The sequence below is a fragment of the Engystomops pustulosus genome, chromosome 7, assembly GCF_040894005.1.
Source record: "Engystomops pustulosus chromosome 7, aEngPut4.maternal, whole genome shotgun sequence".
Classification (NCBI taxonomy): domain Eukaryota; kingdom Metazoa; phylum Chordata; class Amphibia; order Anura; family Leptodactylidae; genus Engystomops; species Engystomops pustulosus.
Genome location: NC_092417.1, coordinates 106,249,360 through 106,393,538, shown reverse-complemented (window position 1 = coordinate 106,393,538; position 144,179 = coordinate 106,249,360). Strand labels below are relative to the sequence as shown.

Sequence of the window (144,179 nt, the reverse complement as noted above, 5' to 3'; positions counted from 1 at the left end):
GGGAGAGTAGGCGAGCAGGCAGCTTGTCCAGCACTGGCAAGGGTACGCTTTACAAGGCTTTTGCCAGCTTTATGTCACCCCAGCAAGACACTGTCACCTGTCCCCAGTCTCGGCAGAGTAGGGCTGATCTTTACAGAAAGATGGTGAGGGAGTACGTAGCTGACCATACCATCGTCCTAAATGATCACACAGCTCCCTACAACTACTGGGTTTCAAAGCTGGACATGTGGCACGAACTGGCGCTGTACGCCTTGGAGTTTCTTGCCTGCCCTGCCGCTAGCGTCTTGTCCGAGCCGGTTTTCAGTGCAGCTGGTGGCATCATCACCGATAAGCGTACACGCCTGTCGACTGACAGCGCTGACAGGCTGACGCTTATTAAGATGAATAAAGCCTGGATTTCTCATAATTTCCAATCTCCACCAGGTGAAGGAAGCTCAACCTGAATAATTGATCCACTCCTCCTCATTTTCCTCCTTCTCCTCCTCTTTGTACAGTAAAGCAGAGGAAACTGGCTATTTTTTGACAGGGCCCACTGGCTCTAGCTATAGTACTTTATGCATTTAATTTTTCTGGAGGGCCACCTACCCGGTCCTCTGTTTTAAACAATTTTTGGGAGTGCCACATACAGGCACTCAATCTATTCAATTTTTCTGGAGGGCCACCTACCCGGTCCTCTGTTTTAAACAATTTTTGGAAGTGCCACATACAGGCACTCAATCTATTCCATTTTTCTGGAGGGCCACCTACCTGCTCCTCTGGTTTGAAAATTTTTTTGGACTGCCACATACAGGCACTCAATCTATTCCATTTTACTGGAGGGCCACCTACCTGCTCCTCTGGTTTGAAAAATTTTTGGGACTGCCACATACAGGCACTATCCAAATTAAATTGTCTCCATAGCAGCCTCCACACGTTGTCTCCATTGCTACCTCCAAAAGTCGTCCATATAGCTGCCTCCATACATCGTCCCTTTATCAAACGAGGTGTGTCAGGCAGAAATTTGGGTTGTTTTCATGGATTCCACATCAAAGTTGTTAACTTTGTCGCCACCCTGCTGTGTTATCCACAAAATATACTGGCAAACTTTTATCATTTACCAATATTATTTCAGCGCTTCTTGCGCATCTGTTTACATTCCCCTCACCCGGCATATCCTAAACTTATAAGAACGCTACTACACTTGATCTTATACAAAAGGTTCTTAGAAGTGCTGTTTGGGGAGTAGCCTAGAGACAGGGGCTTGGATTGGCGAAAGCTCGCCTGGCAGCAGAGCGCCAGCTCCATGCCAAGATCCAACTAACATAGTTTTAACTGCAGCACCTTTAATCTACTACTAGTTCACTGCCTCCATACATGGTCCCCTTATCAAACGAGCTGTGTCAGGCAGAATTTTGGGTTGTTTTCATGGCTTCCATGTTAACTTTGTCGCCACCCTGCTGTGTAATCCACAAAATATACTGGCAAACTTTTATCATGTACCGATATTATTTGAGCGCTTCTTGCTCACCTCCTTTGGTTCCTCTCTGCCACCCATTGGTTTGAAGCCTGAGTCCATTTAGGGTATGTCGCCATGCCACTCTCTAGCCTGCTGCCGCTGCCTCTGCATGCCGTCCCCGATAGTGTCAGGGTCAATTATTGCATGTTTTAGATGCTATCTAGCTTCATTCTGTCACTCTGTCATGGCCATGCTGTTGCCCATAATTTTGGCATAATGGTGCGATTAAGCAGCCTCAGAGGCATCCATGCATGCTGCCCCTGCTGTTTCCTGTCCATTTCCGTGGTGTTTCCATCCTTTTCTGAGGTTCCCAGGTGTTTGGCCAAGCTTCCCTGTGCAGAGCCTTGGTCCCCTTGAAAAATGCTCGAGTCTCCCATTGACTTCAATGGGGTTCGTTATTCGAGACGAGCACTCGAGCATCGGGAAAAGTTCGTCTCGAATAACGAGTACCCGAGCATTTTAGTGCTCGCTCATCTCTAGAATTTATGTAATAGTCAAGTGATATCTCATTATTTTCTATGGTGGAAAAATTTATTTAAAGTGTATTATCAGAATTGATTATCAGATATTTGTTGTTCCTTAGAACATGCTTGTAAAAAGAAAGTAGGGGCAAAAATTATAACGGGCACTGTAACATTTGATGTTCACAGGCTAACCTTTCAAGGTGAAGATGATTTAATAATTTGCTTCACAACTAGTGTTAAGCAGACCTGAACTGCAAAGTTTGGGTCCATATCGAACCCTGGCAGTTCAGGCCACCCCAGTCCCAATCCCAAACTTCATCAGAAGTTAAGGTTAGGGTTGAGGTCCAGCTCAATACACCACCGGTAATGCCTGTATTTGGTGCTGGCACCAGTTGCGGGTGAAAGCATTTTATATGCTGCTGGAAAGGCCGCTGGCACAATTTAAGTTGATGCTGCATGTGGGTGTTGGCACTTGCCTGTCGGCAACGCTGTACACCACCATTTTGGCCAGGATCACCACTCCCTGATGATGTCATGGGCGCAGACTTAGCTGGCGGAATTTAAACAGTTAACACCCATGATTAGTGCCAGCGAAAATTGGTATGGTTTGTTACATGATCTCAGAATCGAACAGATATTTTAAGTTTGGCTGAACTTGACAAAACTTATACTTCTTTGGGTCCACTCATCACTACTCAAAACTCTTAATCTTTAAAATTCACCAAAACAGCAGGTGGACAATCATTTTATTAAATATCCATCTTCAAGAATTCTTCTCATTATTAGTATTATTACATTTTAAAAAGTTTCAGTATCTTCGTTAACCATTGCAGTTCTCAACCTTCGACCCTCTGCAAGGAAAAATGATTACATGTGATGACCATCTCATTTTTCTTAAGAGGTGGGGTCATAATGCTGGGTAGAATAAGTACTCCAGGAGACTTTTTTCCAGCTATTCTAACCATTCAGCACATTGATTTAATTGTGGAACTAATGCATTCTTCAACATGTCATCCCCAAATTGTATGTTGCTACTTCTCTTGTACACTAAATACCATAACAGGGATTATGTGTTGGCAGTTGCAAAGGGAGCCACTAGGTATTGATCTTGATAGTTGTGTGGCCAGTGGCAGAAAATGGCTCAGAGAACCATTAATAACGTAGTAGATAACACATGTAAGGGTAAGGCATGCAAGGGTCTTCCCACTATGGATCGGATAATTACTTTGGATAATAACGTAGTAGATAACTCAATAGGATATGTAACAACACATTTTAGTATAGTACTCACATTTGATACTGATTAAATTATTAGTTGTAAATATTGTGTTTAATTTTTTTTATATTTTGCATAATATTAACCCCTTGCGCACCAGGACTTTACAGTACGTCTCTGCGGGTGGATGCTTCCCGCACGGGAACGTTCTATAACGTCCCGTTTCTGGCACCGGCTCACAAACAGAACCAGAAGCAGCGGCTGTCAGCTGTCTATTACAGCTGACACCGCACTGTAACATCTGCGTTCGGAGCCAGCGCGGCTTTTAAGGGTCTTCCCACTATGGATCGGATTCCCCGTGCTGCTTACCGAGGGATATGAACCTCTTCGGGGCAGCCCCAAGGTCTACCGAGTTCCCTGGGGCTGCACTATGTCCTGAGCAGTCAGACCCCTTCCGGGTCTGACTGTAAACTGTCTGCGCATGCGTCTGCATGCTCAGACATTTTACACTGCACCACAATTAATAAGTATTGTAGAGCAGTGTATTGGACTTCAACCAGCGATCAGAGCCTCGCTGGTTCAAGTTCAAGTTTGTATAAGTAATAAAAGCTAAAAGCACTAAAGTTTAAACATAAGAATAAATAAAAAATAAATACGTAAAAATACAACCCCTAAAATGTCACTTTCCCATAAAAACACTAAATAAAGTATAAAAAACACAAATACCCCCCAAAAAAACCCCACATATTTGGTATCATTACTGGACCAGCATAGTAAACGCCGAAAAAAAGCCCTGCAAAAAATGTTCCGAAAAAGATAATTTTTAATTAATACTTTTTAAAAAATGCTCTAAAAAGTGATTTTAAAAATGTTACGCATTCTAAATCCAGACCACTAAAAAGAACAAGTCTTCTCGCAAAAAATAAGCCCTTAACCAGATTCTTCAGCCGAAAAATAAAAAAGTTCTGCATATGAAAAGATGGTGATGCTAAAATGAACAAGATTTTCTCCAAATTAGATTTTATTACGTAAAATTGAATAACATAAACAAAACCCCCACATAGCTGGTAACACTACATCCGTGACAATCTGCTTAATTAAACAGAATCGTCATTGGACCCGCTAAGTGAACCCCATTAAAACAATCTAAAAAAATAACCTTTCCAAAAAAAGATACATTTTAATTAATACCCTTTAAAAAATGCTCTAAAAAGTGATAAAAAAAATGTTAAGCAATCTAAAATAAGGCCACTAAAAAGAACAACACTTCTTGCAAGAAATAAGCCCTTAACCAGTCAGGAGAAAAATAAAAAAGTTATGCATATGAAAAGACGGTGATTAGAGATGAGCGAACACTAAAATGCTCGGGTACTCGTTATTCGAGACGAACTTTTCCCGATGCTCGAGTGCTCGTCTCGAATAACGAACCCCATTGAAGTCAATGGGAGACTCGAGCATTTTTCAAGGGGACCAAGGCTCTGCACAGGGAAGCTTGGCCAAACACCTGGGAACCTCAGAAAAGGATGGAAACACCACGGAAATGGACAGGAAACAGCAGGGGCAGCATGCATGGATGCCTCTGAGGCTGCCTAATCGCACCATTATGCCAAAATTATGGGCAACAGCATGGCCATGACAGAGTGACAGAATGAAGCTAGATAGCATCTAAAACATCCAATAATTGACCCTGACACTATAGGGGACGGCATGCAGAGGCAGCGGCAGCAGCGGCAGGCTAGAGAGTGGCATGGCGACATACCCTAAATGGACTCAGGCTTCAAACCAATGGGTGGCAGAGAGGAACCAAAGGAGGTGAGCAAGAAGCGCTCAAATAATATCGCTACATGATAAAAGTTTCCCAGTATATTTTGTGGATTACACAGCAGGGTGGCGACAAAGTTAACATGGAATCCATGAAAACAACCCAAAATTCTGCCTGACACAGCTCGTTTGATAAGGGGACCATGTATGGAGGCAGTGAACTAGTAGTAGATTAAAGGTGCTGCAGTTAAAACTATGTTAGTTGGATCTTGAGATGGAGCTGGCGCTCCGCTGCCAGGCGAGCTTTCGCCAATCCAAGCCCCTGTCTCTAGGCTACTCCCCAAACAGCACTTCTAAGAACCTTTTGTATAAGATCAAGTGTAGTAGCGTTCTTATAAGTTTAGGATATGCCGGGTGAGGGGAATGTAAACAGATGCGCAAGAAGCGCTGAAATAATATCGGTAAATGATAAAAGTTTGCCAGTATATTTTGTGGATAACACAGCAGGGTGGCGACAAAGTTAACAACTTTGATGTGGAATCCATGAAAACAACCCAAATTTCTGCCTGACACACCTCGTTTGATAAAGGGACGATGTATGGAGGCAGCTATATGGACGACTTTTGGAGGTAGCAATGGAGACAACGTGTGGAGGCTGCTATGGAGACAATTTAATTTGGATAGTGCCTGTATGTGGCAGTCCCAAAAAGTTTTCAAACCAGAGGAGCAGGTAGGTGGCCCTCCAGAAAAATGGAATAGATTGAGTGCCTGTATGTGGCAGTCCCAAAAAGTTTTCAAACCAGAGGAGCAGGTAGGTGGCCCTCCAGAAAAATAGAATAGATTGAGTGCCTGTATGTGGCAGTCCCAAAAAGTTTTCAAACCAGAGGAGCAGGTAGGTGGCCCTCCAGAAAAATGGAATAGATTGAGTGCCTGTATGTGGCACTCCCAAAAATTGTTTAAAACAGAGGACCGGGTCGGTGGCCCTCCAGAAAAATTGAATGCATAAAGTACTATAGCTAGAGCCAGTGGGCCCTGTCAAAAAATAGCCAGTTTCCTCTGCTTTACTGTACAAAGTGGAGGAGAAGGAGGAAAATGAGGAGGAGGAGGAGTGGATCAATTATTCAGGTTGAGCTTCCTTCACCCGGTGGAGATTGGAAATTATGAGAAATCCAGGCTTTATTCATCTTAATAAGCGTCAGCCTGTCAGCGCTGTCAGTCGACAGGCGTGTACGCTTATCGGTGATGATGCCACCAGCTGCACTGAAAACCCGCTCGGACAAGACGCTAGCGGCAGGGCAGGCAAGAACCTCCAAGGCGTACAGCGCCAGTTCGTGCCACATGTCCAGCTTTGAAACCCAGTAGTTGTAGGGAGCTGTGTGATCATTTAGGACGATGGTATGGTCAGCTACGTACTCCCTCACCATCTTTCTGTAAAGATCAGCCCTACTCTGCCGAGACTGGGGACAGGTGACAGTGTCTTGCTGGGGTGACATAAAGCTGGCAAAAGCCTTGTAAAGCGTACCCTTGCCAGTGCTGGACAAGCTGCCTGCTTGCCTACTCTCCCTCGCTACTTGTCCCGCAGAACTACGCACTCTGCCGCTAGCGCTGTCAGAAGGGAAATACTGTTTCAGCTTGTGCACCAGGGCCTGCTGGTATTCATGCATTCTCACACTCCTTTCCTCTGCAGGGATGAGAGTGGCAAGATTTTGCTTGTACCGTGGGTCCAGGAGAGTGAACACCCAGTAATCGGTGCTGGAATAAATTCTTTGAACGCGAGGGTCACGGGATAGGCAGCCTAGCATGAAATCTGCCATATGCGCCAGAGTACCAACGCGTAAGAATTCACTCCCCTCACTGGCCTGACTGTCCATTTCCTCCTCCTCCAACTCCTCCAACTCCTCTTCTTCTGCCCATACACGCTGAACAGTGAAGGACTCAACAATGGTCCCCTCTTGTGTCTCGCCAACATTCTCCTCCTCTTCCTCCTCATCCTCCTCCACCTCCACCTCCTCCGATATGCGCTGAGAAACAGACCTCAGGGTGCTTTGGCTATCAACAAGGGAATCTTCTTCCCCCGTCTCTTGTGACGAGCGCAAAGCTTCCGACTTCATGCTGATCAGAGAGTTTTTCAACAGGCCAAGCAGCGGGATGGTGAGGCTGATGATGGCGGCATCGCCACTGACCATCTGTGTTGACTCCTCAAAGTTACTCAGCACCTGACAGATATCAGACATCCACGTCCACTCCTCATTGTAGACTTGAGGAAGCTGACTGACCTGACTACCAGTTCTGGTGGAAGTTGACATCTGGCAGTCTACAATGGCTCGGCGCTGCTGGTAAACTCTGGATAACATGGTCAGTGTTGAATTCCACCTCGTGGGCACGTCGCACAACAGTCGGTGAGCGGGCAGTTGGAGGCGGCGCTGCGCTGCCCTGAGAGTGGCAGCATCTGTGCTGGACTTCCTGAAATGCGCACAGATGCGGCGCACCTTCGTGAGCAAATCAGACAGATTGGGGTATGTCTTGAGGAAACGCTGAACTATCAGATTTAACACATGGCCAGGCATGGCACATGTGTCAGTCTGCCGAGTTGCAGAGCCGCCACCAGGTTACGGCCGTTGTCACACACAACCATGCCTGGCTTCAGGTTCAGCGGTGCCAGCCACAGATCAGTCTGCGCCGTGATGCCCTGTAATAGCTCTTGGGCGGTGTGCCTTTTATCGCCTAGGCTCAGCAGTTTGAGCACCGCCTGCTGTCGCTTAGCGACGGCACTGCTGCTGTGCCTAGAGCTACCGACTGATGGCGCCGTGCCCACGGATGGTAGTTCGGAGGAGGAGGTGGAGGAGGGGTGGGAGGAGGAGGAGGCATAGTAGGCCTGAAACACCTGGACCGAGGTAGGCCCCGCAATCCTCGGCGTCGGCAGTATATGACCAGCCGCAGGGTCAGACTCGCTCCCAGCCTCCACCAAGTTAACCCAATGTGCCGTCAGCGATATATAGTGGCCCTGCCCAGCAGCACTCGTCCACGTGTCCGTGGTCAGGTGGACCTTGTCAGAAACGCCGTTGGTCAGGGCACGGATGATGTTGTCTGACACGTGCTGGTGCAGGGCTGGGACGGCACATCGGGAAAAGTAGTGGCGGCTGGGGACCGAATACCGAGGGGCGGCCGCCGCCATGAGGTTGCGAAAGGCCTCGGTCTCTACTAGCCTATAGGGCAGCATCTCCAGGCTAAGCAATCTGGAGATGTGCACATTAAGGGCTTGGGCGTGCGGGTGGGTTGCACTATATTTGCGTTTCCGCTCCAGCGTCTGGGGTATGGAGAGCTGAACGCTGGTGGATGCTGTGGAGGATCGTGGAGGCGACGATGGGGTTTTTGTGGCAGGGTCCTGGGCAGGGGGCTGACTATCAGCTGACACAGGGGAAGGAGCAGTGGTGTGCACGGCCGGAGGTGAACGGGCTTGGTGGTAGTTAAGCTAGTAGTGGTGGAACCCCTGCTGAGCCTGGTTTGGCAAATGTTGCACACCACAGTCCGTCGGTCATCCGGTGTTTCCTTAAAGAACCTCCAGACTTCTGAAGATCTAGCCCTCGCCGCAAGAGCCCTCGCCACGGGAGCTTCACTAGTTGACACATTTGGCGCTGATGCACCAGCTCTGGCCCTGCCTCTCCGTCTGGCCCCACCACTGCCTCTTCCAACCTGTTCTGGTCGAGGACTCTCCTCCGTCTCAGAAGAACTGTGTTCACCCGGCCTCTCAACCCAGCTTGGGTCTGTCACCTCATCATCCTCCGATCCCTCAGTCTGCTCCCCCCTCGGACTTCCTGCCCTGACAACAACTTCCCCACTGTCTGACAACCGTGTCTCCTCATCGTCGGACACCTCTTTACACACTTCCACTACGTCAAGAAGGTCATCATCACCCACAGACTGTGACTGGTGGAAAACCTGGGCATCGGAAAATTGCTCAGCAGCAACCGGACAAGTGGTTTGTGACTGTGGGAAGGGTCCAGAAAACAGTTCCTCAGAGTATGCCGGTTCAAATGCCAAATTTTCCTGGGAGGGGGCAGACTGGGGGGGAGGAGGCTGAGGTGCAGGAGCTGGAGGAGTGGCGATTTCGGTGACATGGGTGGACTGCGTGGAAGACTGACTGGTGGACAAATTGCTCGAAGCATTGTCAGCAATCCACGACATCACCTGTTCGCACTGTTCTGGCCTCAACAGTGCTCTACCACGAGTCCCAGTAACTTCAGACATGAACCTAGGGAGTGTAGCTCTGCGGCGTTCCCTTGCTCCCTCATAAGCAGGTGGTGTCTCACCCCGCCCAGGACCACGGCCTCTGACCCCTGCAGTAGTTGGACGCCCACGTCCCCGCCCTCGTCCTCTACCCCTAGCCCTCGGGTTAAACATTTTTAAAATGAGAGTTATAACTTTAATTTTTTTTTAACTTTTTTTTGTGTTTTTTGTTTTTTTTTGTGTATTTGAGTTTTTAAAAACAAACGATGCTATCCTATTGCCATGGCTATTTTCTAGCCAAGTATGAAAGCACACTACTATGCCAGATGAGATGACACTGAGTTATTAAACAAAATAAACGTAAAATAAAAAAGGACAAATGGCAGACTGTGCCTAATTGAAATCCAACCCCTACTAAATTTTCCCACTTCGGTCTTTGCAATGGATATGTGCGTCACTAAGCGCAAAACACAGCGGTCGCAAGTCTCACTACAAATTGCTCACAATTGGCTAGTAGATGCACTGCAGCAAGTACAGCCACCAGCAGATCAACCAGAAATCAAATATATAACGCTACTGTAGGCGCAAGTAAGCCGTTTGGATTCTCCTATGGCTATTTTCTAGCCAAGTATGAAAGCACACTAATATGCCAGATGAGATGACACTGAGTTATTAAACAAAATAAACGTAAAATAAAAAAGGACAAATGGCAGACTGTGCCTAATTGAAATCCAACCCCTACTAAATTTTCCCACTTCGGTCTTTGCAATGGATATGTGCGTCACTAAGCGCAAAACACAGCGGTCGCAAGTCTCACTACAAATTGCTCACAATTGGCTAGTAGATGCACTGCAGCAAGTACAGCCACCAGCAGATCAACCAGAAATCAAATATATAACGCTACTGTAGGCGCAAGTAAGCCGTTTGGATTCTCCTATGGCTATTTTCTAGCCAAGTATGAAAGCACACTAATATGCCAGATGAGATGACACTGAGTTATTAAACAAAATAAACGTAAAATAAAAAAGGACAAATGGCAGACTGTGCCTAATTGAAATCCAACCCCTACTAAATTTTCCCACTTTGGTGTTTGAGGTGGATATGTGTGCCACTAAGAGCTAAACACAACGGTAGCAAGTCCCCCTGCTAATTCCTCACAAAATGGTACTAGATGCAAATAAAAAAAAAAAAAAGTAGAACGTTATTGTAGCCCTAAGAAGGGCTGTTGGGTTCTTGGAGAATCACTCCTGCCTAACAGTAAGCTAATAGAACACCCTAACGCTTTCCCTGACCAGCAGCAGCTCTCTCCCTAGCGGCATCCAGACACAGAATGATCCGAGCAGCGCGGGCAGCGGCTAGTCTATCCCAGGGTCACCTGATCTGGCCAGCCAACCACTGCTATCGACGTGTAAGGGTACCACGTCATGCTGGGTGGAGTGCAGAGTCTCCTGGCTTGTGATTGGCTCTGTTTCTGGCCGCCAAAAAGCAAAACGGCGGGAGCTGCCATTTTCTCGAGCGGGCGAAGTATTCGTCCGAGCAACGAGCAGTTTCGAGTACGCTAATGCTCGACCGAGCATCAAGCTCGGACGAGCATGTTCGCTCATCTCTAACGGTGATGCTAAAATTAACACTTCGCCAAATTACTTTTTATTCAGTAAAATTTGGCAAAAAAATTTAAAAATCTATATAATTGAGGTATTTTCTTAATCATGTCGTCCCACAGAATACAAATAAAAAACTATTTTTATGGTATGGTAAACGGTCCAAAAAAATCACCAAAAAATCTTCCAAAAAATTGATGATTTTCATTTCCACCACCAAAAAAGAGTTAATAAAATCTCACCAATTAGCTATAGATGCCCCAAAATTATGTAACAGAAAAGTTTCATGTGGCAAAAAAATAAGACCCTATAGGTCCACATTAAAAAACAAAAGCTGTACAATTATAGCCTGTACGAAACTGCTCCTGACGGCGCCTCCTTCCATTCTATGCCGGGCCGTGCGCCCATACAGCAGGTTACCACCACATATGGCCTATCGTTGTACTCAGAAGAAATTGGGTATCAAACTTTGTGGAGCCTTTTTTTCATTTAATCCATTTCAAATGCTTAATTTTCCATCCAAAGGGAATGTATTGTCAAAAAATTTTACAATTTGTAAACCGCACCACTGTTTTGTTTTAACCCCTAAAAAAAAACCTTTGTAGTAGTTGTAGTTTCCATAATGGGTTAATTTACGAGTCAAGCTATCATTTAGGCTTCTCACAGTCAATTAAAAGTTGAGCAGGTCCATCTAAAGACAGGTTTTGCTGATTTTTCAAAATGTGAAAAATGTCACCCAAATTCTGAGCCTTCTAGTAAGATATGTGGAATCTTAAAAAAAACCATCCAACATAAAGCAGATATTTGGAAAATGTAATTTATGAATTTATTTGGGTGTTATGACTAACTGCATCAAAAGTAAAGAATTTAGAACTATGAAAATAAAGAATTTTTCAAAATTTAGGGTTTTTTTCATAACTAAATACAAAAAGATTTCATCCAAATTTTGAAACTAATTTGAAGTACAATGTGTCAAGAGAAAATAATCTCAAAATCCCCTGGATATCTTATAGCGTTCCATAGCTATGACCACTTATAGTGACACAGAGCAGATTTGAAAAATGGGACCTCGTCCTAAAGGCCAAAATAGGCTTAGTCCCGTAGGGGTTAACATATCTGCTGATCCTGAGATTTCCATAGTACCCCATACTTTCCTCTTTGGTGTCGCATGTACTGTGTTGAGGAATGTATATACCGTATATACTCGAGTATAAACCGACCCGAGTATAAGCCGAGACCCCTAATTTCAACACAAAAACTGGGAAAACCTATTGACTCGAGTATAAGCCGAGGGTGGGAAATGCATTGGTTACAGCCACCCAGTATATAGTCTGCCAGCCCCTGTAGCATACAGCCTACCCAACCCCTGTAGCATACAGCCTACCCAGCCCCTGTAGAAGGAAAAAAAATAACACTGTACTCATCTTTCCGACGTCCCCCATAGGTCCTCTTCTGTCTCAGACAGAAGAGGACCTATGGGTGACGTCAGAAAGGTGAGTTTTGTCTTTAGGTTTTTAGTTGACTCGAGTATAAGCCGAGTTAGGGTTTTTGAGCACAAATTTTGTGCTGAAAAACTAGGCTTATACTCGAGTATATAAGGTACCTAAAATTAGTAGTTGTCACTGACATGTGCCCCCAAACGATCTCCTGTCATAATTGCTTGTGAAAGGTATAAAAAAAAACCTTCTTAGTGTCACATTAAAGTATGAATCATGTTTTCTTTGGTTTTTACTGTAAGTACTATCACTGTTGATTGCTTGGATAATGACACATTGCATTGTCTGTTGTGTAAAAGCAGCAGGATGATTATATAATGTGTAATTTTAAATAATTAGGTAAGACTGCGAATTACACTTTCCACTAAAAGCTTTAAAAAAACAAGTTTTCTTAGAAGAACTTATTTGAACAATCGCAAAAACAAACCTGACAAGATTTGTTAAAAATTAATATGGCCACAATGTGCAAACACATTTCATTTCAATGTATTGTTTTTAATTTTCAGTATGCAGAAGGCATTATGCATGTGCATATATCAGTGCAGATTTACTAATCCTGTTAGACAGTGAAAACTTAGTGTAGAAACCGAAAATTTGCCCAATTTTACAGTTTGATAAAAGATAAGATATATACCTTATATACTCGAGTATAAGCCTAGTTTTTCAGCACAAAAAATGTGCTGAAAAACCCAAACTCGGCTTATACTCGAGTCAAAAAAATAAATATATCTAAACTCACCTTTCAGGCGACCCCTGTATATCTTCTGTGCAATCTGCCCAGCAGCGGCGGCAGGCTATATACACTGGGGCAGGGTCTGGCAGGCTGTATACACTGGGGCAGGGTCTGGCAGGCTATATACACTGGGGCAGGGTCTGGCAGGCTATATACACTGGGGCAGGGTCTGGCAAGCTATATACACTGGGGCAGGGTCTGGCAAGCTATATACACTGGGGCAGGGTCTGGCTGGCTATATACACTGGGGCAGGGTCTGGCTGGCTATATACACTGGGGCAGGGTCTGGCTGGCTATATACACTGGGGAGGCTGTGACCAGTGCATTTCCCACCCTCGGCTTATACTAGAGTCAATAGGTTTTCCCAGTATTTTGTGGTAAAATTAGGGGCCTCGGCTTATACTCGGGTCGGCTTATACTCGAGTATATACGGTATATATATATTTGCCTAGCCCTGAGTAAATTATAGATAACAGAAGCATTTTAAATAGGTTTTAACGGAGATCTGGAGGCTAGGGTAGGGGTGAAAATAAATAGTACTCACCCTGCTGTTACATTTTGTGGCTTTCGGTCTTTAGTACCTTTGGTTAGAACTGCAAGAGGTCCCAGTGCCTGGTTTGGCAAATCAGTGGCCACCTCAGACCATGGCCCCTGGCACTTTCAGCAGATTTGTTATTACTGTCCCACCCCCAATAGGAATTGCTACTACTTATACTACCAGTTGACAGTGGGGGGGCATGAGGGCTGGCGCATTGGCGCTTTAGATATAATTCCACGATGGCTTATAGGCCATCATGCAAATCCTATGAAAGTAGATGAAGGTTAAGCATTCACACCTGTCCTCTAGTCTTTACCTAACAATTAGGGGATTTTCAGATCCCACTTCTTTTGATCAGTGGTGGACCCAGTTGACAGGCTCCCCAAAGACATGTATTCACTACCCTGTGGATAGAGGTTTATCCGCTATTTCTTATATGGTTAAAACCAGTTTTGCTTACACTGTTTTTTTTATACAGAATTAGAATTATATTTTTTAACAAAGTAAATATGTTTACTAACATATGAAATGTAACACTACATTTTCCCTCAAGTTATAACACAAGTATTTTTATAATAAAAAATGCTTTCCACCAAGGAAAAACTTATTTGGAGTAATTAGCACTACAATCTCCATGGAGCTCTTGGTCGTACAAACCAGTCCTGCAGTCCGTGTCCTTATTCTAAAGTTTTTTCATATACATCCAAGGCTGCAAGCAGTATTCACTGTTTTCAAAACTCCAAAAACCACCTCTTCATATGATACATTTCTCACCCAGAGATCACTGTGAGGAGTAGCAGATAAAACACAGAGTAATACCTTCTGGTAAAAATAAAGTTTACTTTAATCCCTTCTACTTACAAACACAAGATAAAAGCAGGCCTTTCCATAACACCAGTATAGTGCACATTTGGCGTCTCTGCCTGACCCAGGTTTCTTCAGCAATCAAGGCTTCTTCCGGGTCATGCCTCACGTGCAAACAGCAGTTTCTTATAAAGCTGATCATTATGCAGGTAATTCATTCAAAATAGCAAGATAAAAACAAGGTAAAGATTAGAGATGAGCGAACATGCTCGTCCGAGCTTGATGCTCGGTCGAGCATTAGGGTACTCGAAACTGCTCGTTACTCGGACGAATACTTCGCCCGCTCGAGAAAATGGCAGCTCCCGCCGTTTTGCTTTTTGGCGGCCAGAAACAGAGCCAATCACAAGCCAGGAGACTCTGCACTCCACCCAGCATGACGTGGTACCCTTACACGTCGATAGCAGTGGTTGGCTGGCCAGATCAGGTGACCCTGGGATAGACTAGCCGCTGGCCGCGCTGCTCGGATCATTCTGTCTCTGGATGCCGCTAGGGAGAGAGCTGCTGCTGGTCAGGGAAAGCGTTAGGGTGTTCTATTAGCTTACTGTTAGGCAGGAGTGATTCTCCAAGAACCCAACAGCCCTTCTTAGGGCTACAATAACGTTCTACTTTTTTTATTTTAATTTGCATCTATTACCATTTTGTGAGGAATTAGCAGGGGGACTTGCTACCGTTGTGTTTAGCTCTTAGTGGCACACATATCCATAGCAAAGACCGAAGTGGGAAAATTCAGTAGGGGTTGGATTTCTATTAGGCACTAACTCAGTGTCATCTCATCTGGCATAGTAGTGTGCTTCCTTTGATACTTGGCTAGAAAATAGCCATAGGAGAATACAAACAGCTTCTTGAAGCCTACAGTAGCGTTCTATATATTTGATTTCTGGTTGATCTGCTGGTGGCTGTAGTTTCTGCAGTGCATGTACTTGCCAATTCTGAGCAATTTGTAGTGAGACTTGCGACCGCTGTGTTCTGCGCTTAGTGGCGCACATATCCATAGCAAAGGCCGAAGTGGGAAAATTCAGTAGGGGTTGGATTTCTATTAGGCACTAACTCAGTGTCATCTCATCTGGCATAGTAGTGTGCTTCCTTTGATACTTGGCTAGAAAATAGCCATAGGAGAATACAAACAGCTTCTTGAAGCCTACAGTAGCGTTCTATATATTTGATTTCTGGTTGATCTGCTGGTGGCTGTAGTTTCTGCAGTGCATGTACTTGCCAATTCTGAGCAATTTGTAGTGAGACTTGCGACCGCTGTGTTCTGCGCTTAGTGGCGCACATATCCATAGCAAAGGCCGAAGTGGGAAAATTCAGTAGGGGTTGGATTTCTATTAGGCAATAACTCAGTGTCATCTCATCTGGCATAGTAGTGTGCTTCCTTTGATACTTGGCTAGAAAATAGCCATAGGAGAATACAAACAGCTTCTTGAAGCCTACAGTAGCGTTCTATATATTTGATTTCTGGTTGATCTGCTGGTGGCTGTAGTTTCTGCAGTGCATGTACTTGCCAATTCTGAGCAATTTGTAGTGAGACTTGCGACCGCTGTGTTCTGCGCTTAGTGGCGCACATATCCATAGCAAAGGCCGAAGTGGGAAAATTCAGTAGGGGTTGGATTTCTATTAGGCACTAACTCAGTGTCATCTCATCTGGCATAGTAGTGTGCTTCCTTTGATACTTGGCTAGAAAATAGCCATAGGAGAATACAAACAGCTTCTTGAAGCCTACAGTAGCGTTCTATATATTTGATTTCTGGTTGATCTGCTGGTGGCTGTAGTTTCTGCAGTGCATGTACTTGCCAATTCTGAGCAATTTGTAGTGAGACTTGCGACCGCTGTGTTCTGCGCTTAGTGGCGCACATATCCATAGCAAAGGCCGAAGTGGGAAAATTCAGTAGGGGTTGGATTTCTATTAGGCAATAACTCAGTGTCATCTCATCTGGCATAGTAGTGTGCTTCCTTTGATACTTGGCTAGAAAAAAGCCATAGGAGAATACAAACAGCTTCTTGAAGCCTACAGTAGCGTTCTATATATTTGATTTCTGGTTGATCTGCTGGTGGCTGTAGTTTCTGCAGTGCATGTACTTGCCAATTCTGAGCAATTTGTAGTGAGACTTGCGACCGCTGTGTTCTGCGCTTAGTGGCGCACATATCCATAGCAAAGGCCGAAGTGGGAAAATTCAGTAGGGGTTGGATTTCTATTAGGCAATAACTCAGTGTCATCTCATCTGGCATAGTAGTGTGCTTCCTTTGATACTTGGCTAGAAAATAGCCATAGGAGAATACAAACAGCTTCTTGAAGCCTACAGTAGCGTTCTATATATTTGATTTCTGGTTGATCTGCTGGTGGCTGTAGTTTCTGCAGTGCATGTACTTGCCAATTCTGAGCAATTTGTAGTGAGACTTGCGACCGCTGTGTTCTGCGCTTAGTGGCGCACATATCCATAGCAAAGGCCGAAGTGGCAAAATTCAGTAGGGGTTGGATTTCTATTAGGCACTAACTCAGTGTCATCTCATCTGGCATAGTAGTGTGCTTCCTTTGATACTTGGCTAGAAAATAGCCATAGCAATAGGATAGGATTGTTTGGTTTTAAAAACTCAAAAAAAAACAAAAAACACAAAAAAAAAAAAAAAACACAAAAAAACACAAAAAAAAAACAAAAAGAAGTAAAAAAAAAAAAAAAGTTATAACTCTCATTTTAAAAATGTTTAACCCGAGGGCTAGGGGTAGAGGACGAGGGCGGGGACGTGGGCGTCCAACTACTGCAGGGGTCAGAGGCCGTGGTCCTGGGCGGGGTGAGACACCACCTGCTGATGAGGGAGCAGGGGAACGCCGCAGAGCTACACTCCCTAGGTTCATGTCTGAAGTTACTGGGACTCGTGGTAGAGCACTGTTGAGGCCAGAACGGTGCGAACAGGTGATGTCGTGGATTGCTGACAATGCTTCGAGCAATTTGTCCACCACCAGTCAGTCTTCCACGCAGTCCACCCATGTCACCGAAATCCCCACTCCTCCAGCTCCTGCACCTCAGCCTCCTCCCCCCCAGTCTGCCCCCTCCCAGGAAAATTTGGCATTTGAACCGGCATACTCTGAGGAACTGTTTTCTGGACCCTTCCCACAGTCACAAACCACTTGTCCGGTTGCTGCTGAGCAATTTTCCGATGCCCAGGTTTTCCACCAGTCACAGTCTGTGGGTGATGATGACCTTCTTGACGTAGTGGAAGTGTGTAAAGAGGTGTCCGACGATGAGGAGACACGGTTGTCAGACAGTGGGGAAGTTGTTGTCAGGGCAGGAAGTCCGAGGGGGGAGCAGACTGAGGGATCGGAGGATGATGAGGTGACAGACCCAAGCTGGGTTGAGAGGCCGGGTGAACACAGTGCTTCTGAGACGGAGGAGAGTCCTCGACCTGAACAGGTTGGAAGAGGCAGTGGTGGGGCCAGACGGAGAGGCAGGGCCAGAGCTGGTGCATCAGCGCCACTGTCAACTAGTGAAGCTCCCGTGGTGAGGGCTCTTGCGGCGAGGGCTAGATCTTCAGAAGTGTGGAGGTTCTTTAAGGAAACACCGGATGACCGACGGACTGTGGTGTGCAACATTTGCCAAACCAGGCTCAGCAGGGGTTCCACCACTACTAGCTTAACTACCACCAGTATGCGCAGGCATATGAATGCTAAGCACCCCACTCAGTGGCAACAAGCCCGTTCACCTCCGGCCGTGCACACCACTGCTCCTTCCCCTGTGTCAGCTGCTAGTCAGCCCCCTGCCCAGGACCCTGGCACAAAAACCCCATCGTCGCCTCAACGATCCTCCACAGCATCCACCAGCGTTCAGCTCTCCATACCCCAGACGCTGAAACGGAAACGCAAATATAGTGCAACCCACCCGCACGCCCAAGCCCTTAATGTGCACATCTCCAGATTGCTTAGCCTGGAGATGCTGCCCTATAGGCTAGTAGAGACCGAGGCCTTTCGCAACCTCATGGCGGCGGCCGCCCCTCGGTATTCGGTCCCCAGCCGCCACTACTTTTCCCGATGTGCCGTCCCAGCCCTGCACCAGCACGTGTCAGACAACATCATCCGTGCCCTGACCAACGCCGTTTCTGACAAGGTCCACCTGACCACGGACACGTGGACGAGTGCTGCCGGGCAGGGCCACTATATATCGCTGACGGCACATTGGGTTAACTTGGTGGAGGCTGGGACCGAGTCTGACCCTGGGGCTGCTCATATACTGCCGACGCCGAGGATTGCGGGGCCTACCTTGGTCCAGGTGTTTCAGGCCTACTATGCCTCCTCCTCCTCCCACCCCTCCTCCACCTCCTCCTCCGAACTACCATCCGTGGGCACGGCGCCATCAGTCGGTAGCTCTAGGCACAGCAGCAGTGCCGTCGCTAAGCGACAGCAGGCGGTGCTCAAACTGCTGAGCCTAGGCGACAAAAGGCACACCGCCCAAGAGCTATTACAGGGCATCACGGCGCAGACTGATCTGTGGCTGGCACCGCTGAACCTCAAGCCGGGAATGGTTGTGTGTGACAACGGCCGTAACCTGGTGGCGGCTCTGCAACTCGGCAGACTGACACATGTGCCATGGCTGGCCCATGTGTTAAATCTGATAGTGCAGCGTTTCCTCAAGACATACCCCAATCTGTCTGATTTGCTCACGAAGGTGCGCCGCATCTGTGCGCATTTCAGGAAGTCCAGCCCAGATGCTGCCACTCTCAGGGCAGCGCAGCGCCGCCTCCAACTGCCCGCTCACCGACTGTTGTGCGACGTGCCCACGAGGTGGAATTCAACACTGACCATGTTATCCAGAGTTTACCAGCAGCGCAGAGCGATTGTAGACTGCCAGATGTCAACTTCCACCAGAACTGGTAGTCAGGTCAGTCAGCTTCCTCAAGTCTACAATGAGGAGTGGACGTGGATGTCTGATATCTGTCAGGTGCTGAGTAACTTTGAGGAGTCAACACAGATGGTCAGTGGCGATGCCGCCATCATCAGCCTCACCATCCCGCTGCTTGGCCTGTTGAAAAACTCTCTGGTCAGCATGAAGTCGGAAGCTTTGCGCTCGTCACAAGAGACGGGGGAAGAATATTCCCTTGTTGATAGCCAAAGCACCCTGAGGTCTGTTTCTCAGCGCATATCGGAGGAGGTGGAGGTGGAGGAGGATGAGGAGGAAGAGGAGGAGAATGTTGGCGAGACACAAGAGGGGACCATTGTTGAGTCCTTCACTGTTCAGCGTGTATGGGCAGAAGAAGAGGAGTTGGAGGAGTTGGAGGAGGAGGAAATGGACAGTCAGGCCAGTGAGGGGAGTGAATTCTTACGCGTTGGTACTCTGGCGCATATGGCAGATTTCATGCTAGGCTGCCTATCCCGTGACCCTCGCGTTCAAAGAATTTATTCCAGCACCGATTACTGGGTGTTCACTCTCCTGGACCCACGGTACAAGCAAAATCTTTCCACTCTCATCCCTGCAGAGGAAAGGAGTGTGAGAATGCATGAATACCAGCAGGCCCTGGTGCACAAGCTGAAACAGTATTTCCCTTCTGACAGCGCTAGCGGCAGAGTGCGTAGTTCTGCGGGACAAGTAGCGAGGGAGAGTAGGCGAGCAGGCAGCTTGTCCAGCACTGGCAAGGGTACGCTTTACAAGGCTTTTGCCAGCTTTATGTCACCCCAGCAAGACACTGTCACCTGTCCCCAGTCTCGGCAGAGTAGGGCTGATCTTTACAGAAAGATGGTGAGGGAGTACGTAGCTGACCATACCATCGTCCTAAATGATCACACAGCTCCCTACAACTACTGGGTTTCAAAGCTGGACATGTGGCACGAACTGGCGCTGTACGCCTTGGAGGTTCTTGCCTGCCCTGCCGCTAGCGTCTTGTCCGAGCGGGTTTTCAGTGCAGCTGGTGGCATCATCACCGATAAGCGTACACGCCTGTCGACTGACAGCGCTGACAGGCTGACGCTTATTAAAATGAATAAAGGCTGGATTTCTCAGAATTTCCAATCTCCACCAGGTGAAGGAAGCTCAACCTGAATAATTGATCCACTCCTCCTCCTCCTCCTCATTTTCCTCCTCCTCCTCCTCTTTGTACAGTAAAGCAGAGGAAAATGGCTATTTTTTGACAGGGCCCACTGGCTCTTGCTATAGTACTTCATGCATTTAATTTTTCTGGAGGGCCACCTACCCGGTCCTCTGTTTGAAACAATTTTTGTGAGTGCCACATACAGGCACTCAATCTATTCCATTTTTCTGGAGGGCCACCTACCCGGTCCTCTGTTTTAAAAAATTTTTGGGACTGCCACATACAGGCACTCAATCTATTCCATTTTACTGGAGGGCCACCTACCTGCTCCTCTGGTTTGAAACATTTTTGGGACTGCCACATACAGGCACTCAATCTATTCCATTTTACTGCAGGGCCACCTACCTGCTCCTCTGGTTTGAACAATTTTTGGGACTGCCACATACAGGCACTCAATCTATTCCATTTTACTGGAGGGCCACCTACCTGCTCCTCTGGTTTGAAACATTTTTGGGACTGCCACATACAGGCACTCAATCTATTCCATTTTACTGCAGGGCCACCTACCTGCTCCTCTGGTTTGAACAATTTTTGGGACTGCCACATACAGGCACTCAATCTATTCCATTTTACTGGAGGGCCACCTACCTGCTCCTCTGGTTTGAAACATTTTTGGGACTGCCACATACAGGCACTCAATCTATTCCATTTTACTGCAGGGCCACCTACCTGCTCCTCTGGTTTGAAGAATTTTTGGGACTGCCACATACAGGCACTCAATCTATTCCATTTTACTGGAGGGCCACCTACCTGCTCCTCTGGTTTGAAGAATTTTTGGGACTGCCACATACAGGCACTCAATCTATTCCATTTTACTGGAGGGCCACCTACCTGCTCCTCTGGTTTGAAACATTTTTGGGACTGCCACATACAGGCACTCAATCTATTCCATTTTACTGGAGGGCCACCTACCTGCTCCTCTGGTTTGAAAAATGTTTGGGACTGCCACATACAGGCACTATCCAAATTAAATTGTCTCCATAGCAGCCTCCACACGTTGTCTCCATTGCTACCTCCAAAAGTCGTCCATATAGCTGCCTCCATACATCGTCCCTTTATCAAACGAGGTGTGTCAGGCAGAAATTTGGGTTGTTTTCATGGATTCCACATCAAAGTTGTTAACTTTGTCGCCACCCTGCTGTGTTATCCACAAAATATACTGGCAAACTTTTACCATTTAGGGATATTATTTCAGCGCTTCTTGCGCATCTGTTTACATTCCCCTCACCCGGCATATCCTAAACTTATAAGAACGCTACTACACTTGATCTTATACAAAAGGTTCTTAGAAGTGCTGTTTGGGGAGTAGCCTAGAGACAGGGGCTTGGATTGGCGAAAGCTCGCCTGGCAGCGGAGCGCCAGCTCCATGCGCATCATGCGCTTCTTGCGCATCTGTTTACATTCCCCTCACCCGCCATATCCCAAACTTATAAGAACGCTACTACACTTAACTTGGTGCAGGCTGGGACCGAGTCTGACCCTGGGGCTGCTCATATACTGGCGACGCAGAGAATTGCGGGGCCTACCTCGGTCCAGGTCTCAAAGGCCTACTATACCTCCTCCCACCCCTCCTCCACCTCCTCCTCCTCCGAATTACCATCCGTGGGCATGGCGCCATCAGTCGGTAGCTCTAGGCACAGCAGCAGTGCCGCCGCTAAGCGACAGCAGGCGGTGCTGAAACTGCTGAGCCTAGGCGATAAAAGGCACACCGCCCAAGAGCTATTACAGGGCATTCCACATCAAAGTTGTTAACTTTGTCGCCACCCTGCTGTGTAATCCACAAAATATACTGGCAAACTTTTACCATTTAGGGATATTATTTCAGCGCTTCTTGCGCATCTGTTTACATTCCCCTCACCCGGCATATCCTAAACTTATAAGAACGCTACTACACTTGATCTTATACAAAAGGTTCTTAGAAGTGCTGTTTGGGGAGTAGCCTAGAAACAGGGGCTTGGATTGGCGAAAGCTCGCCTGGCTGCAGAGCGCCAGCTCCATCACAAGATCCAACTAACATAGTTGCAGCACCTTTAATCTACTACTAGTTCACTGCCTCCATAATAATAATAATCTTTATTTATATAGCGTCATCATATTCTGCAGCGCTTTACAAATCATAGGAAACAAATACAAATGTAATGTAACAGAGCACAACATTTGTATGGAACAACAGGAGTGAGGTCCCTGCTCGCCAGAGCTTACGGTTTATGAAGATGATGGGGTAACACGAGGTAAAAGAATATTTAATGGTCAAGCCATTCTTCTTAGGGAATAGAAAAAAATATAATAAATGGAATTGCTGTCGCTTGAAACACTCAGCCGTCATCTTATATACCAGGTCCAGGGTGAATGGAACTGCAGAGAAGTCTGGTGCCTGTTGGTTGCTGGATAACAGATGGGAGGACGACACAGGACGGGTTAGTAGAAGAGTTAAAACTTCATGCAGTTAATGAGTGTTATAGGCTTGCCTAAAGAAATGGGTTTTAAGAGCACGTTTGAAACTTTGGAGGTTAGGTATTAGTCTGATAGTCCGGGGCAGAGCATTCCATAGAATTGGTGCAGCTCTAGAGAAGTCTTGGAGACGCGAGTGGGAGGTCCGCACTAGGGTAGAGGTTAATCTAAGATCACTGGCGGATCTAAGAGCACGGGTTGGGCGATAGACTGAGATAAGAGAGGAGAGGTAGGGGGGTGCAGCATTATACAGAGCTTTATGGATGAGGGTTATTATTATTTTAAACTATTCGAAAGGAGACTGGCAGCAAGTGCAGCGACTGGCATGAACTGTAAGCATACATGGTCCCCTTATCAAACGAGCTGTGTCAGGCAGAATTTGGGGTTGTTTTCATGGCTTCCATGTTAACTTTGTCGCCACCCTGCTGTGTAATCCACAAAATATACTGGCAAACTTTTATCATGTAGCGATATTATTTGAGCGCTTCTTTCTCACCTCCTTTGGTTCCTCTCTGCCACCCATTGGTTTGAAGCCTGAGTCCATTTAGGGTATGTCGCCATGCCACTCTCTAGCCTGCCGCTGCTGCCGCTGCCTCTGCATGCCGTCCCCTATAGTGTCAGGGTCAATTATTGGATGTTTTAGATGCTATCTAGCTTCATTCTGTCACTCTGTCATGGCCATGCTGTTGCCCATAATTTTGGCATAATGGTGCGATTAGGCAGCCTCAGAGGCATCCATGCATGCTGCCCCTGCTGTTTCCTGTCCATTTCCGTGGTGTTTCCATCCTTTTCTGAGGTTCCCAGGTGTTTGGCCAAGCTTCCCTGTGCAGAGCCTTGGTCCCCTTGAAAAATGCTCGAGTCTCCCATTGACTTCAATGGGGTTCGTTATTCGAGACGAGCACTCGAGCATCGGGAAAAGTTCGTCTCGAATAACGAGTACCCGAGCATTTTAGTGTTCGCTCATCTCTAGTAAAGATCTTAATTGCTTATCAAATACTTCTTTGCAGACTACTATTTGAAATCCACATATACAACACCATTAAACAACATCAAATGGTGTTTAACCCTGTCCGACAAGGATGAACTCTGCCGCGATTCATGAACATTGTACGCCCAATTTCCTGCATGTGTCACTTCCCCGACCAGGTCCGCCGGAGTTCACCTTCTTCTTCCTGGTGCATGTAAGTGCTTGGCTTGCAACACAAATTTAAATATTAAATCCTGTGCGTAGTCCGAATCGGTCGGATAGTCTGACGGTCCGCCCCTTGATTTGTGTCGCCTGAAAGTCGGCATGATTGCGACACAAAACGATCGCATGCCACACAATCCCCGGCGCGATCCCCCAAAAGGGAAAAATGGGGAAAAGGCGGCCGCAGGACCCATAGTAAATAATCCCCATAGACTTTGTCCAGTTCTTATGCCCCATTTCACATTGAAATACCCTTTGTTTCTCCTACAATCCCCAAAACCTTTACCTTTAATTATATACCTAATCCTTTAAAAACACCTTCTTTTTCCCCTAAAATAATAAATATGTTGTATCTCTATTATGTGTTATGTAAAAATGTAAACCCTTATGAACAATATATGTTTTTAATTTTCTAGCTGTCTGTCCCACATAACCCAGTCCGCATGGACAAACTAACAAGTATATAACCCCACTGATATTTTCATAATGCTTAGCATGATGTAAGTTAAGTAAATTAAATGAAATTAAGTTATAGGATTCATCAACAACTTATGGAGGAAAACAAACAGTATATTTTTTTGGAGAACTTTGTCTTATAAATATAAGTTCTTTTTTTTTTTTTTAATTTGCAAGTAGGCATTTCAGTGTGCCTGAGAGAAAAATCTTGGCATTCCGCCAGTTTTATGTCATCATGACTAAAAGTTACTAATTGACTAATTGAGTATAATACACTGCTTTTGAGACTGGCTAAGTGGCATTGACAGAGTTTGGCTCACATCGCATTAAACAGAAAATATGCAGAAAAACACAGGAGTACTATATTATATAATAAATTATTTGTCATGTTTCCATAATAGTGCACTATATATAAAATATAAGTCACAAATAAGTCACTTTATTGACTTACAAAAATTATGAAAATAGACAAAAAACTGCACTAACTGTATTACATATATATAAAACTGGAAGCCTTAGAGGTTTAAAACATGAATCAGTCACTGTGTAATGGATAAATTACTATACTAAAATTAATAAAATATTGATTTATGATTTATTAAAATACAATCTTCACAGCAATATTTTCAAGTATTTATTGTAAAGAAATTTTGATTTACATGTCAGCTCTATATAAATTGCTTTTTCAATTCAACATTTTTGCCACACAATAAATAAGAGTCAAGCCCCTAGCGGTACATTGAAAAATAAAATGCACATTTTTTATTTATGCATATGAAGTTTTTTTTTTTTTTCTTGCGCTTAGATCCCTATAACAGTCATATGTAAATTATATACTAATGAAAGAAAATCAGCAAAAGCCAAAGGGGATTAAAACAGAGTATTCCTTTTAAGAAGCTAAAATTGTATAGCATAGAAGAGCTTTAAAAAAAAAACAAAAAAAAACAGGACTCAGCAGAATAATGCATTACATATATACAAAAACAGAAAGAGTAATTGGCTTTCATTTGCTAAGTTCCACTCTGTGGCTCTTTACAACACAAAAGCAATTAATGAATATGCTTCACTTGGAGCTACGGAATAATGCTCTAAAATGGAGTGGATAGGAATTCTTACTCTCAAAGTGTCTGATGAAAGGCAATAGTAGAGGAATAGTACAGCATGAATTGCATACACTGTATTCCCAAAAATAGACAATAGACTGCTACAATAAAATACAGTCTATACAGTATTCATTCATATGAATTTTAAAGTCCACATTTTAAGAAGTTCCATCTAATGCATTAGTAAGTTGGTTTAAGTAGTTTTTAAGGGTATAGCTTCATTAAACTTATCCATAGGATATATCAATAATAAAGGATCAATGAAGATGCAGTTTGACAATAGAGGACAATTATAGATAAAGATTGGAAAACCGTTTTAAGTAGTATTATTTTCAAGTGAATATTTGAACAATAAATAGCAAATAGTGTTGACTAGACCCGAATCGCACAGTTCGAATTTGTAGCAAACTTTGCTGTTTGGGTCCCTTTGACCCAACTCTGAACTTCATTAGAAGTTCAGGTCCCACTGTTTAATGTGGGTTTTGGCAGCACGGCTATTCCATGTGAAGAACATAGTTTTTACAGGAAGTTCCACCATTCTCACAACTAAGAGGCATGACTTGTCTTCCAATGCCAAATTGTGTTATGGTCCCCTTTGCATAGGCATTAAAATGTACTGTTGCTTGGCTGCATTCTTGAGGTTCCATAGAAGGTCTACTGCTGCAGTGGTAAAAAGATAGGATTTGCAAGAGCAAGTGCACCAAATTAGTGAGAATTCATATGCACTCAGGACACCCTTGGCTTGTGTGCCAGAATTCTAAAACTATACAGACATAATGAACAGATTTATGAAAGTGTCTGATACTGGAGGATAAGTCAAAATTTTGGCACACAGATGTTTTAATGCAAAGCTATGCCCACTTTTTGGAGGCCATGCATATTTTGTCATACTAGTTATAAAAGTGATACCAGTGGGGGGTGGCTGCTTTATTTATGCTTTAAGAGAGCTCAGGCTGTAAGCCGTCATCAAACATCCTTAATGGCAACGTGATTGTCCCGTGCTAATAAGGTGTTAAACTCTTGATAAATGTGGTGTAAACCATTTCTTTGGAGAAAATTACAGCATAATTATGTCATCATAGAAGCTTTGCCAATTTTTCAGCAGATTTCATTTGATTTGGGTCCTAATGTATCTGTTCCAAACCAATGTTGTTTTAATTGTCCTGACATTTTTATTTAATCTCCTCTTAAACACAGATATTCCATGTCTTCTAAAACACAGATATATCATATCCTCTAAAACAGATATTTCATATGAAGCTACTTCCTCGCTTTGTTATTTTTTTCCCTGTAGTAAAGCAGAATTTACAGATAGGGCCAAGGCATGAACAGTGAGCCCTATGACTAAATCCTCTTTGCCTAATTTCTTTACCTACCTTAAAGGGTTGGAGACAATGTTCCATTCCTGTGCAATTTGCAAAGTGCAAACACAAAGACAATGACAAGACAATTAAAACAGAGAACTATAATCACCAAAATGGATTAGAACCAAGAGGACAATGCAATACAAATTCAAAATGCAGTACAAAATGGATAGTCAGAGAATCAGACAGTAGGGTCAAATATACAGAATAAAGACAGTTGTCAAAGACTATAGCAGGGAAAGAGCATTCATCCACAAAGCCTTATATGAGAAGCGAGGACACTGCCCAAAAGATGAGCAGTGAGCACTGTGTGGGAAACTGCAGATCTTCTCACCTATTAAAGCACCCATGGTGGGCAGGGGACAATGGATCATGGGTACAGCCACATGGTAGTGGGCAGGGCCAACTTAGAAAAAGGGAGAAAAATTTTTGGGAACGATTTTATTGGCAGGAAGAGGTGGATATGATCTGATACAACTGCATTCTACTTTTCAACAAAGGCACCGTTAGGCGGTGAGGGTGGTTCATTGTGCCTGTTTGTGATGATAGTTTCCCTTTAAATAACTGAGCCATAATGGCAGGTACCCTGCTGTACATGTAAGTGAGTGGTAAGTCTAATAACCCTAACTTCTGTCTAAGACACATGTTGTTATCGTACAGAGACAGGAAAAGCATAATTTTAGAAAATAGTCTTTGAACTATATTGAGTTCTGTAGTTTTCATTCTATAATCAATTAGAGTCCCAAACTTTAGATACCTATTAATCAAACAGATATGACCATTTCTCTGTATGGCTCTTTTGATGACCTGGTAGAGAACCCTATAACATTATTAGATCAGATGAGTTATTATAGGTGTAAGGGGTATTGTATTATGTAGTGATCTGAACTTACTGTATGTACTCAAATACTCAAAAACTCAAAAATTTTTGTGCTGAAAAATCACCTCTTGGCTTTTACTTAATGACATAAAAAGAACAATTCAATGCACACTATGTGAGAGATATATTCCTCTACAGATGCCATCTTGATATAAACGGATGCCATTTTTTGTTTTAGCGGGGGGTTATGTTGTCCACTCAGAAGCTATATTGTAAAATGTCTATTCATCTCATGATTCAAACATCATTTTGAATAATCTGCTGAGAGACAGTTCTGTCCTTGGCTCTTGTCCTATATTTTTGCTTCAGCACCTGCTTATATTATGTATTGGCTTCAACTAGGAGCCATCAGAGTCTTCTTCTCATAACTTTTAGTAAAAACATTGACAGTGACAATGCTTTGTGTGAGAAATAATATGTAAAGTTCATCTGCATGTTTTGCGAAAGTGAATTTATGGGGAGATATTCAAGCTGGCCTATAGCATTGCAGTATTTTATCACCTTTTCATGCCCCCATGAAGGGGATTCTATGTGTTTTATATATGCGGCTGTACGCTAATAAATATTGTGAGTCTGCATTTTCTAAGAGACTGGTGTGTCTTGGTTTCTGCTCTCATCCCAGTATCGGGAAGTACTTTTTGGCTAAAAGGGTTATTTCGAAAGTCATCTTAAAACTAAAAGACTGTTTTAGCCCCAGATAAAGATCTTTCCAATCTACGTCTAGCATCTATTGCCAAAATAGGAATTTAGAGGTAGGAGAAGAAGCATTATGGAGGGCTCTCTGGTTTCCCTGGCATTAAGACCAATGCCCCTTGCTTAAGCATCAAGGCAACCCATTGTGTCTACTTTCTATGATGTTGTAAAAGTAGTACACATCACTCAAAATAAAGGCGACGTTTCGGTCTTATAACATCAGAACTTCTTCAGGCATGGATTGCTAAGCATGAGAGGCTGTAGATACGGTTCTGTGACCGTCGAGGCGCTTAGGGAGCTGTTGAGCGCAGCCACTCTACTGCGGGGTCTCCCGCGCTCCACAGTTCCCTAAGCGCCTCAACGGTCACAGAACCATATCTACAGCCTCTCATGCCTAGCAATCCATGCCTGAAGAAGGTCTGATGTTATAAGACCGAAACGTTGCATTTATTTTGGATTTCCGTTTCACTTTAATAAAATATGCAAATCAAGTATCACAGGAGTGCCAAGTTTTTTTCAAGATTTGCTTTCTATGATGTGCCCTACAGGGCTTTGTATGATCTCAATTGGTGTCTTCCTGGAGTTCTGCATTCTTCCTATCCTGCTACAGGGATTTCCTATATTGTTGTTAACCATGGTCCCGGTTATATATAAATACAGTCTGTCCTTAATTTCTCTTTATTACATTTACTCGACAGGCACTTCTCTAACTAATTTCTCTAGATGGGAAATTATAAGACAAGGCAGTTATCCTCATTTCATTGAGTTTATCAGTTGCTGAGTGGTGTGTAAATGCATTATTGGTTGCCAATGCAGAATAGTCAGCAAATATCTGTTTGTCAGATGGGTGCTGGGAATGTCAAGTAGTTGCTGTTCTTGAGATGGATTTTCAAAGGCACCAACATTGGGTCAGTCTTTAGAAGGAAGATGTTCTGATGTTCATGAGACAAGATTGTGATAAACTCAACATAGCTGAAAGGTTGGCATTAGGTGACATTCAGTGGTGTAATTGTCCCATTTAGTACAATATATTGTCCAATAGAAGGCAAGAGACCCAAAGCATCTATTATTCTCTATATTGCTAAAAGAAACTGTAACATATTTCTGAACAAAGGTAATTTAGAAACCGTCTACATACTTGTTCTTTGTTCTCTGCCAACAACAGCAGCCGAGAATGATTATTGCCTGAGATCTTAAAAACTATCTTGATAGAGTCTTGTTAATTCCATTCTTGATCCACAATGGAATTGCTCGATAATTGAAGCCAATGTTGAATAGATACCTGAGTTATATTTAGTAACCAGGCAGATAGTTTTTCATTAGTAAAGTTTACTAATGGTGCAAAACAATCAGCAAGGAAGAATGCAATTTGCATGAATTTCCAGGAAAGAGTCAAAATAAAACGTCAGGAAAAATATAAGAAGTACTGTAATCTGGGACACTTCTCTCTATTTTCTGTTACAATTAATGTTATACTGATGTGTATATATCATATTCACCATCATATTCCACCGCACTTTACAAATCATAGGGGACATATACAAATAAAATAAAACATGACAGAGCACAAATCTTCATGGAACAAAAGAAGTGATGGCTCTACTAGCAAGAGCCTACAGTCTATAAGGAAGAATGGGATGAAACAAAGTAAAAAGAAATGGTCCAGCCAGTCTCAAGGAAATAGAACAAAATATAATATAATAATTAGAGGTTCTGCTGCTTGACCAGTCATCAGCAGTTATTTTATATACAAAAGGTGAATGGGACTTCAGAGAAACCTAAAGCTTGGTGCCTGGTGGTTGCTGGAAAACAGATGGGAGGAGGACACATGATGGGTTAGTAAAGAGAGTTAAAGGAAACCTACCATTTCAGATCGTCGGTGTAAGCTGTAAACACCGAGCACCAGCTCAGGGTGAGCTGGTGCCGGTGCTTAGTTTCGTTAGTGTTATAGACCGCGGTATCGCGGTTTTAACACTTTTTAAACTTTACTACGATCATGCGCGCGCCTACATAGGAAATGCCGCAGGCGTTGCGCGTGCACGGTCGCACGCAGCGCCGAAGCAGTTTCTGCTATAAAGTTTAAAAAGTGTAAAAACCGCGATACCGCGGTTTATAACACTAACGAAACTAAGCACCGGCACCAGCTCACCCTGAGCTGGTGCTCGGTACTTACAGCTTACACCGACGATCTGAAATGGTAGGTTTCCTTTAAACTTCATGCAGTTAAAGTATTATAGGCTTACCTAAAGAGATGGATTTTAAGAGCACATTTAAAATTTTGGAGGTTGAGTGTTAGCAAAGTATTTCATAAGATGGGTGCAATTGGGCTGAAAGACAAGTCTGGCTGCTGAATTAAGAATAGATTGGAGAGGAGAGAGTTTAGTGAGTAGAAGACCGATTAGTAGAGAGTAACCATGCCAGGGGAAAAAGCAAAGCACAGGTGGCAAAATCTCACAGGTGGCGGAGGGGAGGCGGACCCCACGTGTTTCATCCCCGCTTTTTTCCCCTGGTATTGTTACCTTGATGTATGGGTATGGTATATCTACTTTTTGATAAGTTTGAGGGGATGACATATTTATATTGATGCAAGTTGGCTATATCATATACATTTTATAATACTATTGTTGTATTTCAGTATGGGCAGAACATAGGGGAGTAGTCCTGGAGCCCTGTTTTGTACTGTCAGGTTCCCAGTATTTGTTGCAACATACCAGTTGCATTTTTTAGTGATTTTAATCCTTGTGTGTGGTATATAATGTTTAATAAAGATTGTTCTATTTTTGGTTAAATGCTGCATCGCTTTCATTCTTTTGTTTTATAGGCAGTATATAGTTGGGTATCTTCATAAAGATGATACTGGAAACCAAATCTGTTGATTGTTTGTCCAATGGGGAATTTAAAGAGGGAAAAGAGAAGAAGAGGAACATAAGAAGAGAGAGAAAGAGATCCATAAAAGGAAACAATGAAAGTGCTGTCAGGAAGAAAGAAGATATATGTATGTATATATTTTAAATTTTTTTTTTTTTTTTAATTTATTTTTTTTTCTGTGGTGGTCTTTTACCTATGCATGGTAAGGGTTGGCCATTGATGATTGATCCAGGTTCACATGCAGAATTAATGTGGCTTGTTAGCCTATACCAGGGCTTATATATCTATCTGCACCATGGGAGGGTCTCTCTGGACAGAGCTAGAGCTTATGCTGAAAGGAAGCAAACCTAAAAGTACGTATTGCTACTAAGTTCATTTTGTGTGTTTAGTAATTAGAGAGGGAAAGCTGTGCTAGTGCTCAGATGAGCAGGTCTTTTGTTTGTATTTTGTTTTGTTTCCTGTTAGGATCCTGTGATTGCGGAATTCTAATAGATACTGGAAGATACCAATTTTGGAACTACAAGTCTGTCTCTTTGTCTTTGTAAACTGTTTTTGCTCTCACCAGTGAAATGAGTCCCTACTAGAGATGAGCGAGCACTAAAATGCTCGGGTACTCGTTATTCGAGGCGAACTTTTCCCGATGCTCGAGTGCTCGTCTCGAATAACGAGCCCCATTGAAGTCAATGGGAGACTCGAGCATTTTTCAAGGGGACCAAGGCTCTGCACAGGGAAGCTTGGCCAAACACCTGGGAACCTCAGAAAAGGATGGAAACACCACGGAAATGGACAGGAAACAGCAGGGGCAGCATGCATGGATGCCTCTGAGGCTGCTTAATCGCACCATTATGCCAAAACTATGGGCAACAGCATGGCCATGACAGAGTGACAGAATGAAGCTAGATAGCATGTAAAACATCCAATAATTGACCCTGACACTATAGGGGACGGCATGCAGAGGCAGCGGCAGCAGCGGCAGGCTAGAGAGTGGCATGGCGACATACTCTAAATGGACTCAGGCTTCAAACCAATGGGTGGCAGAGAAGAACCAAAGGAGGTGAGCAAGAAGCGCTCAAATAATATCGGTACATGATAAAAGTTTGCCAGTATATTTTGTGGATTACACAGCAGGGTGGCGACAAAGTTAACATGGAAGCCATGAAAACAACCCAAAATTCTGCCTGACACAGCTCGTTTGATAAGGGGACCATGTATGGAGGCAGTGAACTAGTAGTAGATTAAAGGTGCTGCAGTTAAAACTATGTTAGTTGGATCTTGGCATGGAGCTGGCGCTCCGCTGCCAGGCGAGCTTTCGCCAATCCAAGCCCCTGTCTCTAGGCTACTCCCCAAACAGCACTTCTAAGAACCTTTTGTATAAGATCAAGTGTAGTAGCGTTCTTATAAGTTTGGGATATGGCGGGTGAGGGAAATGTAAACAGATGCGCAAGAAGCGCATGATGCGCATGGAGCTGGCGCTCCGCTGCCAGGTGAGCTTTCGCCAATCCAAGCCCCTGTCTCTAGGCTACTCCCCAAACAGCACTTCTAAGAACCTTTTGTATAAGATCAAGTGTAGTAGCGTTCTTATAAGTTTAGGATATGGCGGGTGAGGGGAATGTAAACAGATGCGCAAGAAGCGCTGAAATAATATCGGTAAATGATAAAAGTTTGCAAGTATATTTTGTGGATTACACAGCAGGGTGGCGACAAAGTTAACAAGTTTGATGTGGAATGCCCTGTAATAGCTCTTGGGCGGTGTGCCTCTTATCGCCTAGGCTCAGCAGTTTGAGCACCGCCTGCTGTCGCTTAGCGACGGCACTGCTGCTGTGCCTAGAGCTACCGACTGATGGCGCCATGGCCACGGATGGTAATTCGGAGGAGCAGGAGGTGGAGGAGGGGTGGGAGGAGGAGGAGGTATACTAGACCTTTGAGACCTGGACCGAGGTAGGCCCCGCAATTCTCTGCGTCGGCAGTATATGACCAGCCCCAGGGTCAGACTCGGTCCCAGCCTGCACCAAGTTAAGTGTAGTAGCGTTCTTATAAGTTTGGGATATGGCGGGTGAGGGGAGTGTAAACAGATGCGCAAGAAGCGCATGATGCGCATGGAGCTGGCGCTCCGCTGCCAGGCGAGCTTTCGCCAATCCAAGCCCCTGTCTCTAGGCTACTCTCCAAACAGCACTTCTAAGAACCTTTTGTATAAGATCAAGTGTAGTAGCGTTCTTATAAGTTTAGGATATGCCGGGTGAGGGGAATGTAAACAGATGCGCAAGAAGCGCTGAAATAATATTGGTAAATGATAAAAGTTTGCCAGTATATTTTGTGGATAACACAGCAGGGTGGCGACAAAGTTAACAACTTTGATGTGGAATCCATGAAAACAACCCAAATTTCTGCCTGACACACCTCGTTTGATAAGGGGACGATGTATGGAGGCAGCTATATGGACGACTTTTGGAGGCAGCAATGGAGACAACGTGTGGAGGCTGCTATGGAGACAATTTAATTTGGATAGTGCCTGTATGTGGCAGTCCAAAAAACTTTTCAAACCAGAGGAGCAGGTAGGTGGCCCTCCAGAAAAATGAAATAGATTGAGTGCCTGTATGTGGCAGTCCAAAAAAGTTTTCAAACCAGAGGAGCGGGTAGGTGGCCCTCCAGAAAAATGAAATAGATTGAGTGCCTGTATGTGGCAGTCCAAAAAACTTTTCAAACCAGAGGAGCAGGTAGGTGGCCCTCCAGTAAAATGGAATAGATTGAGTGCCTGTATGTGGCAGTCCAAAAAAGTTTTCAAACCAGAGGACCGGGTAGGTGGCCCTCCAGAAAAATTGAATAGATTGAGTGCCTGTATGTGGCAGTCCAAAAAACTTTTCTAACCAGAGGAGCAGGTAGGTGGCCCTCCAGTAAAATGGAATAGATTGAGTGCCTGTATGTGGCAGTCCAAAAAATTTTTCAAACCAGAGGAGCAGGTAGGTGGCCCTCCAGAAAAATTGAATAGATTGAGTGCCTGTATGTGGCACTCCCAAAAATTGTTTAAAACAGAGGACCGGGTAGGTGGCCCTCCAGAAAAATTGAATAGATTGAGTGCCTGTATGTGGCACTCCCAAAAATTGTTTAAAACAGAGGACCGGGTAGGTGGCCCTCCAGAAAAATTAAATGCATAAAGTACTATAGCTAGAGCCAGTGGGCCCTGTCAAAAAATAGCCAGTTTCCTCTGCTTTACTGTACAAAGAGGAGGAGAAGGAGGAAAATGAGGAGGAGGAGGAGTGGATAAATTATTCAGGTTGAGCTTCCTTCACCTGGTGGAGATTTGAAATTATGAGAAATCCAGGCTTTATACATCTTAATAAGCGTCAGCCTGTCAGCGCTGTCAGTCGACAGGCGTGTACGCTTATCGGTGATGATGCAACCAGCTGCACTGAAAACCCGCTCGGACAAGACGCTAGCGGCAGGGCAGGCAAGAACCTCCAAGGCGTACAGCGCCAGTTCGTGCCACATGTCCAGCTTTGAAACCCAGTAGTTGTAGGGAGCTGTGTGATCATTTAGGACGATGGTATGGTCAGCTACGTACTCCCTCACCATCTTTCTGTAAAGATCAGCCCTACTCTGCCGAGACTGGGGACAGGTGACAGTGTCTTGCTGGGGTGACATAAAGCTGGCAAAAGCCTTGTAAAGCGTACCCTTGCCAGTGCTGGACAAGCTGCCTGCTCGCCTACTCTCCCTCGCTACTTGTCCCGCAGAACTACGCACTCTGCCGCTAGCGCTGTCAGAAGGGAAATACTGTTTCAGCTTGTGCATCAGGGCTTGCTGGTATTCATGCATTCTCACACTCCTTTCCTCTCCAGGGATGAGAGTGGAAAGATTTTGCTTGTACCGTGGGTCCAGGAGAGTGAACACCCAGTAATCGGTGCTGGAATAAATTCTTTGAACGCGAGGGTCACGGGATAGGCAGCCTAGCATGAAATCTGCCATATGCGCCAGAGTACCAACGCGTAAGAATTCACTCCCCTCACTGGCCTGACTGTCCATTTCCTCCTCCTCCAACTCCTCTTCTTCTGCCCATACACGCTGAACAGTGAAGGACTCAACAATGGTCCCCTCTTGTGTCTCGCCAACATTCTCCTCCTCTTCCTCCTCATCCTCCTCCACCTCCACCTCCTCCGATATGCGCTGAGAAACAGACCTAAGGGTGCTTTGGCTATCAACAAGGGAATCTTCTTCCCCCTTCTCTTGTGACGAGCGCAAAGCTTCCGACTTCATGCTGATCAGAGAGTTTTTCAACAGGCCAAGCAGCGGGATGGTGAGGCTGATGATGGCGGCATCGCCACTGACCATCTGTGTTGACTCCTCAAAGTTACTCAGCACCTGACAGATATCAGACATCCACGTCCACTCCTCATTGTAGACTTGAGGAAGCTGACTGACCTGACTACCAGTTCTGGTGGAAGTTGACATCTGGCAGTCTACAATGGCTCGGCGCTGCTGGTAAACTCTGGATAACATGGTCAGTGTTGAATTCCACCTCGTGGGCACGTCGCACAACAGTCGGTGAGCGGGCAGTTGGAGGCGGCGCTGCGCTGCCCTGAGAGTGGCAGCATCTGTGCTGGACTTCCTGAAATGCGCACAGATGCGGCGCACCTTCGTGAGCAAATCAGACAGATTGGGGTATGTCTTGAGGAAACGCTGAACTATCAGATTTAACACATGGGCCAGGTATGGCACATGTGTCAGTCTGCCGAGTTGCAGAGCCGCCACCAGGTTACGGCCGTTGTCACACACAACCATGCTTGGCTTCAGGTTCAGCGGTGCCAGCCACAGATCAGTCTGCGCAGTGATGCCCTGTAATAGCTCTTGGGCGGTATGCCTTTTATCGCCTAGGCTCAGCAGTTTGAGCACCGCCTGCTGTCGCTTAGCGAAGGCACTGCTGCTGTGCCTAGAGCTACCGACTGATGGCGCCATGCCCACGGATGGTAATTCGGAGGAGGAGGAGGTGGAGGAGGGGTGGGAGGAGGAGGAGGCATAGTAGGCCTGAAACACCTGGACCGAGGTAGGCCCCGCAATCCTCGGCGTCGGCAGTATATGACCAGCCGCAGGGTCAGACTCGGTCCCAGCCTCCACCAAGTTAACCCAATGTGCCGTCAGCGATATATAGTGGCCCTGCCCGGCAGCACTCGTCCACGTGTCCGTGGTCAGGTGGACCTTGTCAGAAACGGCGTTGGTCAGGGCACGATTGATGTTGTCTGACACGTGCTGGTGCAGGGCTGGGACGGCACATCGGGAAAAGTAGTGGCGGCTGGGGACCGAATACTGAGGGGCGGCCGCCGCCATGAGGTTGCGAAAGGCCTCGGTCTCTACTAGCCTATAGGGCAGCATCTCCAGGCTAAGCAATCTGGAGATGTGGACATTAAGGGCTTGGGCGTGCGGGTGGGTTGCACTATATTTGCGTTTCCGCTCCAGCGTCTGGGGTATGGAGAGCTGAACGCTGGTGGATGCTGTGGAGGATCGTGGAGGCGACGATGGGGTTTTTGTGGCAGGGTCCTGGGCTGGGGGCTGACTATCAGCGGACACAGGGGAAGGAGCAGTGGTGTGCACGGCCAGAGGTGAACGGGCTTGTTGCCACTGAGTGGGGTGTTTAGCATTCATATGCCTGCGCATACTGGTGGTAGTTAAGCTAGTAGTGGTGGAACCCCTGCTGATCCTGGTTTGGCAAATGTTGCACACCACAGTCCGTCGGTCATCCGGTGTTTCCTTAAAGAACCTCCAGACTTCTGAAAATCTAGCCCTCGCCGCAGGAGCCCTTGCCACGGGAGCTTCACTAGTTGACACATTTGGCGCTGATGCACCAGCTCTGGCCCTGCCTCTCCGTCTGGCCCCACCACTGCCTCTTCCAACCTGTTCTGGTCGAGGACTCTCCTCTGTCTCAGAAGCACTGTGTTCATCCGGCCTATCAACCCAGCTTGGGTCTGTCACCTCATCATCCTCCGATTCCTCAGTCTGCTCCCCCCTCGGACTTCCTGCCCTGACAACAACTTCACCACTGTCTGACAACCGTGTCTCCTCATCGTCGGACACCTCTTTAGACACTTCTTCCACTACGTCAAGAAGGTCATCATCACCCACAGACTGCGACTGGTGGAAAACCTGGGCATGGAAAATTGCTCAGCAGCAACCGGACAAGTGGTTTGTGACTGTGGGAAGGGTCCAGAAAACAGTTCCTCAGAGTATGCCGGTTCAAATGCCAAATTTTCCTTGGAGGGGGCAGACTGGGGGGGAGGAGGCTGAGGTTCAGGAGCTGGAGGAGTGCCGATTTCGGTGACATAGGTGGACTGCGTGGAAGACTGACTGGTGGACAAATTGCTCGAAGCATTGTCGGCAATCCACGACATCACCTGTTCGCACTGTTCTGGCCTCAACAGTGCTCTACCACGAGTCCCAGTAACTTCAGACATGAACCTAGGGAGTGTAGCTCTGCGGCGTTCCCCTGCTCCCTCATAAGCAGGTGGTGTCTCACCCCGCCCAGGACCACGGCCTCTGACCCCTGCAGTAGTTGGACGCCCACGTCCCCGCCCTCGTCCTCTACCCCTAGCCCTCGGGTTAAACATTTTTAAAATGAGAGTTATAACTTTTTTTTTTTTTTACTTCTTTTTGTTTTTTTTTGTGTTTTTTTGTTTTTTTTTGTGTTTTTTAGTTTTTAAAACCAAACGATGCTATCCTATTGCTATGGCTATTTTCTAGCCAAGTATGAAAGCACACTACTATGCCAGCTGAGATGACGCTGAGTTATTAAAAAAATAAACGTAAAATAAAAAAGGAAATGGCAGACTGTGCCTAATTGAAATCCAACCCCTAATAAATTTTCCCACTTCGGTCTTTGCAATGGATATGTGCGTCACTAAGCGCAAAACACAGCGGTCGCAAGTCTCACTACAAATTGCTCACAATTTGCTAGTAGATGCACTGCAGCAAGTACAGCCACCAGCAGATCAACCAGAAATCAAATATATATAACGCTACTGTAGGCGTAAGTAAGCCGGTTGGATTCTCCTATGGCTATTTTCTAGCCAAGTATGAAAGCACACTACTATGCCAGATGAGATGACGCTGAGTTATTAGACAAAATAAACGTAAAATAAAAAAGGAAATGGCAGACTGTGCCTAATTGAAATCCAACCCCTAATAAATTTTCCCACATCGGTCTTTGCAATGGATATGTGCGTCACTAAGCGCAAAACACAGCGGTCGCAAGTCTCACTACAAATTGCTCACAATTTGCTAGTAGATGCACTGCAGCAAGTACAGCCACCAGCAGATCAACCAGAAATCAAATATATATAACGCTACTGTAGGCGTAAGTAAGCCGTTTGGATTCTCCTATGGCTATTTTCTAGCCAAGTATGAAAGCACACTACTATGCAAGATGAGATGACACTGAGTTATTAAACAAAATAAACGTAAAATAAAAAAGGAAATGGCAGACTGTGCCTAATTGAAATCCAACCCCTAATAAATTTTCCCACTTCGGTCTTTGCAATGGATATGTGCGTCACTAAGCGCAAAACACAGCGGTCGCAAGTCTCACTACAAATTGCTCACAATTTGCTAGTAGATGCACTGCAGCAAGTACAGCCACCAGCAGATCAACCAGAAATCAAATATATATAACGCTACTGTAGGCGTAAGTAAGCCGTTTGGATTCTCCTATGGCTATTTTCTAGCCAAGTATGAAAGCACACTACTATGCAAGATGAGATGACACTGAGTTATTAAAAAAATAAACGTAAAATAAAAAAGGAAATGGCAGACTGTGCCTAATTGAAATCCAACCCCTAATAAATTTTCCCACTTCGGTCTTTGCAATGGATATGTGCGTCACTAAGCGCAAAACACAGCGGTCGCAAGTCTCACTACAAATTGCTCACAATTTGCTAGTAGATGCACTGCAGCAAGTACAGCCACCAGCAGACCAACCAGAAATCAAATATATATAACGCTACTGTAGGCGTAAGTAAGCCGTTTGGATTCTCCTATGGCTATTTTCTAGCCAAGTATGAAAGCACACTACTATGCAAGATGAGATGACACTGAGTTATTAAAAAAATAAACGTAAAATAAAAAGTAAATGGCAGACTGTGCCTAATTGAAATCAAACCCCTAATAAATTTTCCCACTTTGGTGTTTGAGGTGGATATGTGTGTCACTAAGAGCTAAACACAACGGTAGCAAGTCCCCCTGCAAATTCCTCACAATATGGTACTAGCTGCAAATAAAAAAAAAAAAGTATAACGTTATTGTAGCCCTAAAAAGGGCTGTTGGGTTCTTGGAGAATCACTCCTGCCTAACAGTAAGCTAATAGAACACCCTAACGCTTTCCCTGACCAGCAGCAGCTCTCTCCCTAGCGGCATCCAGACACAGAATGATCCGAGCAGCGCGGGCAGCGGCTAGTCTATCCCAGGGTCACCTGATCTGGCCAGCCAACCACTGCTATCGACGTGTAAGGGTACCACGTCATGCTGGGTGGAGTGCAGAGTCTCCTGGCTTGTGATTGGCTCTGTTTCTGGCCGCCAAAAAGCAAAACGGCGGGAGCTGCCATTTTCTCGAGCGGGCAAAGTATTCGTCCGAGCAACGAGCAGTTTCGCGTACGCTAATGCTCGACCGAGCATCAAGCTCGGACGAGCATGTTCGCTCATCTCTAGTCCCTACCTTATATATCATCTCCCTTCTCACCTTTTTGTATGCATGTTACTATATCTGGAGATATGACAGTAATCAATGCCCTTATTTTACTTGTCTTAAGCAAACTGTTTGCAGACTTTCTTGAGCAGTATCATATGTACAGCTGCATATAAACCAGGAGGTATTGTATACATATATCTCCCGCATTGGGAAGGGGGGGTGCCCCCATAATGCCTTCACACCAGAAATAAATATTAACAAAACAATGTTGCCACTGGGAGAAAAAACATTGATAGTATCAGAGCCCCAGCAGAACCTTATAAGGGTAAGCTCATCAATAGTGAAATACGGGATCTTCATGGAGTACCGTATAAGTGATTAAGGAAGAATAATGTTTGGGAAGGAGATGTCTATCTGGTGGGGCCACTTCTTCAATAGCAAAAGTGGTATAAGATCTAAAATAAAAAAAAATAAAATTGTGTTGGATAAGAAATAATAAATTTATTTACAGACAAACTATCAACACTTATTCTACAGATATCCAGCCAGACGAGTTATCTCATTTACAGATGGGGTTGTGTAATACCTACAGAACCGTACCTAAATTATAATTCACCTTTAATCCATTGGGTTTTAGTGTATTGGGCATGAAAATCCACTTAAAGGGGTTTTCCCACCAACCAAAGTAAAGCCCTACCCCCACAAATCACAAAAACCAGAGGTCCGATGGGTTGCCATGTTGCTCTGTCGTACCCCCTGTCACTCCGTCAGACTAATGAGCAGACGGACGCTCATGACCATACTCCTTCATCAATCTCTATGGAACTGTCGGAGATTGACAAGCAATTTTAACTTGCACTTAAGTTCAGTGGGCCACATTTATAAAAGTGTTTGCGCCAGTTCTCTGTCTGACTTGCACTGAAAAGAAAGTGCAAACTACTTGCACATGTATTTATAAAGTGTCTGTGCAAGTTATTTGTTTCAGCTGCACTTTGTCTGACAAGACAGAAAAAATGTGCACCTAAAGGGGTGTGATAATGCTTAGTAAGAGTTTGCACAACATTTATCACTGACATGTGCCATAATTCTGTTTGCACCACAATTCTGCAGCATGAACAAACTGCACCAAACAAGTGCACCAGAGCAGTGCGGGGCACCAGATTAAAGTAGACCATGCACCAGTTTTGATGAATCTGTCTCACTCTCCATGCTCCACAGGTAACCTGCACCTAGCGCAGTTTGCACTACTTTTGATAAATTTGGCGCAGTGTCTCTTGGCTTGTTTAGGAACCCAGCAACCCTCTGTAACCCACGCAATATTCTCTCCTGGTATTTGTCTGTATAAGTGAACACTTGACAAACATCACCTGGCAAAGGCTCCATAGTAATTGCAGAACGCATGCAAATAAATCCACGATGCCAAATATTATAAGAAACCAAAAGTTCAAGGCAGCACTGTGGAAATAGAGCTCTCTTTGGGAGGGCTTCACTGCCCACAGCTCAAGACTCGTATTTTTTCCACTGCTCATGGTCCAATTCTGGAGCATGCACAGTGGAGTCGGTAAGATGCAGAGTCCTTGTTCATGGATGTTGGCTATAATGAATGCCTATTACTTTATAGGGACTTTATAGCTTCTGCCTCTGGGAGTAGCTTCAACACATGTATTACTGCTGCATGTTCACACCTGTACCTACAGATGTATCAATGTTTACCCCAAAAAAAGCCACTCTATATTTGTATACACAAATATATAATCATTGTAAAATGGAGATCATTGTATTCTCTCTCTCTCTCTCTCTCTCTCTCTCTCTCTCTCTATATATATATATATATATATATATATATATGTATATATATATTTATATATATATATATATATATATATATATATATGTATATGACAGTTGGTTATGTTGCAATTCCTGCATGTATGCAAATATGCTATCATTTATTTACTATAAATCCCAGCAGGGTTTTCTTGTATATTGCTTGACAAAGGTGTATTAACAACGAAACTTTGACACACTCAAGTAAATCTCACTGATGACTAACACTAAAAACTGGAGTGCTTCCTGCTTTTCTGGATATATCGTTTGGAGGCCCATATATTACTGTATGTATAATCATTATATTTGTCATACCATGAAAATTGTAGGCGGAATCCTGTTACATATAAAACACACTAATTTATTTTATTGTATTTTTGGACATAAACTACCGAAATGATTTCCTTTTTCTTTACTAATTTACTGACTGATGCTTAGTTTACAGCATTACACAGGGATTCACTTTTATGTTCTCGGAATCCCTAATTCATGCTCAACTCTTTAAGGAACGATATTAAACATTCAATACATTCAACAAAGCAGCTAAAATGGACTGTCACACATGTGAACAGCAGGAAAAAAACATTATATATATACACTCACCGGCCACTTTATTAGGTACACCTGTCCAACTGCTCGTTAACACTTAATTTCTAATCAGCCAATCACATGGCGGCAACTCAGTGCATTTAGGCATGTAGACATGGTCAAGACAATCTCCTGCAGTTCAAACCGAGCATCAGTATGGGGAAGAAAGGTGATTTGAGTGCCTTTGAACGTGGCATGGTTGTTGGTGCCAGAAGGGCTGGTCTGAGTATTTCAGAAACTGCTGATCTACTGGGATTTTCATGCACAACCATCTCTAGGGTTTACAGAGAATGGTCTGAAAAAGAAAAAACATCCAGTGAGCGGCAGTTCTTTGGGCAGAAATGCCTTGTTGATGCCAGAGGTCAGAGGAGAATTGGCAGACTGGTTCGAGCTGATAGAAAGGCAACAGTGACTCAAATCGCCACCCGTTACAACCAAGGTAGGCAGAAGAGCATCTCTGAACGAACAGTACGTCGAACTTTGAGGCAGATGGGCTACAGCAGCAGAAGACCACACCGGGTGCCACTCCTTTCAGCTAAGAACAGGAAACTGAGGCTACAATTTGCACAAGCTCATCAAAATTGGACAGTAGAAGATTGGAAAAACGTTGCCTGGTCTGATGAGTCTCGGTTTCTGCTGCAACATTCGGATGGTAGGGTTAGAATTTGGCGTCAACAACATGAAAGCATGGATCCATCCTGCCTTGTATCAACGGTTCAGGCTGGTGGTGGTGGTGTCATGGTGTGGGGAATATTTTCTTGGCACTCTTTGGGCCCCTTGGTACCAATTGAGCATTGTTGCAATGCCACAGCCTACCTGAGTATTGTTGCTGACCATGTCCATCCCTTTATGACCACAATGTACCCAACATCTGATGGCTACTTTCAGCAGGATAATGCGCCATGTCATAAAGCTGGAATCATCTCAGACTGGTTTCTTGAACATGACAATGAGTTCACTGTACTCAAATGGCCTCCACAGTCACCAGATCTCAATCCAATAGAGCATCTTTGGGATGTGTTGGAATGGGAGATTCGCATCATGGATGTGCAGCCGACAAATCTGCGGCAACTGTGTGATGCCATCATGTCAATATGGATCAAAATCTCTGAGGAATGCTTCCAGCACCTTGTTGAATCTATGCCACGAAGAATTGAGGCAGTTCTGAAGGCAAAAGGGGGTCCAACCCGTTACTAGCATGGTGTACCTAATAAAGTGGCCGGTGAGTGTATATATATATATATATATATATATATATATATATAGGAATATTGAAACAATTGATTAGCATTTTATTGCATAATATAAGTATTCGATCCTCTACTGCCAACGAGTAAAAATTATGGATCCCTCAATACTGTTGGCTTTTCTTTAAGAAGCTCCTACTACTCTGCACTCATTACCTGTATTAATTGTACCTGTTTAAACTTGTTTACTGTATAAAAGACACCTGTCCACACACAAAATCAATCACACTCCAACCTTTCCACCGTGGCCAAGACCAAATAGCTGTCTAAGGACACCAAGGAAAAAATTGTCCCAAGACTTTGATGGGCTACAAGATTAGAGTTATTAGAAAATGGAAGAAATACTAGGTGACCACCAAACTTCCTCATCTGGGCCTTGTAGGGTAAGGATTATATTGAAAAATGTAATTAATCAGCCTGTAACTACACAGAAAGACCTGGTTAATGACCTGAAGCCAGCTTGGAACACAGTCTCAAAGATTACCATTATCAATACACTAAAATCATTAAAACATGCTGAACTCACAAAGTACCCCTGTTCATGCCAGCACATGTCGAGGCCCATTTGATGCTCTCCATTGACCATCTAGATGATCCAAAGGAGGCATGGGAAAAGGGCACATGGTCAGATGAGCCCAAAATAGTATAAACTTCACTTGCTGGGTTTGGAGGAAGAATACAACCCTAAAAACACAGTAATAAATATGGAAGCATGTGGGAGGAAACATCATACTTTGGGGATGGTTTTCTGCAAAGGGGAGGGGCCTATTGTAGCATATTGAATGGAGGATGGATGGAGCCATGTACCCCAAGATTTGGAACCAACCGTTCCTTTTCTCAGTAAAAGCATTGAAGAAGGGTCTTCCAGTATGACAATGACTCAAAACACACACCCAGGACAACTAAGTAGGGGCTCCATATGAAGCATTTGCAGGTCTTGGACTGCTCTAGCCAGTCTCCAGACCTGAACCAAACCATAGTTCTTTAGAGGGAGCTGAAAGTCAGTGTTATCCAGTGACAGCCTCAAAACCAGAAAGAGACTGCAGAAGATCTGTATGGATGACCGGCCCAAAATCCCTGCTGCCTTGTATGTACACTTGGCAACAGGTGTTTGACATCTTTAATTTGTTTCTGTACCAAATATTATGTTCTGGTTTTATATGGGATGCAATACTTATTTCATGCAATAAAATGCTAATTAATTATTTAAAAATTATGCAATGTGATTTTATGCATTACTCTCACAGTTAAGTGATTGTACCTACTATATGAATTACTGACCTCCCTCTCAATTCTTTGTAGGTGGGAACATTTTCTAAATCTCCTTGGACTTATTGGCCCCACAAAAAAAAAAAAAAAAAAAATATATATATATATATATATATATATATATATATATATATATATATATATTATTAGTTTATGTGTGAAAATAAAGTAAAAACTTTGTAAATGTAATTACAAGCTAAGCCAATTTTCTATTCTCATTATTGAAAGATTAAATCCATTCTCACTGTAGTTGTCAATGAATTTCTTTTCTCTTGAATTTTGGTTAACGGCTAATCAGGTCGTTATGCATGGACATGGATTTGCTATTCCAAGGGATAACATCAAATTAATGTAAACTCACGTGTATATATTTGCCATCAAGGACTGCAAAGTCAGGATTACAAGATCTGTACTTTTTAATCTAAAGCAAAAACTGAGAAAAACCATATACCATAATCTTTATCACTTCAATTTGCTTCTTTGTCACAGTAGCCATGCTCATTGCTGCTATGATAAAGATTCATTTACTACGAAACCGAAATGACTTTGGAGTTTTAAAAGCTGCAAAACAGGTAGGTCCAATATCATCTACCTGCACTATCCGTCCTTGATCTCTGTCTTGCTCCTTCCCCTCTGTTCACAATTCAAAGAAAAGCTTTTTTGCTGCCTGATGGTTAGTGAGTGACCACAGTAGTAATCAGATACAGATAAAAGTTAGATCAAGTACCTTACAGGCGACATGTCTTCTTTGGTCTAAAACTGCATTAAGACTTCTCCTAATTGTAACTTATGGTTGCATAATTTTTCATGTAATATTTCAAGTAATATTATGTCTGGAAGCAATTATTCCTTATGTGTACAGACTTTATTATTGACACTTTAATGAACAAGCATTTTTTAAAGGAACCTGTCATCAGGAGCCATTTTTCTGGCTCCTTCATGTCCATATGGAAAATAGTGTACATATTGTCATAGAGTTTTTATAGTGAAACAGGCTTTTTCTGAAAACAGATACATTTGATCATAGTTTACCTTTCTGTATGCAGAGCTGTGTCCTTGGAGAGATGGGATGCACGTTCACGACTGTGGGAAGCAAGAGCAATGATGGGTGAGTAGATGCCATAGGTCGCAGGAGCACCGTGACAGTAACCCCATGCCCTTTCGCCTGCCCCTCTTCCTGGGCTGGAAGATATCCAGGATATTGTCCTCGGACTCCCAAGATCTCTTCTCTGGTCTGTACCCTTGCAGTCACCATCTACATGTTAAGGATCTCTTTTACCTCAAAGATGTCGATGGAGTCAGCCTCAGGAGCAGGAGGAGGTACTTGCCGGGAGAAGCAGTTCAGGGTAACAGGCTTGAGTAATGATACATGGAAGGAGTTCGGGATCCACATGGAAGGAGGAAGTAACTTGCAGGCCACAGGATTTCCACCTGGAAGTTGATGACTCCTCAGTAGCAGCAGGAGCGGTGCTTACCCAGAAAGGGTCCAAAGGCTGAACGCACACGTGCGGGTTGGACTTGCTGAGGCGAGGTCATTCCACTGGTGCAAATTTGTCCACGTGGCAGCCAAGGTGAGTTACACAGACGTTAGGCAGAATCATAGTCGGGGACAGGCAGGAGGTCAGGATGGGCAGCACGGAATCAGACTCAAACACTGGGGTCACTTAAGCTTTCTCAACGGCATAGAGGCATAGAGCATGAAGATCATGCAAGGTGTGCAGGGAGAGGATGGGCAAAATTTGATTCTGGGTAAGGCCAGCCCAATCAATGGTGCACTGGCCCTTTAAATCTTCTTAAGCTTGCATAGGTGTGCATAGGAGATGGGGATGCAAATGCACGGCCATGGTAAAAGAAGCAGGAGCGAGGACGGGTGAGTAGATGTTGCGGGGTGCGGGGTCTGTGTCACAAATAGATTGCAAGTGTAGTACAGAATCGGAGTCAAAGGGATAGTCATAATACAAAGCCAAGATCAGTTAACCAGAGTAAGAGAATACAATACAATAGAATACAATACAATAGCACAAGCAAGAAACAAAGCTGAGATATATAGTATAACCAGCCCCGTCTGATGGGACTGAGCAGGTCATATAAGGCAGCTCCCAGTTATGCCTCCAGTAGCAGACTGGAGCAGCTGTCCATCAGGCTACTAACACTTATCCGGACAGAGATGAACTACAAAGAGCAGGGTGGGCCTCAATCAATCAATCTAAACAACAGAACCTTAAGCCCCAGATCACACACAGAAAGTTAAACCAAATTAAGGCCACCTAATCTGCCAACTGCAGATAGAGGAACGGTTTGGCACAGACATTACATCTATAATGTGTTTGTCCCTTTACTACTGTGAACAATTTTATTCCAACACTTAAAAAATATGCAGTTCTAAGAATTGAAAAACTTACGTTATGCTTTGTTTCATGACGTTACCAGTGGAGTGCCAAAGGGGTCAGTATTGGGGCCACTTCTTTTTAATATTTTTATTAATGACCTAGTGGGTTTACACAGCCAAGTTTCAATATTTGCAGATGATACCAAGCTGTGTAAAGTAATAAATACTGAGGTCGATAGTTTAGCATTACCGAAGGACTTCTGGAAGCTTGAGGAGTGGGCAGAGAAATGGTTGATGAGGTTTAATGTAGATAAATGTAAAGTCATGCACTTGGGCCATGGAAACAAAAAGTATAATTATGTTCTAAATAGTCAATTACTTGGTAAAACTGGAGCTGAAAAGGACTTGGGGGTATTGGTAGATGGTAAATTTAATTTTAGTGACCAGAGCCAGGCGGCTGCTGCTAAAGCAAATAAAATTATGGGATGTATCAAGAGAGGAATAGAATCTTATGATAAAGACTAAGGCTATATTCACACTGCCGTTGCCCGCCCGTACCGTACCGTAGCGGGCAACGGCAGTGCACGGGGAGAGGAGGAGGAGGTGAGCGCAGCTCACCCCCGCCCCTCTCCATAGAGATGAATGGCACACGGCGCCGTATTACGGGAAAAGATAGAACAGGTCCTATCTTTTTCCCGGGTACGGAGCAGTACGGTGCCGCACGTGTGCTGCACCGTACCACTCCCGTAGGGCGCCGTGCGCCCATTGCTGTCTATGGAGGACGTATATCGGCCGTATATACGTCGGCTGTATATACGTCCTCCATACAATAGTGTGAATGTAGCCATATCTTTGCCCTTATACAAATCCCTGGTCAGACCACACATGGAATATTGTGTACAGTTTTGGGCACCAGTGTATAAAAAGGATATAGTAGAGTTGGAACGGGTGCAGAGGAGAGCAACCAAGATTATTAGGGGAATGCAGGGACTAGAATACAATGACAGATTACAAAATTTGGGATTATTGAGTTTAGAAAAAAGAAGACTGAGGGGAGACCTCATTACAATGTACAAATACCTGAACGGACAGTAAGAGGATCTCTCAAAAGATCTTTTTATACCTAGGCCTGTGACCAGGACAAGGGGGTATCCTCTACGCCTAGAGAAGAGGCGTTTCTACCATCAACATAGACAAAGGTTCTTTACTGTAAGAGCAGTGAGACTATGGAACTCTCTGCCGCAGGAGGTTGTTGTGGTGTGAGGGTCAAAATAATGATTATGTGTCCATAATAATTATATGCTTTATGATTGTATACATGTGCCCTTTGCCCTACATTTTTGTACTTTGTCTGTTATGAAATACAGAGCTTTTCCCTTAAACCAGTCTTAACCAGATATGCAACTGTCAGCGGAACTCAAGTCTTGTGATGAAAAGAAGATGTTACCCAAAGATAGCACCGGCTTCTGGACCAACGGTCAATTTCCTAACCAACGGTGACAGGAGATTACTAAAGCATAGCAACCACGGTCTCATTTTGAGGACCAATCAGCAAGGGTCAGAGGCCAGACATATATGCTTAGCTATAACCAATTATAATGATTTTAATGTAATGTAATATAATATAAAAAGTTATGTATCAGGAAATAAAGTACAGTTCAGTTCTCTTTTCTGCATGGCAAGTTAAGAGCATGAGGTAAGACTAAAACAGAACTTCAGTCTTCTGTCTTTTCTTACTAAAGTGCACGCATGCTCAAATAATTTGGAGTGTCTGAGAGAAGAGTGTATTGGCAGTTTTCCGCTGCCTTATCAGTGGCAAACTCTATGTACATGTTCAAGAGAAGCCTGGATGCCTTTCTGGAGAGAAAAAATATCACAGGTTATGGGGATAAAACATTTATTTAATTCTTAAAGGTTGGACTTGATGGACTTTCTTCTTTTCCCAGCCATATATACTATGCTACTATGATACTATGTCTTAAGTAAATAAGATATATTGAAAATGTAAGGCTCTAAGAAATTGAGACTAAGTGTTCCGTCTGGATTTTCTCTAAGGATCAGACTTGGTGCCATTCCTAAGCCATTTTAATAATTAATAGTTTGGTTTTTTTAAACAAATACCAAGCATTCCCTCATTGGCCTTCTACCAGGTAAGCAGACAAGCACTATTTATAGTCTGTTCATTTCCAATGCACAGCTCTGGCCTTTTAAAAAGCATGGTGGCTTTTATTCATTGATCTTACAAAATGTTGATCAGAAATAATTCAGACAAATAATTAATATATTGCCCCTTTATTTCTTGTCTCGCTAATGAGGTCCGTAGAGCGCGGAAACCTAAAAAACAATAGCATTATCCTCCACTTTGAGGATTATAAACAGACAAACAGGATCATTAAAATGTGGCTGCATAAATGAAAAAGCTTGTTATTACACTAAAGATTTAGTGGGGAAAAAAATCTCAATTATAATTAGCATGGCCAAGGTCATATGTTTAAATAGGCATGAATACAACTGGCATACAAATTAGAGACATTACAGTCTCATGGCTAAAAAAAAGATCTATGAAATTAATATGGATTGCTAATTTCTAATTATAAGCTAATTAGCATCCTGGCAACTGTTGATCTTGATGGATTGGCTGTCTAAGAAAGAGAAAGAAAAGAGTCAAAAGAGATAACCTTTCACATGATGAACCAGAGCCAAGAACATAACTTCTTTTCTTACATGTTTTTTCTTTTATGACATTATGCAAAAATGGTGTTTCAGCTTTAGAATACTTAAGTAGCTTCCAGAATCTCCACAAATTCAAATTTATTTTGTAGTGTTTGATTATTCATCCTTTTCATGTTTTATATTATTTAAATGTGTATGTTCTTGCTTAATTCATTCAGTGATAATGATAATTCTTTATTTATATATTGCCTACAGATTCCGCAGTGCCGCACAAAGTATGTCAAATTGTTTCCTGTCCCAAAGGGACTCACAATCTAATAGTATGTTTTTGGAGTGTGAGAGGAAACCGGAGGAAACCCACGCAAACACGTAGAGAACATACAAACTCTTTGCAGATGTTGACCTGGGTGGGATTTGAACCCAGGACCCCAGTGCTGCAAGGCAGAAGTGCTACTCACTCATCCACCGTGATATGCTTCATATGCCTGTGTATCAAATTTTAGTTTCTTTTTTTCTTCTATATTGTATATTTATATGGCAAAGTCATTTAGAGCTATCAACCATGTAGACCTGGCATTCCACTGAACGCAGAAAAAATGTAACACTGCATATTTTTTACATTTACACCAATTTCAGAGGCCACTCACTGAGCAGTTGCCATATTACCACCCTTCTTCTTATGCTATTAACCCCATACACCATGGCATTTCCTATGTATGTACACTTTGATCATTTCACATTTAGTCACTGCAGTCCAGAAATTTCCTTTATATTTCTTTCAGATTCAAGGTGAAGGTCAAAACATGGTTTTGCAATTAGTTTGTTTTTAAGTGTCAAACTTTTATATGGAAGCTCTTTGCAGATAGTACAACAAGGCATCCTACTCTCAGGCTGCTAATAGTAATACTTGTGTTTTATTATTTATGCCTGTTAAGAAGAGAATTCCTTAAATGTGTTGTAGATCTTACAATTATAAAATATTTTTTATCACAGCCTTGTTCTTCTTTCTGTAGCTTACTATGCATGTCATGAGCCATTACCACACATCGAACTAGAAGAACATGTAATTACTCTTCCAATATTCCATTAGTTTTATGATACATAATATGAAACACACTATCAATATTGACTGGTCCTGCTCAAAGATTTCATTTCTGCAGCTCACATTTTACCTTGTCAGAGCAATTTGTCACCATTTTTATATATCCTATATCTCAGTAAAGTCTCATTTCCCTGGAATACTGTCATGGACTATTAGTCTGAAACAAAGTTCAGTCTTCAACATAATGAAAAAGAGGAGCCAGAATGGGGAAAGCTAGCCACAACTGCAGTGATGTCTACTACTCCCAACAGGTCTGCAGGATATGCTACATTAACCATTAAAGTCAGTCAGCAAGAGTGGTCTGGTTTATGCTGATACAGTGCTACTTCTATTGTTCAAAGAACGGATACGTGAAGCAGCATGAAATCTAATAAAATAGTATAAAACCAACCACTGTAAAATGGTTAACATTCTTAAAGTATACTCTAGGATTTGTTGCACTTTATATAAGTTTTAATGTTACCACCAGCTTGTTTACCTCAGATTGTTACTAAGTATCATTTTATTTTACATCTATAACCACAAAGCTTTATACAGTCTCTAAGGTCTTGTCTATACTGGTACTTTGCACTTTGTAACCTCAATTCTATTTACTTCTATCATGATCATGAACTTGGGAGCCATCCATGGCCTTAAAGAACAAGTTCTTGGCCTTAAAATATTAAATGATCCTTATTTGTTTGTTTAGTGTCAGGTGCTGTTGGTTTCATTGAGTATAGCACTTTATAATCAAAGCAATGACAGAGTTAGCATAGATTCTTTAAAGTGCTTGTATGAGACCCTGTGTTACTAAAATACTGTCTTTGATGAGCTCAGTTTAAATCGAAAATAATAATTCTATTATGTCACTTTTATACCATTGGGTGCAGGTCAATTGGTCTCTTCAAGCACATTAAACACCTTTGTGATGAACTATTTCAGATATGGCAAGCCAAAGTCTCTTGACCAAATCAGTGCCAAATCTCAGGAATACACTTCCGAATGAAGAGGCCAAAATGCCGATATACTCACTCATAAACTTGTAGGAACTAGCTGCTTAAGCTGTCAATGGAGGCCAACTCCATTTTGGCTGATGCCTATGTATTAGCATGGGGTTTTAATAAAATGAGAAAACAGGGAATGCTTTAGTCTAAATAAAACTATACTCCAATAACCCTCCATCAGTGAAAACGTCTGCCCAAGTATAGGGATGAGTGGTTTGTGTCCATCCTGAACAGTATGGGTTCAGGTCCGGAGTTCTGGCTCAGCTAACCTTTAACATCCAAAATCAGTCCTGACACAGATCACGGGTGTTAACTGTTTAAACACAATTTTTATGGGATTATTGCTCCCCCATGACTTGTCAGTATTTGAATGCTGGCAGACAACTTTCAGGATCATGAAAGGGTCCATTCATCCTTACTCAAGAATTCACCTCTAGTCTTGCTTACTTGCATTGGTACTGTTGGTATGTGCACATTTGACCACTTATAGTCACTTGCTTTATGCTTATTCTTTCAGTCATGAGTGCAAGGCCTATGATTGGATGCAGGAAACATTTACAAATCTATGACTGAGGAGGAAACAGTGTAGTGCAAACAATGCTCATAAATTACTCAGTACTTATCTTTGGATTGTAGACGTGACCTGCACTGTATTTCTACTCAAACCTCAAACCAGTTCACAGATATTAAGAACATTTTTCTGAAATACATACCTATTTTACAAGCTGACGAAAAAGTGTCACGTTTACTGACCAATGGCGTTAAAGTTATACCCAGGAAATCACCTACAATAGGCAATAGAATATCACCCAGCTATTTTGGTACAAAAAGCAAATATAGACAAACGTGGCTACACCACAAAGGTTTTTTCAAATGTGGCTCGTATCCGTGTAAAACCTGTTCTTTCGTCACACCTACAAAATCTTTCTCTGATTCTACCAACTTACAGTCATACGATATACAGGGTTTTCTGAATTGTAACTCAAATCATGTAGTATATGTTATTAAATGCACATTGTGCAACCAGCTTTATGTGGGGTGCACAATCAGAAAATTCAAACAAAGGTTCTTAGAACACCTCAGAGACATACGCAACTGGAATAATCTCAATGCATTACAACAATTGGAGAAGAAGAGGTCCCTCTCTGGGGCGGCACGACACTTTATTGATAGGCATCATGGAGGAGTTTCTTCACTGGAAACGTTTGTCATTGAGCAGGTCCATCGGCCCCAAAGGGGTGGGGACATGCACAAATTGTTATTAGACAGGGAGGCATATTGGATCTTTGCCCTTAACACTAGATTTCCGGCAGGAATGAACTTCAAACGGGAGTTCATGTTCCACTATTGATTCCAAATATATATGAATATAACAACATTGCCATATTGCCTCATATGCATGGTTAATTACCGTAGATTGAATATTAAGTGTACTTACAATATGTATTATACATCTAGCGATTTACAGAGCATTAGTTCCAGTTTTACTTACCTACTCATCTGTTCATTACCCGCCAATCTATCACGTCTGTTGTTCTTGCTGTTTCCCTCTGGGAGGTCTGGGGCCGCTTCTGATGATGTTGATACTAATAGTTGTCATCCATTGATGAGACTGGATGTCCCTATCATAGTCAACTTAGGAGTCCCGATGATTGTAGCTTCATGTTGTCATGGGAACATCGGAAGTATACTTCCGGTCCATGCAACAACGTAGCCAATGACGTATTTCCGGAAACAGTCTTCCCGAAAATCATAAAACGTATGTGGAGTAACATTCTTATAATTATGAAAAGGTATACATGTATATTATATATATGACTAATAATCGTTTGATATTTTCTACTTTGTCTATTTAATGAAGGTTTTTATTGTATGTTTTTAAGGTCTGAAGTCCTCCTTCCCCACCATGTGCACATCATCAGTGCACTGATGTGGAGGCAGGATAAGACTATATATTCACACCTCACTTGTCTTGAAACCAGCCATGAGTAAACGCGTAGGCGATCCATCAGCCTTTTCTTTCCACTTCAAGCCAATCAGGTTGTCTCACTATTTCTTTGCCAGTGTACTACTGTTTTTTAAGAATTTTTTCATGAAATAAAAATTAATTATTTTTTATCAACAAAACTTTTTTGGTGCGGCATGCGATTTTTTCTTCTGCCTAACTGTATTTCTACCCAAGAACCAAGATCAGAATGAACTCCAAAAAAAGACCCAAAGTTCAATGGATTTGCAGTGTGTAGTGATAGATTTTCTCAATGCACTTTGTGCAGAGACTAATGGGAAATGATGGAAACTGATATTTGCATATGAATTATGGGAATATATTGGAGCTACTTAAAAGCAGAAACTTAACAAACAGGTACTAAATTTACCATGTAAAACAAATTAGAAAAATAATGTGCCCCGAACCTCAGAACATTATGAAAATCATCAAAATTCCAATTTTAAATAATTCTCTTCAGCATATTACAAAATAAACAAAATCAACCAAACAAGTTAAAAATAAGAATCAAATGCCTAGAGATAACATTCTGCTTTACATGAAGGCTGTTTCCCTTTCTTGAACAAAGAGCGACGGAAAGAGATAATATAACTTTTAACAAAATCATAACAATGGGCTGATAATGAAGCTGAAAATGTTGGTGTTGTAAGTGCCTGTAATCATTCTGCTTGATTGCCTATAACACCTGAAAGAACATTTTGACAGAATCCTTAAACTAAAATGCAGAGATGACTGAAATGTTCATCTTTGAAATGATCCAAAAGTGTGGTTACCACGAGATAGTTTCATTTCAGCTGTACTTAGTAAAGTATTTTAAAGGGACCTGATTCATTTCATTGCACATAAATTAACAAGGCATATTCATTAATCACATTTCCTGGACTTTTAGTACCAAATTCTCTATATAGGCATACCATAAGCTGAACTCCAACACTTACACGTCATATTCAATCTAGAATAGCAAACAGTCTGAAATACTCAAAAGTAGGGATAAGCGTAGCAGTTCCTGTACCGAACCCTGACCAATAACACATCCACAGTAACACCCATGATCGGTGGCAGCACCATTCTTGGGCATTAGCGGCAGGGCGATTGCCATTCGGGTCCTCTCCACCCTACTCAGAATCTCATACAGCACCAAAGCACATCATTAAAATATATATAAAGGTACATTTATCTACTAAAAACAATAGACACAGACATTCTTACTTTCAGAAATGTGAAATGATATGGGTAGGCCAAGTGGCCACATTCATTGTTCAATTTCTTTCTCAAATATTATACATATTCCTCGTCATCCATACTAAACTTTTGTAAAATTTGTGAAAAAAGTTGTTTTCTATGGACACTGAGAATGGCACACTCCATAATATACAAATTTAAGGAACTGGCAGGTCAAGGCCTCCCCAATTTGAGGGATTATTAATTGACTCAGGTAAGCCTAATAAAAGATTAGTGGCTCAAATTAAAAAAGTACTGTGTTTGTATAGAGGTCTCACCTACCCCTAGCAAAAATCTGAGAGATTTTTGTAACTTTTCTATTATTTGTATCTTTTTTTCTTTGTGATGTTAAATTACTCTATATAAATACAATGCATTAAAAATGCAACAGCAGTGAAACTGCAGAAGAACAGAACACATATCAGAGGTTACTTTGACTGTAGATTCTTCTTTCTGTGCATATTTCTATTGTAATCCCCATTAGAATAATGGACTCCATAAGTGGCATTGCTACACGGTGTACATCCTGTGCCATGTATGCTTTCCTTGAACATCCGTTCGAGGGGGAATACTGCTGTGTGGGGTGTGTGAAAATTGCTCATCTGGAAGCCCAGATTCTGGATCTAAATGAGCAAGTTTCAAGGCTGCGGGCAATTGATAATATGGAACGAAGTTTGCTGCTCCTGGAGTACAAACTCTCTGGGGAAGATGGGTGTGGGGAGGGAAGTATGGAGGTGCAGAGTGAGGGGGCAGCTAGTTGGGTAACATGTAGAAGGCGGGGTAGAGGGAAGAGTTGTAGGGAGTCTAGTCCTGATCTGGTGCACCCCAATAAGTTTGCCAAGCTGGCGGATGAGGGGGATATCAGCTCTGGGGTAGCAATGCTGTAGAACGACGTGGCCGCTAGCAACCAGGGGACTGTCTGCTCCAGTAGGAAGGGTAATGGAAGCACAGGCAAGGTCAGACAGGTGCTGGTAGTGGGAGATTCGATTATTAGGGGAACACACAGGGCAATCTGTCACAAAGACCGTGCATACCGAACAGTGTGTTGTTTGCCGGGTGCTCTGGTTCGGCATGTTGCGGATCGGGTTGACGGATTACTGGGAGGGGCTGGTGAGGAACAAGCGGTCATGGTCCACATTGGCACTAATGACAAAGTAACAGGTAGGTGGAAGGTCCTTAAAAATGATTTCAGAGATTTAGGCCATAAGCTCAGGGCAAGGACCTCAAAGGTAATTTTCTCCGAAATACTGCCTGTACCACGTGCCACACCAGAAAGGCAGCGGGAGATCAAGGAGGTAAATAAGTGGCTCAAAAGTTGGTGTAGGAAGGAGGGTTTTGGGTTCATGGAGAACTGGACTGACTTTTCTGTCGGCTACAGGCTCTACAGTAGGGATGGGCTGCACCTCAATGGGGAGGGGGCCGCTGTTTTAGGGGAAAAAATGGCTAGAAGGTTGGAGGAGTGTTTAAACTAGAGACCTGGGGGGAGGGCAACTACACTTGTGCAGGGCAAATAGACAGTGTACATAGAGAGCTGGGAAGAGTCATAGTCCATGGGGGAGGAAGGGGGGCTGGAATGAGATTGGGGAATAAGGACAAAAGGAATACGGACAGGGAAAACCATATAAAGTGTATGTACACAAATGCCAGAAGCCTCACAAACAAAATGGAGGAACTGGAACTCTTGATGTTGGAGCGGAAATATGATATAGTGGGTATCAGCGAGACATGGCTGGACAGTAGCTATGACTGGGCTGTTGCTATAGATGGTTATAGTCTTTTTAGAAAGGATCGCATAAATAAAAAAGGGGGAGGGGTTTGTTTATATGTGAATTCTCGCCTCAAGCCCGTCCTGCGAGATGACATCAGTAACGCAAATGTGGAGTCCCTATGGGTGGAGATAACGGGAGGGAAAAAGAATAATAAAATATTACTAGGGGTTTGTTATAAGGCTCCAAATATAATGGAGGCAGCAGAGGAAATGCTGATAAGTGAAATGGATGCGGCTTCAAAGCAAGGTGAAGTACTTATCATGGGGGACTTCAATTACCCAGATATTGACTGGGGGGCAGAAACATGCAGGTCCTTCAAAGGCAGCAGGTTCTTGTCAACAACAAAAGACAATTACCTGTCGCAACTAGTCCTGGAGCCAACAAGAGGGGGGGCACTGCTGGACCTTATCCTTACCAACAGACCTGATAGGGTATCAAAACTACAGGTTGGGGGGAACCTGGGGAATAGTGATCATAATATTATTGATTTTGTATTATGCTTTACTAAGAGCGTTAGTGAAGGGGCAACCAACACTCTAAACTTCAGGAGGGCAAATTTTCAGCAACTAAGGGAAGACCTTAAAGGCATAGACTGGGATAATGTTCTCAAAGACAAAAGTACACCCCAAAAATGGGACTTTTTCTTATATATTCTGAACAAGAAAAACCCTATGTGGCTAACTAGTCTTGTAAGGAAAGCATTAAGCGAGAAAGATAAAGCGTTTAAGGTGCTAAAACGTGAAGGTAGCGATGAGGCATTAGAGGATTATAGAGAGAAAAATAAATCCTGTAAAAAGCAGATAAAGGCCGCAAAAATAGAGACTGAGAGAAATATTGCCAGGGAGAGCAAAAATAATCCCAAATTATTTTTCAAGTATATAAATGATAAGAAACTAAAAACAGAGAGTGTGGGTCCCCTTAGAAATAACATGGGGGTCATGGTGGAAGGAGATGAGGAAAGGGCCAATCTACTGAATGTCGCCTTCTCAACTGTCTTTACCCAGGAAAATCCCCTGGTGGAAGACACAATGAGGAATAATGTAAATTCTTTTTATAATGTCAACAGTTTAACCCAGGAAGAGGTACGGCGCCGCCTCGCAACCACTAAGATAGATAAATCACCTGGGCCAGATGGCATACACCCCCGGGTTCTGCATGAATTATGTACGGTGATAGACAAACCGTTATTTTTAATATTTGAAGATTCACTGAGGACTGGTTATGTTCCACAGGACTGGCGCATAGCAAATGTGGTACCAATATACAAAAAAGGATCAAATAGCGATCCTGGAAACTACAGACCCGTGAGTCTAACTGCTGTGGTGGGGAAAATATTTGAGGGGTTTATTAGAGATGCTATCCTGGAGTATCTCACTGTGCACAACCTTATAACCCAGCGTCAGCATGGGTTTATGAGAGATCGCTCCTGTCAGACTAATCTGATTGGTTTCTACGAGGAGGTAAGTTCAAGACTGGATCTGGGGGACGCTGTGGATGTTGTATATCTGGACTTTTCAAAGGCATTTGACACCGTGCCACATAAAAGGTTGGTATATAAAATGAGACTGCTGGGAATAGGAGAAAATCTGTGTATTTGGGTAAGTAATTGGCTTAGTGATAGAAAACAGAGGGTGGTCATTAATGGCACATTCTCAAATTGGGTTGATGTTACCAGTGGAGTGCCACAGGGGTCAGTATTGGGGCCACTTCTTTTTAATATTTTTATTAATGACCTTGTAGTGGGTTTACACAGTCAAGTTTCAATATTTGCAGATGATACTAAGCTGTGTAAAGTAATAAATACTGTGGTCGATAGTTTAGCATTACAGAGGGATTTGTGGAAGCTTGAGGGATGGGCAGAGAAATGGTTGATGAGGTTTAATGTAGATAAATGTAAAGTTATGCACTTGGGCCATGGAAACAAAAAGTATAATTATCTTCTAAACGGTCAATTACTTAGTAAAACTGAAGCTGAAAAGGACTTGGGGGTATTGGTGGATGGTAAACTTAATTTTAGTGACCAGAGCCAGGCGGCTGCTGCTAAAGCAAATAAAATAATGGGATGTATCAAGAGAGGAATAGATTCTCATGATAAAGACATAGTTTTGCCCTTATACAAATCCCTGGTCAGACCACACATGGAATATTGTGTACAGTTTTGGGCACCAGTGTATAAAAAGGATATAGTAGCGCTGGAACGGGTGCAGAGGAGAGCAACCAGGATTATTAGGGGAATGGGGGAACTAGAATACACTGACAGATTAAAAAATTTGGGATTATTCAGTTTAGAAAAAAGACGACTGAGGGGAGACCTCATTACAATGTACAAATACCTGAACGGACAGTACAAGGATCTCTCCACAGATCTTTTTATACCTCGGCCTGTGACCAGGACAAGGGGGCATCCTCTACGCTTAGAGGAGAGGCGATTTTACCATCAACATAGACAAAGGTTCTTTACTGTAAGAGCAGTGAGACTGTGGAACTCTCTGCCGCAGGAGGTTGTTATGGCGGACTCTATGTACATGTTCAAGAGAGGCCTGGATACCTTTCTGGAGAGAAAAAATATCACGGGTTATGGGGATAAAACATTTATTTAATTCTTAAAGGTTGGACTTGATGGACTTGCGTCTCCTTCCAGCCTTATATACTATGATACTATGATACTATGATATTAGTCAAATAACCTTATCATATAGACTGAAAAGGGGCCCACATAACCATGTTAGGGATTGGCCATAAACACTTTTAGTTTGGGCACACTGGCCCTCTAAACTATACTGATGGTGCATGTGCACACCCTAAGGGAGCAGAAACCTATAAGACTGTAAATAAGCAAGCATATGTAACCACTGGCAGCCCAGCTTTTCAAGAATTGCTAATGTACTGTATTATAGTATATTATACATTTAATTTTATATGTCTAAAATATCTAAGTATATATCACCAATTAGTTAACTTACAGTTCCCATGAATGTTGGTTCATGTTATTGGAGTATAAGGTGGAAAAAACAACTAATGAAACACATGTGGTGAAACAAATCCTGTATTTTTGCTGAAAAAGTTATCCCATAAATAGAATGTGATGAAAATGTTTGCATTGTTTTTGATAACATAGCATTATGGGGCTTATTTAGTAAGGGTCTGTGGAACGCACTTTCATCAGATTTTGGACATTTTTGGGATTTGCCCCGCTGCGCCGACTTTCATGCAACAGAAATGGGGGGGGGGGGCTGGCAGTTGGGCGAAATGGGGGGGGCTGGCCGTTGGACAATCCGACTGATTCGGACTGAGCACGGGATTCAATATTCAAATTGTGTCGCAACCAATGCACTTACATAATCCGGGAAGAAGATGGTGAACTCTGGTGTACCTGAGCAGGGAAGCGGAAGATGCCGGAAATCGGGCGCATGATCTTTGTGTCGTCGGACAATGCACTTTGGGGGAACTCCATCGGCCGGGTAAATAAATGTGCCCCCTTATCTTCATATGAAAGCTTTTGACATATTTTTCAGAAATTAAATGTACTTAGTCCTCAAATAGTTGAAGTTCAACTAGTGGGTTTTCTCTTAACAATTTTGGGCCAAGAAGAAAATTTCTCTCTTTTTTTAAAATGTCTCTTTACCAATTAAAATAGACTGAACAAGAATTGGGGTAAGTACAACATATTGTTCATGGGTTCCTTGTATATTATACATCAGTAATGTTCCCTTTTCAAGTTTGTGAACAAAACACAATAAAAAAATAAATTCAGTCTATTAAATTCAAGAGGACAAGAAAATATCTGCAAGGCCCTCATGCTGGGATCAAAATACTGATGAGTTGCAATCTATATTGAATGTGACTGGCTGGTGAATTATTTATTGCTACATAAACTTTCTAAAGGAAAACTTAAAGTATCTATATAGAGCTTTATAGAGTGATCAGGGCAGTCTCTCACACATCAGCAATCAAGGCAGCACAGAGGTGCATGGGAGAATCATTAAACAGCAGGGGAAAGAAAGAAAAGTTTACAAAACCACTTCAAGGATTTTTCTGTCTGTCTCCATTTTGCTAAAGTGAAGTATACTTTATCTTGTCCTAATTCTTCAAGGTACAGCAGCAACTTACTGCTACTCTACATTAAAGTCCTCTTTAGCAATTATAGGGTTAAGGCCAAAAACGGTATCACAGAGTAGAACATTTGAAATTCTGAACTATGAAAAAATAACTATATTTTGTCTTATATGATTTTACATTTTAGGTTGTCAACATACATTTTTGTTGCTTTTTGGAGATTTTTCGCAGATTTTTGATCCAAAATTAGGAGTAAATTAAAAAGATTGAGAAAAAAATTGGAATGTGACTAAGGCTACCTGTACACAATTTTGGCCACATTTGGAAGTAAAAAATGAACATCCTTTTTTCATTGTCAATTTGTTAAAGTCTCACATGCTTTTTTTCATGGATCTGCATAAAGTATTGTCTATGAGTAATTATTGAAAAACAGTTCTAGGCATGATTTACTTTTTAACAGATTGATCACGTTTAATGCTGCTGAGCGTCTTCAGTTGAAAAATGGACAACCCATGGACGTTACATGAACCACTTATTTATGGCTTTCTCTGCAGAGACATGTGCCTCATCCGAACAGCAAAATTCTATGTCTTAACTGGACAACTCATTTACTGTTGATGACCATGGTTGAAACATGCAGTACTGTAGAATGTGCCCCAACATTCAAAACAAACATGCTTTGGGTTTTATTTTGGACTCTAGGACCTTCTAGTATTCATTACATTTTAACAAATCTTAATAAAATCTTAATAGTTAAATTTTCTTGCTAATTAACTCTCTATCTAGACTCTTCAATGCTGAACTCTTCCTCCAGCCTCCATAAGATAAGTTAGCAGTAGAAGACTCCATCTATTCAGTATGGACACAGCAGAGCAGTGAGATGCAGTTTCCAAAGCCACAATATAATGTATACATTCTGCATAGGTTCAGGTGTGTGGCAGTTGAAGGAACAGCTAATCTACCACCTTTAACATAGCTGATCCTCTTAATGACATATCAGTATAAAAATGAGGGAGAAGAGAGAAGTTTCTCTCTGTTTCTCCTTCTCACTTTACACACATATGTCAATTGTTTTGGTTACAGTAGTTCTTTACTTGAGCCTATAATCATTCTGCAGGCATACTGATTCTTTTTTCATTTGGCACATCAAAGATGTATGGAAATTTAAAGAAAAAGAATAGAGCCTTTGATACATATTCATAGGCTGAAGTTGTCTCTTAGCACTATCTTAATAGACACATATCAGACACTTCCAAGGAGAAAACTACATAGCCTTCATATTGGGTAATGACACTGCCAAATAATATGATCTAACTTCTAAGAGATATCTGTGGAATACAAAGTAATTCTTGTTTAGCCCTTTTAAGACGGGTTGACATTTGCTGTTTTCTAAGATGCATCTGCAAGAAATGATAAGGTTACTTCTAGCATACAGCAAAGATAACCCTTTTATTGCTGGTTATTATGACAGAGAAAATTCTGAGAAAAAAAAGAGACATGTAATTTGATATATATGTATATACTGGGTATAACAAAAATGGCAGGACAGTGGGATATACATCTATATATATATATATATATATATATATATATATATATTTATTTATTTACACATATACACACCTTATATTATGAAAAAAACATCAGATCAAAAAGCGAAAAAATGTGTCAGATATTTAAAAAAAAAAATCTATCCAATAATACCAAACTTGGCCCCCTAACCCCAATCAGCATGCAGGCTACGTATTGTTTGTGTCCTGCCATTTCAGAAACATTGTAACTACTATCTATAATATTATCAATATTTAAATAATTTATCTATGCTTATCTTTCAGAAATAACATTCTCTATTTTTTTCCTAATGGAAATAATATTACCTGGAAAAAAATTAAAAAGATATATTAAAAAAATTAAAAATGTGTATAGTATAGTAAAACAAAGTTCACACAGGTCATCCATACAGGTCATCCATGCCAACATCCATTTCTTTCCACAGAATGCAGCGTAGGATGCATTTATTTTTTCTTTTGTTTTTATTTGTTATGTCTAGTGTGAACTGTGGTTTATGTTGCTGGCTGGGTGAAGACTGATTGCACCATACCCAGTTCTTCTGCAGCTCTGCTCTCGTCCAGAAATAACCTGCTATGATGTACAGAGCTCTGATCCAGTCACCTGGGGCTGAGGCTCTCTGGCTCCCTACATATATCCTTCTCACAGCTAGTTCAATGCTGGCCATATTATATGGATTGTTTATTGTTTGTGCTTCTCTTGCTATACTTCTGGTTTTCCTATTTTTGTACCTTATATACTATCTTAACATATTTTTAGGGTACAGTGAACGTCCCCTCAAGAAATCAGAAAAGACGATTTTCTTCTCCTCCATACATTTAAGAGTTAATAAAATGTCAGCAATAAGCTAACGGACCCAATAATATTAAGTATTTGTGAAATGCATCTAATCTCACAGAAAATAAGCCCTTATATGTCCAAAATGTCAAACAAAGAAATTGTATTGCCTTTAAAAAGTGAAAATGCAAATCTGTTCTGAATGGTGCGCCCTTCAATGCCATGGATTGTGCACATTCAGCAGGTTACCACCACATTGGCATACTTGGAAGAAATTGGGTATCAAACTTTGTGGAGAGTTTTGGTATTCTCTCCACTGAAAATGTGTAATTTTTTTGTAAAATACTCCCACTTAAATTAAATAAATTTTCCTTTAAAATTTAAACCCAACAAATTAAAATTTCAGAATTACAATCGATTTTGTTTTAATCCATATAAAATAATTAAAGGATTTACAAACGTCATAAAAGTTGTTTTACATACGTTGAGGGGTGTGGTTTTCAAAATTGGTTATTGGTTTTTGGTCATGGTTTTTCACCAGTATTTAGGCCTCTCAAAATTACTTGAATGCTGAGCAGGTGTCCATCAAAAGTATGATTTTTGTGAAAATGTAAAAAATCACACCTAAAGTTCTAAGCCTTATAACATCCTACAAAAATGAGAGGAGGCATAAAAAACCATGTAACAAAAACTCAGTCATCAAGTTATTTTGTTTCAAAAGGAAGGTCAAAAATGTCTGTGTCCTTAAGGGATTAATACTCCCATAGTTCTTCAAAAACATGTAAAATAGATCACTTTAGATCTTGAGACTTCTCTCCAAATAACCACTTCTATATTTAAAAGGATTAGCGACAGAGTAAACTATAAAACCAAATTTCTTCCCAGTGGACTCTTAGCATTTCATTGTTGAGTTTTTACATATTTTTGATATTTGCCCCCTCTCCGGACATGTCTGTTTAAGTAAATACTTGTATTTCCACTGGAATAAAAATCCTGCATCTTGTATTAGAACACTCCGTAATTGGTGCTAGCACTGATCGCAGGTGTTAACCCTTTGATCGCCACTGGAAAAGCTTCCAGCAGCATTAACAAGCCGCCGGTGCATGGTCGCCGCCATTTTGGCTCTGATTGTCGATCCCGGGGGTTGTCATTGGGGAGTGGCCATTCGTTGGTGACAGCCTTGGTTCACAGAAAGATCTGAGGTTATCATTAGAGATGAGCGAACATGCTCGTCCGAGCTTGATGCTCGGTCGAGCATTAGGGTACTCGAGACGGCTCGTTGCTCGGACGAGTATTTCCCCTGCTCGAGATCGAGCATTTAATTAAAAAAAACACAGTGAAGAACAATGAAGAATAGAATAAAAACAGTGAACACAGGATCATTTAAGATAAAAACACAGTGCAGAACACAGTGCAGAATAGATTACAGATGTTCGGCACATCTGCTTACTTGTCGGGAGATACGCGCGGAACGGCGCGAACAAAATAGCATGTGAAGAACAATATATATGTGTGTAAAGAACACATTGCAGATGTTTCCATACATCTGCAATGTCTTCTTCACACATATATATTGTTCTTCACATGCTATTTTGTTCGCGCCGTTCCGCGCGTATCTCCCGACAAGTAAGCAGATGTGCCGAACATCTGTAATCTATTCTGCACTGTGTTCTGCACTGTGTTTTTATCTTAAATGATCCTGTGTTCACTGTGTTCACTGTGTTCACTGTTTTTATTCTATTCTTCACTGTTCTTTACATCTGCTAACTTGTCGGGAGATAATATACGCGCGGAACAGTGAAGAATAGATCGCAGATGTTTGCAAATTATCAGAAGACATTATTTTTCAATTAAATAACACATTTTATTCCTGAACCATGGTCCCTTTGAAAAATGCTCGGGTCTCCCATTGACTTCAATGGGGCTCGTTACTCGAAACGAGCACTCGAGCATCTGGAAATGTTCGGCTCGAGTAACGAGCACCCGAGCATTTTAGTGCTCGCTCATCTCTAGTTATCATGTTTTAAGCTATCTATTGCAATGTGCGATTTGCACATTGTAATAGATGATGTGTAAAATCCCCATATACTTCCATACTGTAGTATGGAAAATAGCGCCCAAAGTCGCAAATGGCACTTTTTTGCCATTTTAAAAATATTAAAAAATTTAATAAAAAGTGATAAAAAGGTTGAACAGTCCTAAAAATAAAAATATTGAAAATGTCATTAAAAGTTGCAGAAATGACACTACCCACAGCTGTACATGAGGTTTTAATTTTTGTACATGTATGAAAACATTATAAAACCTATACAAATTTGCTATCTCAGTGATCGTACTGATCCAATGAATGAATTATACATGTCATCTGGGGTGCACAGTGAAAGTTGTAAAATCCAAGCCATCAAGAAATGGAGCAAATGCATTTCTTTCATCATTTACATTGCATTCAGAATTTTTTTCCCGCTTACTAGTATACGGCATAGAATATTAAATTACTATGAAGTGAAATTTGCTACGCAGAAAAAAAGTCCATACACAGCTCTTTAAATGGAAAAATCAAAAAGTTATAGATCTTTGAAGGTGGGGAGAAAAAAATAAAGCCTCAAAAACAAAAAAGGGCCTGGTCCTTAAGGGGTTAAATAAGGCAAACTTGGCTAAAATGAATGTGCCACTTACATTTGAAACGTCTGAAAAAAGACAAAAAAATTCACAAAAACACTAGAAAAAAAGATAAATCTGCCCCATAGAACTGATGATAAATTACCAACAGTATGTATAATTATTTTATCATCTTCCCAGCTGGCATGAAAGGCACCAGAAATTTTACACCAGGTAGGACCAAAACCCCTTGATGTACACGGCTGTGCCTGAAGGCTTGACAGAGCTATGTCGGTGTATGATAAATAACCCCCTCGCTTAGGTCCAATAGTTAAAGTTACCATAACTCAACCTGTGTAAATTCAACCTGGAGGTGTGCATTTTTTCGTTATAATTTTTTTATTAAAATATGTACAACTAATAACGATGGGTGCAGGTGAGCACCAGACAAACAATAAGTACAGATTGCAAATTATTTTACTTGTTGATGTAAAAATGAACTTGGCTAACCTAACCTAAGTTTTTTAGGGTAATCAAATAATGGTACATACTTGATGTTACTTTACAGAGCATCTGAAACATAACATTTATTTGATTATTTTAAAATAATTGGTGATATATACAAGTAACTTTTTAATAAGCTTAGCTTGTATTGTTGTCCTTTTTAAAAGGCTGCGCATATTCCATTTACCTCTAAGTAATGACCTTCCTATTTATAGCTTTTTTTTACATTATTTGTATACATTAGAAATTCATAGTTTCTTGTTTGTGATTAATATACCGTATATACTCGAGTATAAGCCGACCCAAGTATAAGCCGAGGCCCCTAATTTTACCACAAAAAACCTGGTAGAACCTATATTTTTTTACTCGAGTATAAGCCGAGTTTGGGCTTTCAGCACATTCTTTTGTGCTGAATAACTAGGCTTATACTCGAGTATATATGGTAATTTTTTTGTGCGACTGGAATGGATGACTGGAATATGTCAGTTTGGGCATCATTTTTGTGGGAACCTGCCGGAAGTGTTGCACTGCCCCGATTGGGCACTTTTACACTGGGTGTTACATGACATAGAATTGCATCATAGGCTGCATTTTAATGTGTACAGTTTATAGACAATGCTAAGGCCTAGCAAACCCCCACCCCCTACAACTTGTATAGAGGGAGGAATAGTCGCAATTCACTAACGAAAATCTATTACATACAAATAGATAATTAACATAGGCAATCCTGGGGTCCTTTATTGGATCAGGGGTTGTCGTGTAACATCATTGTCACTTTGCGATTGCAGCTGCAGGTTGCCGATAGAAGGAGAGTGTTACCTCTGTACCCGCTTAGACACGGCAGTTGATGTTTGACTTTGGTGTCTAAGGGGTTAAACACACGGGATGAGAGCTGGTGTTCGTGGTGGGACTGCTAACATAGCCCATCACTGGCACTAGCAGAACTGGATGTCTGGCAAACTTCTTCTGATGTGGCGCTGTAGAAAGGTGTCTTATCAGGATATGTACCCTTACTTACCGCCATAAAATACGGATGTGGTGGTCATTAAGGAGTTAAAAAGTCCCCCTGTGTTATAACTACTAGTACAACAAAAGGGTATCATCTAATAAAAAGGATTGTGGCTTCACAGGAAAAGGGATTTGTACACATATTATGCAGATTCACAACGAAGGAGGTGTAAATTTAGACCACCCAGTCTTAAACTATATCTAATTTAATATTCAACATTAGACATTTTGATTAGAGATGAGCGAGCACTAAAATGCTCGGGTGCTCGTTATTCGAGGCGAACTTTTCCAGATGCTCGAGTGCTCGTCTCGAATAACGAGCCCCATTGAAGTCAATGGGAGACCCGAGCATTTTTCAAAGGGACCATGGTTCGGGAATAAAATGTGTTATTTAATTGAAAAAGAATGTCTTCTGATAAGTGATCAGATGTATGCAAACATCTGCAATCTATTCTTCACTGTTCCGTGCGTATATTATCTCCCGACAAGTTAACAGATGTGAAGAACAGTGAAGAATAGAATAAAAACAGTGAACACAGGATGATTTAAGTGAAAAACGCAGTGAAAAACACAGTGAAGAATAGATTACAGATGTTCTGCACATCTGCTTACTTGTCGGGGTGAAACGCTGTCCCGGGATCCGCTCCTCTTCTTCCACTGAAGTCTCCCTGTGCTGCCCGATGTCTCCCCGTGCTGCCCGATGTCTGTCTCCCCCGTGCTGCCCGATGTCTGTCTCCCCCGTGCTGCCCGATGTCTGTCTCCCCCGTGCTGCCCGATGTCTGTCTCCAGGTACATAGCAGGTCATGTCTACAATGCCAGGTTTGTACGACTGTGATCTACAATTTTGCAAAAATTTAGCATCGTTACAGTCATATAAAACAGGTCTAAAACACATAAGAATATCTTCCAAGTCGGAATAGTTATTCCTCTGTCTGTTGATGTGATAGAAGGACAGAGGATGTTACTATGTGGGTGTCTTAATCTCTGAAGGAGAAGGTATGAGTCACATGTACTGAGACAAATATTTTTAACATAACCATAAAACAGAGCCAAGTGACACCCCATTATGAAACTCATTTTGTTCTAAGATATGTAACTAGTGAAAAAAACAGCATGGAAGTGGTTTTCTGGTTTTACTCCCCCGTGCTGCCCGATGTCTGTCTCCCCCGTGCTGCCCGATGTCTGTCTCCCCCGTGCTGCCCGATGTCTGTCTCCCCCGTGCTGCCCGATGTCTGTCTCCCCCGTGCTGCCCGATGTCTGTCTCCCCCGTGCTGCCCGATGTCTCCCTGCTGCTTGATGTCTCCCTGCTGCTTGATGTCTCCCCGTTGCCCGATGTCTCCCTGCTGCCTGATGTCTCCCTGCTGCTTGATGTTTCCCTGCTGCCGTTCCGCGCATATCTTCCGACAAGTAAGCAGATGTGCCGAACATCTGTAATCTATTCTTCACTGTGTTCTTCACTGTCTTTTTCACTTAAATGATCCTGTGTTCACTGTTTTTATTCTATTCTTCATTGTTCTTCACTGTGTTTTTTTAATTAAATGCTCGATCTCGAGCAGGGGAAATACTCGTCCGAGCAACGAGCCGTTTCGAGTACCTTAATACTCGAAGGAGCATCAAGCTCGGACGAGTATACTCGCTCATCTCTAATTTTGATAAATCAGATGTTGAACAGTATAGGATTGTTAATCTAACTTCAACTATGTCAAACTTGCCTGCCTAAGACAGAATTCACCAAACATTTCTCAGTTAAAGGCAATTAAAGGAAATCTACCAATTGTCTTTATGCTTTGTCAACCAAACATATCTTGTTTAATCCTGGAACTGAGGGGTTTTGCTAAAAAAACTATTATAAAATTCATGAACGTGGGAAAGCTGGGTGCCATATATAAACACATTACTTCCACATACACAGGAGCTGGCTGAACTGTCCAGACAGAACTAATCAATCTGCACTGGATGACTCATGCAGCGATTGATTACTTATCCACGTCAGGGATAACACATTGATAACATATTCACGGCTTAGGTTGGGCAGGACAAGATTGTAACAGTGCATAATTAGGGTCAGATCAATGAGTGAACATTAGAGGGACCACGTTTATGCAGAAAGAAGTTTTTTTAATCTCAGATCATTTATACATTTTTTTATATTCATCTGTACCTCTGAGAAATACAAATTTTGTTGAAAAGTTAATAGTTAAGATTTTTTGGGTTACTTTTCGGTCTACTATCACTTTTACTCACATTCATTGTATCTAATTGAACAATCCCATTATGGGCTGGTAAGTTAGACCACAGTCTGCTTGAGTTTTAAAGCACATCTTGCTTGTAAGACTTTATACAGTATGACAAATTGAGTATATTTATCAAGATCCCATCTTGCAATGCATCACAAAGTAATGCCGTGAGCAGCATTTTACAAATGTTTTGACCCTTCGAGGCAAGCGATCCAACTGCGGCAGTGTAACAAATGTGTCATATTAAAGCATTGCAATGTATTATGCCTATTTTTATAGGTGCAAGAGAATAGGAGAGCATTTTATCTGAAACCTTTTTATTCTTCTCCATTACGTACCACTCCACATAAAAACATGCTTTTAGTCAAAGATTGTAGACGATTGCTATGATTTTATGTGTTCATTACATTTGTGTCATTTGAAAAGATAAAAATAAAATATTAAACATTTTCCTGCTTTAGAAAATCACAAAGAAAAGGGTATTATTTTTCCATGTCTTTTCCCAAATATTAGGATAAGAACCGTTCCTCCATCAGTGTACACCTCCAAGCAGCTACCATTGCTCTATAGTTTGTTTCCTTGTTGCATTTATTTGAGACTTCACCTATATACTAGTTTATGATAAGTTGGTGAAGTACAATAAAGATCCAAATATTCAGTAAGGATCAGTAATATATTTATAATAGTAATAGGCATCATGTAACCATGGTAGAGAAAGTCTGACCCTGGACTGCTTTCCCTGCAACAATTATTATGTCCTGAATCACCCCAAAAAGTAAAAACAGCACTAAATAGCAATGATGGGCAATGTATTAGCTTTCAAGACATACCTTCCTGCTTCACAGCAATCTGTCATTTTCTAGAAAATTCTGGGGCAGATTTATCAATCCTGCTGTAATTTATGCCCACAAACCTTGCACCAAACTCATCAAAAAGTTTTATGAAGTTTGCCAACTAATGGGAGGTCCATAGGCCTCATGCACACGAACTTATATCCCCGTCGGGCCGTGACCCCTTCCCTCTCTATAGAGATCCATGGCGTAACACAGGGAAATATACATGTCCTATCTTTTACCCAAGCACAAAAAAAAAATTGTCCTTGGGATGATTTGGTTTTTAAAATTTTGGACTGCCATGTGAACAGGGATTAACAGTAAAACTTCATTGCAGACAACTTGATAACTCTTACAGTCAATCACTGCAACCTGGGGGTAAAGTTTTATAAATTATCAGCACCCAGAGGTTCATCTATAACTAGGGGTTGTCTGTAAGTCTTGTGTCCTTAAAGGGGTTTCCCACAAAACAAGTTGGGCCATATCCACAGAATGGAGCTGAGAGAGAACAGAGGCAGAGTACGGTGTTCAGCAATCTACATCAGCTCCATATAGATAAATGAAGTAGCCCGGCCAAGTGCGATTGGCTGCTCTGTTCATGTCAGGGAGCAACAATGGGTCTGACATGGGTACATTGGACCCCATCGGACCACCGATGATCTCATCACTGATTAGCAAGTTAATTCATTTTGTGGAAAAAACCCTTTAAGTTGGGGTCTGGCTATAAACACTTGCTGTTTTTGAGTAATGGGAAAAGATAATTAGTTGTTCTTAGGGATGAAAAAAAAAATTCAGTAACTATTTGTACTGCAATTTTACCTTCTTGCTCATTGCTTTAGTTGTATGTGCAAAAGGAAGATAGTAATGTATGGCTGTAATGTATGGCTGTGGCTCAAAAAACAGTAATGAACAGTTAGTGTTAAACTATTTAGAATCTGTAGACGTAAGAGACCTTGCCTCATTCGATTTATTATTTCCACTCCTTGGCCAAGCAATGCATATCAGGTAAAAAAAATCTTACGCTGTTAAAACTTAATTATAATAAACACAATTATCTATTAAATTTGGGTCGAATTTGGGTATTCCTAAAATCTTTCTTTAAGGGTTGATCTCTAATAACCTCATTGATGATACCTTATGTACTGTTTGTCCAGTAATAGCTACATACTTTTTAATAATGGAAAATCAGAAGAGATTATGCTCAGAATATGGCTGGCTGAAAAAATTTCTTTGTCAGTGAGCTCAAGGAATCCCATTCCAACTTCAGTAATTTGATCTTAAATTCAGAATCTGAGTACATTGACCCTGGAACATGTCACTTTTATTTTGAATGGCGTTAACTATGTGCTTTACACGGATGTGTTCTGCTATGTTTTCATCTTTAAAATGGAAATGACACATAGCTTTGTAATCACAATTAGAGACACAAGAGAGGATTTTTATAATAACATTTTCAGAGCTTCCAAATGTTTGACAGTGCTTTGTTGATTTAGCTAAAATCCGAAACATCTGTCAGTCAAATGTCTCATTGTAACAATCCCCTGTACAATAATACCCAAACACTGTGATAAATGAAGAGGAAAACTAGTTCTATACTGTTTGCATTGTTTCTCACTCTTATTGTATAAAGATATGGAGATAATTACTTTTTTGACTATGAAATGAGCCAGTAGATCGAAATTATCCAATGCATGTTTCTTTTGTAAAATGCAACAATGTACAGACTTAGGACACAAGAAAAATCACTTGTGTCATGTAAGATATTATGTATTGTCTTGTTTTGTACAGGCAGTCCCCGGGTTACATACAAGATAGGGTCTGGAGGTTTGTTCTTAAGTTGAATTTGTATGTAAGTCGAAACTGTATATTTTATAATGGAAGTTTTAGACAATTTTTTTTCTTTTGCCCCAGTGACAATTGGAGTTTCAAAATTTTTGGTGTAATTGGACCAAGAATTATCAATAAAGCTTCATTACAGACATCTTACAGCTGATCATTGCAGTCTGGGACTATAGTAAAGCATCCAGAGAGCTTCACCAGAGGTCACATGGGGCAGAGGGGTCCGTCTGTAACTATGGGTTGTCTGTAAGTCGGGTGTCCTTAAGTAGGGGACCGCCTGTATACATGTCCACACACTGTGGTGTCAAAAATGTCTAGATTAAAAGATAATAGATTGATGAAGACAAAAATATATCACCATAATGTACATCACTAGAATGATGTATAAGTTGGTGAATTCCTTTAAGACATATTTTTTTCTCCCTATACTTTGATAGCCTTGACTTATGTATTTCTATTTACAAAGCGATATGAGGCTTTGTTATCTGTGCTACAAATTATATCTCCTAAATTTAAGTAAACTATACTTCACCATAATTTGAATCCTGTAATGTTTTTGATATTTTTGTGTGTGGAGCTATATAAAGGGTCAGTAAGTACAGGCGAGCATGATGAGGCTCCACCTATTCAGCAGAGCTCAGAGATGAAAAGAAAGAATCATGGAGGGTCAAAAGCAAGTAGTAGGACTGCTTCATCATTTAATGAGTATTCAGGATTGTATATATATTAGTAAAAGCGCAAGGGCAACTTATGTAAAAGAGTGGCCACCTATTTTAAGGTTCATTTTGATAAAAATCCAGATCAGGGATAAATAAAAATGATACAGGTGGTACCCTACTTAAGGATACCCAACTTACAGACAGACCCCTCTGTTCACTGAGACCTCTGGTGAAGCTCTCTGGATGCTTTAATTTAGTCGGAGGCAACAATATTTGTCTATTAGGTGTCTGTAATGAAGTTATAGTTACAGTTATTATTGATAATCCGTGTTCCCATTACAGTAAATAAATGTAAAAATTAGAGATGAGCGAACATGCTCGTCCGAGCTTGATGCTCGGTCGAGCATTAGGGTACTCGAGACGGCTCGTTGCTCGGACGAGTATTTCCCCTGCTCGAGATCGAGCATTTAATTAAAAAAAACACAGTGAAGAACAAAGAAGAATAGAATAAAAACAGTGAACACAGGATCATTTAAGATAAAAACACAGTGCAGAACACAGTGCAGAATAGATTACAGATGTTCGGCACATCTGCTTACTTGTCGGGAGATACGCGCGGAACGGCGCGAACAAAATAGCATGTGAAGAACAATATATATGTGTGAAGAACACATTGCAGATGTATTTAAACATCTGCAATGTGTTCTTCACACACATATATATTGTTCTTCACATGCTATTTTGTTCGCGCCGTTCCGCGCGTATCTCCCGACAAGTAAGCAGATGTGCCGAACATCTGTAATCTATTCTGCACTGTGTTCTGCACTGTGTTTTTATCTTAAATGATCCTGTGTTCATTGTGTTCACTGTGTTCACTGTTTTTATTCTATTCTTCACTGTTCTTTACATCTGCTAACTTGTCGGGAGATAATATACGCGCGGAACAGTGAAGAATAGATCGCAGATGTTTGCAAATTATCAGAAGACATTATTTTTCAATTAAATAACACATTTTATTCCTGAACCATGGTCCCTTTGAAAAATGCTCGGGTCTCCCATTGACTTCAATGGGGCTCGTTACTCGAAACGAGCACTCGAGCATCTGGAAATGTTCGGCTCGAGTAACGAGCACCCGAGCATTTTAGTGCTCGCTCATCTCTAGTAAAAATCCAATTGTCACTGGGACAATTTTTGTTTTTTGTCTGGAGCTACAATTATAAAATATACAGTTACAACTTATATACAAATTCGATACAAGAACAAACCTAAATAACCTATCCTGTACGTAACGTAATAATATAGTAAAAAAAAGAAAATTGGCAAAAACTTACAAGGTTTACAACCAATTTTTATTGTGTAAATGTTCACCTTCTATGTAATTAAAGAGAACCCATAAAAACATACTAGTAAGCAGCTCTCAGTGTTACTCAATTTTTAGCAGCGATAAAATGCTAGCTTTATAGGAACCCTCCAATAAAGCTACCAGACACTGCAGCGCTATACCTTCAGAACGCTGGGCCGAGCTCAAAGCAGTTGGGCATATTCATGAGGGGGTGGTCTGAGGGGCTGCTTCTTCTCTGGACCACCCTTCCAACTCCATAGGCTGGCAGTGACTGCCAGGCTTCATGCGGCAGTCACCGCCTCCAAGGGTTCTGATAAAGCTAGCAGTTTATCACTACTAAAAATGGGGTAGCACTCTTTAGGAGCTGCTTACTTTTGTTTTGGTGACAGGTCCTCTTTAAGGTCAAATATATATATAAATAAATATATAAATATCCACAGAAATAAATATATATATTTGCAATAAGCATCCTATTTATGCCATCTGTATTTCAGACATTCCAGGGGGCTTAAACGATTGCAAGGCATTGCATGTTGATTTAGTAGAGTTTCTAAATAAAATGATATATGTCAAAGTACAAGAATTTAATGTCTATGTTCATCAACTCTGGTGTGTGCTTATTACTCTGAAATAATAACTTTACATTTTTGAAAATTTTGACCATATTATATTGAGGTGACTATGTGTACTTTGTCCCATGGATTCTTCTGTTGGGCACCTAACATTTTCATAAGCTGATGTCCACTAGGTGTTAAAAAGATTTTAGAACTCTGAACAAACAAAAAAAACACATTCTTTTGTACCCTTTGTCTTTGCTTGGTGCTTTTTCCGAAACTTTTAAATAAGCTCTTGAGAGTCATGAATATAGGCTTTAGACATTCACAATACACACTTAACACTAATCCATAAGATTAAAGTGTCTCATAGCCAGGGAATGTTGCTATGGCTACAAACACTTCAGATTTGTGTTTCTTAATGTTGCTTAGGGTTGTTCTTTGAGCTTCAAATAACCCAAATATATACTTAGATTGGTCACTTTACCTGGATCCTGTGGTAAATAATTGTTCTATTCATGTAACTGTATTTATATTATTTTCAGCAAAAACTGTCATAGTATTAAATATTACTGGGGATACAACAAGATCTCTAACTTCCAAGTGTAAAAAACAGCCAAGTACTAGAAAAGTAAGGAGATATATTCTACATACTATTATATTTGTATTCAAACAGTAAGGTTTAAAGACTTCGGCACAGAATTTGAGTTGATGTATGGCAAGCTTTACATGATAATAATATAGGCTGATACCCATACTAGGCCACTGACTGTGGGATCTAATGACCCATTCATTGCTTCATGGATACCTAGAACCATGATTAATGGTCAGGTTTCAAGGTTTCAATGGTTAGGTTTCAATCTGTAACATGGATATAATAATGCACCTATATTGTAGAGTGTATATGCACATTTCTAGATTTTCTTTATTTCTGGCTCTTCATATTTTTCATCTGGTATCTTTGAATGTTAGGCTACATTCACAGGACCATATGACTTCTCCAGTCCCGTATTTATCTGCGGTATGAGCAGGTATATATGTGGCGTTTTTCATCTTTATGTGCATGTATGTACATGCACATAAAGATGTACTGTATCCATATAAAACATGGTGGGCTGGCAAATAATGACAAACCGTGTAAAAAACTTGTCCAACCCCAAATTTGGTCACCTGACTGGCCCAGATTCCATTTTGTCTTTTCTGAGAGAGGTTAGACTCTATTGGTGCTTCTGGCTGTGGTTTCTGGAGTTTTCAGCTCTTGCGATGTCTTACAATCCTACAGATGATCTGCTCCTGGATGGGGCCCTTGTGACGCTTCTCCAAAGGTGCTGGAGGAGGAGCTTAAGAATACTAGGTGGCTTTGGGCTCATCCCATTGTAGCTGAGCAGCCTAGGAGGGGTCACTTTAGGAACCTGTTACTGACCGGCAGTGACATCCCGGCAAGTTTCGCAACTACATTTGGAAGACTGTTACCTCGTTTACCATTTTTTGGAGGACCTGCAATCAGGGCTCCGGTTACAGGATACCAATATGACTTGATTCGTCACAACTGAGGATCGAATCATCAAGACACTGCAGTATGTTTTTTTCAATTATGAACAGTTTTTAATTTTAAGTTGTAATTTTTTTTCAATAATACTAATATTTATTGTATCATTTTTTAGGTTTCTTGCAGCTGGGAAGTTGTTTGCTCCACTGCATCATGAGTTCCTGCTGGGTGTTTCCACCATTTTGTTGATTGTGAGAGTGAACTGCAAAGTGACATGGGAGCTTCTGAGAGCTGAGGTGATTTCTGAGCTGATTGCTTAAAATAGCTTTTAAGAAGATTGTTAACCCCTTGAGATCTTTATAGTAATTATATCAAAATGGAGGTAAAATTAGAATCGTCAAATTTTGTCGGTTATTTGTTTATTTAGCTATAAACTTTACACATTTCCAAAAGATAAAAAGAGAAACCCATCTTAAAATTTGTTATGCAATTTCTCCCGAGTACAGAGACCCCCCATATGTGGACATTACTTGTTTTATGGGCGCACAGCGAGGCGCAGAATCGAAAGAGCGTTCTGCAGCTGCCAGGATTTTAGTTTCCTCATTGGTCTCTTTTGCAGGCTATAAAAATTTAGCTTTTTCTTCATTGGGGCCATGTGACGGGACCAGATGTTGTTTCCAGTGTTACCATTTTGAGGGTTTGAAAATTTATGAACTTTTTTTACAGTGATATTTTATGGCTTGTTTTTTGTGGGACATGTTGTACTTTGCAACAGTATCATTCTGGAGTACATATGTTTTTGGTAGCTTTTTAACAGTTTTAACAGTCTTTGTGCCAGTTCAATAATTATTTACTCTACAGGTTGTTACGGACTCAGTGATACTATATATGTGGGGTTTGTGTTATGATTTTGACTTTTTTTGTGCATTATATGTCTCTTTATTAATTTTTATTATTTTATTTATTAATTTATTTTTTTAATTGAGTAACATGTTTTTTTACTTGATTGGACCTCAGGGCTTCCATAGGAACGCTTAGTGCTCCCCAAAGATGGTATGGGTGGGATTGTGGGGTTGAGACCCCTGTCGCGGTCAGCATTTAACAGGTTTAACACCCGTGATTGGAGATCACTCCGACAGCGAGTGTTACCCGAGGATTTCAGCGGTAGATTATTGCTGACACCCCGCAACTCCCAATGCTGGCGTGGTCCTTGGCGCTAAGGGGTTGTATTACAAAAGAAGCATGTTTCTAGGTACTATAGAATCAAAGATAGAGGCTTCTGAAGGGACAAAACGCTTGTCTTACTGTGGTAAAACCTAGTGACTGCTACTTAGCATAATTAATAAGAGAACACACACAAAAGTTTGATTTTAATAAAAAACAATTATATGTGGAGTCTTTATAAGGCAAAGCTAGTGGAAAATTCTGAAACAAGATAGAAAAGGACACAGCTATATCTCTCATACTTACATAACATTTATTGTATTCTGAAAAGTCACCTGGAACAACACGGGCATTTTATATGTCAAATATTTCATTTAATAGAAGATTAATTACTTGCTTAAAATGTTAAAAAAATGTGTACTGTCTTTTGTTAAACCCCCTGAATAGATGTTGATGAAGATGACTACACTACAGCATCTCTATATGAGTAATAATTGAGTTCTATTTATGATCATCTCTGGATGGAAGCCAGTCTTAATTTTAATCTCTATCATTGTGATTTGATGAATAGGGAGACAGTAAATGAGAGAATGAGGTCATTTTGCATTTATAGACCATATCTCCAGGTAAAATTAACCCAAAACAACATGCCTGTCACTTTCTATCTTAACAATTATGGCTTTCCTAAAGCCGTAAATAGTTAAAAACAAAAATTAAAATATTATATTTATAAATATGCAGCATTTTATTTGGTTTTCCTTTGGTTGTCCAATTTAGACAATTCCTTTTGTCCTGATGCTGAGATTGAGTAGGAAGTTGGTTTCACCATTGTGATAAGAACAGATTCTTTACTGTAAGAGCAGTTAGATGACAGGACCCTGCCACAAGAACATTGAACATGTTGAAAACGAGCTGGGATATCTCACTTAAAGTAAAAATATTCTATTTTATGGAGATCAGATCTTTGTCATGTAATATTGATCTAAGGATTTAATCTAACTGGAATATTTGGAATCGCAAAGAAAAATGGGCATACTAGGGACAAAGGAGGGAGGAATTATCCCCATGTTCGCTGGTTTCTTGTACTACTTTTTAAGTCTCAATTGAGACAAAAAAAAGTTTCAAAAAGTAGTGCAAGAAACAAGACAATGGAGTACATTTACTAAGAACAGTGAAGTCTATACTGTGTGCAGTTTGCCTGTGTATAGTGCAGAGCGCGCCAGATTTCCGGCACATTCTTTATGAATCTAACCACTTTTTGGTTCGATCTTAACATGTATATGTGACACTTTTGTGTTGGACTTTGCATGATAAATGTGACGTACAGTCTGACTAAAGAATAGTGCAGCCGCAACACAAAATGGTTGCATATGCCACATATATGGCATGGGCACTTCTTATATACCTGAGCAAGCAGTATGCACCTAAAATAATTTGCAAAGTCTGCCAGTAAGCTGGCACACAGCCCTTAGTAAATAGGCCCCAATTGTGCACATTTATTAAAGTGTTTACACCAGTTTTTATCTGACTTTGCACTGAAGAGAATGTGCAAACTGCTTACACATGTATTTAACAAATGTTAGCGCCAGTTTTGTGTGTGCAGATGCGCTATATCAGAAAAGATAGAAAAAGTGTGCATCTGAAGGGCCTGTTGGAGCATAGTCATAGTTTGCACCATATTTTTTTACTGACCTGCGCCACAACTCTGCAGCATTAACAAAGGACACTAAAAAAGATGATGCACAGTTTGAGAGCAGTGTAGGGGGCACCAGATTCAGGATGACCATGTTTTTTAGCAATCTGGCGCACTCCACAGGCAAACTGCACATAGTAAAAACTGCACTTGTTTTGATAAATGTGGGTCAGTGTGGTGATGAATAAAGTGTTTTAAAATGGGCAGCACAGATTGATGATGACAAATATACTATGGTATGCTTCTGTTTACTCTCAAAAACCAATATATGGCACTTGGTTCCTCTTCCCCTTACCAGAGGGAAGAGAAAATTTAGTGTAAATTACCTATGTATACAGTAAATAAAGAAGAATTGGGGAAAGAAGATAGTAGTCAAGGTAGTCAAAGTATAGTCTTTATTTAGTATTTGCTTGAAAATGCTTATTTCAAATGAGTTAGGAATAATGATTCTGGTCCTATAATAAACAAAGGGTGACCTCTGTTTTATTTTCCTAGATATATGAACATATATATATATATATATATATATATATATATACTTGAAGAAAGTCCAGAGCAGCACAAAGGAAGTACAAGGCGGGTGCAAGCCTCCTTGGGCCGGGCAGCAGGTCTTCAGTAATATGTATGTAGAGAAAAGGCAGCACTCCAAGATTTCAGTAAAACGTGAGAGTCCTCTTTATTTCATATCCCAATACAGCAACATTTCGGCTCGGTGTGAGCTTGAAAAAGGCTCACACCGAGCCGAAACGTTGCTGTATTGGGATATGAAATAAAGAGGACTCTCACGTTTTACTGAAATCTTGGAGTGCTGCCTTTTCTCTACATATATATATGTATATACACTCACCGGCCACTTTATTAGCTACACCATGCTAGTAACGGGTTGGACCCCCTTTTGCCTTCAGAACTGCCTCAATTCTTTGTGGCATAGATTCAACAAGGTGCTGGAAGCATTCCTCAGAGATTTTGGTCCATATTGACATGATGGCATCACACAGTTGCCACAGATTTGTCGGCTGCACATCCATGATGCGAATCTCCCGTTCCACCACATCCCAAAGATGCTCTATTGGATTGAGATCTGGTGACTGTGGAGGCCATTTGAGTTCAGTGAACTCATTGTCATGTTCAAGAAACCAGTCTGAGATGATTCCAGCTCTATGACCTGGCGCATTATCCTGCTGTAAGTAGCCATCAGATGTTGGGTACATTTTGGTCATAAAGGGATGGACATGGTCAGCAACAATACTCAGGTAGGCTGTGGCGTTGCAACGATGCTCAATTGGTAACACGGGGCCCAAAGAGTGCCAAGAAAATATTCCCCACACCATGACACCACCACCACCAGCCTGAACCGTTGATACAAGGCAGGATGAATCCATGTTTTCATGTTGTTGATGCCAAATTCTGACCCTACCATCCGAATGTCGCAGCAGAAATCGAGACTGATCAGACCAGGCAATGTTTTTCCAATCTTCTACTGTCCAATTTCGATGAGCTTGTGCAAATTGTAGCCTCAGTTTCCTGTTCTTAGCTGAAAGGAGTGGCATCCGGTGTGGTCTTTTGCTGCTGTAGCCCATCTGCCTCAAAGTTCGACGTACTGTGCATTCAGAGATGCTCTTCTGCCTACCTTGGTTGTAACGGGTGGCGATTTGAGTCACTGTTGCCTTTCTATCAGCTCGAACCAGTCTGCCGATTCTCCTCTGACCTCTGGACCTCTGGCATCAACAAGGCATTTCCACCCACAGAACTGCCGCTCACTGGATGTTTTTTCTTTTTCGGACCATTCTCTGTAAACCCTAGAAATGGTTGTGCATGAAAATCCCAGTAGATCAGCAGTTTCTGAAATACTCAGACCAGCCCTTCGGGCACCAACAACCATGCCACGTTCAAAAGCACTTAAATCACCTTTCTTCCCCATACTGATGATCGGTTTGAACTGCAGTAGATTTTCTTGACCATGTCTACATGCCTAAATGCACTGAGTTGCCACCATGTGATTGGCTGATTAGAAATTAAGTGTTAACGAGCAGTTGGACAGGTGTACATAATAAAGTGGCTGGTGAGTGTATATAGTTTGTGGCTGGGCTTGCTTGCCATTTCTATTTTCTAGTACTTTATTAATTGTGTATGTTTTACTACACAATATCTGAGCACTGTATTGTTAGCTCATATATGTGTATAGCTATACAAGTTGAAACCCCAATGGTTAGTCTGTGTTTATGTGCTTAAAAGCACATTGTGCATCTACTATTTAGCATGAGCGTGCTCCTATGGCGAGATTATGCCAGCACCACTGATATCAGGGTGTGCCTGTAGCCGGATCGTGCCGGCACTCCTGAATATGGAGAGTAGCAATGCTCTCTCTAACTAAACATGGTGTGCCTGTGTGTCAGGTAGTATGGATAGAAAAAAAGGAGCATGGAGGAGGAAGGTAAAATAATGGGAGAGGTGTGAATACACACCTCTCGCATTGTATCACCTCATTCTCCCAGCATGGGAGTGGAATTTGGCGAGGATCTTGTCCCTGTGCTCCGTGCTGCAAATTATAATTATCTTTCTTAGGTGATCTCAATGTGTCAAGACAGCAGACAGCGCCAGGATCAACATCAAGAGAAGCATGGGTGCATATTTGAAGGTGTTTTGTTATTTTTTAAATGGTTGATTTCCTTTAAATGCTTCTAAATCTATGTCCCATGGTCCACTGAATGAATAACACAGGAACATAAAACAAGGGGCCACCCTGTGTCTATACGAGGACCAGAAATATCATTATTTTTAACTAATTTTAATTAGCACTCTCAATCACATTTAAAAAATCAAAAAACAAAATAAAAGCTTTATTTTAATCTTGCCCACTATCTTCTTTTCCCAATCCTTAATTATTTCCTCTTTACCTTTCCTTGAATTATTGCTGGCTGTCACAGGTGTATGCATCCTCATGGCTTAAGAAGAGTCTCTAAATATTATTTAGCATCTTTATTGTACCATTAGCTCTTATAGCTCTGAGGAAATATGTCAGGAGGGTCTTATTTGTAATTTATGGTTTTAGTAAAACAATGTATGCTTAAGCTGCAGCTATTTAATATAGCATGACATATATTCTTACTAAGTCTTATAACAGTCTGGGTAATGGGATAAAATTTACACTGGTGTCATAACAGTGGTTCTTCTTATGCAATTTGTACAGCAACATTTAAATTCCAAATACTAGATATTTTTTTGCGCAAATATATAAATGCTCTCAAAAAATTACCAAAAGAAAAAACAAAGATGAATGATCCCAACACCCTATTCTACACAGTTTTCAAACACACTTTATGTTGGACCCAATTAAATTTTTTTTTTTATTAATATCAAATCAAAGTTGCATTTTTAATGTCACAAAAATGGATCAAGTGCTGCTCAGTGTTTTCTTTTTTTTCGAATATAAGCCGACCCGAATATAAGATGAGGTACCTAATTTTACGACAAAAACTGGAAAAACCTATTGGCTCAAGTATATACTTGTCGTTGCAGTGGCTTACAGCAAGTTATCTATGGGTGTGAGAGAGTGAGACAGACAGACTGACAGACATACAGAGAGAACCGAGTCATCCCCCCATGGGTGATGGTGGGGGTAGGGAGTAGGGACAGAGACACAAGTGACACGTCTTGCTTAGTGCTCCATCCTCCTTCCACCCCCCAGAGCATTCAAATAAACTTTATTATATATAGTGAAATCCTGGGACTGCCCCTCACAATCTACATAGACATGTGACTGATGACAAGAGAACACATAATGCCATATATGTCCTTTACATAAAGCTGATGATAAAGCTAGAATGTGCAACTAAATATAAAAATAGTCTTTAGCGATGGGGGTAGTTTTGCAGAGTCCAGCTACAGCTGTCATTCACAGAGCTGTACAATGTCTATTCTTGTCAAAGGTCAACGACCTAGGACAGCCTTCACAAGGCAATAATTGTGTTCACATAAACTTAATACATTATTATTTTATTTGCATTCACATTTCCTCCTTTTGAACACATTTATTGCCTCCTTATGTTGTTGCACCCAAACAGCTACTTCTGGCCGGATCCCCCGGACCAGGACACTTCAAGTCATTCACCAGTTGGGACACAACCTCATAAGGAAATAATAAAACTCTGGAACTCTTGCAGACCAGTTATTTCACTATATCTAAGGGATTGTATCAAATACAGTATTGAAGTAGTGTGATCTTCTTATGCGGCGCCAAACTCCAGAAGTTCAAGGGTCACATCATCTGACTTCAGAAAGCTTTAATCATCTCCCCTTGGACTCTGCTGGGCTTGGACCACAATGGACTTGTACTGTTTCAGCATCTTCAGCTGTTGCTTTAAATTACCTTACACAAAAGCAAAACACAAGCTTAAAAGACAGCAAAAACAGCAAAAATACACATCCCTACTATCAATAAATTTAAAATTCCTAAAATTGATTAATCCTTCAAGGCCACCACCAGTTAACTAAACAAACTAAGACAGGACGGTCACTAGAAATTCTCATCCTCTACTGAGTTAGAAATAATGGTTGAAATTCTTCTCTTGACCTTTAAACTTGCTCAACATCATGTTAGACCCATAAAGACCAATAGGATCTATATATAACTGATAGAACCCACCACCTGGCACATGTCATACTATTAGAAAAGACAATACTTTTAACAATACTATGCTAGGTCCCAATAATTTAACAAAAAAACTTCCATAAAAAGGAAACACTTATAATGATAATAATTATATTTTACTATGGTCACATGATGTTTAACAAGCTTATAGTCCCAATGCTCCTATATGAAAATTAAAAAGAGCTGACAGATAAACACTATACATCATACCAGGAGACATCTAACAACTGGTTTTCCTGATTTCTCATCATTTCTCATTAGTTAACACACATTTGTCATTGCCTCCTGAACTCCAAGCTGGATGGTCTAATGCAGTCTTTCCACCTTCCCACTGCTCTTCAGACTAAGGAGTCTGGAAAGCCTGACCTCTATATCCAGAATATTTAAAACATTCAGTTTTGAGTGAAGATTGTACCTTTTCAGTAAACATAATATCTTTATCACTCTTACCGGTACATCTACCTTCTGTCCACCTGAGAAGAGATCTGCACAGACCAGAGCATCCTTATACTTACCAACCCTTGACAGTCTCAAGTTACCCTTTGTAGTCGCTGAGATGTGTAAGCTGCTCTCTCCATGTGTCTTTCTGTAACTCACATAGTTTTGTAAGGTTATGGCACACACATATATCATTGCACAAATCTGGCAGCATTGCTAGATCCCAGGGTGACCCATCATCATGCAAACATAGTCCTTGTCCTGACACTTGTCCCTCCATCCAGAAAATAAACCATTATGGAAACATAGTTCTAGGCAGACACTATTTTATTCCTGCTCCCATCACTCCAAGATACACTGAAGGCTTCCCAGTGCTTCCTCTCAGCCATTGGGATCCATCCTTGCAGCTCATCTAACACGACTACAGGACCTTTATCCTCCACAGTCATGAAAGAGACCATATCCTATGGGAAAGGTAGAGCAGGGCAGCAGCCTTAGCTGCCTCATCAGATAACATATGCGTGCCCACCCTTGATATTACATAATACAGAGGCAGTGTCAGGATCTCAAACACTCAGCAACATTCATCATGAGATTTCCTGAGGACCCAGCAAGGTCTTAACATCTCCAGATATGGCCGTAACCACAATACGAAAGACACCTCTTACCAGCTTACATGTATCAGCGAATGCCCTCAGCTCCTCATGTGATGACAGGGCAGGAGTGGTTCTCTATCCCAGCTGTCAGGATGGTAAGAAGATCTCTGCTCTAGTAGATTCCTCAGGACATAATCTACAAGACAACTTAAAGTATCAGTTAGACAATGAGCAATGTAGTCAACCTGTGTACTATGAGAATTTCCTGTGACCAGTCTGTATTGTATCCCAAAGTCCCATATGTCTGTCATTCCTTATTTAACCATATCATATCTCCCGTCTTTTTGGACCCTGAATATGTAATATAGCAGGGTACAAAATACACCACTAATGATACAAAAACAGAATTAAATAAAGGAAGGATTTCATACTCAATGAAACAGACACATGTTCAATAGGAGACTGAATATCTCACTAACCTAAACAACCAGACTAAAACATAATTGATGATAATATTTGTTTCTGGCCTTGTAAATCAATATAAGAAGCAATTTGAATAGCTCAGGTAATAAATAAGCAAAAAGTGGTATATGAACAAATATAAAGTAAACATTGAGTGAAGATGCATAGAGAAATCATTCTTCCACAATAGTCTCAGACAGACTCTTTGTTGCTATTACTTTATGATCCACACACAAGTAAACTTCGCACCTGTTGTAGACAACAAATAAGAAATTCAAATCACTGTATGTGACAGCTGTCTGACAGCACAAGTGAAACAAATGACACCAAAAAGGGTAGTACAAAATACATTTCACATAAATAGACAATGGGCCCACAAGACACTTATGACAAATTTCTCACTGGAGCTCCAACTACAACTGCGCAGAGCTGACACGGAGAACAGTTAGTTGTAGATCACATATAAACAAATAAAACAAAGACATTGCCAAGATCTTAATTGCAAATGTATTCAATCTTATAATTTACCTTATACATTGGATGCCTGGGCAGGCCTTTACCCAAAAACCATAAGTAATACAATACCTAACATGTGCAATAATACATTATCTTTACACTGAAGTGACATTTAAACAGACACCAAAAATGTGACATAACCTATTCTTAGCCCCAAATGGTCATATATGTCACTTTGCTCCTGTCAATCAATTGGCATGGTTTTTTTCCAACATTCCACAGCATGCACATAACTCCAGAAGCAATGGCATGCACCTAAAAATAGGAACGTCAATTTTTACATCCACAAAAATGCACATGCACAATTACACAAAAACAGACAAAATGCACACAGAATGCAAAATTTAACTGAGCTCATTTATTGTCACGTGACCTGGTACCAATTAACCAATTTGAAGGATACCTGTTAGATTTTACATTAAACATTTTACATTATGACAATACAAATAGACAGTTCTCTCTTTTTACTCACATTACCTGGAAAAAAAAACATAAAAACATGTTAATTCACTCATACTATTTCCATATAAGGCACAATTCTTAAAGTTGTTAAAAGTTACTGTTAGTTCATTATGTCTAGCTCTCCAAATCACATCACTTAAATCTCTAGCTCCCAGGGGCCGCCTCTTTTAAACACCATAATTCTAAATGGACTCAGCCCATGGTATCTGAACCCATTCTCTAACTCCCTTCTCCCCATTGTTCAGTAACTATTTCTGCTGCCGTAGCTCCCCACCCTCTGTGGTCATCTCTGCATTAGCTCTAGACCCCGATATTCCCATACTACCAGTCCGCACCTTACCTTCAGGTGCAACTACTTAAACAAAAGAGGCTGATCAAACCCCCATATCGGCAGTCTTCCCACTATCCGACACCTAGAAATCAGTAATCCTAATTTCCACTGGATCAAGTGTCTAGCATCAACTTGTATACCGCAGCTGGTTAAACTACCACCAGAATCTGCTAGGCTCCATGCAGAAGGCCTTAAACAACATCAATGAGTTACTTATCATATGCAGGAGCACTCAAAACAATCTATCCTATGTTACACTGGCCCTTGGAGCATTGCCTAGCTCGTACTCCAGTACTTCTTAACAACCTGCATCACTTTCACAATTTCACACAAAGTCTATCTTTCCCCCGGCTGGGCGAGCCTCACATGGGTCACAGTCCAGATACCGCGAGGGAACTAACCCGACTCATGGGGCAGGAAACCTGTGTCTTTTCCCTTTACTCTCAACACAGGGGAAGAGAGACTATCAACAGGTTTCTGTCACTTCTACAAGGATCAACTTGCCTTCTGATCTCAACACACATGAAAAGTCACTAGACTCACTGCGCCCGAACATACTGCATGGAAGTGAGTAAAGAATCTTTTCAGGGGTGTGTTTCTTGAGATCACAATTCAAGCGCTCCCTTATCTCAATCACACGTCACTCACTCACTCACTCATGTAGTCAGCTTTCTTATTCTAACAACAATTAAACATACACAACTGTACATATGCACAACCCACAGAAAACTATACTGCCTACTTAACACCGAGAAAACAACACCTGGACAGAAGCCAATACAATTTTGTCAATTGTCTTACTCACCAGTCCAATGGTGTGATTCCCTGTTGTCCTGTTAGCCACTGCCCGCCATGAATTATTTCTTTTGGTTCCTTCCATAATCGCGGACGATAGCCCCCAAGTAATGTCGCTGCAGCGGCTTACAGCAAGTTATCTATGGGTGTGAGAGAGTGAGACAGACAGACTGACAGACATACAGAGAGAACCGAGTCATCCCCCCATGGGTGATGGTGGGGGTAGGGAGTAGGGACAGAGACACAAGTGACACGTCTTGCTTAGTGCTCCATCCTCCTTCCACCCCCCCAGAGCATTCAAATAAACTTTATTATATATAGTGAAATCCTGGGACTGCCCCTCACAATCTACATAGACATGTGACTGATGACAAGAGAACACATAATGCCATATATGTCCTTTACATAAAGCTGATGATAAAGCTAGAATGTGCAACTAAATATAAAAATAGTCTTTAGCGAGGGGGGTAGTTTTGCAGAGTCCAGCTACAGCTGTCATTCACAGAGCTGTACAATGTCTATTCTTGTCAAAGGTCAACGACCTAGGACAGCCTTCACAAGGCAATAATTGTGTTCACATAAACTTAATACATTATTATTTTATTTGCATTCACATACTCGAGTATAAGCCGAGTTTTTCAGCACAAAAAATGTGCTGAAAAACCCTAACTCGGTTTATACTCGAGTCAAGGAGAAAAACAAAAAGTGAACTCAACTTCCGACGTTCCCTGGCATCCATCGCAGCTCCGACATTGGGTCCCAGTCTGTCACAGTCTACGTGACGTCAGCCGCGCGCTGATGCTTTAATGTGTGTGCCGGCATCGGCACACACTATGATGTCAGCTTGCGGCTGATGTCATTGTGCCTCCGAAGGACCAGGAGTCGATATCGTAGCCGCAATGGATGCCGGGGAGCATCGGAAAGTGAGTTCACTTTTTCTTTATTTTTTCCTACACACAGGGGCTGGCAGGCTATATACTCAAGGGTGCAGGCAAGCCATATACTCGTAGGGGCAGGTAGACAGGCTAAATACTGGTGGGGGCAGGCGGGCTATATACTCGAGGTGGCAGGCAGGCTCTATACTCGTGGGGGCAGGAAGTCAGGCTAAATACTTGATGTGGTTGGCAGGCTAAATACTCGAGTGGGCTGTCAGACTATATACTTGAGGGGGCTGGCAGGCTTTATACTCGGGGGCTGTGACCAATGGATTTCCCACCCTCAGCTTATACTCGAGTCAATAGGTTTTTTTGTGTTAAAATTAGGTGTCTGCGGCTGCATTACCTTGGGTGGGAAATGCAGCCGCTACTCTCTAATAAAATGTCCTGTAGTCTCCCGTCATCAATAAAATGTCCAGTAGTTTCCCCTCATCAATAAAATGTCCAGTAGTATCCCCCATTAAGAATGAAATGTCCACAGCAGCTCCTGCAATTAATAAAATGTCCAACAGAGTGCCCCTATCATTAAAATGTCCATTAGAGAGCCCTTGTTAATATAATGTCCAGCAGAGTGTCCCCATTAATATAATGTCCAGCAGAGTGCCCCCATTAATATAATGTTTAGCAGAGTGTCTCCACTGGTGTAATGTCCAGTAGAGTGCCCCCATTAGTATAATGCCCAGCAGAGTACCCTATTAATAAAATGCCCAGCAGATTGCCCCCGTGAGTTTAATATCCAGCAGAGTGCCCCTGTTAGCTTATTGCTAAACAGAAGAGAAACTAAGAGTTTGATATTTTCTTCCATTTTATTTCACAGCAGCAGATGGAAAAGGGTTAAAGTGCTATTTAAAGTATTTTGTGCAGCTAATGCAGCCATACTTTATCAGTTACAGGGTAATATGCAGATAACAAAAAGTTATTTATTCCAGGTACTGTACATGACAGCTGGAAATGTGCCTCTATAATCGCTGATTTTTGCAAGACTGCAGATCCTTGGCCTAATCAGACATGTCAATGCATCTGGAACTAAACAATCAGACTGCAGAGCAAAGTGCCTTACATAAAATCCATACAGCTCTAACCTTATGTTTTATACATTGCAGCAATGTAATAGAGTCTATACATTTTCTATTAAAGGAGTATTCCACTAAAAGTAACGATGACGCTTCTAAGATTTTTCTTGTGTCAGTATTTCAATTGGACAGTTGTGTGATAAGGAATATGACAGTCAGTTAGTTAAGCTTTTGCTACATTGCTGTACTTACAGCCTATCTAAAAATATATAGAAACACATTCTACTAATAATTAAGATACTTTCAACCATAATTTTGAGAGATCAGTCATGTCTAATTAATCTGATGCACATGTATGAGGAGGTAAGTCCCAGACTGCATGTAATATCTGTGCCAGTTCAGGTTTTATCACCATCCTCTGTCCATAATATGTGACTGAGAATGCTCAGAAGAGTGTGATTTTATTCTTATGTTCCATTCTGTCCTTACTAGTAGAGATGAGTGGGTTGTTTAAAATTCAGGGTCGACGGTTTTGTCTGAATTTTGCAACATTTTCGGGTAAATGGGGCTAGCAAAGGCTAGAGGGTTTAAAATGGAGGGAATAACAGGGCAGTTGCCCTACTCACGATGGGCTACTGAAAGTAGTTGAAATAATAACATATAACAAAATAAAGAAATAGTAACAAATTGAAATTAAAAATGATCTCACTGGAGCTCCAAGTGTTCAGCCCCTGTTATTCTCTCTGCAGTAAAAGAAGAAACAATGGAAAAGCCACACAGCCTTTAAGGGGTATTCTGGCTACAACAAGTGCAATCTATTTTGTGGTAATAAACTACATAATACAATGTCATTAAAAGTTTCCAAGCATTTTCTTGTAAAAATGATACCTTTGTGGAACACATTGGACAATGTTTTCTCCCAGTTTTCCACAGTTACAACCTTTCTCTGGTTGTACAGATGCACTGAGCATCTTCCCAGTCTGACCTGAATCTCCTTCCATGACACAACAGTCAGCCAGAGCAAGAGAGGACATGGTACTTGTGAGCGCTGTACTGTGCTTACCACAAACATGTAGTCTGCAGGTTTATGCATTTACCTAGCTATGATCTACAAGAACACATGAGTGTTTTCAAAAGATGGCAAGCAACCAAAATACCCCTTTAATCTAAATGTGGTTAAAGGCACTTTAAGCATTCAGACCTAGTGATTCACAGTTGAAGTAATCTTCTGGGGATGCAGAAGTTAATATTTTTAATATAAAGTTCTGGGAATGCAGAATTGAAAAATTTGAATTTGAAGTTCCGGGAATAGAAAATCAAAACATTTTAAATTTTTAATTCTAGGAATGCAGAATTAAAAAATGTTTAATTTGAAGTTCTGGGAATGTGAAATTTAAATATTTCAAGGGGATGTGGAACCTATTTAGACACTGACAAAACCAAGTTGCATGGGATCTATGCTTTGTCCCTCTTAATAAATGTTAGGATGTCCATTTTGGCTGTAGGGAGGTGGATCCTCTTGTCAGTGATGACACCACCAGTGGCGCCAAACAGCACTCTGACAGCACACTAGATTTAGGGCAGGGCAGCACCTTCTAGGCATATACAGCACTTCTGGCAATTTGTTACATTTTCCCACCCAGAAATTGAACAGGGAGGACAGATCCTTCAGTGCCTGGAGAAGTGTGGACAGATAATCTTCCACCATGTGAGTTCCGTTCAGTCTTCTGGTATTACCTGCCCCATTTGCTGGTGGTGGAGGTTATGGAGAAGTCAACATGGCATCATGTTCAAGTATTGAAATCAAGGATGCTACGATTTTCTTGTAGTGTGTATCCTTCAGGTTGCCCACCCAGTATTCTGCACCATTAAGTTTCTGGACAAGTAAGGTGTCAATATGCAGGCACATGTAGTGTCTGCATATACCGGGTGGGTATATCTCTCTCCAGCCACGCTGCATCTCTCCAGCCACGCTTCAGTGATGTTTTGAGATGCTCTGGGTTTACCCAACAACTCCTCCTACTGCTCCAAAACGGTTCCCTGGCTGTAGCAGACTGGTATTGAAACCCAACCTCCAATGCTTGTGTAGAAGGGTCTGGCACCTGTTTCTCCTTTCATCATTACATCCTCCATCATGGCCTGAAAAGCTTTTTAACCCCTTAAGGACCAGGCCCTTTTTCGTTTTTGCGGTTTTATTTTTCACTCCCCACCTTCAAAAATCTATAACTTTTTTATTTTTCCATGTACAGAGCTGTGTGATGGCTTATTTTCTGCGTAACAAATTGCACTTCGTAGTGATGGTATTAAATATTCCATGCCGTGTACTGGGAAGCGGGAAAAAAATTCTAAATGCAGTGAAAATGATGAAAAAACACATTTGCGCCATTTCTTGTGGGCTTGGTTTTTACAGCTTTCACTGTGCACCCCAAATGACATGTCTATTTCATTCATTGGGTCAATACGATCACGGGGATACCAAATTTGTATAGGTTTTATAATGTTTTCATACATTAACAAAAATTAAAACCTCCTGTACAGAAAAAAAATTCTTCATTTTGCCGTGTTCTTGCGCTAATAACTTTTTCATACTTTAGTGTATGGAGCTGTGGGTGGTGTCATTTTTTGCGACTTCTGATGACGTTTTCAATGCTTCTATTTTTAGGACTGTTCGACATTTTGATCACTTTTTATAGAATTTTTTCTATTTTTCAAAATGGCAAAAAAATGCCATTTGCGACTACGGGCGCTATTTTCCGCTACGGGGTTTAACGCAGTGAAAAACGGTTATTATATTTTGATAGATCGGGCATTTTCGGACACGGTGATACCTATTGTGTTTATGATTTTTACTGTTTATTTATATTTATATCAGTTCTAGGGAAAGGGGGGTGATTTGAATTTTTATGTTTTTTTAATATAATTTTTTTTTTTTACTTTTTTTTATTTATTTTTTTTACTATTTTACAGACTCCCTAGGGTACTTTAACCCTAGGTTGTCTGATTGATCCTACCATATACTGCCATACTACAGTATGGCAGTATATGGGGATTTTGCATACCATCTATTATAATGTGCAGATCGCACATTATAATAGATACCCTCGATCATGACAGCCTGGGATCTTTGTGTGATCCCAGGCTGTCATGGCAACGGATCGCCGCTCCCCGGTGACGTCACGGGGAGTGATGATCGGAGCCAAGATGGCGGCGCCCATGCGCCGCCGGCTCTTTAATGCCGCCGGCAGCTTTGCCGGCGGCAATCAAAGGGTTAACACCCGCGATCGGTGCTAGCACCGATCGCGGGTGTTAGCGACGGGCGTTTGCTTCATTATGAAGCTAATGCCCGGTGAGTATGAAGAGGGCTCAGCCTGTGAGCCCTCTTCATACTCCCCCATGCGCAGTAAGACGTAAGGGTACGTCTTATTGCGCTATGGGGTTAAAGCAGATTAAAGACGAGGATGGTAGAGCTGATGGTGGTGTCATTGGCACTGACAATATTGGTGCATATTGGAAGCAGTGCAGCCCTGGAACAGATGTCCCTCATGGAGGCTAAGTCGTTGGTAGTGAAATAAGAAAATACCATATGTATTATACAGTATGTGGGTATAGGAATGTAGTCATTCTAAAGTTTTTTGTTTTTTTTTTAAACCCTTTTTATTGGAAATTTTTCACATTAAATTGGCACAAGGAGCCAAACACCTTTGACACGCAGGTCAGACTTAAATGAGACTGACGGACATATATGACAATGTATCTGTGATTACAATCCACTCATATTGACATTAATTACTGACCGTCCTTCCCTAATAATGCAATCACCCCCTCTGTTCCCTCTGTTTGGAACTGGGGTGTTCAGTGAGCTCAAATTTCGTCTTGAGCTTTATAAGCTCCTCAGCATTCCATTACTGCGTTTCATTTATTTCCCAAAAACAAGAAAAAAACTTTTAACAAAGAAAGAACTTGAAACACAAACCTTGAAATACTCTAAGGTCTCTTATTATATCCATACTTAATACATTACTCTTTGTAGTATGAACTATTTATCCATAGATCCCATTGGAGTTTGAAGTTGTTGTACCTGTTCATTTGAAGGGAGATAGACTTCTCATATTGGCAGGTTTGGTTTATTTGTGAGATAACCTCTCCCATTTCGGGTATTGTCGTTTCCTTCCAGTGTCTGGTGATGACTAGAGATGAGCGAGCACTAAAATGCAAACATCTGCAATCTATTCTTCACTGTTCCGCGCGTATATTATCTCCCGACAAGTTAACAGATGTGAAGAATAGTGAAGAATAGAATAAAAACAGTGAACACAGGATCATTTAAGTGAAAAACGCAGTGAAAAACACAGTGAAGAATAGATTACAGATGTTCGGCACATCTGCTTACTTGTCGGGGTGATACGCTGTCACGGGATCCGCTCCTCTTCTTCCACTGAAGTCTCCCCGTGCTGCCCGATGTCTCCCCATGCTGCCCGATGTCTCCCCCGTGCTGCCCGATGTCTCCCCGTGCTGCCCGATGTCTCCCCGTGCTGCCCGATGTCTCCCCCGTGCTGCCGGATGTCTCCCCCGTGCTGCCCGATGTCTCCCCGTGCTGCCCGATGTCTCCCCCGTGTTGCCCGATGTCTCCCCCGTGCTGCCCAATGTCTCCCCCGTGCTGCCCGATGTCTCCCTCGTGCTGCCCGATGTCTGCCCCGTGCTGCCCGATGTCTCCCCCGTGCTGCCCGATGTCTCCCCCGTGCTGCCCGATGTCTCCCCCGTGCTGCCCGATGTCTCCCCGCTGCCCGATGTCTCCCCCTTGCTGCCCGATGTCTCCCCCATGCTGCCTGATGTCTCCCCGCTGCCCGATGTCTCCCCCGTGCTGCCCGATGTCTCCCCGCTGCCCGATGTCTCCCCCTTGCTGCCCGATGTCTCCCCCGTGCTGCCCGATGTCTCCCCGTGCTGCTTGATGTCTCCCTGCTGCTTGATGTCTCCCCCGTGCTGCCTGATGTCTCCCCTGTGCTGCCTGATGTCTCCCCGCTGCCCGATGTCTCCCCCATGCTGCCTGATGTCTCCCCGCTGCCCGATGTCTCCCCCGTGCTGCCTGATGTCTCCCCGCTGCCCGATGTCTCCCCCGTGCTGCCCGATGTCTCCCCGTGCTGCTTGATGTCTCCCTGCTGCTTGATGTCTCCCTGCTGCCGTTCCGCGCGTATCTTCCGACAAGTAAGCAGATGTGCCGAACATCTGTATTCTATTCTTCACTGTGTTTTTCACTGTGTTTTTCACTTAAATGATCCTGTGTTCACTGTGTTCACTGTTTTTATTCTATTCTTCATTGTTCTTCACTGTGTTTTTTTAATTAAATGCTCGATCTCGAGCAGGGGAAATACTCGTCCGAGCCATGAGCCGTTTCGAGTACCTTAATACTCGAACGAGCATCAAGCTCGGACGAGTATACTCGCTCATCTCTAGTGATGACCAGTTTAGTGGATACTAGAATGAAGGCTAACAGGGCTCTAGTTTTTGATGTGTGGCCTTCTAAGTTTATCAGTAGTAGTGCTGTAGCTGGAGAGAATTCTATAGAAGGTATACCAATGTTGGAGATAATGTCATATACTTGTCTCCAAACGCTCTGAACCTTCGGACATGCCCAGAGTGTGTGCAAAAGCGTGCCTTTTTGGCCGCATTCTCTCCAACAACCTGAAGATGAAGAGGGAAACATCTTGCAGAGTCTAGATGGGGTATAGTACCATCTCATGTGTGTCTTAACTACTGCTTCCATATATGCTACGCATCTGAAAGTACTATTGGCCAGTGAAAAGGCCTTTTGCCACTGGATGGTGGTGATTTGTTGGTTCAAGTCCTTTTCCCATGCTCCCATATAAGGAAGTGTGAGCAAGGATTTTTTGTTTCCTAAGTAATTATAAAAAAACGTTATTCCTTTACTCCATCTGCCTAATGATTGCAGCTTTTTAGATATTTGTTTGTCTATCTTAGGGGTGTCTCCCATTTTATTCTGCAAAAAGTTGCACACTTTAAGGTAGTTATAAATCTCTCCTTGTGGAAGTGAGAATTCTTCTATTAGGGTGGTGAAGCGTATCATTTTCCCCTCTTTGATTAAGGTAGCCAGATTATGTATCCCCTGGGAGTACCATGTTTGTAAGTTAATATTCTGTATATTAAGATCTAGAAAGCTTATAGGTGTCAATTCCAGCGGGAGGCTTTCAGGACTCTCTCCCATGTTTCCAAGTAAGCTTTTCCATGCAAAATCTGTGGCCTGCATTGTGAGCAGGGGGGAATGGGGAGGGTTCAATTGCCATAACGCATTGATGATTCTAGCCTTAAGTGACTTCCCTTTATTGTAGTATTCCTCTATTAAACCCCATTTATTGTTGGGGTCCTCCACCCACCAGGCTCCCGATTGGTCTAGTATATCTGCTAAATAATAATCTCTAAGCTCTGGAACTCCTAAACCCCCATTATCCTTAGTTTTAATTAATGTGTTGAATGCAACCCTTGGTTTGCTTTCATTCCATGTAAATTTCCTCAGTTGTGCTCTTACTTTTTTAAAGAATATTTCTGGCAAGGGGATTGGAATGGTCCTAAAGAGGTACAGGTATTTAGGAAGTGTCATCATTTTATATGAGGCTATCCTTCCACACCATGACAAAATGGTTTTAGAAAATTCTTTAAGCTCCTTTTCTACTTGTCCTAGCAGTGGGATAAAGTTGTGTTTATATAGTTCAGATGTCGGGTAAGCTAGCTCTATTCCAAGGTATTTTACATGTTCCATCTGCCAGTCTACTGGGTGTTCTCTTTTTAATCTTTGTAGTCTCTCTCAAACCAGATTTACTGGCAGAATTTGGGATTTAGCTGTGTTAATTTTGTAAAAGGAGGCTTTACCAAATTCTGTTAGAGTCTCAAAAATTCTGGGTAAGGAGGTCTCGGGGGAAGTAGATGTTAATATAATGTCATCTGCAAACAAAGCTATTTTATGCTCCTGTTTGCCTATCCGTATTCCCTCCACTTCTGGGTGTGTTCTGATAGTTTCAACTAGTGGCTCTATTGAGAGTACAAATATTATAGGGGACAGGGGGCATCCCTGTCTTGTGCCGTTCGACAGGGTGAATTTTTGGGACAACGTCCCGTTTGTAAAAACTTTTGCAGATGGACAGGAGTATAATGCCTTTATAGCCATGAATATATGGCCAGTGATGCCAAATTTCTGCAGTGTCATAAAAATATAATCCCAATTCACCCTGTCGAAAGCCTTTTCGGCATCTACTGTAAGGAAAGTTGCAGGGGTGTTGCTAATTTCACAGTGCTGGAGCAGGTCAATCAACTTCCTCGTGTTGTCCGAGGCCTGTCTTCCTGGGGTAAAGCCCGATTGGTCAAAGCCGATGAGTGATGGGAGAACAGTCTTCAACCTATTAGCCAGTATTTTGGCCATCTGGTCCTGGGGCTTTGTTAGATGGGGAGTCTTTAATAGTTTTTAGGATCTCTTTTCCTGTAATCGGGGTATTTAATTCTTCTAGTTGCTTTTCTGTCACCTTAGGGAGGCGGATTTTGTCTAGAAATGTGTTAATAGTATACGGAGTGGGTATAGAGGTTGCCTTATCCTTTCCCAGATTGTATAAATCAGCATAATATGACATAAATGCATTTGCTATTTCTCTTGGTGAAGTAATTTTTTCTCCTGAGTATGGGTGGAATAAATAGGGGATTTTAGATTTGATAGCCCTACGCTTCAATTTATTTGCTAGCAGTGATCCTGCTTTCTGGTCCTGAGAGTACCACTTGGTTTTAAGTGTTTGCATGGCCCGTGCATATCTGTGGAGGAGAAGGTTGCGCAGGTGATCCCTTTCAGTTTTTAAGGATTCTATGTGTAGATGTGAGGTCTCTTTTTTGTTCTTTTGCTCTAGTTTTTGTATTTTAAATAAGGAGGAGTTGATTTCTCTTTCTCTATCTTTCCTGATTTTACTACACAGCTTCACCATGTCGTCTTTTATATATCCCTTATGAGTTATCCAGACTGAGAAGATGTCAGCTTCCCCGTTGTCGTTAAACTGGAGAAACTCTCTGAGAGCTAGCTCTATTTTGGCAGAATGGGTAGGGTGAGCTAAGGTCGCCATATCTGCCTTCCATACGAAGTCATTGTGTTCAGAGAAGCTAACTGATATTGTCGCCTTCACCGGTGCATGGTCAGACCATTTTATCGTCCCTATTGAAGAGTCCACAACCCTGTCTATCGTTAGTTTGTCTACCATTATCATGTCTATTTGGGAGTATATCCTGTGTCTATGGGAAAAAAAGGTGAAGTCCTTCTCTGTTGAGTGTTGAATTCGCCAAATGTCATACAGGGAGTTTTCCCATAGAAATTTGTTTAATGTGGCTGATACATGTACGGATTTTGAGGTGGTGTCTTCTGAATGGTGATTTATAGCATTAAAGTCCCCACACATCAGAAGGGACCCTTTCCTGACCCTCTCCACCTTCTTCAATAGTTTCTTGAGAAAGGATTTTTGTCCCTTGTTGGGGGAGTATGTTTTATTATTGATTTCGCCCACTATGACTATGTAACGGCTTTCGGGGTCAACATCTACGTGGGAGATTGTCACTGCTAATGTGGACCTAAAAGCAATCATTACTCCTCTTTTTTTCTTCTGGAAGGAAGAGAGGAAGATATGTGGATATTGCGGGTGGGACATCTTAGGCGGATTAGAGGAGCCAATATGCGTCTCCTGTATGCATAAGATGTCGCATTTTTCTTTAATCGCTTCCTTCCATAAGAGAGAGCGTTTGAAAGGGCGGTTTAGCCCTTTAACATTAAGTGATAGCAATGTAACACCCATTTGTCTTATATACTTTGAAGCTCTGTAAATTGAAGTATTCTGGTTGAGCCTTAGAGAACATTATATATACTACATTTGTACATGTTAATACCACAAGCATCTTTCTAATTAGACCTATAGAGAAACAAGTAAACCAAAATATTAACCACTTCAAACAAAACATAAAAATTTTGGTACCCACGAAATTCGTAGTACTTTCAACGGGGTATTTGTCCCAGTGGAAACGTGAGATGAGGTGACCGGCCCTCGCCCGGCCTAGGATTTATGCATTAGAGCTTTGTTTATGTGCGCCCCTTTGTTCTCCAGTCAGGGTTCACGTTGAGTTGACGCGGCTGCCTCTCAGGTATTGGTCTCCCAGGGGACGATGTGTTTTCCTTGAGGATTCCCCAATTTTGCAGAACTTGCCATCCTTCTTCTACGGATTTAATTGCCGTTATAATATTTTGCCGCTTTGCTAGAATTTTAGTTGGGAACCCCCACCTGTAGGGAATTTCATTCTCTCTGAGAATTGTCGTGATCGGCTGAAACTGTCGTCTGTGCTGTAGGGTTGCTGCTGAAAGGTCTACAAAAAGCTTCACTGAATCGTATGGTGAAGGGAGGGTTTGAAGCTTCCTGGATTGAGCTAGAAGCTGATCCTTCACATGGAAGAAGGTGAATCTGGCCAAGACATCTCTTGGCACCGAGCCCGGCAGATTTGGTGGTTTCGGGACCCAGTGGGCCCTATCAATGCTTAGTTCATACTCCTCCAGTTCCGGAAGTAAAGCTTTTGTAAGTTGCTGGACATACTTTTTAAGATGGATATTTGGCACTATTTCCATGATGCCTCTAAATTTGACGTTTTTACGTCTATCTCGATCCTCCGAATCGATAATTTTTGCTTGCATAGACACCACTGTGTCTTCTAGTTTGTTATGCGAATCTACCAGCTCATTGTGGGCTGAAATGAATGCCGTCATTTTTTCCTCCGAATGTGCCACTCTTTCTCCCAATTCACTCACTGATGACTGTAGTGGCTTTACTAGAGAGGTGATATCACTTTGCAAAGAGGTGCGGGAAGCTTCTAGCATTGATTTGAGAGTGAATTCTGAGACTACTTTATCTGTAGCTTGGAATGCTGCAAAACTGTCTGCTGTGTGGTTTTCTTCATTTTCACTCCCCTCCTGCTCCTCTGTGTTATGAGGTTCTGCTTGATGTTTTGCCCTCTGTTTTGCTGGGCTACTTGTGGGGGATCTAAAATCTCCTGAGGAGTGATGTAAAGGGGAGTTAGAAGCTGACGAGCTGCCGTTGGATTGCAGCATCAGGGGGGGCATACTGCTCTCTTCCTCCCTGCAAGCTGGTGACCTTCCCTCTGGTGATCGCTCTGTCGGGGAACCCAAGCTCCATCTACCCGGCACTTCAAATGTAAAGGGTGAGTTCTTACCCCCTGTGCCCGTCTTTGCCAGCCTTGCTCCGCTTCCCGCCGACGCGCGGGCTGTCGCGCTGTATCTTTGTCCGGCGCCATCTTTGCCTCGTGTGGCGTCCGGGGGAAAATAGTGCCCGATTGGCTTGCTGGTCGGGTCTTTCGCTCCCCTTTTCCTCGGCACCGCTCCCTGAGCAGAGATTGCCGGTTTGCTGGGCATTTTTAAGCCGCTGTTTAATCCTGGCTCGGGCCGGAGCTCTCCTCTCACGCGGCCATTTTCCTCAGCGGCCAAGCCACGCCCCCCATTCTAAAGTTTTTTGACCCTTCATGACCAAAGCAGCTGTTGGCACATTACATTTTGAAGATGAATTTGTGTTTTTTTTTAATTGTTCTACCCATTTCTTCTTTACAGAACACGTAGGATTTTCTAATTACAATATGAAGTGAATACAGTATAATACTGTGGAGTATTGTTTTAAGGAAATATGGTCAAAATGTGGGGTGGGTTGAAAAATCTTCCTCAGCTATTCCATAAAATTGTTTTAGTGTATTAATTTACCCTAAAAATCATCCTGCCATCAGGAAGGCAATTCTGGGATCATGATATGGCCAATAGCCTCTTGCAAGTTGATTCAACCCCTTAACAACCTGGCCCTTTATTGTTTTTTCATTTCAATTTTTCACTCCCCACCTTCAAAAATCTCTAACTTTTTTATTTTGAAACATAAAGAGCTCTGTGAGCTTGTTGTCTGTGTAACAAATTGCACTTCATAGTGATGGTATTTAATATTTCATGCCGTGTACTGGGAAGCAGGAAAAAAATTCCAAATGCAGTGAAAATGAAGAAAAAGCGCATTTGCGTCTTTTCCTGTGGGCTTGGATTTTACGGCTTTCACTGTGCGCCCCAAATGACATGTCTACTTTATTCTTTGGGTAGGTAAGATTATGGGGATGCCAAATTTGTATAGGTTATATAATGTTTTCATAAATTTACAAAAATTAAAACCTCCTGTATTAAAATATCTATTTTTAGATATCTAGTTTTCAATTATATCATTTTTAGGACTGTACGACCTTTTGATCCCCATTTATAGATTTTTTTTATAAGTGCCATTTTCAACTTTCGGCGCTATTTTGCATTAGGAGGTCAAATGCAGGGGAAAAACCATATTATATTTTGATAGATCAGGCATTTTTGGATGTGTGGGATAACTAATGTGTTTATGATTTACTGTTTATTTATATTTATATAAGTTCTCGGGAAAGGGGGTGATTTGAATATTTAGGTTTTTTTTAATATTATTATTATTTTTTTACTTTTTATTATTTTTATTATTTTTCAGGTACTTTAACCCTAGGTTGTCTGATCAATCCTATCATATACTGCCATACTACAGTAGGAGGAAGAGGAAAAATTATTTTCAGTGGTGCCGCACCCTTAATATGTGCACATACATGTATGAAGGAAGCTGTGGTGAAAATCTGCTGAAATCAGCAGATTGGCACCCCCAACAATCTTAAAACCCAAAAATCTTATATTGATTAACTTTAACCTGTGGGATAAAGAAGTTACCAGCTATTACAAAAGTAAAAAAAACTATAAAAACATATATGCCCATTTCATTATTCAAGGTGGGTGCTGTATTTTCTCAAGAATACTCTTATAACAAAGATTTATTTTAAAAAAATAGTAGTCTGAATAAATTGAGAATTACAATGGGTAATTTTTTTCTGAGATGTCGATCATTACTTTAATTTTAGCTGGGGCTGTCAAATTTATTTTCCTTCAAGAGGAAATTACAAGCTCAGATATGTTCATCTAGCGTTCGAGGCATTATTGCAATGCGCTAAGCTAGTCACTCTCATTGTTGTTCCCTGATTTAATATTTTATTTCTGTACTCCTTCATTGAGGATGAGCAAATCCCTAGTCATTAAAGCTCTCAAGATGTCGCTAAGTACTTTAATTTGACTAATACACCTGTCAACGGTTTTGCGGCTGTACTAACTTCAAGTTGATGTTTACTGTGTATGATTATTTATAACCACAGATGACAATCAAAGCAGGAGCTGAAAAAGCAAAGAAACCTAGTTAGATTTTTAAAACATAAATTTACAAAAGAAAAAGATTTTCAAAAGGAAGAATTTTTCTTTGTAAATAAATTCCTTTTCAGCTGATTAGAACTATGTCCTAATATTCTATTGCTCATATAGTGCAATATAAGAGAAAATGTATGAAACATACATCTCATTATTATCATTTTAATTATTCTATAATTAATGTAAATAATATGAATGCAACTCACATTTTGGTCCTTTCTCTATATAAAGGGCATAAAAATATATGTTGGTATAATTTTAAAAATCCCTGTGCTGCTGTGAAGATAAGTTTAACTCATTAATAACTTGCCCCTTTTTCATTTTTGTTTTTATTTTTTGCTCCCCACTTTTAAAAATTCATACATGTTTACATTTTCCATGTAGAAAGCTGTATGAGGACTTGCTTTCTGCATAACAAAGTGTACTTTTAAGTGATGGTATTTAATATTTAATTCCATGTACTGGGAAATGGGGAAAAGAAAGTGTGATGAAATTGCCAATATTTTATATTTGCACCATTTTCATGTGGGCTCTGTATTTACGGCTTTCACTTTTCATTCTAAATGAAAACCTTAAAACTTTTCATAAGTTTTTATTCAAATTTTGATGTTTTGGTAAAAGTGGCAGTTTGGACATTTGGGTACTATTTTCCATTCTCTGTCGGTATTAACAGGACTTTTGGGACACAGATTGTATTGCAGTATGTGGCAGTTTTTCTAGTGAACTTTCTCTCTGGAAGATGATTAAAAAACAGGTTGAATGACAGGCCTTGGATTCTAGCATAGACTCATACCTGTTAAAGGAACCAATCGTCACTCCCCAATAACCTCAATGGGACGACAATCGAATGCAAGATGCCAGGATTTGAATGTCTCTGGCAATTATGTCGTTAATCCCTGCGATCAGTGACAGCACTGAGTGTTACTGGTGAATGTTTGTTTCAATGTGTAGCAAATAAGTTCAGCTTTGCAGGCTCTATAACCTGCGTCTGGACATTGCGCTCCCCTGTGTCAACTCATTCCATGGCCCTACCTCAAGTGGTGTAGAGGGGGAAATAGTCGCAACACGCAGCTCTGCACTGGGAGTTGCATTTAGGTCATGGTTTGCATGTTGGTATTGAGTTGTACAAGCTGTGGTAAAACTCTCCTACTATTTCTATGGTATGGTGAACATCCAAAAAAAATGCTAATAATTTAAACAAGAATTGATGATTTTCTTTTCCTCCACTGTGAAACAGTTAATAAAATCTCCTCTAAAGCTATAGATGCACCAAAATGATGTATATGAAAAGTGCATCTAATCCTAATATATCTCCACATTAACATAAACATTTTATAGCCTGTATAATGTTTCTGCTCTGCAATGGCACTTCTTCCTTTCAATACCTTGTCCCTCAAAATTTAAGATTTGGTGATTATCAGGAAAATTAACAAAAAAAATGTTCCTAAAGTTATAAACCTACAAAAATGTTAACAACCTATAAAAATGTAAGGATGCTTAAAAACATGCTAACATAAAGCAGATATTCAGTAGATGCCAGTTTTTAAGTTGTTTGATGGTAAAGTAGAAATTCTGAAATTTTAGAATTTTTCTGAATTTATTGCCAAATTTCCTCCATCTCTGAGATTTTTCTGCTCCCACGCCAACTTGGGTTGAGAACGGGGACTGAGAAGGGGCATTTACTATAGTCTCTTCCAGAAAAATGGCAGATACTATAGTTGAAAGTAAAGCCTCAATCATTATAATGTATTACAGTCCCATGAATGATACAAATTGTTTCTCATTGAATATAGCATCCATAAAAATAGATGAGACTTTACACTATAGGTACCATTTACTTGCATATGAAAACATGTAGCAGATTTATGTCTATTTTATTTATTTTTTCATAAGTTCCATCAGTTGTCATAATTCTTCTGTGGAGAACATGTCTTGATACTGAATTATAAGGACTCTTATGTGTATATTGTGGAGAGCTGCTTGGACTTCATAGATTTTAATTCTACAATGTACAAGCTCTTCAATGGTGTCACCAGATAATTGAAATATCAGGAGTATGCCTTCAATGCCTCAGAAACTAGAACAATAAGGCAGTTTGATCTTTATGGATGTGACCTTATTTTGAAGTATTTAGCATAAATTCTATAATATGGGGTTTTGTGAGATTGGCATTTCCGTACTTGGTCCTAGAGGAACATCACATTTCATCTCACAGATGCCTTCTGTGAATTTGCACATAGTGTAAATGTTCCAGGAACTCACATACTGTTATATCAGATCTGGCTGCCATCTGCTTTCTTTTTTTTTTTTTTGACAAATGTGGTATTTTGGCAAATTACTAAAATTTTAAGTTTATTTAGTAAAACTGGGGCAACAGAAGGAATAAAGCACGTTCATCTTTCATGTCCCAATAGTCACCATGAGCCTCTTTTTAGCATAGTTGTTAGTAAAGTTGGTGATTTTAATGTGTTTGCTTCATTGTTGAAAGACTCATTTGGAATACACAAATGTCAAGTTGCTGTGAGATAAACGGCTCTATATGAAATTGAAGTCTACTAAAACATTATAGTAGAATACAATATAATAACGTATAAAAAGTTCTTTAACTTTAAACTTATATATTGTTTCTATTAAATAGACCCAAGCAATCTAATTTCAAAATATAAGCTAAAAAACAAAATGGTAACCCCCCCCCCAAAAAAAAATACATACTTTGTTTTCCTTTTGCTTGCTTCAAATCTTAATTCTATATACATTCTGTAAGTATATTGGAAAGCTTTTACCTAGAACTGAAGAACCTCACCATCTTGAGAGTATTTGGAGTATTTATATTCCTTTGATTTCAATTTCCTTTTCACTTATGCAGTGTCATCTTTCTTGGTCCCTTTAGCTCGTCCCCAACCTCCGTCAGTGGCCGAGGATCCTGAGTCTGCAGAGGCGTCTTTTGACTTTGCTGCATTTTTCTTCTGCTCCTGTGGTAATCGCGGGACCAGGACCGTCGTTGAAGGACAGAGACTCTAGGGAGAAAGGACATATGGTTTATTACCCCTTCTCCACTCCTCACAGAATCATGCTAAAGTAGCGGAATGCACAGAGGAGAGCCAACACTACCGCCGGCAATACAGACCTAGTGGTCATGTGAAAGATATAAATTTGCACTCAATAAAGTTGCGGCAATGCACTATAGACTCAGCGGTCACAGTGACTGCAGCGTCTATAGGGTTAAACAGGTGGGATTGTGATAGTCGCGATCATGGCTGTTGCTGCGGGATCCCAGTTACTGCATACTGCCGGGATCCCTAGGTGATCGCATAGGCTCAGCTTCTGAGCCTGAGTGATCGCCATGGTGTAATTGTACGTCAAGGTGCAGGAACTACCCAAAGCCTATGATGTAGAATTTCATCAAGGTGCGGGAAAGGGTTCATAAAGAAGCCTCACCAGTCACAAAAAGTATAACTTGGTAAAATTTGTAAAACTTGGTAAAACTTTTGAAGGATTTGTGTTTTTTTTTTCTTTTATAAATGTTATGCTTATGATTCAGTTAATCTAACTACCGTAATTGGTATTATTACTAATTAAAGAGAATTATGCAGCAAAACTTGCAAAGACCAGACAAGAATATTAGCATTTACTGGACTATCCAGCAAGACCTTGACGGTCCTCTCTATATAGTATTAAGTTCCATAAAATCATAAAACATCATCAATCGTGACTTGATTATAAAGTTCCTGTCTGTCAATAGCACACAGTTATATATAGATCATAGAAGTGCTCTTCATCATGAATAGTGCACAGTAATACATGGGAGAAGAATTATAAACCAATTCATTTCTGGTGTGATGGGTATTCCAATATGAAAATCCCATGAAGGGTTAATATAATGCCAATGAGGACAAGCATAAATGTCATGGTTGCAGTATCCAAAGGTTTTATGATTCTGGCAAAGCTTCTCATTCAGCTTCTTGTTTTTCAAGGCCCGCAACAACCCCTGAGCTAGAGCAATAAGTTTAGGGTAGAGCTTTTAATGCAGTGTGCATGTTTCTCTATCATTAGTAAAACAGATTTGACCATTGAAAAGGGATCATCCTCTATTGAAATCTTATCAATTGTACACTGAATACAAGACTTAACAAACCAACATCTTCAGTGAAACTGTAACGAATGATGCATGTGGTGTCTATAATCTTGGGGAGCACAGTCATCAGTTACCTTCACTGGGCCCTTATAGTCAACTTCAAATGTTTCATTTCCACATTCCTTGAGCATCAACTTCAAACCTTTCAATTCCACATTCCCGGAACTTAAGCTTTAAATCTTTCAATTCTGGATTCCTAGGAAGGTCACCTCAAATCTTTCAACTCTGCAGTGCTGGCACTTCAACCTCAAGTTTTAACCTTCTGTATTGTATGTATTGTATGACCTATAACTTGAACTTGAAATTTTGGCTTCAGAATTTTAAATGCAGTGAGAGGAAGGGAGCCTTGTTTTTCCATTGCAACTTAAATCCTCTTTTTGAAATAATTGAGTTGTTATTTTAAGTACTTTCACTAACACATTATGGGCAGGGCAACTGCCCTGTGATTCCCACCATTTTTCAACCCTTGGTCCCTTACTATCCCCATTTTACAGCCATTTTGGGGTGTTAAAATCTAATTCCCTATGGTCTTCAATCGTGTTTGAAGCATCCTCACGTCAAGTCCCAAACCAAATATTGTGGTAAAATTCAGATGAACCAGTTAAACTGAAATTCTGACCATCCCACTTAGTCCTCATTCTTCTTGTAATAATGATAATGCAAGTAAATCACATTAACCTGAATGAGTATGAGTTGCAATGCCAGATAAAGCCCGAGAAAGATTCAGAATTTCCTAATCTCTAGGAATCCTGATATTATTGCATATTTCTGTAGTTGTATAGTATTGTATATTACTGTAGTTGTTCTGTGTTCTAAATGAACAAATGAACATAGACACATGCAATAACAGCCTGTCAACTATGAACAGAGCTAAGTGACAATGAATCAGAGTGAAAGAAGCAAACATTGTTAGAAGTAAATGAAATATGTTTTTGCACTTAAATTGACATTATCGTGGTACAATCTGGGGACAAATTACAGGATCAAGGACTGTAAACTAACCTCACCACCCTGGTGTGTGCCCCCTCTCTCAAGATCTGCTCTTCTTTTAACTTCTTATGCTCTTATTCCTATGAAAAAAAGGATTTATAAATTATGCAAATGATACTGAGGGTCTCCAGCCTACATAGGGGTTAATAGAGCCTAGTCTCCCTTTGTTTGCATAATTTTAAGATAAGAACCTCATATTTCAGACTGAACATATGATTCTGTAGGCTATAGAGCTGGAGGCACAGTCATTAATACATAGCAGGAAATGCAAGATGCATATAACTTCATTTTTTGTAGAGTATCCAGGTACTATATAACTGAAAATCTGGGTTTCACACATCATTTCAACTCTCCCCTTACAGCCTCTAAACTTGACTCATCTCAGACAAAATATGACACTTCTCTGCTCATGAATCATGACTTTGGAGTTGATTTTTTTATACAGGTAAATCCAAGAATTTGCATAAAAGATGGAATTCTAAAAATAACATTTCATAATTTATCTGAGGGTGCAAGTAGTTTAATGGCGCAAAATATGGGGAAAACTGCCTCTTAAATCATAACATACATATACCAAATACACCATCTATTTTGCATTTTGTAAAGTTGGGAAAATCAATTCCATGGCTATTTAAGATTCATTACAATAAATCATTTATTTCTGTAATTCCATATGGTACATTGCTGTGTTTATGAGGCCACTTAGAGAGAAGTCAGTTTTCTCGTTAATGTTATTAATATAATCATTGTTTCGTTCTCATGCTGTGATATGACTGAACAGCACACTTGATACAACCAACCAACTGCTATCTGTTGTATCATCTCATATTAACTTTGCGCTATGTTATTACTGTATTTTTGCTTTGACAAACCACAAATCAAATTAACATGGAGCTAGTTGGTGCTGGTAGCATTTATAGCTATAGACGTAAAGATGATTGTGGTAGCCTAAGCTCATTCTCTAGCTTGGATAGAAACTTTTCACTGTGGAAATGAATTATGTATTTGCTCTTATTAGGTAAGGTGGTAATTGCTACCTTGGTCACTATTAACTATGCAGATGAATTGTAATAGGTTGTGTAAAACACATTCAAGGCTGCTATAAACATTACAACTTCAGTTGGGTGAATAAATTGTTATGGGTTTATCATTACCCAAACATATACTGTAATACCTTAAAAATGATAGGCAGAGATTATCCTTCCTGCACCTTCTGATCAAGATTTAATACTTGACACTGTAAACTAACAATTCTGAAGGTTTTAATATTCATTATGGGTTATATTATGGGTTATAGGATATATTAACTACAGATGTTCTTAAATTATATTTTAATATTTCTTCTTTAAAGAGGATTGCAATGAATTCTGAAAAACCTGTTACTGGCTAAGGTAAGGTCTCCCTCATTGGCTACACAATGGTCCATATTGTTCCTCCCACTTCCCTTGGGCTCCTCCGATTCCTCTCCCTCTGTTTGTACTGCCTGACCTCACCCCTCTCCTTTCCCGACTTCTCCCCCTTTATATTGCTATTACAGCTGTCCCCATCAACCTTTTGCTCTGCAATAAGTTACTGCACATTGTATTAAAGATATGAAGATTGTAGTGGTGCAGCAATGAAAAGTTGTAAAACCATTGGCAAGTCTGCCAATGTAGTCTTAACAATATGAGTTAAACGCAAAATAATACGTTCAACAGCTCTTTTAGAATTGTGCCCAATGGCCGTACATTCCACAAAAATGTGCAGTAACAGTGAGGCTTTCTTGCCAGAAAGGGATGTAATTCTAGTCACACATGGTGAATCCTATTAGGACAATGTGCCAAATGGAAGGATTTGTTTCACAGTTTGGCCAAATTGGATTGATTTAAGCATACAGAGCTTGGGCCGAATGATCATCATCTTCTCTAAGGAAGCTAATCACTCTGATTGTTAGAAGATCATATACAAGCTATCATGGTCATGTCACTGGTGATATTTTCATGTGTATGAAACAACAGTATTTAATAATCTTGGTGGTAAGCTACAGACATGGAAAAATACAATTAATATCCTACTGTACTTAAAGGGATCTTGTTAGCAGGAATTGGACCAATATACCTCTACCAGTATGTTGTCAAGTAGATTAACACCTTCTAGATGATGTATTTTTATGGCCAAGTGTTGTGGCATCATCAAAAAAAAACTTTGAGGCTTCAGTGCTAAACTCTCCACCTTTATGACTTTATTCAACCAATTTACATCTCAGATCAAAGATAATTTTCCAGATGATGCCATCACACTGCACTATGAAGGAAACTTGATCGGGAAATTGTTGATCCTCTCCACAACATACTGGTAGTAGTTTACTAGGTCAATTTCTAATGGCAGGTTCTCTTTAATACATGGTAACCTTAGAAGTTAATTTATAAGAAATTACTTGACCTGAAGATTTACCACCACATTCCCTACAAATGGTTTATGTTTTTGGTGATGGCCAACAATGATACTTCTGTGAAGAACTAGATGCAATGTTCTATGGTTGTTATTCGAATGTATAATCTTCACACAGCAGCAAAAATAAGAGTTTTCTTTCAGTACAATCATATTGGTTATGTAGGCAGCATTTCAGCATATAGTTGTGTAATTTAGGTGACTACTCAGGCAAAGTAACTATCTCTAACCATGTAATTTACAGACCGGAAGGTATCTTCTGTATCAGCTATTGTTTACACAGAGAATGGCAAAATATTAATACACAAATATTTTTTTCATCCAAAGAAAAGGTTTAAAAATGTTATTAAATAACACCTCATGCAGAGATGACAAAATAAAAAAAAGTTTTGGTACTGGCAAAGCAAAGGTAAAAGTTTACTGTGGTACAAAGATGAAAAACAAAAGTTTAAGGCAAAACTAAACTTTTGAAAACATTTTATAATAGTTATAATAATTTTGAATAGTGAAGATGATAATAGACAACTTTGCAATATTCTTTATAAAAGAATGTATAATCTAAAAAATAGTAAAAAAAATAATTTTTTTTAAAGTTTTAAAAAAATAAATTGAATTTAAAAAGCCTAAAAATTCAAATCACTCCCTTTCCCTAGAACTGATACAAATGTAAATAAACTGTAAAAATCATACACATGTTTTGTATCACTGCATCCCAAAATGCATCCCAAAATATAATATCGTTTTAGCAGTGTTAACTCCGTAATGGAAAATCGCGCCCAAATGTCACTTTTTGCCAGTTTGAAAAATATAAAAAAATTCAATAAAAAGTGATAAAAAGGCTATAACAGAGATTTCCCACCCCCAAAAAAATTAAAAGAGAAAATTTATTATTTTTTTTGTTTTTTCACTTTTTTAGTTTTCTTTAAAAATTTCTTTATGAACGAAACACGCAGAAGAAATCAGAAAGCAAACTGAAATGCGGATTACTGAATGTACCGGTACTAATGTGAACAAAAAAACGTATTAGATTAAGCCACACGTGACGTATAGTACGCTTCACCGGCAGAGAGAATGTGGATTGGGATTTCTTGAGACTAGCTTGCTAAACAGTAGCAGGCAGACTAAGCTAGAAGAAATTGCATTTGCACTACTGACAGCACACAAAAGGATTTTGTGCTGTGACTTTCACTTTTGAAAAAAAAAAAAATCGGCAGACTGTGCATAATTCAATCAAACCCCCAATAAATTGTCCCACTTAGCAGTTTGAAATGGATATGTGTGTCACTAAGAGCTGAAAATAACATTCACAAGTCTCCCTGCAAATTCGTCAAATTTTGGTAGTAGCTGCACTAGTAGTGCCAGCAAGCCCAGCCACAAGCAAATAAAAAATAAGTAAATAAATAACGGTATTGTAGCCCTAACAAGGGCTGTTGGGTTCTTGTAGAATCACTCCTGCCTAATGGAACACCCTAACGCTATCCCTGACCAGCAGCAGCTCTATCCCTAACGGCATCCAGGCAGAGAATGATCCGAGCACCGTGGGCAGTGGCTAGTATATTCCAGGGTCACCTGATCAGGCCAGCCAACCACTGCTATCGACATGTAAGTGTACCACGTGATGCTGGGTGTACTGCAGAGTCTCCTGGCCTGTGATTGGCTCTGTTTCTGGCCGCCAAAAATTGGCGGGAGATGCCATTTTCTTGAGCTGGCGAAATATTAGTCCGACCAACGAGCATTTGCGAGTACACTATTGCTCAAACGAGCATCAAGCTCAGACGAGTATGTTCGCTCATCTCTAATTGTTAACATGTTATAATGTGGAGTAAATGCAAGTGTTAACATTGCGTTTGCATTGCATTTTGTAAACACAGATGTTAACAGTAATGTAAATAGGCAAGTCAACTCTCTTCAGTTGTAGAGAAGTAGAGAAGTAACCAATAAATTAAAAAAATTAATGTAAATGCAATAATTTAAGAATTTTAAATTAACAGGTTAATGTGCAAAATTTTAAATTTTAAACACTTTAAGCTTGTGAAAAAATACCAATTTACATGTTAAAACAGGGTCCATGAAAAAAAAGAAAAGTCACACAGAACATCTGGAAAATAAAGATACACACGGCACACTGTACAAGGTCCAGACCAAGGCATACTTGAAAAACAACAGCAAAAGTCGTTGTGAAAAGTAACAAAAACAACAAATGTTGCAACATTTATCTAACAGAAATAACAGACATGTCCCCCACTGTGTTGTGCCACCAGGCAGAAGTAATCAATCGCTGCACCATCCCCCAGATTCTGGGTATGAGTGATTCAGCTCAGATTGAATAGTCCTGTCTGAATAGTTCAGGGAGCTCCTTGTGTTTAGGTATGGCAGTCAGCAGCAGCCAGCTTTCCCAAGGTCCTGAATGTTATAATTGTTTTCTCAGCAAAACCACTCAGCTCAGGGATTAAACAAGATATGCTTCTGCATCCGTGTAGCTACAGAATTCTCAAGGTATGTTTGGTTCATAATGCGTGAAATCACATGGCAGATTTCCTTTAGAATTATTCTTATGAGCCAGAAAGGCCATGGGCATGTTATCAGAGCCCTTTGGTGCTGCTGATTAAACGCTATTACATTCAGAAGGAGCATTTCCTACTCCCACTATGTGCTTACTTCTCACTGCTGCTGAGATTACACTGGTCTTTATGTTTTTAGGAGTGCTGACATTTTTGTCAGGACATCATGGTTGTAGGACAAATAATGCAATACCATGAAACAAATGAAAACAGACTTAAAAAATAAATGATTACAACATTTTCATGAATATCATTTTTGAACTGAAATGAGCTCACTAACACTAGAATCAATTATATTTCCCATGTGAGGCTCCTCTTGGTACATTTACTTTTGTGAGTAGCAACTGGAATGTCTCTCTGAAGCACCCAACAGTAGTCTGCCATCATTGAAATGCTCCATTTTCCCTGGCAGGGGTATAATTTGAGGGGGTGCAGAGGCTACAGCCGCAGCAGGGCTCAAATTGTGCCACTTTCCCATATTAGAAGACTATTACTATAAACCATACATTATAGTCGGTGGCCTGGCACAGACTTTGCACTGGCGCCCATCAGCTTCTAGTTACGCCACTGTTCCCTGGTATCTTCTTTCCATCTCTTTAGTGTCTTGGTGGAATCGTTCACTTTGCTCTTCACTCACAGCTCCCAATTTTTTCAGGAAAGGAACGATATAGGAATAGTTGTATTGTTCTATAATAAAATTTTTCAAAGATATGTTTAGTTATTGAGGGTAAGTTTAACTGACAGATTCCTTTAAGCCAAGATAACAAGTTCTCCATCTGTATTTCTTGTAGAATATGTGGCCTTTTACACAAACCTCTATGGCCTTTTATTTTTTTCAGACATCTTCCAATACTAGATTGACGTTACTCAGAAAGCAACCAGTCCAAACAAGGCTTTAAAAATATTACATTTATTAAGTTTGGCCTTGATAGGATATGAATGGACATCATTGCTTTTACAACTGTCTAGTCTTGCAGTGCAGAAAAAAAGTGAAATGAAGGGAAAATTGCATCAAATTAAACTGTTCTTCAAGCATAGAGCATGAGAAATGATACAAGTACGGAACATGTTATTACAAGTTAGAGATAATTTAGAGTCTTTTTCGGTATGATTTAAGTACATTTCTTCAATGTAGATATTCCATCATGTAACACTTAGAGATATACTTTAGTCAGTTCTGACCTTTTGTTTAAAGCTTGCTGCTTATTTTCATAAAAAGCAATGTAAAATGGCCCATGCTTTTACAAAGTTTTAGAAGAAAAGAATCAGGAAATTGTCAATTGACTAAAATAATAGGGTTGTACTTTGCTGAACTATTTGGAAAGCTTTAAGTAGAAAATAATTTTTACACTTCTTTATAAAGATCCATAATATAAATTGTAAGTGGAGGTAATTGTTTTAGCAAATGAGTCGCTGTATCAGTTGGAGAGTTTGATTGCTGGTCACATGACACATATGAGGACCGTAAGATAATTCACAAATTCATCACTACATGATGTACCCTTCTAACAGGCCAGAGGATGACACTTTTGGGAGTGCTACTATACTTTAACCTATAGATGTGAACCCTATATAAAAGAGAGTGCAGCTCAGTGAATCCATATTTTTTCTTGAAACAAGCTGGAATCTTATTACAGGCGGCCCACAACTTACATACAACCCTTAGTTACAAACAGACCTCTGGATGTTGGTAATTTACTGTACTTTAACCCTAGGCTACAAACAGCTATAAACAGCTGTAACAGTTATCAATTGTGTCTTTAATAAAGCTTTATTGTTAATCCTGGTTCTTATGACAAACCAGCACTTTTAAAATCCAATAGTCACAGAGACCCAAAAAATTGGTCTGGAGCTACAATTATAAAAATATCATGTTCCTACAGAACCTATCATGTACATAACCCCGGGACTGGCTGTATTTGGAACACTGTTATCTGACTTTAATCTTCAGGGAAACCTTTCATCACTATACAGTGCTGTATTTTTGAATCTTACATATCCATATTTATCTACAGAGGAAGTAGCACCCATGTTTTAGACACATTTTGCTACTGTGGAAATATTTTCTAGAGTTTACCCTTTGGCTACAGTCGTTTTTATTTTCAGTGTGCTGAGACCTGTCTATTCCCATCTAACCACACAACTCAAATGCATATGCATGGTCATTCTTTCTGACATGGGAACAAGTCTTTTGTGTGCCTTCCTTTTGGCCTCAGGCAGGCTCCTTTGTGACCTGCTTGACCTGCTTCTACTGGATTAATGGCATCTGATGGCAGAGGAGAGACAGCTTGACCTGCCAAGACTGCCCTTTTCTACCTGCATTAAAACCTATGACCCATTCTGATCCTTGGCCTTCTTTAATATTTAAGATTCTGTTTTGACTCAAACTTCCAGGAGGATTTCATGCTGATCTAGCAACTCCTTTCTCTGCTGAGAATCTGTCTTATAAGCTGCAGTATATCTAACGAAATACATCTTTTGACGGTTTTGAAACTAACCTCAAGAGAATTAGCATCCACATTCAGAACAATCACTTGATTTCTTTTATATTACAATTGTGTTTATTCCTCTAGGAACATAAGTAAAATATTACTTGGTGTAGTTAAATATTTGTAACTCTGAGTTATTGGATATTCATTTAAATCCTTTCTAATGTGATACGTATTTCCAGTTCTGAGTTGTGACCTCTAAATTGTGGTCTATTCTCTCCTTTTATATTCACATAAGTGGAGGACTCAGTCCATAAGGCCTGTCCTCTATTAACCTACAAGATCTCCTGTGGCTTCTCCATATCACCCACCATACTATAATTTCCAGAGAAGATGTGTGCCCTGCTGTTTGTAAATTAAAGCTTGCAGAAAAATTTCTGCATACAACTTGTCTGTTCCTCCAGTTTCTAAACTTTTAGAATTTGGTCATTTTAACTTCTTGAGCTCAAAGAAAGGTCAGAATTTTGCATGGTTTTATCCCTGTTGAAATAAACTAGAAAACATGTTCATTAATTTAAAGTAATTGATTAAATAGTTTCAAATAACATTATGACAAGGGCCAAAACTGCAACCCCAAAGTTACTCAGTGTCTATGATCCAGTGAAGAAGAAAAGCAAATGAACTCAGGTTTGAAAGCGAATAATCTAAAATCACTAGTTTATTGAAAAGCACTGATTGGGTGATGGTTGAAGCATCATGCAGGACTTTGTGAATGAGGGTGATAAATTTAAACTGCATTCAAAAGTAGACGGGGAGCCAGACTAGACTGGAGGAATCTGTGTAGCGTTTGGTCAGAAAGACAAACCTGGCTGCTGCGTTAAGAGTGGATTGTAGAGGAGAGAGTTTAGTAAGTGGAAGACCAATTAGTGGGGAGTTAAATTATCTAGACAAGAGGAAGTCAGAGCTACAACTAGTGTTTTAGAGGTTTCAATTATAAGAAATGGTCGGATTCTAGAAATGTTTTTAAGGTGCATCCGGCAAAAGCGAGCAAGAGATTGAATATACGGTACAAAGGAGTAGTTGAAGTAGACAATGAAAAGAGAAGGAGTTCAGTTTTGGAAAGATTAAATGAGAGAGGACATTAAGTTAGAGACAGCAGAGAGACCATCACTAGTGTTCTGAAGTAAGACAGGAGTGATATTATATGCAGATGTTTATAGCTGGGTATCATTAGCATAAAGATGATACTGGAAACCAAATCTGCTGATGTTTTTTCCACTAGGGGCAGGGTACAGGGAAAAGAGAAGAGGACCTAGAACTGAGACTTGAGGTAGCCTGAGAGTGAGAGTAAGAGGAAAAGCCATAGATCCAGAGAAGAAGAAACGGAAAGTGCGGTCAGAGAAATAGGAAGGAAACCAAGAGAGTGCAGTGTCCTTCAGGCCAATGAAGTTATGCATCCTGATGAGGAGCTGATGATCCACAGTATCAAACATAGCAGAGAGATCCAGAAGAACAAGGAGAGAATAGTCCACATTGAATTTAGCGGTGAGGAGATCATTGGAGACTTTAGAAAAAGCAGTGCAATTTGCTGAGACTACAATGACATCATGTGGCCTGATCAGAAGCACAAAAATGGTAAGAATTATTAAGAAATAAAATATAACAAATATTCAGAACTTTAGTGCTTTAGATATCCTAGAAAAGAGATCTGGGCTGTCAAAAGCTGTATCTCCACAATTTCCTGGCATTACAATCTACTACAGTTTTTCATGAAGTGTTAATTTTCTTACATTACTACTTTTCCTTTTTAATTAAGTATGTGACTTCCATTGATTTTATCGAATAGTTATGACATTTTAGCAACTCTTGGCAAACACTGTAGTGTGAACTCATACAGCTGTACACTGAAGAAAACATTGGCTGAGGGAGATATCTGGGAATGTAATACTAGCGGGTGATCTTTAGCTGTCTGACAGCTGTGTACATAGATAATATCTTCATTGAAATCAAGTCCCTCATTTATGTGTTCATTATTAATGAGTAGGAATTGTTAAAATAGCATCTGGAACACTTTTATGTTATATTATATACTACCTCAAACTATAGCAGTATGGTATCAAGATGAAACACCTTGTTTATGAAGGCAAGTGCTCTTGAAGGTCAACTGTATGGCAAAGAAGGTAATAGACCATTAAATATAGACTATTTATAACACTTTAATTAATGTAAGATCAGAAGATGGTAATTGACCTAAATATAGCTACACAAGGTTACAAAGTAGGTAGCACTAAACATAAAATGTGCTCGCAGAAGGACATAACAAATAGTTTGAGAAAGGGATGTTAAGTATAGAAAAAAAAACTCAACAGGAAAATATCTTTTTTGGTCCAGCTATGACAGAACCTCCTTCCACCTAAATGTCTGCAAAAAGACAGAATGTCTGTCACGTCTGCGCCTGCTGTCTCCTCTAACCATGCTGGTAGGATTAGGAGACACTGAGTTTATCATCATTCTGCAGTGTGAACTAGGTTCTATGCTGTCTGACTTGATGTCTGCCACTCCCCTCACTGAGTCTGTCTTGCATGTCTTGCAAGAGTTAGCACTGTGATCTGTAATTGTTGCTCCTTCCACCTGTGGCAGAGCTGAGTTCCCTATAAGTGTCCAGTGTTGCTTTGACTCCTTGCTGGTCATACTGCTATCTTGCTGTGTTCTCTAGCTCTCTTGTATTTCTGACTGCTGGTTTCTGAATTCTTGTCTGTTTATTGACTAGTCTATTTGGATTGTGACTTGGTTATTGATATTCCCGCTGTTGTCGACTTGTTTGTCTGTATTGTTATGTGTTCACACCTTACCCAGGGAGGGAACATCGCCCTGTTATTGGCCTCTGTTTAGGGGGGACCCAATAAGTAGGTAGGGACAGATTGGGGGTCTCAGTGTCAGGGCTCACGGTCCTTGGTTGTGCCCTGCCATTACAATGTATTTTTGTAATGCTTGACTGCGGCGTGTAAGGGGTTAACACCCGCGATCGGAGTCGGCTCCGATCGCGGGTGTTACAGCGCGGTGTCAGCTGTGATAGACAGCTGACAGCCACTGCTTCTGCTACCGGCTCCGTTCGTGAGCCGGTCCCAGAAGCTGGACGTTATACTACGTCCCGGTGCACTAAGCATCTAGCCCCGGGGACGTAGTATAACATCGTGGTGCGCCTAGGGGTTAAACAAAATAGATATCAAAAGAAAGGAGGCCATGAATAAAAAATATAGAAAGTTTTACACAGTCACTGTACCTGGAGTAAGAGTCCCAGGTTTATCATGCTTGATTTTGATGGTGGCTGATTTTCTTTAAAAAAAACATGTGAGGTAACTGTACATCACATGCCAATAAGAATGTGTGGAGAGGACTCACCGGATGAGCTCTCTCCATGCATTGCGGCTGAAAGCTAATGGTCGGCACTGACTCCTGTGAGTGGTGCTGGCACAGATGATGGGTGTTAACTCTTCAAGTGCCACCATCAAACACAGCAGAACCCCTGTGACATTATTGGAAGACACCGTCCAGTTGCACAAAGTAGCATAACAAATCCACATTTCAACTGTATAAGCAAAATGTCTGTAAACATATGGCCACACAAATGTATTTATTTTTTTAACTTTTTTAATAAATTTATTTTCCTCATTCTGAATATGGTATGGTATGCAGATGGATGAATTTAATTTTTTGGACTTTTTTTTTAAATTTCAGCACAGACCCCAATGTAGCAAAATGTACATTAGTTTAAAGACCTTCCAAATGCAATGTACACATAAGTATTTATGTTAAGCCCCAGGATTCATTAGCAATTCATGGGCTTCTTGGTGATGAGACAGTAAAAATAAAAGCTTTTTTATGAATTGTCCGATGTAGAATTTCAAATTTTAGAGAATTACATGGTCTATGAGCACTTCATAAGGCTTTGTCATAGTTCTAGAAATATAGAACTAAGCTATTCCAACATATAATACTTTATTTGATTTAATTTTACCAATATCAAATTAGTAGTATGTATAATGCCACAACCTCAGTTATTACAATAGTATTAGATTGATTAGGCTTTCATTTATTTCTATATCTTTCTTTTATCCTGTCACTTTTTATACAATGTTAACCTCCATGGTAGTTAGATAATCAACTTTTCTTATTATGATAAAATTTGGACTTTCTTTTAAGCTGCAAGTAATAAATTATCTTTGACAAACAGCTGGTGGGTGGGGAAGTCAGCGCTGTGACAGTGTCACTTCCAATAAATAGGACTTTTCATTTTCCACAAGTAATGTGTAAAGTAATTCCGCTTTAGACATTACAATCATTTATGCTTTTAGTTGTATTTGAGCTGCTCGATATAATATTACACTTTTTTCCTCTCTCTTTTCAGAACAGTTTTATCTTACTCTGGGAATTAAACCATTTACACCGATGACTCCTATTGTACAATGGGGTTTTGAAATGTTTGCACATCATTTGAATGCAGTTCTTCTACAGAAAATATTTTAAAAAATGAGGTGAAATGGGTTTTGTAGCCAACCTGAACAATGGGAAATTAATCAAAGGCTTCACACTGTTTGTGGATCAAATTGAAATGGCAAGTAATTGATTCTCAGACAAGGGATAGCTATTGTAAAAATCTCACTCTTTCTGCCGTCGGGACTATTGTAGATTTAAAACAAATTGCAAAGAGAACCTTAAGCCATAATGAGTATACAGTCTCTTGGATAACCAAACTAGCTGAATGCATAGTGTATGTAATCTGTAAAGCGCAACCCAGCTGCCACTTTTATCCAGAGCACAAACGTATTGCATATTGTGAATGTTTCACTGCCATGCTTATTGTGCTAAAACGTCTATTGTATTGTAGAATTACCTTTGTAATCCTAATACAGCTTAGGAAAAAGAAAAAAAAAGTATTTATAAAATATAGAGGCAAGGGAATTGAAGGTTTATAAGAAGGATCAGCTTGTTGAGTATAGGGAGATGGATATTGTGTATTTGTAATATCTCTGATATAATGGTTAAAGATTGTTTTGGTAAGACTTATGCTCAGAATCAACTATTGTTGGGTTGCTCCATAGGGAAGGACCACTAGTGAAGAAAAACTATAATTAAGTAAATAAACTAAGTGTTTACATATGTAAATGATATGTATTTATATTTGTAAGGTAGGTATGTGAGTGAAGGGATGGCAATCAAAAAGGTGAAAGCTCTTAATACAGCCATAAGTATTTTAACATTTTAACATGTATTGCATGTAAGTGAAGCCGAATTCATGACTCTGGTCCAAAGAAAATGTTGGCCCTAAGGTTCTCAAGTGCTTCTTGTATTGATGGATATGATAAATCTATAATAGACAAAGCTCATCATGAAGTTGAAATCAATATCCAACTGGGTTTATGCTAAAAATCGTACGCCTGTATATTAAACTAGAAATGGAGATACAAATGTGTTGTTGCATGACTGGGGATTCATTGTTGCAGCTCTAGAATGCAACACATGTAAAATGGAATTGAGACAGTACAATGAGGTCAGAGCAGCATTAAAGTTACCGTATAGTTGATGGATGTGAAATATAAAGTAGCACATTTGGTGATCAAGACCTGAATTGGTACCCCTTCACCCTTTAAAAAATATACATATTATACATTCATATAAACACACAATAACATACTTAAATATACTGTATATAGGCATACAGCATATACACTCCATATAAACACATACATCATAAACATACATAAAGTATACACATACCACATATACATACATACAGCATATACACACATATACATCCAATACTATATACACCCATGTATCATATACACATCAAATATACACATGTACATACAGAAAAAGACAAATATATATAAAACCATCTACAGACATACAGCATATACACTCATACATACAGTACTATACACACCCATGCATCATATACACATCACATATACACATGTACATATGGAAAAAAGATAAATACATATAATACCATATACAGACATACACCATACACCAAATACCCCAGATGTCAGAGCCCCATCACACTGTGGGCCCCATAGCAGCTGCTATTACTGCTGTAACTGTAGTTATGCCCCTGCTTAAAGGTAATAATAGATAGTTCACGTTATGGAAAAGGTTAGCTTTAGATTAGACATATTGGGGCAGATTTACTTACCCGGCCCATTCGCGATCCAGCGGCGCGTTCTCTGCGCTGGATTCGGGTCTGGCCGGGATTTATGATGGTAGTTCCCCCGCCGTCCACCAGGTGGCGCTGCTGCGCTGAAGTCCGCTGGAATGCCTCGAAATACACCGGCCTATCCTGGATGAAGGTGAGTGAAATTTTCGCGACACAATTTTTTTTTTAAACGCAGCAGTTTTTCCGAATCCGTCAGGTTTTCGCTCAGCCACGCCCCCCGATTTCCGTCGTGCGCATGCCGGTGCCGATGCGCCTCAATCCGATCGCGTGCACCAAAATCCCGGGGCAATTAAGGTACAATTGGCGCAAATCGGAAATATTCGGGTAACACATCGGGAAAACGCGAATCGGGCCCTTAGTAAATAACCCCCAGTGGGGCAGATTTACTTACCCGGTCCATTCGCGATCCAGCGGCGCGTTCTCTGCCCTGGATTCGGGACCGGCCGGGATTCACTAAGGTAGTTCCTCCTTGTATAAAGAGCAGTTAAGCATTGTTAAGCAGAGTTTTGTGGGTGAGAATGGTAATTTTTAATTGCATGCTATAGTGAATGGGTTGCTAGTGGTGAAGTTGGCTCAGGGCGGAGGCATGTGTGAAGCAGGTGAATAAAAGCATGATTCTGGCTGCTGCATTTAGAAGGAATAAAAGGGTGGGGATTGAGTAAAGGGAAGATTGATTTGTCGTGAGCTGTAATAGTGGGGTGAAATTGAATCAGGGTAAAATACGTTTTTATGTTGTTTTCACAATAACAAATGAACAGATTCTGCATTTAGATTTTACAGATTTTACATTTATATAAGTTGGTAGAAAGTAGATAATAAACATTCTTCAAATAAACAAAGGACATGAGAGAGATCGAAGACAATGATTGGAAGTTAATAGGGAGTGATATCTCATTATCCAAATCTTATTGTAAAAAAGAAGGAACTTAGTAGGGATGAGCAGATCATTCAGGTTCTGGTTTGTACCGAACCTGCAGGCTCCCATTGAGGATGTTAAAGGGTTTTTGGCACAAACAAAAGTTAGTCTCTATCCACAGGAAACCCCCACAGATCGTACCTCCGTACCTCCGTCGGAAACCTTGTGTCTCTGTCAGTGTAATGGAGCAGATGGCCTTGCATGACCGTTTTGCTCCATAAATCTGTATGGAGCTGATGGCGCTCAGCAATTTCTGCTAGCTCCATACAGATTAATGGAGCAGAATGGTCATGCACGGTCTTCTGCTTCATTGGCCTGACGGAGCAACGAGGGGTCCGACAAAGGTACGTGGAACCCCATTGGACTCCTAGTTTTCGTGATCTGTGGGGGGGGTCCATCACTGAAACCTCCACTGATCAGCAAGTTACTTATGTTCATGGGAAAATCCCTTTAACAATTTAAATGGAGAGAAATGATTCTCCTGAAATCAGGTTGGAGGGGGTATTACTTACTAGTAAACAAAGAAGGGCTGGAAGAACATGGGTTGGCAGAGCCAGCAAATAATATACTGAATGATATATAGAGGGAGAAAGGGAAACTAAGAGCTGCTAGAAAAGTATGCTTAAGGTCAATATCTTAGAGGACAATGGATAGTTGGTGTTTTACAGTACATTGTCAAATATTTCAGAGAGAACTGGAAAAATAGTTTAGCTGTCATAAAACCATTAGAGACTTTTGGAAGTGCAGCTTTAATAGGATGTAGAGTTCATAAACTAGAAATGTGGAAGACTGAGAGTTCATGAGGGAGAACATTGACCTAATGGAGATGGTGGAAGACTTGAAAATATGGGTAGTAAATGACCTTTAAGTCACCAAACGCTATACTGAACACAACTATATAGACACACTGGGGCAGATTTACTTACCAGTCGCTGTGCGATCCCCAAGGTGCATTCTCCGACGATCATGCACATCTGCCACAATTCACTACCAGCGTGCGCCCGATATCCTGCATGTGCCGCTTCCCCGCTCAGGTCCAGCGGAGTTCACTTTCTTCTTCCCGGTGCATGTAAGTGCTTGGCTTGCGACACAATTTAAATGTTAAATCCCAACGTTTGTCTGAATCCATCGGATCATCCGACGGTCCACCCCCTGATTTATGTTGCGTGACACAATGCCCGGCGCGAAGATTCGGGAAACCGGACGAAAATGTGGGACCCTTAGTAAATAAGCCCCGTTGGATACATAAATACAGAGAAACAATATTGTCTTGAAAAACGTATCCGTACATAAAGTACTTGTTCAGTCTGGGGGAACAGTATGGGAGGAAAACATCTGTATTTGCCATCTTTAATATACAAACAGTGCCTGGAGGGCTGTAACATTTTTCTTCTTCTTTTCAATATGCCCCATGTCCCAGAACAAATGTGTTCCAGAAGTTTAGAGTTTAAAAAGGGAGGGAATAGGGTTAATAATACTGGAACAGAGTTAAAAAAATAAAGGAGACAAACAAGTATGTTAAACAGATTTATTATGGGTAGAATCATTATTGGTTTTGGTATAACAAATCTATGTTCTATGTAATTTATTTTTGGGATCAAACTTCAACATCTATCTCTCTGTAATTTCATAAGTATCCATAAAAGTATTAAGACATTCATATGAATATGGTAGCTGTATGTTTTTAAGAAAAAAATTAACATGGATGAATAAAGACCATCTCAGAAGATGACAACCGGATAGCTTGATATGACTGCCATAAGGCATTAGCATATTTAATGTTTTTTTTTCCTGCAAACTGTACTTAATCATAATTAAAACCCCACTATGGCTTTTTAAAAAGCTGCTGTTTGTTAATATGATTGGCATTTTCTATGATGTTAAAAACATTTAATAATACATTTAAAGGCTGTATACTGCATTAAGGAATCTAACATCGATGACTCCTCATTCCCTTCCACTGTACTCATGATTAAGTGCAGCGGCTCCCACATGAAACACTTGAAAGCATAAGGCACAAGTGATAGGCGGGTGAAGAAGGCCACAAGCATACACAATTATTTTGTTTTTGTTGTTTTTTAAGTTTTACTTTTCAGCAATAAATATGTTTTATTAGAGTTCTTTGAATTAATTGTAATCCTTTAATATTGTCACTGGGAGGGGAAGCTGACAAATACAGTATATTGCATGTATCATAAAATGTGGCATCCACTGGTTACTTTTTAACTAAAAAACTGTAGACGTTAAAGGGGAATCATAATTATAGATCTTTATATTTGTAAGAGACTCTTATACTGTAAAAATAATAGTTTAAGATTAAATTAATGGGAATTGTTACACCATATTGACATACCAGTATTGTTTCACCAAAAATATTAAATTATTTTGTAATAAAGTAGCATAAAGCAATTTTTTAAGTTTTTTGTAATAGTGCTATTTTTATTTACTTATAGAGTACAATTAATTCCATAGTGCTGTATAATCAATAAGGGATTTGCATACATTACATAAAGACAAGTCCAAGAGTATGAAGGATTCACAACAGAGGTGCTAGAGACAGTTGTGAGAAGAGTGGACGGTAATAGAGTAAAGCAGTAGGTCATGTGAGTAACGGAGATTATGTGTAGTACAGTTTTGGCGGATGAGTTCAAAGATATATATAGAGGACAGGATATGGGCGGGTTTGTAAGTCATTGTTAATATTTTAAACTGAATTCATTTTACAATTAGTAACTAGTGGAGAGACTGGCGGAGAGGAGAGACAGAAGAGAAAAAAGGAGACAGATGGACTAGCCAGGAAGAAGAGTTAAGGAAAGATTGGAGGAGAGTTAATTGGGAGACCACACAGAATATTTCAATAGTCCAAGCGGGCGATGATGAGAGCATGATGTAGCAATTTTGTAGACTCCAGGTTGTGAGGGATGTTCTTGAAATGGAGGTGGCAGGTTGCAGAAAGGGACTGGTTGAGAGGCTTAAAGGATAAGGCAGAGAAAAGAAGGTTGGAGCATAGATCTAGATGGACGTGAGGTTACAGGAATTTTCAAGCAAATGTTAAAAGTGAGACTGGACAATATAGTGAAGCAATGGAAGTAGTGAGGTAGAGCTAGTAGTGCTATAGAGTTAACACTAACGGTGCAGCTGCACACATATGATTACAGTGGAGGAAGTGTAATGACTAGAGATGAGCGAACATGCTCGTCCGAGCTTGATGCTCGGTCGAGCATTAGGGTACTCGAAACTGCTCGTTACTCGGACGAATACTTCGCCCGCTCGAGAAAATGGCAGCTCCCGCCGTTTTGCTTTTTGGCGGCCAGAAACAGAGCCAATCACAAGCCAGGAGACTCTGCACTCCACCCAGCATGACGTGGTACCCTTACACGTCGATAGCAGTGGTTGGCTGGCCAGATCAGGTGACCCTGGGATAGACTAGCCGCTGGCCGCGCTGCTCGGATCATTCTGTCTCTGGATGCCGCTAGGGAGAGAGCTGCTGCTGGTCAGGGAAAGCGTTAGGGTGTTCTATTAGCTTACTGTTAGGCAGGAGTGATTCTCAAAGAACCCAACAGCCCTTCTTAGGGCTACAATAACGTTCTACTTTTTTTATTTTAATTTGCATCTATTACCATTTTGTGAGGAATTAGCAGGGGGACTTGCTACCGTTGTGTTTAGCTCTTAGTGGCACACATATCCATAGCAAAGACCGAAGTGGGAAAATTCAGTAGGGGTTGGATTTCTATTAGGCAATAACTCAGTGTCATCTCATCTGGCATAGTAGTGTGCTTCCTTTGATACTTGGCTAGAAAATAGCCATAGGAGAATACAAACAGCTTCTTGAAGCCTACAGTAGCGTTCTATATATTTGATTTCTGGTTGATCTGCTGGTGGCTGTAGTTTCTGCAGTGCATGTACTTGCCAATTCTGAGCAATTTGTAGTGAGACTTGCGACCGCTGTGTTCTGCGCTTAGTGGCGCACATATCCATAGCAAAGGCCGAAGTGGGAAAATTCAGTAGGGGTTGGATTTCTATTAGGCAATAACTCAGTGTCATCTCATCTGGCATAGTAGTGTGCTTCCTTTGATACTTGGCTAGAAAATAGCCATAGGAGAATACAAACAGCTTCTTGAAGCCTACAGTAGCGTTCTATATATTTGATTTCTGGTTGATCTGCTGGTGGCTGTAGTTTCTGCAGTGCATGTACTTGCCAATTCTGAGCAATTTGTAGTGAGACTTGCGACCGCTGTGTTCTGCGCTTAGTGGCGCACATATCCATAGCAAAGGCCGAAGTGGCAAAATTCAGTAGGGGTTGGATTTCTATTAGGCAATAACTCAGTGTCATCTCATCTGGCATAGTAGTGTGCTTCCTTTGATACTTGGCTAGAAAATAGCCATAGGAGAATACAAACAGCTTCTTGAAGCCTACAGTAGCGTTCTATATATTTGATTTCTGGTTGATCTGCTGGTGGCTGTAGTTTCTGCAGTGCATGTACTTGCCAATTCTGAGCAATTTGTAGTGAGACTTGCGACCGCTGTGTTCTGCGCTTAGTGGCGCACATATCCATAGCAAAGGCCGAAGTGGCAAAATTCAGTAGGGGTTGGATTTCTATTAGGCAATAACTCAGTGTCATCTCATCTGGCATAGTAGTGTGCTTCCTTTGATACTTGGCTAGAAAATAGCCATAGGAGAATACAAACAGCTTCTTGAAGCCTACAGTAGCGTTCTATATATTTGATTTCTGGTTGATCTGCTGGTGGCTGTAGTTTCTGCAGTGCATGTACTTGCCAATTCTGAGCAATTTGTAGTGAGACTTGCGACCGCTGTGTTCTGCGCTTAGTGGCGCACATATCCATAGCAAAGGCCGAAGTGGCAAAATTCAGTAGGGGTTGGATTTCTATTAGGCAATAACTCAGTGTCATCTCATCTGGCATAGTAGTGTGCTTCCTTTGATACTTGGCTAGAAAATAGCCATAGGAGAATACAAACAGCTTCTTGAAGCCTACAGTAGCGTTCTATATATTTGATTTCTGGTTGATCTGCTGGTGGCTGTAGTTTCTGCAGTGCATGTACTTGCCAATTCTGAGCAATTTGTAGTGAGACTTGCGACCGCTGTGTTCTGCGCTTAGTGGCGCACATATCCATAGCAAAGGCCGAAGTGGGAAAATTCAGTAGGGGTTGGATTTCTATTAGGCAATAACTCAGTGTCATCTCATCTGGCATAGTAGTGTGCTTCCTTTGATACTTGGCTAGAAAATAGCCATAGGAGAATACAAACAGCTTCTTGAAGCCTACAGTAGCGTTCTATATATTTGATTTCTGGTTGATCTGCTGGTGGCTGTAGTTTCTGCAGTGCATGTACTTGCCAATTCTGAGCAATTTGTAGTGAGACTTGCGACCGCTGTGTTCTGCGCTTAGTGGCGCACATATCCATAGCAAAGGCCGAAGTGGCAAAATTCAGTAGGGGTTGGATTTCTATTAGGCAATAACTCAGTGTCATCTCATCTGGCATAGTAGTGTGCTTCCTTTGATACTTGGCTAGAAAATAGCCATAGGAGAATACAAACAGCTTCTTGAAGCCTACAGTAGCGTTCTATATATTTGATTTCTGGTTGATCTGCTGGTGGCTGTAGTTTCTGCAGTGCATGTACTTGCCAATTCTGAGCAATTTGTAGTGAGACTTGCGACCGCTGTGTTCTGCGCTTAGTGGCGCACATATCCATAGCAAAGGCCGAAGTGGCAAAATTCAGTAGGGGTTGGATTTCTATTAGGCAATAACTCAGTGTCATCTCATCTGGCATAGTAGTGTGCTTCCTTTGATACTTGGCTAGAAAATAGCCATAGGAGAATACAAACAGCTTCTTGAAGCCTACAGTAGCGTTCTATATATTTGATTTCTGGTTGATCTGCTGGTGGCTGTAGTTTCTGCAGTGCATGTACTTGCCAATTCTGAGCAATTTGTAGTGAGACTTGCGACCGCTGTGTTCTGCGCTTAGTGGCGCACATATCCATAGCAAAGGCCGAAGTGGCAAAATTCAGTAGGGGTTGGATTTCTATTAGGCACTAACTCAGTGTCATCTCATCTGGCATAGTAGTGTGCTTCCTTTGATACTTGGCTAGAAAATAGCCATAGCAATAGGATAGGATTGTTTGGTTTTAAAAACTCAAAAAAAAACAAAAAACACAAAAAAAAAAAAAAACACAAAAAAACACAAAAAAAAACAAAAAGAAGTAAAAAAAAAAAAAAAGTTATAACTCTCATTTTAAAAATGTTTAACCCGAGGGCTAGGGGTAGAGGACGAGGGCGGGGACGTGGGCGTCCAACTACTGCAGGGGTCAGAGGCCGTGGTCCTGGGCGGGGTGAGACACCACCTGCTGATGAGGGAGCAGGGGAACGCCGCAGAGCTACACTCCCTAGGTTCATGTCTGAAGTTACTGGGACTCGTGGTAGAGCACTGTTGAGGCCAGAACAGTGCGAACAGGTGATGTCGTGGATTGCTGACAATGCTTCGAGCAATTTGTCCACCACCAGTCAGTCTTCCACGCAGTCCACCCATGTCACCGAAATCCCCACTCCTCCAGCTCCTGCACCTCAGCCTCCTCCCCCCCAGTCTGCCCCCTCCCAGGAAAATTTGCCATTTGAACCGGCATACTCTGAGGAACTGTTTTCTGGACCCTTCCCACAGTCACAAACCACTTGTCCGGTTGCTGCTGAGCAATTTTCCGATGCCCAGGTTTTCCACCAGTCACAGTCTGTGGGTGATGATGACCTTCTTGACGTAGTGGAAGTGTGTAAAGAGGTGTCCGACGATGAGGAGACACGGTTGTCAGACAGTGGGGAAGTTGTTGTCAGGGCAGGAAGTCCGAGGGGGGAGCAGACTGAGGGATCGGAGGATGATGAGGTGACAGACCCAAGCTGGGTTGAGAGGCCGGGTGAACACAGTGCTTCTGAGACGGAGGAGAGTCCTCGACCTGAACAGGTTGGAAGAGGCAGTGGTGGGGCCAGACGGAGAGGCAGGGCCAGAGCTGGTGCATCAGCGCCACTGTCAACTAGTGAAGCTCCCGTGGTGAGGGCTCTTGCGGCGAGGGCTAGATCTTCAGAAGTGTGGAGGTTCTTTAAGGAAACACCGGATGACCGACGGACTGTGGTGTGCAACATTTGCCAAACCAGGCTCAGCAGGGGTTCCACCACTACTAGCTTAACTACCACCAGTATGCGCAGGCATATGAATGCTAAGCACCCCACTCAGTGGCAACAAGCCCGTTCACCTCCGGCCGTGCACACCACTGCTCCTTCCCCTGTGTCAGCTGCTAGTCAGCCCCCTGCCCAGGACCCTGGCACAAAAACCCCATCGTCGCCTCCACGATCCTCCACAGCATCCACCAGCGTTCAGCTCTCCATACCCCAGACGCTGGAGCGGAAACGCAAATATAGTGCAACCCACCCGCACGCCCAAGCCCTTAATGTGCACATCTCCAGATTGCTTAGCCTGGAGATGCTGCCCTATAGGCTAGTAGAGACCGAGGCCTTTCGCAACCTCATGGCGGCGGCCGCCCCTCGGTATTCGGTCCCCAGCCGCCACTACTTTTCCCGATGTGCCGTCCCAGCCCTGCACCAGCACGTGTCAGACAACATCATCCGTGCCCTGACCAACGCCGTTTCTGACAAGGTCCACCGGACCACGGACACGTGGACGAGTGCTGCCGGGCAGGGCCACTATATATCGCTGACGGCACATTGGGTTAACTTGGTGGAGGCTGGGACCGAGTCTGACCCTGGGGCTGCTCATATACTGCCGACGCCGAGGATTGCGGGGCCTACCTCGGTCCAGGTGTTTCAGGCCTACTATGCCTCCTCCTCCTCCCACCCCTCCTCCACCTCCTCCTCCGAACTACCATCCGTGGGCACGGCGCCATCAGTCGGTAGCTCTAGGCACAGCAGCAGTGCCGTCGCTAAGCGACAGCAGGCGGTGCTCAAACTGCTGAGCCTAGGCGACAAAAGGCACACCGCCCAAGAGCTATTACAGGGCATCACGGCGCAGACTGATCTGTGGCTGGCACCGCTGAACCTCAAGCCGGGAATGGTTGTGTGTGACAACGGCCGTAACCTGGTGGCGGCTCTGCAACTCGGCAGACTGACACATGTGCCATGCCTGGCCCATGTGTTAAATCTGATAGTGCAGTGTTTCCTCAAGACATACCCCAATCTGTCTGATTTGCTCACGAAGGTGCGCCGCATCTGTGCGCATTTAAGGAAGTCCAGCCCAGATGCTGCCACTCTCAGGGCAGCGCAGCGCCGCCTCCAACTGCCCGCTCACCGACTGTTGTGCGACGTGCCCACGAGGTGGAATTCAACACTGACCATGTTATCCAGAGTTTACCAGCAGCGCAGAGCGATTGTAGACTGCCAGATGTCAACTTCCACCAGAACTGGTAGTCAGGTCAGTCAGCTTCCTCAAGTCTACAATGAGGAGTGGACGTGGATGTCTGATATCTGTCAGGTGCTGAGTAACTTTGAGGAGTCAACACAGATGGTCAGTGGCGATGCCGCCATCATCAGCCTCACCATCCCGCTGCTTGGCCTGTTGAAAAACTCTCTGGTCAGCATGAAGTCGGAAGCTTTGCGCTCGTCACAAGAGACGGGGGAAGAATATTCCCTTGTTGATAGCCAAAGCACCCTGAGGTCTGTTTCTCAGCGCATATCGGAGGAGGTGGAGGTGGAGGAGGATGAGGAGGAAGAGGAGGAGAATGTTGGCGAGACACAAGAGGGGACCATTGTTGAGTCCTTCACTGTTCAGCGTGTATGGGCAGAAGAAGAGGAGTTGGAGGAGTTGGAGGAGGAGGAAATGGACAGTCAGGCCAGTGAGGGGAGTGAATTCTTACGCGTTGGTACTCTGGCGCATATGGCAGATTTCATGCTAGGCTGCCTATCCCGTGACCCTCGCGTTCAAAGAATTTATTCCAGCACCGATTACTGGGTGTTCACTCTCCTGGACCCACGGTACAAGCAAAATCTTTCCACTCTCATCCCTGCAGAGGAAAGGAGTGTGAGAATGCATGAATACCAGCAGGCCCTGGTGCACAAGCTGAAACAGTATTTCCCTTCTGACAGCGCTAGCGGCAGAGTGCGTAGTTCTGCGGGACAAGTAGCGAGGGAGAGTAGGCGAGCAGGCAGCTTGTCCAGCACTGGCAAGGGTACGCTTTACAAGGCTTTTGCCAGCTTTATGTCACCCCAGCAAGACACTGTCACCTGTCCCCAGTCTCGGCAGAGTAGGGCTGATCTTTACAGAAAGATGGTGAGGGAGTACGTAGCTGACCATACCATCGTCCTAAATGATCACACAGCTCCCTACAACTACTGGGTTTCAAAGCTGGACATGTGGCACGAACTGGCGCTGTACGCCTTGGAGGTTCTTGCCTGCCCTGCCGCTAGCGTCTTGTCCGAGCGGGTTTTCAGTGCAGCTGGTGGCATCATCACCGATAAGCGTACACGCCTGTCGACTGACAGCGCTGACAGGCTGACGCTTATTAAAATGAATAAAGGCTGGATTTCTCAGAATTTCCAATCTCCACCAGGTGAAGGAAGCTCAACCTGAATAATTGATCCACTCCTCCTCCTCCTCCTCATTTTCCTCCTTCTCCTCCTCTTTGTACAGTAAAGCAGAGGAAAATGGCTATTTTTTGACAGGGCCCACTGGCTCTTGCTATAGTACTTCATGCATTTAATTTTTCTGGAGGGCCACCTACCCGGTCCTCTGTTTGAAACAATTTTTGTGAGTGCCACATACAGGCACTCAATCTATTCCATTTTTCTGGAGGGCCACCTACCCGGTCCTCTGTTTTAAAAAATTTTTGGGACTGCCACATACAGGCACTCAATCTATTCCATTTTACTGGAGGGCCACCTACCTGCTCCTCTGGTTTGAAACATTTTTGGGACTGCCACATACAGGCACTCAATCTATTCCATTTTACTGCAGGGCCACCTACCTGCTCCTCTGGTTTGAACAATTTTTGGGACTGCCACATACAGGCACTCAATCTATTCCATTTTACTGGAGGGCCACCTACCTGCTCCTCTGGTTTGAAACATTTTTGGGACTGCCACATACAGGCACTCAATCTATTCCATTTTACTGCAGGGCCACCTACCTGCTCCTCTGGTTTGAACAATTTTTGGGACTGCCACATACAGGCACTCAATCTATTCCATTTTACTGGAGGGCCACCTACCTGCTCCTCTGGTTTGAAACATTTTTGGGACTGCCACATACAGGCACTCAATCTATTCCATTTTACTGCAGGGCCACCTACCTGCTCCTCTGGTTTGAAGAATTTTTGGGACTGCCACATACAGGCACTCAATCTATTCCATTTTACTGGAGGGCCACCTACCTGCTCCTCTGGTTTGAAGAATTTTTGGGACTGCCACATACAGGCACTCAATCTATTCCATTTTACTGGAGGGCCACCTACCTGCTCCTCTGGTTTGAAACATTTTTGGGACTGCCACATACAGGCACTCAATCTATTCCATTTTACTGGAGGGCCACCTACCTGCTCCTCTGGTTTGAAAAATGTTTGGGACTGCCACATACAGGCACTATCCAAATTAAATTGTCTCCATAGCAGCCTCCACACGTTGTCTCCATTGCTACCTCCAAAAGTCGTCCATATAGCTGCCTCCATACATCGTCCCTTTATCAAACGAGGTGTGTCAGGCAGAAATTTGGGTTGTTTTCATGGATTCCACATCAAAGTTGTTAACTTTGTCGCCACCCTGCTGTGTTATCCACAAAATATACTGGCAAACTTTTACCATTTAGGGATATTATTTCAGCGCTTCTTGCGCATCTGTTTACATTCCCCTCACCCGGCATATCCTAAACTTATAAGAACGCTACTACACTTGATCTTATACAAAAGGTTCTTAGAAGTGCTGTTTGGGGAGTAGCCTAGAAACAGGGGCTTGGATTGGCGAAAGCTCGCCTGGCTGCAGAGCGCCAGCTCCATCACAAGATCCAACTAACATAGTTGCAGCACCTTTAATCTACTACTAGTTCACTGCCTCCATAATAATAATAATCTTTATTTATATAGCGTCATCATATTCTGCAGCGCTTTACAAATCATAGGAAACAAATACAAATGTAATGTAACAGAGCACAACATTTGTATGGAACAACAGGAGTGAGGTCCCTGCTCGCCAGAGCTTACGGTTTATGAAGATGATGGGGTAACACGAGGTAAAAGAATATTTAATGGTCAAGCCATTCTTCTTAGGGAATAGAAAAAAATATAATAAATGGAATTGCTGTCGCTTGAAACACTCAGCCGTCATCTTATATACCAGGTCCAGGGTGAATGGGACTGCAGAGAAGTCTGGTGCCTGTTGGTTGCTGGATAACAGATGGGAGGACGACACAGGACGGGTTAGTAGAAGAGTTAAAACTTCATGCAGTTAATGAGTGTTATAGGCTTGCCTAAAGAAATGGGTTTTAAGAGCACGTTTGAAACTTTGGAGGTTAGGTATTAGTCTGATAGTCCGGGGCAGAGCATTCCATAGAATTGGTGCAGCTCTAGAGAAGTCTTGGAGACGCGAGTGGGAGGTCCGCACTAGGGTAGAGGTTAATCTAAGATCACTGGCGGATCTAAGAGCACGGGTTGGGCGATAGACTGAGATAAGAGAGGAGAGGTAGGGGGGTGCAGCGTTATACAGAGCTTTATGGATGAGGGTTATTATTATTTTAAACTATTCGAAAGGAGACTGGCAGCAAGTGCAGCGACTGGCATGAACTGTAAGCATACATGGTCCCCTTATCAAACGAGCTGTGTCAGGCAGAATTTGGGGTTGTTTTCATGGCTTCCATGTTAACTTTGTCGCCACCCTGCTGTGTAATCCACAAAATATACTGGCAAACTTTTATCATGTAGCGATATTATTTGAGCGCTTCTTGCTCACCTCCTTTGGTTCCTCTCTGCCACCCATTGGTTTGAAGCCTGAGTCCATTTAGGGTATGTCGCCATGCCACTCTCTAGCCTGCCGCTGCTGCCGCTGCCTCTGCATGCCGTCCCCTATAGTGTCAGGGTCAATTATTGGATGTTTTAGATGCTATCTAGCTTCATTCTGTCACTCTGTCATGGCCATGCTGTTGCCCATAATTTTGGCATAATGGTGCGATTAGGCAGCCTCAGAGGCATCCATGCATGCTGCCCCTGCTGTTTCCTGTCCATTTCCGTGGTGTTTCCATCCTTTTCTGAGGTTCCCAGGTGTTTGGCCAAGCTTCCCTGTGCAGAGCCTTGGTCCCCTTGAAAAATGCTTGAGTCTCCCATTGACTTCAATGGGGTTCGTTATTCGAGACGAGCACTCGAGCATCGGGAAAAGTTCGTCTCGAATAACGAGTACCCGAGCATTTTAGTGTTCGCTCATCTCTAGTAATGACATATAAATTCAGTATAGATACAGTATATATCCCCCTATAGTCTCCTTATCATACTCCACTGTTGTTGTGAGCTCCTACATACACATTATGGTTGGCTTGGATAAACACAAAACCTATCTAGGAAAAAGCCATTCCGACCAAAAGATGCAAAGAACAAATATATCTTTATTGACTAATCAAATAATACACAATTTAAAACAGAAAAAACAAGCTGGTCACATAAAAAGGGAAACGAGAACACTACGAGAACACTACACAAAATCAGACGAATATTGCAGAGTAATGAATGGGAGTAGGTGCTGCCCTCCTAAAGGAGGTGTGCTTAGAGAGATACTGTCGATCCGAGAGAGGGAATGGTCCTAGAATATTGCTTTCATGATAGGCTATAATGAATTTATGTGCTTTTAGAGCAAGATACCCCCTTTTGGATGTACAGGCACTATGCACTTTAAAACACTGTATACTGATTCTAGGACCATTCCCTCTCTCGGATCGACAGTATATCTCTCTAAGCACACCTCCTTTAGGAGGGCAGCACCTACTCCCATTCATTACTCTGCAATATTCGTCTGATTTTGTGTAGTGTTCTCGTTTCCCCTTTTATGTGACCAGCTTGTTTTTTCTGTTTTAAATTGTGTATTATTTGATTAGTCAATAAAGATATATTTGTTCTTTGCATCTTTTGTCGGAATGGCTTTTTCTTACATAGGTTTAGTGTTATAGAGTTATAGAGTGACTTATTCTCCAAAGTTTCATTTATGATTTTGCATGCACCTAAGGTGAAATATGTGAAAGTTTCCTACATGTCCAATGTCTACACAGAGCTAGAAACATTAATGAAATAGTAATAAAATGTCAGACATTGTACTGTGAAAACTTAATGCACCATTGTATCAAAAGACTTCAACTCACTTTCTATATGAATGTGTTACACGTTTCCTCATTGTTGCTAGTGAGAGACAACAATTGGAAATATAGATGTAGCCCTACGAGCATAGGATAGGTTCAAGATTAACAACAGCCTGTTAATGGTAAATCTATGTCACATACAGTATATACCAAGTGTGGATAAATATATGCCAAACATAGATATAACCTCTCTCTAGAGAAAAAACACCATCAAAAACAGAGCACAAGAGAGAATAAAATAAATAAACTATTATAGACCTTGTTAAAGACATACAATAAAATGATGATGGATATAGTGAGCCAACAAAAGGGCAGTGTTCTAAAATAGGGAGGTCAAAACCTGAAATAAAATTTATCAATGGATAATACATAGGTAACATATTGAAATAAAGGGCCTAGTGCGTAATAGAAAGTACCCAAGGTAATCAATAAGAGCACTGATACATGCATAAAAATTCTGTTCACAGAAGCACTGCCGAGAGTCCACCCTGACATGTATTTCAGTATGTCTGAACTTTCTATGTTTTTGGTTTAAATTCACAATACAATGAATGAATGAATATAAAGTATAACTATAGAGTTGATATGAATACATAAACTCTAAAATAGTCTACAAAATTATCACATAATTCACAAGCTTCTAAAATGAACCTGCGCAGGCACCACTCAGGTCTTTAAATAGAAAATACCAATTTTCCCAAGTATTGGAATCTACTTGCAGCTTGTTGTAGGGAAATGAACTGCCATTTCTAAAATACCTTTTACTATTTCTCAAAGTTATGTAATTTTTAACATATTACCTGCTGAATTTGTATGCTACTGAAACAGGTAGTGTACCTTAAATGTTCCCTTAGCACCCAGCACACTGCTATTTCAGCCAAAATCAGATAAGCAGGAGTTTTGTCTTGTGAGAAGGATAGGACAGCACTGGAAGGAGAGGGACCTGGTTAAGACAGGAATAACAGTGCTCAATATCTTGAGGACAAGCCATGAGTGCACCAACGGTCTTATTAGCATTAGGATTGAAATTGGGAAGTTCGGAGAAACCACCATATTTTTTTTTTTAAACGCTTACCTGCACCCAGGATAGGACGATGAACTTCAGTGAACTCCGGCGGAATTCAGCGCAGCAGCGACACCTAGTTGACACTGGGGGAACTACCTTAGTGAATCGCCAAAAGACCCGATTCCTCCACAGAGAACGCGCCGCTGGATTGCGAATGGATCGGGTAGGTAAATCTGCCCCTTTGAATAACCTGTAATAAATCAACTTTGTATGCCCCCCAGAAGAAGGCATACAATTTAATTCTTAGCTAATATGATTTTTTGTAGCTAATAATATAATTAATGAAGTCCCAAGTTAAAGGTAGTCTATTATATAAATATAAAGAGTTTTTGATATACAGATTGCAAATTGCTTGTTTTTTTTTAATTTAGCATTATTTTATTCTGTTTATGTGCAGGTACTTAAGCCTTTATGTGTGTGTGCCTCTCCTTTGTCTCCCATAGAAGGACACTTTAATATAGACTGTTGGTGTTTTGCTACTTCTCATAACCACACCAAATAACTTTATTGATTGTGCAATGACTAACGTTGTATAAGTTAGGACAATTTAGAGGATCTCTTTTGTATTTTATGAAATGCTGCACAATTTACTTCTGCAGAACAAATAATGTCTCCCATCCAGCAACATATAACAGAGCTCAGTCCGATAGAAATCAAAATTGCTTAATCATACAATTTGCTGCCTTTCAGATTGCCGATAGATTTTCATTATGCAGCTGAATCCAACAGCCTCTCCAATCTCACTTAATCAAACACTCTTGTTGTAAATCTTCTAAAATTCTAGAAGTGAGTGATAAATATTTTCAGTAACGTTAAAGGGATAATAAACAGACAGTAGAGTGAGCTAATACTGTCTGTATAACTGAACTGGAAGACAGCATTGACTATGTCAAACAGGGCCAGCAACAGACACAAGTAAATAATAAGATATAAGAATCTTTACTTATATTATTTATATAAAGATTTTATTTATATAAAGATTTTATTCTAAAGCGCTTTATAAATCATATAGGGCTCGTACAAATAAAATAAAACATGACAGAGCACAAACATTCATATGGAACAAGAGTGAGGGCTCTGCTCACAAGAGCTTACATTCTATGAAGTAAATTAAAGAACATTGAGGCAGATTTACTTACCTGTCCCTGCGCGATCCCCGAGGTGCATTCCCTGACTCCAATGCACAGCTGTCGTGATTCACTAAGATTGTGCGCCCGATATGTGTTGCTTCCACGCTCAGGTCCGCCGGAGTTCACCTTCTACTTCCCGGTGCATGTAAGTGCTTGATCTTGCGACACAAATTTAAAGTTAAACCCCTCGGGATCTTCTGATGGCCCACCCCTGATTTCTGTTGCGTGAAAGCCGGCGTCGATGCACCAAAATGCTATCTCGTGCGACACAATCCCCAGCGCGATCCCCGAAAGGTGGGGACACCCGACGAAAATGCGGCCGCAGGACCCTTAGTAAATAAGCCCCATTGTGTGAAATATACCATAAATTAATCTTTCATCTTACAAATCTTTGCTAACATGATAGGGAACACTCTAGTCCGTCATAAATGATAACCAAATGTTCACCTGCATAACTTTTGATACTTCTGAGTGAGTTTCTACAGGGCTGAAGATACTACCAGGTAAACCCATATTCCAAAGGCAGAACTACTGCCATCAGCCAATATACAAAGTGGCTTAAAGTTTAAAAACTCGGTTGTTATCCCGAAGAAGCTACCTGTTGCAAATATAGACTAAATGTGGTAGTGATTTTAACAAAATGTAATTAATGGCTGTTTAAACTTTATTTTTGGCTAATCCTCTAAAAAAGTACTACAAAGCTCTCCATTGTTGGTACATCACCAACAATATAAGAGAAATATACATTTAGCATCAAGTAAGCAGTCAATTTTGTCATCAGGAGCCCTTTTTTCTGGCTCCCTCCCTTATAGAATAGTATACACATTTCCAAAGAATTTTTATAGTAAAACTGCCTTTTCTGAAAAAAAGATAAGTTAGATAAAAGTTTACCTTTCTGCAGAGCCGTGTCCCTAGTCCCATGGCAGTGGCCAGTAAGAAATGGTTTCCCACCACCCTCAGGAAACCGCTCCGTCACACATCTATTTGTCACCTTATATCTCCTCACCCCACTTTGAGCTAGCGTTTTACTGTAAAAAACTCTTTGGCAATGTGTACACTATTCTCTATGGGGACACGGGGGAACCAGATAAGGGGCTCCTGATGACTGGTTCACTTTAAAGGAGTTTACCCATTTTATATATTGTTACGGGTGCTCCTGTGACCTATTTCCCGGCTCTCCGCTGCTGCCCCGGTCCACCGGCGAGTCATTCACTTCGCTGCGATTCCACGCCGACTCTGGCAGTACGCCGCGCACATACCCTGCTCCTAGGATGTGCGAGCGCCGCCTTTAGTAAATTTAAAGACCCAGCACGCCTTAATTGGCGCTGGCCATTTTCAGAAAAATTATTTAAGCCTGCCTCTTCCTGCAGGCCTATGCCTTAGAGAAAGCTCCCTTGCGATATTCCTGCATTCCTGTGTGTTCCTGCTCCTGAGTTCCAGAGTTTCCGTGTCCTGTGTGTTCCTGCATTCCCATTCCCATCTGCCTGGACCTCCCCTTGCTGACCCTGGATTGAACTAGACCTTGCATCTCTGCTGTCTGCATTGATGCTGTGCCTGAACCTGACCACGAGACTGTCTTCTGCTAAGTTACCTCAACCTCGGCTGCAACCGCGGACTATTTGCACCTGTGGAATGACCTGGTGGTACCCTGCCGCAGCAAGACCATCCCACTTTGCGGGGGGGTTCTGGTGAATACCAGGTGCCCAGGTGCTACTTAGATTCCGGTCCCAGGTGTCAGCTAGTACTACCTCCCATGGTGGTCCCGTCACCAGTTTTCAGTCAGCAGTTCAGTTATGGTTCTCACATTCAATCCCAAAGAAGATAAAGTAAAATCTTTGTAAATCATAAGATTAGATCATAGGAGAGCCCACATGACCCAGATTTTATGGTTATGTGAGCATTAGAACTGGGTCAATGAAGGAAACTGGCATGGTTAATGAATCACAATTCCTTTTTGCATCATGTGGAAGACCAGGTGCATGTACACAGATTACCAGGAAACAGACAGCTCTATACATTGTGCTCTGACTCCACACCTTGGTTGCAATTCAGGCATTTAAATTAAATTGCAATTGCAACCTGTATAGACAGGGTTGCCTTCTTCCATCTTTGATCATACATTGTAACAGCCGATCTGTAAGCTTTCCTTAATGATCAACTACTAATGCTGTATTCTATGGCTGGTCACAAGAAGTATAGGACTGGTTATTTCTTGTCTTTATGAAGTCTCAGCACAAGCTTGAAAGTTACAAAAATTTCATTTCTTTGAGTACTTAGGGTTAGTGTTTTATTCCGTCACAACTGTCATATAGCTATATAATGTATGTCCTAATTCCACATTCCGCGTCCAGTTAGCACACATGCCATAACAGGGTTTGGGATCAGTAGACCCTCAGGACCACCACGGGAGATCACCAGGGACCGGAATCTAAGTGTCACCTGTTCTTAACCAGAGCCCACCACAGGGTCAGGGCAGGCGGCAAGGTCAAAGATGCAAGGTCAAAGTCCAATCCTGGGTCTGCAGCGGGAGATCAAAGCAGAGGGAAACAGGAACACAGGAACACAGGACCACAAGAGCAGGAACACAGGAGCAGGAACACGGGAACACTGGAGCAATAACATGGGAACACTGGAGCAATAACGCGGGAACACTGGAGCTGGAACATGGGGAAAACAGGAGAAGGAACACGGGAACACAGTAGCAGGAACACGGGACCACTGGAGGAGGAACACGGAACACAGGGAGTGATGGGAGCTGCCGGTTTAAATAGGAAACCCGGCGGTCCCGGAAAACCCAGAAATCGGCAATGTGCTGGCCCTTTAAATCTTTGAGAGCTGGCACGCACACACTCTGGCAAGCGGGGACATGTGCGCGGCCAAGCTGGGATGGGAACTGGATCATGGGGACGTAAGTGCAGGCCAGGGGACGGAGCAGTGCCGCCACGGAGAGGGGCACGAGTGTGTCTGTATTGCGAGGCAAGGACACCCGTGACACAGCTTTATGGCAGTTTCCCACTTCAAACGTCTATATCTTCTGTACAATGCCATCAGAAACACAGTTCTGGTGTCATATTGGGGCACATTTACTTAACCGTCCTGTCGCGATCCCTGAGGTGCATTGTCCAACGAGTATTCGGAGATGCCACGATTCACTAAGATTGTGCGTCCAATTTCCTGCATGTGTCACTTCCCGGATCAGGTCCGCCGGAGTTCACCATATTCTTCCCAGTGTATGGCTTGCGACACAATTTTGAATATTAAATCCTGTGCTTAACCCGAATCAGTCGGGTTGTCTGGCGGCCAAGCCCCTGATTTGTGTCGCATGAAAGTCGACATAATTGCGCCAAAATCCATTTGCGTGCGCCAAAACCCCCAGTTAAATGTGGCGCAAAACGGAAAACGTCAGGAAACCCGACGAATATGCGGTCCGCGGACCCTTAGCAAATGTGCCCCATTGTGTTTCTAGGTTTCACAAAAATGGAGATATCCATATTGCAGTAAAATAACAGAATTTTAACCACTTTGCTGTATAACACAGCTGACAGCAGTAAAAGACAAGTGCAAAAATGAAAAAAATGTCCTGAAAGGGTTAAGTACAGTTTTAACAGTAGAAATCTGTAGTTCTGTGGCTTCTAGAAAGACATTAAAGAAGAGATTATCTTTAATATGAATGAGAACTGCTTTTCTAGATGTAATCATTCAGAAGGTTTAGTTGTTTGAAGAGGGCCCCCTTCCAGCTTCTTAGTAGAAACACATGCACCCTCAACACATCAGTAGCTGTACAAGGAAAAGAGAAAATTATTGATGCTGCTGCACGTACTTTCAACATATTTTGCTAAAAGTTTAATAAATATTACAAGATTAATTAAAAATGACAAAAAGCATATTTTTTAATTCATTTATCTGCTAATTCTATAAAGAAAAGACATTTAATTAATAAAACCATCCTATAAAATTAAAATCTCTTATGCCATGAAAATAACAAACTAAAATTTTTTTTGATATATGAATTTGTTTATAGTATCATAGTTTATACGGTTGAAAAAAGACACTTGTCCATCAAGTTCAACCAAGGAACGGAAGGGATTGTATAAGAAAGGGATTTAGGGGAAACAATTCTATATAACATAACCATCAATGTAATTTAGGTGTAAAAAGGCATCTCGACCCTTCTTGAATCTCTCTGCTGTCCCTGCTGTGACCAGCGCCTGAGGCAGGCAATTCCACAGATTGACAGTTCTCAGTAAAAAAGCCCTGTCGCCTCTGGTGATTAAACCATGATTTCTCCAGACAGAGACAGTACCCCCTCATCTTTTGATTTGATTTAATCTGAAACATATTTTTTGTATGTACCATATTCAAAATATTCTTATATTTATATAAAGCAATCATGTCCCCTCATAGTCGTCTCTTTTATAGGCTAAATAAATCTAGTTGTTTTAATCTTTCCTCAAAACTAAGATCCTCCATATCCCATTTTTGTGGCTCTACGTTGAACCTGGCTTTAGAGGCAGCTGATTGACATTGCATGCTGTTATTCAATTTATGATCTACTAGTACCCCCAGGTCCTTCTCAGCAAGGGACTCTCCCAGATTTACTCCCCCAAGGATATATTTTGCATTTGGATTATTAGCCCCAGGTTCATAACCTTACATTTATCTACATTGAACCTCATTTGCCAAGTGGACGACCAAACACTCAGTTTGTCCAAGTCACCCTGCAGCCTATGAACATCCTCCATAGACTGTATTACACTACACAGCTTGGTGTCATCCGCAAAAATAGACACAGTGCTATTAATTCCTACCTCTATATCATTAATAAATATATTAAATGGAAGCGGGCCAAGCAAAGAACCCTGGGGTACACCACTCATAACTGGTGAACATTCCGAGTAGGAATCATTGACCACAACTCTCTGGATACGATTCTTCAGCCAGTACTCAATCCAATTGCAAATGATTTCTGCCAAACCAATAGACCTTCTTTACCCAACAGGCGTCTTTGAGGGACAGTGTCAAATCCCTTAGCAAAGTCCAAAAACACAATATCCACAGCAGCTCCTCCATCCAGGCATCTGCTCACCTCATCATAGAAGCATATTAGGTTAGTTTGACAACTCCTATTCTTAGTAAACTCTTGCTAGCTGTCACTTATTACATGTATGTTACTATTTGATGTCACATACTCCAGTACATAGTCTTTTACTAACCCTTCCTTTTTATAAATTGGCACCACATTGCCTTGTGCCAGTCACTTGCCACCCCACCAGACATTATGGAATCCCTGGAGATTTTAGACAGCGGTACAGCAATAACAGAACTGAGTTTTTAAGAACTCTGGGGTCCAGGAGCCTTGTACACATTGATTTTATTGAGCTTCATTTGGATCGTGTCTTCATTCAGCCAGTCTAGTATATTACAGGATGCATGACCCGCACTGGCACCACCCACGTCAGAAGATCTTTCTTCTATTGTATAAACGTAGCTAAAAAAACTATCTCCGCATTCTCTTGGTCTCCAGTCACCGATGCCGGGTGTTCAGAATAAAGGGGTAAAACCTGTTCTGACCCTTTTTTTTTGCATTGATATACTTAAAAAATTTCCTGGGATTTCTTTTGCTATCTTTAACCACCTGTCTTTCATTTTGTATTTTGGTTGAGTTGATTTCCTTTTTACAGATTTTGGTAATTTTTTTGTAAGTATTGAAAGACTCAGATTACCCGTCAGATTTATATTATATTTTTTGAATTCCCTCTTTTTCTCATTAATAGTCCTTTTAACTGTAGCTGTAAGCCACGCAAGGTATAATCTAGCCCGTCTATACTTGTTACCTACTGGAATAAATTTAGAAGTATAATTACCCAGGATTATCAATTAAAAATTATAATTGTTCCAGGACTTCAGTCAGAAAACTCAGGATCAGTTCTGACATTGAATGTGAGTGTTAACTCCTTAAATGCCAAACCATTCTTGACTCCGAGTAAAGTTCTTGCTTCAACAGTGATTGAACGTAACCTTTTCTGAGTCCTCCGCCTCCTTCAACCTCATCTATTCCTGCACTGAAACATTTTTGTGACCTTTTGTGCCAGCAAAATCATCATGTAACCGCAATGGAATCCTAGATGCCCCAGAACTTCCCCCGTGACTGCAAGGCCGCCTACCTCTCCATGTCATTTTACTTTGACAGTGATGATGTGGATAAGTTCTTCAAAGAGCAGACCCATGAGGAGAGGGAACATGCTGAGAAGTTTATTAAGTACCAGAATAAGCATGGGGGGTCGTGTTGTCCTACAGGACATTAAGAAACCTGAGCGTGATGAGTGGGACAACACCCTGGAGGCCATGCAGGCTGCTCTGCAGCTAGAGAAGACCGTGAACCAGGCCCTTCTGGACCTTCACAAATTGGCCTCTGACAAGGTGGACCCTCAACTTTGTGACTTCTTGGAATCTGAGTACCTGGAAGAACAGGTGAAGGCTATTAAGCAGCTTGGAAACTACATCACCAACCTGAAGCGCCTTGGGGGACCCCAGAACGGCATGGGCGAGTACCTGTTCAACAAGCACACCATGGGAGAGAGCAGCTAAGATATCTCCTCAATGGAAACTACCAATCAGCTCTGCGCTAAATTTCTTATCCTGTTGTAAAATAAATTTAACATCCCCTTAGAAAATGAAAATGAATGAAATATTTACCCACAACTATGTAAGCACACTTGGCTGTGCTTGTCAACAAGTTTTCCAATAAAGTTTTTCTGCATTTAAAAAAAACCTCCTTAAATGCCACTGCGATTGCTGCCATTTTGCAGAGGAACCTTGCTCCCCATAACATCATCAACTTGGCAGAACCCAAACTTCAATGCATCCACTAATCCCTATAAAAGATATTTAAATATTTTTACATGGATACTAGATATAATTACTTGGAAAGTTAATAGAACATGTCACCAAAAGTACAAAATGCCA

The 144,179-nt window shown here is 41.4% G+C and overlaps 1 pseudogene; it reads left to right on the top strand.

The window, feature by feature from the left end:
- The first annotated feature begins 143,326 nt into the window (after positions 1-143,326).
- Positions 143,327-143,853, top strand: LOC140068921 (ferritin heavy chain B-like; annotated as a pseudogene).
- The last annotated feature ends 326 nt before the right edge of the window (positions 143,854-144,179 follow it).